Source organism: Coregonus clupeaformis, chromosome 16 (genome assembly GCF_020615455.1).
Source record: "Coregonus clupeaformis isolate EN_2021a chromosome 16, ASM2061545v1, whole genome shotgun sequence".
NCBI classification, from domain to species: domain Eukaryota; kingdom Metazoa; phylum Chordata; class Actinopteri; order Salmoniformes; family Salmonidae; genus Coregonus; species Coregonus clupeaformis.
In genome coordinates, this window is record NC_059207.1 from 37,290,112 (window position 1) to 37,412,007 (window position 121,896).

Genomic DNA, 121,896 nt, shown 5'->3' on the forward strand with positions numbered 1-121,896 from the left:
CGGGCCGGACTGGCGTCGCGCACCACTGGCTTGGTGCGAGGAGCAGGAATGGGCCGGACCGGACTGTGAAGGCGGACTGGAGGTCTGGAGCGGAGAGCTGGCACAATCCATCCTGGCTGGCTGCCCACTTTCACACTACACGTGCGGGGCGCTGGCACAGGACGCACTGGGCTGTGCACGCGCACTGGCGATACCGTTCGTAGAACTGGCACAGGATATGCGGGACTGAGGAGGCGTACTGGAGACCAGGAGCGTTGAGCCGGCACACCCCGTCCTGGCTGGATGCCCATCTTCGCACGGCACGTGCGTGGTGCAAGCACAGGACGTACAGGACTGTGCCGGCGCACTGGCGACACAGTACGTAGCTCCGCATAACACAGAGCTTGCCCAGTCATACGCTTCCTCGCGTGAGCATGGGAAGTTGGCTCTGCTCTAACCCTAGGCTCCGCCAACCACCCTGTGTGCCCCCCAAATTTTTTTTCTTGGGGCTGCTTCTCGGACTTCCTCCTCGACCGGCCTCCTTCGTGTTGCCGTTGCTCCTCTCCTGCCTGGGCATCTACCTTAGCCCATGGTCCTTTCCCCGCGAATATCTCCTCCCATGACCACAAATTGGCCACCTGTGACATGGCCATCCGCTCCGCCTGGACACGCTGCTTGGTCCTCGTTTGGTGGAATCTTCTGTCAAGTTCGTTTAATGACGGGACAGACCAAGGCGCAGCGTGATATGCTTACATGTTTATTGAACTTAATAAACACACGACAAAACAACAAAGGAAATGAAACGTGAAGTCCAAGGTAGCACACACAACATACCTTAACCGGAACAAGATCCCACAACTAGACAGTGCCAATAGGCTGCTTAAGTATGGCCCCCAATCAGAGACAACGAGCGACAGCTGCCTCTGATTGGGAACCACACCGGCCAACATAGAACTATACATACTAGATCAAAACATAGAAAACACCACAACAAGGAATATACACACCCTGACTCAACATATAAGCGTCCCCTGAGTCAGGGCGTGACAGCCAGTTTGCGCTGTTCTGTGAAGGGAGTAGTACACAGCGTTGTACAAGATCTTCAGTTTCTTGACACTTTCTGGCATGGAATAGCCTTCATTTCTCAGAACAAGAATAGACTGACGAGTTTCAGAAGAAAGTTATTTGTTTCTGGCCATTTTGATCCTGTAATCTAACCCACAATTGCTGATGCTCCAGATACTCAACTAGTCTCAAGAAGGCTAGTTTTATTGCTTCTTTAATCAGTACAACAGTTTTCAGCTGTGCTAACATAATTGCAAAAGGGTTTTCTAATGATCAATTAGCCTTTTAAAATGATAAACTTGGATTAGCAAACACAACGTGTCATTGGAACACAGGACTGATGGTTGCTGATAATGGGCCTCTGTACACCTATGTAGATATTCCATAAAAAATCAGCCATTTCCAGCTACAATAGCCATTTACAACATTAACAATGTCTACACTGTATTATTGATCAATTTGATGTTATTTTAATGGACAAAAAAAACAAAACAATTGCTTTTCTCTCGAAAACAAGGACATTTCTAAGTGACCCCAAACTTTTGAACGGTAGTTTACATATTTTCATGAAAAATGTTATTTTGATGAATTTATTCATACTATTTCATCCTTCCACAATATATAGTCCTGACACAAATCTAGGGTTGCTACCCAAGCTGGCTGGTCGTTTGTTCTATCGGTTCGGTTGCCAGAGACGCGACCCAGTCATTCACTCTTTTTGTTCTGTATCTATGTACGCAACCCAGTAGTTCGTTATAAATGTTCCATTGCCATACTGGCTGGCAATGTTCTTATCCCTTGCTTGCTAGCTAGCCAACTACGGCTAACTTACTGTCACGTCAAACAGTGCAGCCAGAATAACAACAGTATCTGCATTTGCATTTGTTAAAGCTGTTTTCTAGTGACATTTATTTGGATGCATCCATAACAATGAGTTAATGAGGCACGATTTCGCCTGGCATAGAGAATGTGCTCACTCGTCAGGACACTGTTGTTCAGAGGAGTTAGCCAACACAGCTAACAAAATCACTTCAAACTGAAGCTGGAAGACTGCAAACTAGCTGCACTTTGTTTCATTTTACCTTTTTTCAATTGACATTTCTTTGTATACATCTATAAAAATGATGCCAGCTGATTCATGATTTCGACTGGCTGAGTAAAGTTACCTTCCAGTCTTTCTCGTCCTGACTCCGAACACGTTCATTACTATGGGACAGCTGGAGATCGAATTTGAATATTGAAACATTGTTGCAGATGTCAGAGAGACAGACAGCAAGGTTTATACAAATGTCCGCTGTTGAAAACTAAATGTTAGTCTAAAAGAAATGTGAGATAATGACTGGATTCTCTGTACATTTTCATCTACATTTACATTTTCGTCATTTAGCAGACGCTCTTATCCAGAGCGACTTACAAATTGGTGCATTCACCTTATGATAGCCAGTGGGACAACCACTTTACAATATATCCAAAAAATATATTATAATTTTTTTTTTTTGGGGGGGTAGAAGCATTACTTTAATCCTATCCCAGGTATTCCTTAAAGAGGTGGGGTTTCAAGTGACTCCGGAAGGTGGTGAGTGACTCCGCTGTCCTGGCGTCGTGAGGGAGCTTGTTCCACCATTGGGGTGCAGGAGCAGCGAACAGTTTTGACTGGGCTGAGCGGGAACTGTGCTTCCGCAGAGGTAGGGGGGCCAGCAGGCCAGAGGTGGATGAACGCAATGCCCTCGTTTGGGTGTAGGGACTGATCAGAGCCTGAAGATAAGGAGGTGCCGTTCCCCTCACAGCTCCGTAGGCAAGCAGCATGGTCTTGTAGCAGATGCGGGCTTCAACTGGAAGCCAGTGGAGTGTGCGGAGGAGCGGGGTGACATGAGAGAACTTGGGAAGGTTGAACAACAGACGGGCTGCAGCGTTCTGGATGAATTGTAGGGGTTTGACGGCACAGGCAGGGAGCCCAGCCAACAGCGAGTTGAAGTAATCCAGACGGGAGATGACAAGTGCCTGGATTAGGACCTGTGCCGCTTCCTGTGTAAGGTAGGGTCGTACTCTGCGAATGTTGTAGAGCATGAACCTACAGGATCGGGTCACCGCTTTGATGTTAGCGGAGAACGACAGGGTGTTGTCCAGGGTCATGCCAAGGTTCTTTGCACTCTGGGAGGAGGACACAACGGAGTTGTCAATCATGATGGCGAGATCATGGAGCGGGCAGTCCTTCCCTGGGAGGAAGAGCAGCTCCGTCTTGCCGAGGTTCAGCTTGAGGTGGTGATCCGTCATCCACACTGATATGTCTGCCAGAAATGCAGAGATGCGATTCGCCACCTGGTTATCAGAAGGGGGAAAGGAGAAGATTAATTGTGTGTCGTCTGCGTAGCAATGATAGGAGAGACCATGGAGGATATGACAGAGCCAAGTGACTTGGTGTATAGAGAGAATAGGAGAGGGCCTATAACTGAGCCCTGGGGGACACCAGTGGTGAGAGCACGTGGTGCGGAGACAGATTCTCGCCATGCCACCTGGTAGGAGCGACCTGTGAGGTAGGACGCAATCCAAGAGTGAGCCGCGCCGGAGATGCCCAACTCGGAGAGGGTGGAGAGGATGATCTGATGATTCACAGTATCAAAGGCAGCAGATAGGTCTAGAAGGATGAGAGCAGAGGAGAGAGAGTTAGCTTTAGCAGTGCGGAGAGCCTCCGTGACACAGAGAAGAGCAGTCTCAGTTGAATGACCAGTCTTGAAATCTGACTGGTTTGGATCAAGAAGGTCATTCTGAGAAAGATAACAAGAGAGTTGGCTAAAGACGGCACGCTCAAGAGTTTTGGAGAGAAAAGAAAGAAGGGATACTGGTCTGTAGTTGTTGACATCAGAGGGATCGAGTGTAGGTTTTTTGAAAAGGGGTGCAACTCTCGCTCTCTTGAAGACGGAAGGGACATAGCCAGTGGTCAAGGATGAGTTGGTGAGTGAGGTGAGGTAAGGGAGAAGGTCTCTGGAAATGGTCTGGAGAAGAGAGGAGGGGATAGGGTCAAGCGGGCAGGTTGTTGGGCGGCCGGCCGTCACAAGTCGCAAGATTTCATCTGGAGAGAGAGGGGAGAAAGAAGTCAAAGCATAGGGTAGGGCAGTGTGAGCAGGACCAGCGGTGTCATTTGACTTAATAAATGAGGATCGGATGTCGTCAACCTTCTTTTCAAAATGGTTGACGAAGTCATCCACAGAGAGGGAGGAGGGAGGGGGAGGAGGAGGAGGATTCAGCAGGGAGGAGAAGGTGGCAAAGAGCTTCCTAGGGTTAGAGGCAGAGGCTTGAAATTTAGAGTGGTAGAAAGTGGCTTTAGCAGCAGAAACAGAGGAAGAAAATGTAGAAAGGAGGGAGTGAAAAGATGACAGGTCGGCAGGGAGTCTAGTTTTCCTCCATTTCCGCTCGGCTGCCTGGAGCCCTGTTCTGTGAGCTCGCAATGAGTCGTCAAGCCACGGAGCAGGAGTGGAGGACCGAGCCGGCCGGGAGGATAGGGGACATAGAGAGTCAAAAGATGCAGAAAGGGAGGAGAGGAGGGTTGAGGAGGCAGAATCAGGAGATTGGAGGGAGAAGGATTGAGCAGAGGGAAGAGATGATAGGATGGAAGAGGAGAGAGTAGCGGGAGCGAGAGAGCGAAGGTCGCGACAGTGCATTACCATCTGAGTAGGGGCAGAGTGAGTAGTGTTGGAGGAGAGCGAGAGAGAAAAGGATACAAAGTAGTGGTCGGAGACTTGGAGGGAGTTGCAGTGAGATTAGTAGAAGAACAGCATCTAGTAAAGATGAGGTGAGTAGGGGGAGACGGTGAGAGGGTGAGGTCAAAAGAGGAGAGGAGTGGAAAGAAGGAGGCAGAGATAAATGAGTCAAAGGTAGATGTAGGGAGGTTAAAGTCACCCAGAACTGTGAGGGGTGAGCCATCCTCAGGAAAGGAATTTATCAAGGCGTCAAGCTCATTGATGAACTCTCCAAGGGAACCTGGAGGGCGATAAATGATAAGGATGTTAAGCTTGAATGGGCTAGTGACTGTGACAGCATGGAATTCAAATGAGGAGATAGACAGATGGGTCAGGGTAGAAAGAGAGAATGTCCACTTGGGAGAGATGAGGATTCCTGTGCCACCGCCCCGCTGACCAGATGCTCTCGGGGTATGCGAGAACACATGGTCAGACGAGGAGAGAGCAATAGGAGTAGCATTGTTTTCTGTGGTAATCCATGTTTCCGTCAGCGCCAAGAAGTCGAGGGACTGGAGGGTAGCATAGGCTGAGATGAACTATGCCTTGGTGGCCGCAGAACGGCAGTTCCAGAGGCTGCCGGAGACCTGGAACTCCACGTGGGTCGTGTGTGCAGGGACCACCAGGTTAGAGAGGCAGCAGCCGCCACGCGATGTGAGGCGTTTGTATGGCCTGTGCGGAGAGGAGAGAACAGGGATAGACAGACACATAGTTGACAGGCTACAGAAAAGTCTACACTAATGCAAAGGAGATCGGAATGAAATTAACTAAACATCTGGGGAAACGAGGCCTCCCTCACTAACCTTTCACTGAAACACTCAAATACAACTCTTCCAACTTCCACTTTAGAAATTATAATAGCTGTAATCTACAGTAGTTCAATGTTTCATGGAATAGACTAACTTAGTTTATTCAGCTAGCTAACTTGGTACAGTATTCTTCTGTGAAAACCGCCCAGGGCACCGTATCCTATGACGCCATAGCTAACTAGCATGCTAGCATCCAATAACACACGGTTTAGCACCAATACTTGGTTACAACAAACTACCAATGGATCATTCATGTCCGTGTCTAGTTCCTTTCATAACGCAGAAGTAATTAAACGTTGGCTAGCTAGCACAAAGTTAGTCATGCTAGCTACACAAGTGGACTACACATCTCGAATGTTCAGAAAGTGACGCTTACGTTGCAAAATTCTCATTGACTAAAATGATACAGTACTGCTAGCTGGTAATGTTGGCTAGCTAGCAGTGGCTGCGGTGTTGACTGTTTGAAAATGTAGCTGGCTAGCTAACCTCGATAGTTTCTCTATACTATACCTTTGTCTTTGATACAAAGACAACTATGTAGCTAGCTAACTTTACACTAATCAAATCGTTCCGTTGAAATGTATTTAGTTGCTACAGTACTGCTAGCTGGTATAGTTGGCCAGCTAGCAGTGGCTGTGGTGTTGCTACCCGCTAGCTAGCTAGCTTTAATGGTCCAGGTAGTGGGTTAGCTAGCTAGCCTCGTGCTTCACCGGGCTCAGTCGAATACACTACAATACTTGCCTACAATAACTACCTACAATAACTACCTGGATAAACTACCTACAATACCTAACTACAATACCTACCTACAATCTAAATGCATGATTTAAGCAGTGGCTGCGGTGTTGCTACCCACTAGCTAGCTAGCTTTAATGGTCCAGGTAGTGAGTTAGCTAGCTAGCCTCGTGCTTCACCGGGCTCAGTCGAATACACTACAATACTTACCTACAATAACTACCTAAAATAACTACCTGGATAAACTACCTACAATACCTAACTACAATACCTACCTACAATCTAAATGCATGGCTTAAGCTTTACTCGACACATATAAAGAAGAAGCCAAGCTTACCTCCCCGCTTAGAGGAACACAACCTCACTCCATACCTCAAAGGGGGTATACTGGAGATCAAGTTTATAAATTGCCTGGCTGGGCTGATAAGACAGTGGATTGCGCAGTCAGATGGAACAGAGTAAATAGGCATTTTAACGTCATAGATTTAGCCGGTGGTAACTTGTGGAATAGACACCAGCTGGAATGCGGTTATAACCAATCAGCATTCAGGATTAGACCCATCCGTTGTACAATTACATATCAATTGAAAGATCTTGGCTTCAAACTGCATAAAAAGAAAATGTAATCTGGGGATGGAAGTGACAGGAAGAGTTAGATGAACTGAGAGACAACTAAGGTGTTTATCAATGTCACGCTGCCAAATAAATAAGCTTTACCTTTCCACTGCAATAGTATTTTGTCAGTCTTGGCTAGTTTAAAATCAAAGTTATACTTCAAGGAATCCTTCATTCTTTCTGGAATGTGGATGCCATGCATGTCCACTGGTCCATTGCTCCACTTAATTGATATGCAACAGGGCTGAAGATAGTTGGAGTTTTTTTAAGGAATCCACTCTCAAAATGGTGCATTTGTCATAATTTGGTTTCAGAATTTATAAGTTAGAAAAGTCATTCAAATCTCCAATAAGAGCATTTAGTGATGATTGTTCAGGCTGAAAGGCAACTGTTGTATCATCTGCATATAAGGAAATGTTGCTTTCAAGTCCATTGATACTCAGACCTACTAAACTGGAATTGTTCCTGATTCTGATGGCCAGCATCTCGATAGCCATTAAGAAAAAAAAGGTGAAACTGGATCGCCTTGATAGACCCCTCTAAATAGCTCAAAGGTTTTCAGATAAATACTCATTATTCACTACTTTACTCACCGTTTTCTGATATGAGACTAAATTGAACCATTGAATAAATGACTTACACATGTTTTTATACTGAAGGAATCTATAAATGAAATCCCATCTTATCAAAAGCCTTCTCAAAATCTCCATTAAACACCAAACTTGCCTTTTCTTCCTTTTCATAATGTTCAATAGTTTCCAGAAAATTAAGAACTTTTGTGACCAATGTATCAAAGACCTTACTAACTACTCTAAGTCAGTTCAAACTGTTACCCATTATGTCCCATCAAATTGACCAGGTGTATTTAGGACATACAGTGCCTGAAGAAAGTATTCATACCCCTTGACTTATTCTACATTTTGTTGTGTTAAAGCCTGAATTCAAAATTGATTCAATTGATTTTTTTTCACCCATCTAAACACAATACTCCATAATGACAAAATAAAAAAGATTTTTTCCCCCTCAAATTTATTGAAAATATCTCATTTGCATCAGTATTTACACTCCTGAATCAATACTTTGTAGAAGCACCTTTGGCAGCAAATCCAGCTGTGAGTCTTTAAGCGCTTTCCACACCTGGATTGGGCAACATTTGCCCATTATATTATTTTCAAAAATTTTCAAGCTCTGTCAAATTGGTTGTTCATTTACATTTTAGTCATTTAGCAGATGCTCTTATCCAGAGCAACTTACAGTTAGTGCATACATTTTTTTTTTTTTCATACTGGCCCCCCTGGGAATCGAACCAATAACACTGGCGTTGCAAACACCATGCTCTACCAACTGAGCTACACGGGATGACCATTTTCAGGTCTTCCCATAGATTTTTAGGTAGATTTAAAGCTCTGATGAAGGCCTTGAGGCCGATATGTAAAGCGTATTAAAGAGCAGTGATACTATCAAGAGCAGTGTGCGGGTTTCTTCTTTTTTTCTCAGGTAGATTTAAGTAAAAACTGTAACTCGGACACTCAGGAACATTACATTTCTTCTTAGTAAGCAACTCCAGTGTAGATTTGGCCTTGTGTTTTAGGTCATTGTCCTGCTTAAAGGTGACTTAATCTCCCAGTGTCTGGTGGAAAGCAAACTGAACCAGGTTTTCCTCTAGGATTTTGCCTGTGCTGAGCTCCATTCCGTTTCTTTTTTATCCTGAAAAACTCCCCAGGACAAAAAAAGTGAATTGCAGTATTAATTTAGTGCCTTTTTGCAAACAGGATGCATGTTTTATTCTGTACAGGCTTCCTTCTTTTCACTCTGTCAATTAGGTTAGTATTGTGGAGTAACTACAATGTTGTTGATCCATCCTCAGTTTTCTCCTATCACAGCCATTAAACTCTGTAACTGTTTTAAAGTCACCATTGGCCTCATGGTGAAATCCCTGAGTTGTTTCCTTCCTCTCCTGCAACTGGGTTAGGAAGGACGCCTGTATCTTTGTAGTGACTTGGTGTATTGGTATACCATCCAAAGTGTTAGTAATAACTTTACCATGCTCAAAGGGATATTCAATCAGTGGAGGCTCCTCAGATGAGAAAGGGGAGGACCATCCTCTGTGAATTTCATAAAAATAACATAGTGAAATATTTAAAAAGGTGATCCTTTTTAAATAAAGCTATACTAAATATATTCACGTCACCAAATAATTGATGAAAACACACTGTTTTGCAATGAAGGTCTACAGTAGCCTCAACAGCACTTTGTAGGTTAGCACCATGGTGTAGCCGGAGCACAGCTAGTTTCTGTCCTCCTCTGGGTACATTGACTTCAATACAAAACCTAGGAGGCTCGTGGCTCTCACCCCCTTCCATAGACTTACACAGTAATTATGACAACTTCCGGAGGATGTCCTCCATCCTATCAGAGCTCTTGCAGTATGAACTGACATTTTGCCACCCAATCAAAGGATCAGAGAATGAATCTGGTACTGAAAGCATAAGCTAAAGCTAGCTAGCACTGCAGTGCATAAAATTTGGTGAGTAGTTGACTCAAAGAGAGAGAAAGACAATATTTGAACAGTTTTGAACAAATTAATTTATTCAAAAATGAAGGAGAAGCAAGAGAGAGAGCTAGCTATTTTTCATTTTTTTCACTTTCACTTTCACTTACTTAGCTAGCAAAGGCAGCTAGCTAGTTTAACCTTCTCAAACACCCAGCTCAAACAGAGAGGGATGCTATGTTACCTAGCTGGCTGCAAGATACATTTTTGGTTTTATTAATTTATTTCCACCGGGGCCCGGCGGTGTAACTGCTAAACTGTTTGCTAACTTACACTGTACTGCATGATTGTAGCGGGTTTACTAACACATTAGTTCTATGTTGTTGACTTGACATTAGCTAATATGGTGACAACGATGTAGGCTGTGTGTAGCGGTTAGCGGTTATGATATGAAGGTTTGGCTTGGAAAGGTTTTTCTCCTTGTCACAGGCAGCTGATGTGTTGTGCACTGAAGTCCACAAGCGAAGGGAAAAGGTGAGAGGAGGAGAGCGCGTAGATGCAAGAATTAATTATGAAAGTGAACTGTGTTTGCGTGTGATCAGGGGTGTATTCATTCTGCCAATTCTGTTGAAAAACATTTCTTAAACGGAATGAAACAGGGATAAACATACCTGAATTTGTCCAATAGAAACTCTCGTTTGCAACTGTTGGACTAATGATTATGCCATAGATCAGCTAGATGCAGGCAAGATTGTGCAAGGTGGTTTTGAATGTGTCAATGTCTGTCACCTTGATTACTCCAGTTTTTCTCGACCTGTGCACCTACGTTGTAAACTTTCATTCATAGGCTAGGTTGTAGCAACCTCATGATGGGTATAGGGAAAATTAGAGTATCATGTAATAAGTAGCCTAAACCTATCGATGTTACATTGAGCTGGGTGAATGGAATATGAAAGACAGTCATCCAATACGCTGTAATAGAAATAAGGCCATGCTCATTAATAAAAATCTTCCTCCCTCACCATAAATGGCACCGACCACCACTGTATTCAATGTCTGCTTATTTGTACCCATCTACCAATAAGTGCCCTTCTTTGCAAGGCATTTTAAAACCTCCCTGGTCTTTGTAGTTGAATCTGTGTTTGATATTCACTGCTTGACTGAGGGACCTTACAGATAATTTCATGTGTGGGGTACAGAGATGAGGTAGTCATTCAAAAATCATGTTGAACACTATTATTGCTCACAGAGTGAGTCCATGCAACCTATTATGTGACTTGTTAAGCACATTTTTACTTCTGAATTATTTAGGCTTGCCACAACAAATGTGTTGAATACTTATTAATTCAAGACATTTTAGCTTTTCATTTTAAATTAATTTGTAATTATGGGGTAATGTGTGTAGGCCTGTGACAAAATAATCAATTTAATCAATGTTAAATTCAGTCTGTAACACAACAAATGTGGGAAAAGTCAAGGGGTGTGAATACTTTCTGAAGGCACTGTACAAGTAAACATGGACAAAGAGAACAAGAAATACCAAACTCCTCTCGCTAGGCCCTGACATATAGTTATTGGGTTGGGGGACATAGTGTAACTGGGAACTGAAGCAGGCAGATCACAAATAAACTCTGAGCAGCTCTCTACTGACTTGGGACCTCCGTTAAGAGAAGATGAAATTAAGTGAAATAAAAATCATATTAAAAAATATTATAGCCTAACAGCCATTAGTCTACAGCTTGCTGTCAGCTTTTGATGGATTCCTCACTTAGTTCAATGAATGTTCTAATGACATTGATAAAATCCCTTGCATCCAAATAGAAGGCACTAGTAACCCAGGGATGCTGAGTTGTGTTTTATGTAAACAGAGCACAGTGTTTATTTGTCAGAGTGTGGTGGGTGGAATAGTAGGAATCAGGTGCAGGAAACCAGGAGGACTTCAACAGATCTTTACTAGAGTCCAAACACAAATAAGTCGCCAACCCAACCGGGTGGCGCGAACAATTACGCACGAAACCAACAGTGCGGTAACAACAAGAAAAGCGCACGCAGTGCGAGCTCTCGAAACACAATAACGAGAGAACCAAACACGTAGAGGCAAGCTGACATTCACAATCACGCATAACACCTGACCCAAACACACGAAACTAAATAAGGGAACAATTAAGACACAAATAAGGGACAGGTGTTATGAACAGACAAAACCAAATGAACATGACACATAGAACGGTGGCAGCTAGTACTCCGGAGACGACGACCGCCGAAGCCTGCCCGAACAAGGAAGAGGAGCAGCCTCGGCCGAAACCGTGACATTATTGGTTTATTTGGGTATATTTATGCACATATTAGACTGACCGAAAGTTATTCAAATATCTGCAGAGTAATAACACAATTTAAAATCCTTTAGTAACAACAAAAGTAAAAAAGACAACAACCATTTTAATAGTCTGATATTGCCTACTGAGTTGCAGGTCGACGTCTTGTCCTTGAGGCAGAACTGAGTGATTTCCGCTAGATGGGCCAGCTGCAAAGTCAAAATTGGCTATATTGTAAACATTTGTGAAAACAAGAATGTACTTTTTGGTCTTCATTTAAGCTTAGGGCTTTATGTTTAGCAGAGTGGTTAAGGTTAGGGCTAAGGTTAGGGTTAGGTTTAAAATCAGATTGTATGGCTTTATGGCTGTGCCAGCTAGTGACCACTCTGCAGAGCTGCCTCCAGAACAAGATTCATGATGAAAACGCTAACCTGCTACTGAGTTAGCATGTTCTCCCAATGTTAATTTAAGCCGGTCTGAAAGATTCAGCATAGTTATAAAAGGTAGAACCGACACAATCTAAGCAAGTATAAGAGCGCTCCACATATGTGATTCTGACATACGTGTACAATATAAGGTGTATGGAGGCTCACAAGCTGTGAATACAAAGATGACTCTGGCAGTGGAGTATAGTGGGCTGGAAATCCTTCAGTATTCACTGACCACTCTGCTATTTCATCTTCTCTCAACTATTTTTCTAGTTGGGGAAAACACTTTCTATCACTGTCAGGTTGGGCAAGGATAAAATCCTCCACTAGTGGATTAGCTGTCTCTCTGCTCCACTGCTGTCCCCAAGTAATAATACTACTGGACTACACTATCTTCTACTACAGAGTCCCAGGCCTTTATTTCAAAAGTGCTTAAATGTTTCTTGATTATTTTTGGACTACAAACTGAGTTCCCAGTGAGAGATTTCATGTCTGTGAATTGATCACGGATGTCCATCAAGCTGCATAATTATTTCCTATTTGAATAAGGCTTAAATACACTAATTCTGGTAATTGCCTGGGTTGCACAAGCAAATATGGGGATTTTTTTCCATAGTTTGAGTTTGGTTGCATGTTGTCAAAAGATAGAGTGAGATACAAACATATCAAATCAAATCAAATCAAATCAAATCAAATTTTATTGGTCACATGCGCCGAATACAACAGGTGCAGACATTACAGTGAAATGCTTACTTACAGCCCTTAACCAACAGTGCATTTATTTAAAAAAAAAAAAGTTAAAATAAAACAACAACAAAAAAAGTGTTGAGAAAAAAAAGAGCAGAAGTAAAATAAAGTGACAGTAGGGAGGCTATATATAAAGGGGGGTACCGTTGCAGAGTCAATGTGCGGGGGCACCGGCTAGTTGAGGTAGTTGAGGTAATATGTACATGTGGGTAGAGTTAAAGTGACTATGCATAAATAATTAACAGAGTAGCAGCAGCGTAAAAGGATGGGGTGGGGGGGGCAGTGCAAATAGTCCGGGTAGCCATGATTAGCTGTTCAGGAGTCTTATGGCTTGGGGGTAGAAGCTGTTGAGAAGTCTTTTGGACCTAGACTTGGCACTCCGGTACCGCTTGCCGTGCGGTAGCAGAGAGAACAGTCTATGACTAGGGTGGCTGGAGTCTTTGACAATTTTGAGGGCCTTCCTCTGATACAATCTACTGCATAGGTCTACATGCATGTTTAGTGAACCAAAGTATTTCACTACACTGCACGTAAACAGACTGTGCCAAAAAAATATATAAAACCTTTCAATCTGTTTAATTAAGACAGCTTAGTGGTGGCACCCGGTTGCAGGGTATTTAAGCTAATTACAGTATTAATTACAGCATTAATTAAATGACATAATTGCCTTTCAAAACAATGACTCCTGTACCCCTGCTAAGGTAAAGGGTTAATTTACTATGAACCAAGCATGCATTATTTACATGCTCCGATGAATAATACATTTAAGAAGTAGGCTTATAAATTTAACGACACCAAGCAAAGCAAAGCTTAAAACCAAAGCAAGGCTGATTTAAATATATGTCTCTGATGGATATTATTTGAGTTATGGTTACAGCAGAGTGGGAGCACTCATTTCTTTTCTGTACCTCTGTAAAACACAGGGGAATAGATACATTCCCCCTTACAAATGACCAGTTAAAACTATAGTGTAAAGATAAATATGAATATGTTACTGTGGAATATGATTATGTGATGTGATGTGATTTAGCCTTCAATGTAAATGGTTGGTTCAGTTTTTACATATCACGTCAATGTTTGTTAGTCCAATATGTAGTCCATTATGGATTTACCTCAGGTACCGTGCATGGTGACCAAATGTATTCTGAAAGTAACACAATTATCATCAACAAAATATTGATTTTATTCAACGTTAGAAAAGGAACAGCCCTGTATAATTATCAATAGTTTTCTAAATGTAGATCTTAGCCATGCCTCATCACCTGTGCTCGACTGGGCCTGGCCATAACCTATCTACCTCTCCTCTCTCCTCAGTCATTTATACTGACAGTATGCTCTGTTATTTATAGCTAGCAGTATTCATGTAATCCAGAGTCAATCATTCCAGCAGGTTAATGATCAATTAGGGGATGATAGCTTTGCAAATCTTTGTTTCATAATCTACTCTCTGTGCTGTATTTATATCCTGCAAACCTGCAATTTCACAAGACTGATTATTGGGAATATTCTGAAATGAAGTGAGTCTTTGGAAGAAACAACAACACTCTATATTCGCACAGAGTGGTGGATGCAACACAATGTTTATGTGCGTGCATGTGTGTCCCAAAAGTAGGAGAGAAGGAGAGAAGCAGGTGGAAGGTAAAGTGTCCAGGATCCCATGTGATGCTGCACCACTTTACATTTCCCCAGCCCAGACATCTGAAGAAAAAAATTACATCTCAGTCTGACGAGTGACTAATCAAGGCGAGCGAAATGGTGCTGCAATAAATTACTCCGCTGTGGAATAAACCACACAAACAGACTGATGATAATAAATGTAAATTATTTATCAGAAGAAAATTTCTTGGTACATGAGTAATACATTTATTATCATCAGTCTGTTTGTGTGGTTTATTCTGTACGCCTGCTGTAGCTCATTTGGTAGAGCATGGCGCTTGCAACGCCAGGGTTGTGGGTTTGATTCCCATGGGGGGCCAGTATGGAAAATGTATGCACTCACTAACTGTAAGTCGCTCTGGATAAGAGCTTCTGCTAAATGACTAAAATGTAATACAAACCATCAGGAAGGATTCTTCCTTAACATTAATTACAGAAAATGACACGTGAGCTGACAAGTCGGAAGGAACTGCAAGATGGACTCCAGCTAAATTAATCTCCTTTCTTTGCATGAGCCCCTTCTAATTTTCATGTTATTAACAGGTTTGCAGTATCACTCAGTGATTGTCACCCTAATCAGGTTTTTCAGCATGTTTGGGTAACCGTGGTTTAATTTTAAAAGGATCAGGTCTCATAATGTGCTCTCCATCACGTGTCCGATTCTACAAGATTGCTTTTAATAAGGTTCTTTAATAATTTTCCCTTTTCCTCAACTTTAGCCCAGTTGCCTCCTATTATCACTGTGTTTCATGAAGATGAGCTATTCAAAGATGGGGAGGCTTATCAAGGAAAGGAGGTGCGTGGAAATTATGGGAAAATAGTATTTGGGTCATAATGCTATTTGTATTTGATTGCAGTGCGTTCTACTGCTGTCAGAGTATTACTGCTTAAAGATAACCTATAGTGTTCATACAGTGCCATCAGAAAGTATTCATACCACTTGACTTATTCCACATGTTGTTGTGTTACAGCCTGAATACAAAATGGATTAAATAAATAAAAATATCTCACCGATCTACACACAATACCCCATAATGACAAAGTGAAAACATGTTTTTTTCATTGTTTTTTTATGTATTGAAAACGAAATAGATAAATATCTAATTTACATATGTATTCACACCACTGAGTCAATACATGTTAGAATCACCTTTGGCAGGGATAACAGCTGTGAATCTTTCTGGGTAAGTCTCTAAGAGCTTTGCACATCTGTATTGTACAATATTTCCCCATTATTATTTTCAGAATTCTTCAAGCTCTGTCAAATTGGTTGTTGATCATTGCTAGACAACCATTTGCAAGTCTTGTCATAGATTTTCAAGCAGATTTAAGTCAAAACTGTAACTTGGCCACTCAGGAACATTCACTTTCTTCTTGGTAAGCAACTCCAGTGTAGATTTGTCCTTATTGTCCTGCTTAAAGGTGACTTCATCTCCCAGTGTCTGGTGGAAAGGAGACTGAACCAGGTTTTCATCTAGGATTTTGCCTGTGCTTAGCTCCATTCCATTTATTTTTTATCCTGAAAAACTCCCCAGTACAAAAAAGTGAATTGCTTTGCCAAATTTTTTGACATATTAATTTAGTGCCTTGTTGCAAACAGGATGCATGTTTTGGAATATGTGTATTCTGTACAGGCTTCCTTCTTTTCACTCTGTCAATTAGGTTAGTATTGTGGAGTAACTACAATGTTGTTGATCCATCCTCCATTTTCTCCTATCACAGCCATTAAACTCTGTAACTGTTTTAAAGTCACCATTGGCCTTACTCTCTGGCAAGTGAGTTATGAAAGATGCCTGTATCTTTGTAGTGACTGGGTGTATTGATACACCATCCAAAGTGTAATTAATAAATTCACCATGCTCAAAGGTATATTCAATGTCTGTTTTTTTTTTACCCATCTACCAATACTGTATGTGCCCTTCTTTACGAGGCATTGGAAAACCTCCTTGGTCTTTGTGGTTGAATCTGTGCTTGAAGTTCATTGCTCGACTAAGGGACCTTACAGATAATTGTATGTGTGGGGTACAGAGATGAGGTAGTCATTCAAAAATCATGTTAAACACTATTATTGCACACACAGTGAGTCCATGCAACTTATTATGTGACTTATTAAGCACATTTTTACTCCTGAACTTATTTAGGCTTGCCATAACAAAGGGGTTGACTACTTATTGACTCAATACATTTCAGCTTTCATTTTTTATTAATTTGTAAACATTTCGAAAAAACATAATTCACTTTGACATTATGGAGTATTGTGTGTAGGCCAGTGACCAAAAAAATCTAAATTTAATATATTCTAAATTCAGGCTCTAACACAACAATATGTTGAAAAAGTCAAGGGATATGTGAATACTTTCTGAAGTCTATCCACCAGTCTATCCACTCTGTGAACAGTTGCTTGGCATCACACAGTGAAATAAAGAACTGTATGCAGTTCAGGGCAGGCCAAAAAACATACATAAAGTACATTAGGGACAGAAGATTGAACATGGTATTATAACAGCATCATAATGCGTTATACCTGCAGGCTTTAAGTGAAGACAGTTTTCTAAAAGAAATGTAGTGAGTGTCCGAAGTTCTCTTAGAACTACCCATGATTACATTCTTCTATTCATTTTACAGTATTCCATTCATTAATATGTCCATCTATCCATCATCCTAACATTCCATTCTCTTCTCCATTTGTAAAATTCTTCCATCCGCACAAGCATGCATGGGACACCGACAAATGCAATTGTAAGTGATGTTGTGAGGTTTGTCTGGCTTGAATTAATAAATCACAGAAAATATGAGATATCTGCATGTCCAAAATGTGATCTGTAAATTTGCTGTATAGCAAACCCTGTATAATTCACAGGTAGCCTCATGATAGCTATTCAGAAATGCAATATGTCATGCAAAATTTGTTCAGAGAGAATACGTTTCAGGGGGAAAGCAAAAATATTATGAGGGGGAGCCAGTAATGTTATCTGCACTCTTCTCACACACTCTCTTTAATTACATTTCACAGATTGTATTGCTACAATAGCTGTTTGTAACCTTTAGAGGATGTGCTTTTTAATAATGCAAAGTACACATTTTCATATCTATTTTTTCCAGTGCGCTCCCCATTTATTAATTTGCTGAACATAATAAAACAAAGACTAGAAGTAATGTGCTCCTTTGCTCAATAGGCACCCAGCGAGAGGAAAATACAATGCTGTCTTACTGATATGAAGAATGGGCTTGCATGCAAACCAGTGGCATAACCTCTCATGTTTCCCGATTGAAAGGATACTATGCTCCTAATTGTAAAACTGTAGGGATGAAACACCAGCATTTAGTGTCTCTCTTTGGCTCTTCGATCATTCCCTATTCATTTCCTCAATTTATGAATAAAGTTTTGTATCTGGTATTAAAATTCATGGGAACATACTTGCAAACATATTTAGGTGGCTAGCAGGTGCTTGGAAACGTAAACAAATGCCATAGTAAGATTTTGGTGAACGTGGCAACACAGTTTTGAAGGCCGTATACTGTATATAAGTGATCTATTTGTAAGACATGTTGAATATCTTTACCATTACACTCATGATCAGCTTGTATAATGACGTTATAGTACTGTAAATGTGATGTATAATGTGGATTATAGTTTTTAATTTAACTGGATAGAGATTAATTTGCTGTCAGTGTTAACCTTGGAAATTGCTACCGTTTCAGCCATCATTATACTCTTATCCTTTTATCTTTGTGTAGTCCTACATTGCTGAGTAGGAGCTTCACTGTAAAAAAAAATAATGGAAAGCAAATGAGCTGGCAGGGTTGGCTGGAGGCAAGTGGCCACATCTGGCGACCGTACTAAGGATCAGAGTCCAGGTGAAGAGTCAGGGGGGATATGTATGTGCCCAGCATGACTTTATGTTAGAGCATACAATTCAACACCATTGCATATGCTAGACTACACAGGGGAAGCTATGCTTTGAGCAAATAACCAATTGGATGATCCTTTGTCTCCATACTCAGAAATTAGGCAGGCATATTTGACGCACTCAACAAATATCCACAAGTATTTGTAATGGAACTTAGGATCAATTATGTTGGATATTTAATTTTTTTACAACGGGTGGGTCTAATCCTGAATGCTGATTGGTTAAAACCACATTCCAGCCTGTGTATATTCCACAAGTTACCACCGGCTAAATCTATGATGTAAAAATGCCTATTTACTCTGTTTCATCTGGCTGTCTCATGAGCCCAGCCAAGCTATTTATAAACTTGATGTCCACTATAAAAATAATCTAGGTGGGCCTCCCGAGTGGTGCAGTGGTCAAAGGCACTGCATCCCAGTGCTTGAAGTGTCACTACAGACCTGGGTTTGATCCCAGGCTGGATCACAAATATCATGAAAAAAAAGCATCTCACATTTCTTTTAGACTAACATTTAGTTTTCAACAGCGGACATTTGTATAAACCTTGCTGTCTGTCTCTCCGACATTTGCAACATTGTTTCAATATTCAAATTCGATCTCCAGCTGTCCCATAGTAATGAACGTGTCAGGAGTCGGGACGAGACAGAAAAGGCAGGCAGCGTTTCTCAGCCAGTCGAAATCATGAATCAGCTGGCATCATTTTTATGGATATATACAAAGAAATGTCAATTGAAAAAATTTCAAATTAAATGAAGTGCAGCTAGTTTGCCGTCTTTCTAGCTTCAGTTTGAAGCGATTGTGTTAGCTGTGTTGTTGGCTATCTCCTCTGAACAACAGTGTCCTGACGAGTCAGCAAATGTTCTACGCCAGGCGAAATCACGCCTCATTAACTCATTGTTATGGATGTATCCAAATAAATGTCACATAAAAACAGCTTAAACAAATGCAAATGCAGCTACTTTGCTGTTATTCTGGCTGCACTTTCTGACGTGACTGTAAGTTAGCCGTAGTTGGCTAGCTAGCAAGCAAGGGATAAGAACATTGCCAGCCAGTATGGCAATGGAACATTTAGAACGAACGACTGGGTCGCGTCCATAGATACAGAACAAAAAGACTGAACGACTGGGTCGCGTCTCTAGCAACCGAACCGATAGAACGAACAACCAGCCGGCTTGGGTAGCAACCCTAGAGTTGTGTCGGGACTATATCTTGTGGAAGGATGACATAGTATGAATAAATTCATCAAATAAAAACGTTTTTAATGAAAATACGTCAATCATTATTTTAATATGTTGTATAAAAGTGATAATGCCCTTGAAACCAGTGTTTGGAAGATATATTGGCACGGTTTGCCGTGCCAATATAGTCTCGGGCCTAACAACACCCGTGCAAATATATCCTCCAAACACTGGCTTCTCGGGCATTATCACTTAATTGGCTTACATTTAAGTTTGTAAACCATTTCTTTTGGGGAAATTCATGTGAATGGGATGATATTCTTATGGTTATTCTTATTCTTTGTATACATTATTGTCTATTGAAATGACACTATAAAAATGTTCATCTGAAGATAGAATTTTACTTTTAGAAGTTCTCTAGCAACTAGGGGTGGCAGGTAGCCTAGCGGTTGGAGTGTTGGATCAGTAAATAAAAGGCTGCTAGTTTGAATCCCTGACCCGACATTGTGAAAAAGCTGTCAATGTGTCCTTGAGCAAGGTACTTAACCCTAGTTACTCCAGGGTCGCTGTTGATAATGGCACACCCTGGCTGTGACCCCACTCTATGTGGGTGTCTCAGGGAAATATCCAAAAAGCACATTTCCAATTCACACATGTACAGTGCCCTCCACTATTATTGGCACCCCTGTTTAAGATGTTGTCGAGGACTTCCAAAAATTCTCCTTCTTTTTTAAACAACATTGAACCCAAATGCAAAAAAAGAGAAAAATCCAACCTTTTATTTAAGTACATTACTTTGGTGGTAAAAAAAAAATCACACATTTAGGAAAAAAAAATCTTGAAATCATGTGTCCCACAATTATTGGCTCCCCTAACAATTCCGCTGAAAATTTTAATTGATTTTTTAAAAAATATATTTTTCTGTAGTTGCTAAAGTTGGTCAGGGTATCTAGGAACTTTTAATTAGTAATTCATGACTTCCTGTTTCCCTGGGGTATAAATATGACGTGACACAGAGGCCTAATTCTCTTACCCATTTGTCAACATGGCAAAGACAAGAGAACACACCATTCAAGTAAGGCAGATTTGTGTCGACCTTCATAAGTCAGGCAATGGCTACAAGAAAATAGCCACTCGCCTTAACTTGCCCGTATCTACAGTCAGAGGAATCATTAAGAAGTTTAAAACAACTGGAACAGTGACAAACAAGGCTGGAATAGGTCCCAAGTTTATCTTGCCACAACGCACAGTGAGGAGGATGGTAAGAGAAGTTTAAAAAAAGTCCTAAGCTCACTGTCACAGAATTGCATCAAAGAGTGGCATCTTGGGGTCACAAAGTCTCCAAAACAACCATCAGACGCTCTCTACATGCCAACAAGCTGTTTGGGAGGCATGCAAGGAAAAAGCCTTTTCTCACTAACACTCACAAACGTAAACGTCTGGAGTTTGCTAAGCGGCACTGGGACTTCAACTGGGATCGTGTGCTTTGGTCAGATGAGACAAAGATTGAGCTTTTTGGCAACAAACACTCTAAGTGGGTCTGGCGTACAACAAAAGATGAGTATGCCGAAAAGCACCTCATGCCCACCGTGAAGTATGGTGGAGGATCTGTGATGCTGTGGGCCTGTTTCTCTTCCAAAGGCCCTGGGAACCTTGTTAGGGTGCATGGCATTATGAACGCTTTGAACTACCAGGACATTTTAAATAACAACCTGATGGCCTCTGCCAGAAAGCTGAAGATGGGTCGTCATTGGGTCTTTCAGCAGGATAATGATCCAAAACATGTGGCAAAATCTACACAAAAATGGTTCAGCAGTCACAAACTCAAGGTCCTCCCATGGCCATCTCAGTCCCCAGACCTCAACCCAATCGAAAACCTGTGGGGCGAGCTAAAGAGGAGAGTGCATAAGAGAGGACCCAGGACACTGGATGATCTAGAAAGATTGTGCAAAGAAGAATGGTCAAAGATCCCTCTCTCTGTGTTCTCCAATCTTGTGAAATGTTATAGGAGGAGATTAAGTGCTGTCTTGTTGGCAAAAGGGGGTTGTACAAAGTATTAACATCAGGGGTGCCAATAATTGTGGGACACATGATTTCAACAACAAAAAAATTCTAAATGTGTAATTTTTTTTTTTTTTACCAAAGTAATGTACTTAAATAAAAGGTTGGATTTTTCTCTTTTTTTGCATTTGGGTTCTATGTTGTTTAAAAAAAAAGGAGAATTTTTGGAAGTCCTCGACCACATCTTAAACAGGGGTGCCAATAATTGTGGAGGGCACTGTATATAATGCAGGTTAGCTTTTTTCATCATGAATGTTGTTCTGGAGGGAGCGCTGCAGAGTGGTCACTAGCTGGCACAGCCACAAAGTCATAAAATCAGATTTTAACCATAACATTAACCCTAACCTTAACCACACTGCTAACCCTAATTCCTAACCCTAACCTTCAATTAAGATCAAAAAGCTCGTTTTTGTTTTCATGCATTTTTACAATATAGCCAATTTTGACTTTGCAGCTGGCCCATCTAGCGGGAATCGCTCAGTTCTGCCTCCAGGACAAGACTCACCCCAATAAATGTCAAACTGCGCGTATAGTACACACTTGTACATGTGTGAAATAGGACAAATATAAGCACCCACCAAATATTATTATTATCATTTTTGATGTTGATAATTGGTGGTACAGTTTGCTTCATGCTGAAAAATAAAATGTTCAGTTGATCCAAATCAGCCTTGGCAGCTGCTAAAAGGGCTTTTTAATTGAATGATTATTGTATTAAACAGTTGTTTTTAATGGAGCGTGCACTTCTGCAATTACTTCCACTTTAAGAACCTGAACCCTTAGCAGGTCTTTACAGCCATAGACCTTGGATTAGCCTGCACACCATGTATCTCTGGGGCATACTGTTCGTATTTGACATATCCCACTACCACCTCCCCCAATAGACACATACAGTAGGTATAGTATATGTAGGTTCCCTTTTATTCTTAGAGGTATCAGTGGAAAGGTCTGAATGTGATTTCAATATGCTCTAACAATATGCCATCACCACCTCATCTCTCTGCTTGTGGTTTATCTGATAAATAACACCTCATCATCCTTAATCAGATAAGGGGACATCAAAAATAAGATTGTAATCACCTCCTAAAACTGGGTTGAGTGTGAACAAGTGATAAGCTTATCTATAATCAAACAATGTGGATTCCTGATGACATGTGTAGAGAGCCTTTAGTGCCATGTGGCATTATGCCCTGGGGGAAACCCTCCCCTGACCTGCAGTGCAGACCAGGCCAAACCTGGCACTGTTAACGATACGTTTTTAAAGGCGAGATGGTCACCCCTGGCGAGTCGCTCTTTCTTATCAGAATGGTTTAACAGGACTAGTTACTTTACAAGTAGGCCTACTTGGATTGCAAGTAGTTGGATTGATGTATATATAACACAAGGCACAAACATACGGGAAGGATACTCCAGTAAGGGGTTCATATAGAGTACCAGTCAAAAGTTTGGACACACCTACTCATTCAAGGGTTTTTCTATATTTGGACTATTTTCTACATTGTAGAAACTATGAAAGAACACATATGGAATCATGTAGTAACCCAAAAAGTGTTAAATAAATAAAAATATATGTTATATTCTTCAAATAGCAATCCTTTGCCTTGATGACAGCTTTACATTCTCTCAACCAGCTTCACCTGGAATGCTTTTCCAACAGTCTTGAAGGAGTTCCCACATCTGCTGAGCACTTGTTGGCTGCTTTTCCTTCACTCTGCCGTCCGACTCATCCCAAACCATCTCAATTGGGTTGAGATCGGGGGATTGTGGATGCCAGGTCATCTGATGCAGCACTCCATCACGCTCCTTCTTGGTAAAATAGCCCTTACACAGCCTGGAGGTGTGTTGGGTCATTGTCCTGTTGAAAAACAAATGATAGTCTCACTAAGCCCAAACCAGATGGGATGGCGTGTCACTGCAGAATGCTGTGGTAGCCATGCTGGTTATGTTTCCCTTTAATTCGAAATAAATCACAGACAGTTTCACCAGCAAAGCACCCCCACACCATAACACCTCCTCCTCCATGCTTTACGGTGGGAAATACACATGCGGAGATCATCTGTTCAACCACACTGCGTCTCACAAAGACACGGCGGTTGGAACCAAAAATCTCCAAATTTCCACCGGTCTAATGTCCATTGCTTGTGTTTCTTGGTCCAAGCAGGTCTCTTCTTCTTATTGGTGTCCTTTAGTAGTGGTTTCTTTGCAGCAATTCGACCATGAAGGCCTGATTCACACAGTACCCTCTGAACAGTTGATGTTGAGATTTGTCTGTGACTTGAACTCTTTGAAGCATTTGTTTGGGCTGCAATTTCTGAGGCTGGGAACTCTAATGAACGTATCATCTGCAGCAGAGGTAACTCTGGTTCTTTCATTCCTGTGGCGGTCCTCATGAAAGCCAGTTTCATCATAGCGCTTGATGGTTCTTGCAACTGCACTTGAAGAAACTTTCAAAGTTCTTGACATTTTCCGTATTGACTGACCTTCATGTCTTAAAGTAATGATGGACTGTCATTTTTCTTTGCTTATTTGAGCTGTTCTTGCCATAATATGGACTTGGTCTTTTACCAAATAGGGCTATCTTCTGTATACCCCCCTACCTTGTCACAACACAACTGATTGGCTCAAACGCATTAAATTAACTTTTAAGAAGCCACACCTGTTAATTGAAATGCATTCCAGGTGACTACCTCATGAAGCTGGTTGAGAGAATGCCAAGAGTGTGCAAAGCTGTCATCAAGGCAAAGGGTGGCTATTTGAAAAATCTAAAATGTAAAATATATTTTGATGTGTTTAACACTTTTTTGGTTACTACATGATTCCATATGTGTTATGTCATAGTTTTGATGTCTTCACTATTATTCTACAATGTAAAAAATAGTAAAAATAAAGAAAAACCCTTGAATGAGTAGGTGTGTCCAAACATTTGACTGGTAGTGTACATTTGAGGGTTATATTAGTGGGGTTTGTGAGATATTACAAGAGATGTCTTGGAAACTGAGTGTCCTGTGTAGATAGTTAGGGGGCAAGTGGCTTTGTCAGTCCGTTGCATTGCTCCCTCTATGAGAGAGAGAGAGAGAGAGAGAGAGAGAGATACAATTAACCACAGACAATATTATTTCCTTTCAGCAGCTCTTTGGGTGAGACAGGACCTATTTCAATGTATTTTATTTAATAATCAAATCCAAAATGTTAAACACGAGTGATCGCTTTCTTAGTCCTTCTCTGAACAGACAGTCAAGCACCCACCCCCCTCCACCACCACCACCACCAACCCCATCACCCGTTTCTGTCAATGCCAGGGGGACTCAGAGTTGGGTGCACTGGGTTGTCCCTGCTCACCCGAGCACCAGTGAACCTCCGATGGTGAAATCATGAAACCTGAACGAAATTAAATTCTCCACTTGGTTGACTAGGGCGAGGCGTCTTGCTCCGCCGGCCTGTTCCTTCATTATTCCTGTGCCGATAACTGACTGAGTGGGATGTCTTGTCTGTTTAATGCCAGCTCAGCTGCTTCATGGGAGGAACGGCTTGTCACTCTCCACTATAACACACTGTATTACCATCCCCACTTCATTTATTTTACTCTGATTTCACACGCCCGTCAAGGCACTTGTCCCCCCAAAGACACTTGCCTGTTTCCCCCCATTGTTTCCCCTGTTGCATCTTTTAGGAGACATACATCTCTCCCTAAAGAACAGTGGTTATTTATTTCAGTGAGAGATTCATCCCCCCAAAAAACCTATGTCAAACTTGGACAGAAAACCATATTAGCTTTAAAAAAAATTTTTTTTCAAAATGGTAAACGGATAACTTTCCTTGATGTCGTGTCCTCTTCATGTGCATTAGTAAACTGCACACACTGTATGTTCAGAGCTCCAATACTGTACACAATCCCCAACCTCACTAACACACCAACCCAATGGTAATGCACATCAATTACAGCAAACACTATCATAGAAGTTAGCCTGCTGGTGCTGGTGTAAACAGTAAGCCTTGGTTCCCTGCATTTACAGGCATTGAGTTAAAGGTTTCTGCATGAGGGAACTGCATGATTGAGCATTGTGAAATGGAAATGCAGCCAGGCAGCTATTGTCAAAGACATAACTTGCACTTGACCCCACAAGCACTCAGCCCCCATGCACCACCCACCCCCACCCCATCACAGGAGCCTCAAAATGCCTCCCTTTCCTCAGCTTGTGTCATCACTCCCCTTCAGAAGCACTTGGAAAATGTAAATGAACAAATCCATTCCTTTTGTCATGATACAGATTATAGTTCATCACCTTTGCTTTAGCTTTGCTTGTTGGTAAGGGGCTGGTCTAGGAGCTGGTCTACATCTCACAAGTGGACAATTCTGACCTACTGTCTCATCAGTCCTTTTCCCTTCAAAATACTTGTTACATTGCTATAATACTAGAAAGTACAGTGCATCCAGGCAAATTCCTGGTGTGGCAACGTCATAACCAGTGACAAAACATACCACCTCCCGGGAGTAGGCTTTATTCATATCAATGGCAAACACTATTTGGAGTAAAAATACAGGGTCTCAACATACCATCATGCGTCATCAATGCTCTGCTTTGTGTGGGAGCAGACCAAAGCCAAAGCAAGGCTGGGGTGAATAGTAATGAGGGTTAAAAAAAGAAAAGAGAAATGGGTATTTGGAAGTCATTAAACAACCAACGCCCACTCCTTCTGTGTAACCACAAAGCCAATAGTATTGTGGGACAAAATGCTTTCCATTGTGACAATTGATTCCTTTTTGAAGCAGTTGTTGGTTGATTTCATAACTGGTATAATTTTTCAGAAGTACATGAGTGTCATGCGATGATGGGCTTTAGAATCCTGGTTCTAATGTAATGGCCCTTACTTCAACCCAAAGATCAATAATGTATTAAAACCATGTGCTTAATAAAATAATAGAAGTTTTTGCTGAAGACAAAGGGAAGGAAGCAAAAATGTGTCAACAAAAGTCTCAAATGGAAGTAAGCGCCATGTCTTCTGTATGGAGTGCACTGTTTTAATTCCAACACGCTTACTTAAAAAAAAAAAATAAGTGGGAAAAGAAAGAAATAGACAGAAGAAGGTCTGAATGTATGTGTCACGGTTTCGGCCGAGGCTGCTCCTCTTCCTTGTTCGGGCAGGTTTCGGCGGTCGTCGTCCCCGGAGTACTAGCTGCCACCGATCTATGTTTCATGTTCGTTTGGTTTTGTCTTGATGTTGTACACCTGTGTCTAGTTAGTCCTCATTAGTGTCCTATTTAGTTCTCGTTGTGTGTGTATGGTGTTGTGTGTGATTGCTCTTCTGTTTTGGTGTTCTGAGCTACGTACTTCCCTCCGTTGTTTGGAGAGGTTTTCGCACATGTTAGTGCGCCTTTTGTTTGACGCCTGTGTGCGCCTTTATTTCGCCTCCGGGCTTATTGTGCTCGCTTACTACGTGAATAATTCACTAAAGTCTTTTGGACTTAGCTTCTGCGTCCTGCGCTTGATTCCTGCACCACACCCACCTTCAGCACCCCTGACAGTATGGCAGAGTCATTCTTAACAGTAAACAAAAGTTATGATTCAGTGTCGACCGTATGTGATTAATATTGTGATTAAGGGGTGGTTCATTCTGGCCTGCTAGCTCCACTACCTCTACTGAAGCACAGTTCCCGCTCAGCCCAGTCAAAGCTATTCGCTGCTCTGGCACCCCAATGGTGGAACAAGCTCCCCCACAACGCCAGGACAGCAGAGTCACTGACCACCTTCCGGAGACACTTGAAACCCTACCTCTTTAAGGAATAGTATAACAGTAATCCTTCTACACCCCCCTCCCCCACCCCCCCATAAAATAAAATGAAAAATGAAAAAGAGTGGTTGTCCCACTGGCTATCCTAAGTTGAATGCACCAATTTGTAAGTCGCTCTGGATAAGAGCATCTGCTAAATGACTTCAATGTAAATGTAGATGGTGATGCTGGCTCTACTCTCTCTGCTGCTGTCCGATCCTATAGCGTTCTGTTTCTGACAGTGTTATTAGAGAGGAACAGTCTGTGAGATGTCAGGTAAAGTCTATATATGACAGATTTGGAAGGAGAAACAAGATAAGACTAACAGGCAGATACTGTACCTTCAGCAAGTATTCACACCCCTTGGGTTTTTCCACATTTTGTTGTGTTGCAGCCTGAATTTAAAATGGATTAAATTGAGATTATTTGTCACTGGCCTACACACAATACCCCATAATGTCAAAGTGGAATCATGTTTTTCAAAATGTTTACAAATTAATAAAAAATGAAAAGCTGAACTGTCTTGAGTCAATAAGTATTCAACCCCTTTGTTATGGCAAGCCTAAGTAAGTTCAGGAGTAAAAATGTGCTTAACAAGTCACATAATATGTTACATGGACTGTGTGTGCAATAATAGTGTTTAACATTATTTTTTTATGACTGCCTCATCTCTGTACCCCACACCTACAATTATCTGTAAGGTCCCTCAGTCGAGCAGTGAATTTCAAACACAGATTCAACCACAAAGACCAGGGAGGTTTTCTAAAGAAGGGCACCTATTGGTAGATGCGTAAAAATAAAAAAGCAGACATTGAATATCCCTTTGAGCATGGTGAAGTTATTAATTACACTTTGGATGGTGTATCAATACACCCAGTCACTACAAATATACAGGCATCCTTCCTAACTCAGTTGCTGGAGAGGAAGGAAACCGCTTAGAGATTTCACCACTGTAAATGCCTGAGAAATGTCATACGTACGGCGATAAGCGCTGTTGACATGGACATGACAATCTGGCAGCAGTAAAGCTCAGGACACTCAGTCCCACTGGAGACCCAGGACTGGACAACATTCTCAGCCACTGCTCTACATGTTTTACGTGTTTAACAAAACACTTATAGTGAGAATTAACAGGCAAGAAGAAGATCCCCCACTTCAACCAGCCCTACCTGCACAATCTCATATCTTTGATGTTTCCCTGTTTCTCTTAGACAGTCAGCTTTGGTTTTGATCAAGGTTTGATTTCCCTTGACATATCTGATACATATTATTAAAGCAATACAATCCCACTGAGAGGAGGTAGGATTCTCCACGCTCCACTGCTGGAGAGGCATGTACAGTAGAAAACGACAATGCCACTGCACTTCATTCCCACGTTGGTACACTCTTAGGAATAAGGGTTCAAAAAGGGTTATTTGTGGAGGAATAGGGTTCTAACATGAACTGTTTTGGAAGACAAGGGGGATTCTACCTAGAACCTTAACATCCTAAGAACTGTTTTGGAATAAAGGGTTCTTTGATGATTATTTGGAAAGCAAGAATGATTTTATGGAAGCCAAGAAAGGTTCTTTGGAAGGCAAGAAGGGTTCTACATAGAGCCATCGTTCCCAGCGTACTCTATTGCAGGGTGATTTTCAGAATTGTTTGTTTTAATATCTGTGCTTTTCCATGTACATTGATTGGTTGATTAAATGTATGTTACACAAAGATAAATAACATAAATGTTTCTAAACTAATCCAATCTGTTAGTAGTTATATGACTTATTGCACCCGTTACTGGGATGGTTGTTCCAGTTTAGATGATTGAGGTAGTCTCAGTATTCAATATTCCCAACCCTGGCAGTCATTCTGAATGCAGGTTGTGGGTGATAAAAAATTCCACTTGTTGGATATCCTGACCCTGGCTGGATTCCAGTAGGAATTACACATCAATTTGCAAGCTAGCATAATGTGACTTGCAGGCAAATGTATTAAAAGTAAAAAACAGAAATACCTTATTTACATAAGTAATCAGACCCTTTGCAATGAGACTTGAAATTGAGCTCAGGTGTTTCCATTGATTATCCTTGAAATGTTTTACAACTTGATTGGAGTCCACCTGTGGTAAATTCAATTGATTGGACATGATTTGAAAAGGCACACACCTGTCTATATAAGGTCCCACAGTTGACAGTGAATGTCAGAGCAAAAACCGAGCCATGAGGTAAAAGGAATTGTCCGTAGAGCTCCGAGACAGGATTGTGTCGAGAAACAGATCTGGGGAAGGGTACCAAAACATTTCTGCAGCATTGAAGATCCCCAAGAACACAGTGGCCTCCATCATTCCTCAATGAAAGAAGCTTGGAACCTCCAAGACACTTCCTAGAGCTGGCCACCCAGCCAAACTGAGCAATCGGGGGAGAACGGCCTTGGACAGGGAGGTGACCAATAACCCGATGGTCGCTCTGACAGAGCTTTAGAGTTCCTCTGTGGAGATGGGAGAACCTTCCAGAAGGACAACCATCTCTGCAGCACTCCTCCAATCAGGCCTTTATGGAAGAGTGGCCAGACGGAAGCCACCACTCGGTAAAAGACACATGACAGCCCGCTTGGAGTTTGCCAAAAGGCACCTAAAGACTCTCAGACCATGAGAAACAAGATTCTCTGGTCTGATGAAACCAAGATGGAACTCTTTGGCCTAAATGCCAAGCGTCACGTCTGGTGGAAACCTGGCACCATTCCCACGGTGAAGCATGGTGGTGGCAGCATCATGCTGTGGGGATGTTTTTGAGCGGCAGGGACTATGTGATTAGTCAGGTTCGAGGGAAAGATGAACGGAGCAAAGTACAGAGAGCTCCTTTATTGAAAACCTGCTCCAGAGCGCTCAGGACTTCAGGACCTCAGCCCTGACTTGAACCCAATCGAACATATCTGGAGAGACCTGAAAATAGCTGTGCAGCACCGCTCCCCATTCAACCTGACAGAGCTTGAGAGAATCTGCAGAGAAGAATGGGAGAAACTCCCCAAATACAGGTGTGCCAAGCTTGTAGCGTCATACCTAAGAAGACTCGATGCTTTAATCGCTGTCAAAGGTGCTTCAACAAAGTACTAAGTAAAGGGTCTGAATACTTATGTAAATGTCATATTTCCGTTTTTTTATATATTTTATAAATGATCAAACATTTCTAAAAACCTGTTTTTGCTTTGTCATTATGGGTTATTGTGTGTAGATTGATGAGGGGGGAAAAAAACTATTGAATCAATTTTAGAATAAGGCTGTAACGTCAAAAGTCAAGGGGTCTGAATACTTTCCGAAGGCGCTTTATGTAATTATTGTAATACATAATTTAATTTTAAAGGCTAATAAGGCTGTTCATAGATGGTTTAAAGGCTAATAAGGCTGTTCATAGACGGTTTAAAGGCTAATAAGGCTGTTCATAGACGGTTTAAAGGCTAATAAGGCTGTTCATAGACGGTTTAAAGGCTAATAAGGCTGTTCATAGACGGTTTAAAGGCTAATAAGGCCGTTCATAGACAGTTCTAGGAAGAACCCTCCAAAGATAAAATGGTTCTCAGTAGAACCCTTCATGGAGGGTTCTAGGTAGAACCATTTACAGGGGGTTCTATGAAGAACCCAACATAGAGGGTTTGCAAAGGGTTCTACCTAGCACCAAAAAGTGTTCCCCTATGGGGACAAACCAAAGAACACTATATGGTTCCATTTAGCACCTTCTTTTCCAAGAGTGTAGAAAAAAACAGAACAGAAATCCTGCCAAGAAGTGTCTCACAAGGGAAATTAATTTGTAAAGTTTCTTCACACTGGTCCCTGACAGATGATTCCTTTTTAAATTGATAAAGTCCTACAAAGCCTTGACAGAGAAAAGAGAATGCAGTTCTTTATTTTGAATTATTTTATTCCTACAAAGCATCAGAGGAACGTTGGCTTTGGTATACATCACACTAAAAAGCACAAGGCAAACAAAGCACCTTTCATCAACCATATCTGGAGAGGGAAGCATGGCCCTCATGACAATTAGAAATCCTAACAATCATATGTTTCATAAACATTGATCTGAACTTTGCACTTACTTGGTCAGTACTATGTAGAGTACACAGGAGGTTGGTGGCACCTTCATTGGGGAGGATGGGCATTTAGTAATGGCTGGAGCGGAATTAGTGGAAAGGTATCAACAACATCAAACACATGGTTTCCATGCCATTCCATTTGCTCCATTCCGACTATTAATATGAGCCATCCTCCCCTCAGCAGCCTACACTGGTAGAGTAAGACCCAAAGTTTGGATTTTGGATGCCCCAGAGGAGTTTAGAGATAAATGTCATATTGCCATACCTGGCTAAACAGGTACTGTATGCTTTGTGTTTACCAACGTTTCCCTAACTAATTTATCATATTTAGCAATATATACCCCAAAATCTACTATTACACATACCATCACCCCTACAAAATATATAATACAAATAACACAGATAAATATCAGTTTTTGAAATATCTGCATAGGGATACTCAGGTGATCCCATTCGAGGGAAACCATTTGAATTACTGAACACAATTCTGGCATCTGCCCTCCTGGACTGACAGATCATGAATATATATTGCATTATAAAGATGTGATGACATTTAGAGCAATCACATTTAACCCCCTCTCTTGTGACTGTGTTTTTCTGCACTCCACCTGATGAAGAAATGCATCCTAAGTTACAGGCAGGCATGTTGGCAGAAGCAGGTATGGTGTGAGAGTAGAGGTCAGTTTAGGATGATACACTCTTAGAAATAAAGGTGCTATCTAGAACCTAAAAGGGTTTCCCCATAGGATAACCCTTTGAACAAGCCTTTTTGGTTCCATGTAGAACTCTTTCCACAGAGGGTTCTACATGGAACCCAAAACGGTTTTTCTACCTGAAACCAAAATGGGTTCTCCTATTGGGACAGCCGAAGAACCCTTTTGGAACTCTTTTTTTCTAAGAGTGTACCAGAATGCTGAGGTACTGTACATAATAATAATAATATGCCATTTAGCAGATGCTTTTATCCAAAGCGACTTACAGTCATGTGTGCATACATGTTTACCTATGGGTGGTCCCGGGGATCAAACCCACTACCCTGGCGTTACAAGCGCCATGCTCTACCAATTGAGCTTCAGAGGACCACAAGTACACGCTGCCTGTCTTTCTCTCTCCTTCTCTACCTCACTACAGATTTCTGTTGGTTTACCCTAGGCCACGTGGTTCATGTGGAGCACAGGCGCAGTAGGATAACAGTGGCTTGACCAGTTGGGCGCTGTCTCCCACCTCATTACCAGATGCAAATGAAACGGGTATACATGTTTAATATTTAGTGGCAGCAGAAATGTCAGGCTGGCACAAGATGGAATTAAACAGCACTGTCAGCGCAAGTGAATTCAGGGCTTTCTCAGCTATTTCAGTTCATATTGAGTTACTGTCACAATTTATTTCACAGCAGTGGGAAGACTAGCGTGAACATTTAGTGATGCCTTTAAGGAAGGACAGAGAATCAAGGAAGAAGTGGGGAGGGTATTGTTCTGGCAAAGCTTTGTATTTAAAGAATGCTTTGGTTGAACTAATCCTGGTGATCCTATACTTGTATCAAATGTGTCATCCATACCACAATAACAAAGGGAGTTCAGTGGTGGAGGCACCCAGGCTTGGATTAAAAGTCAGATGGATTTTCCTGAAGGGAATATACGAGCATTTTTCTTAATCTAAAAACATGATTCTAAAAGAAACAGTGCTATTTTGCTTTCAATGGAAATCTCCAATATGAAATTTCCAGAGCTATATATTTGAGTTGAGACAAGTTAATGCTTATATTCTAATCAGCACGGTGGATTACACTAAGACCCACTGGGACCTAATTAAAGATACAGTCCAGGAGAGGGCTATCTTCACAGCACCACCAACACTCCCTCCCAACGTCTTTGTCCTGGGCAGAAGGGGCAGAAAGATTACTGTATCATCTACTCAATGGCAGATGCTAGGATACTTCAAAACAGGATCCTTCTTACATGCATATTCAAGTCAACCTCACAACGGATGAGTATATTAAGCAGTTATGATAGAGACCATCTCTCAATGTGCTGTTTTATCATTCACTGTGACTGTACCAATAAATTACATTTTTTAACATTTCATGATGAATATGCATATATACTATAGAACAACATATCCCTCTTATAGATCTCTCCATGTGTTTCGAATGCCCAACAGTTTATTGTGTACTATGCAAAGTGATGGTACATAAAATACCGGCTGCTCTCCAGTCCTGCTACTGTCCAATCAGTCACAGTATGACAGACTATCATCAGGCATTTTTAACGGTGAATAGTGTGGACACAATATGCTTATCTTTGTCTCTGTACAGGCAAGGAATATTGTACAGTACGTGGTCAGATCAAAAGAGTGGGGACCTTGGAAAGAGTGGGAATGAAGGCCATAACCATCCTTTATTCAATTAAATATGCTTTATTGTAAATGACTGAATGGAAAATGAGAAAGTTTTCTGGAGTGTCATTCAATGAACTCTCACAGCCTGAAAAAAAGAAAGGAAAAATCGTAGGAGCATTTTATTATTCCAAGGTAAGGGCTTTAAAACAGCATTTAAAATGTTACCCCTGCTGTTCAAGATCATGAAAACCTTTAATTTCATGCAAATTAACAGCAAGGAGCATGGGGCTTAATGTAAACGAATCATTCTTTTGTACTGATGGAGGAGTGGGCAGGAGACATGGAGAGGGAGGCCAGGAAGAAAATTCCCAAGGATTCTTTAATTGCTGTCTGAAATTATGTAAATCCCTCTGCTAGGCTGAGTGCAATTATCCAGCGCCTCTCGCTGCCAGCTTTACTAATGTCTAACAAAATATCAGTGGCTGACATTTAGACATGGTAATGCAAATGAGAATACATTTTTCTTCCAAGACAAAGGGCAGTCGAAAGATCACATCTTTTTATACAATAAAGGCTGAAAACTACGGTTTACATGATGACAAAAAAATTTGATCATCGAGAAATGTGGCAAATATTGGAACTCATATAGCTGTATACAATTATTTTCCTACTCTGCACCATTAATCTATAGCTTGTCATCAGTGCTGCAGTATTGTGTTCCCATTCATTTCTTGGTCTAAATGAATTGCATTGTACTGCATTTTTGTAATGATTTTGGGAAATACCATCTCTCCCCATTGATGAAGCAGAGTACTCCAGCCATAGCTGTGATGTTGGACTGTTTGGGTCCGGTTTCTCCATTTATCTCCTGTGGTACAGAGATGGATGTAGGCCAGGCACTGCAGCCTGGTGAGACTCCCCTGTGTGCCGCTCACAACACCTGTCCCCCTGTGTGTCTGCACCCCCAATCTTTACCAGGCCAAGCAGGAGCACCATTCCTCTCCACGACACTTCCCCCATGATGCCACACTCTCTGGGGACCCCTGTGGGACCACGCCTGGAAGAGACCAAGGGAGTACTAACTGTTTACTGGGACATCTGACTGCAGCTCAAAACCGCATATCTTAACTAGCAATTAAATGAGGCCCTGTTGATGTAGGAAAAAACTAGACATTCATATTTTAGTGTGGATACTGTTGGTGTGTAGCAGAGCCCCCTCAGCTCCCTTACTGGAGCACTGAGCATTCTGTGCTGCCAAGAGGAGCCAAAAGAAGGATTGTGATACACCAACAAGTGCCTGTCTGCACTGGTGCTCCCATGTTGGCAGCCTCTGTAGCATCACAGTCATACTGTACCTAACAGACACAGTGCTAACGGTCCATGGTATTCCAGCGGAAGCTTACCATGACGTGAACAAGCCCAACCAAACTGTTTAGTGTTAGTAGTACAAAAACTGTAATGGAATCATCAATCATAATTGCAGTGGAGGTTGCAGCAGTGATGTTAGTGCTGAGTGATCTATCAACAACAGCCCTCTGAAACATCACTAAGTCTGATAACTGTACAACTTAGAACAACTTCCCCGTTCGCCAGCTTACTGTATGATTTCATTATTCTGTTGTATTAAAAAACATACTGAAAAACTCATCTTACAGTCACTTGAATGTCTCACTGTCAAACGGAAACAGAAAGGTTCTAAAATGTCTCATGACAAGATGTAAGCCTACCCCTCTCGCCTCAAATCAACTAAGCCATTGGTCTAGGTGTCACTTAGATCATGCCTTTCACCCAACTCCTGTCAGCCAGTACAGCATTAGATAGCAGAGCTTGTGCAGTATATTGTCTTGACTTGTTTATGTCAAAGTCCTGCTATCTGACATTTCGGGTGTGTGACTGTTAGTGAGTTTGTCAAGACAAAACAATGTTCAAATTCTAATTGTTTTTTAAATTAATATTTAAATTAATAAACATAAAATAGTAAAATGACCTGTATAGACATTTATCATACAGGCCAAGGCACCCTTGTGGGCAGGTTTCCAACATCTCACATAAACAGCTCCAGCCCTACTGCTCCAGCCCTACTCCTCTAACCCCACATCCTCTCTGCCCCTCCTCCACCTTTGCATCCATCAGAGGCCTGTCATGGTGGAGGAGTCTCCGATGCTCCTTCCTGATGCCCACCATCTAATGCAAGCCGACACATCATAATAACAGTAAGAGGACTTTCCTGTCCAGTGTCATGCTTGGAGAGATTAGTTCCCCTCCACAAAACCCAGGTAATTTGCTTTTCCTGAAATAGATTTGTAGATGGTATTCTTTCAGGTTAACTAGTTCATGGTAGGAGATGAGCCTCTTGCTTTGTGAGATGAGCTGTTTTATTCTGATATTATGACAGGGAAATAACATTAGACATGAAAAATATTTTTTATCACGTTTCACCACATGTTTGGTGCTGCTTGCATTTGAGCATGATGCATGAAAATAATGTGAGTATGTTAGAGTTTACAGTGTTTGTTTACAGTGACACTAGCGTCAGAATAACAGTAGACACCATCATTTTAGATGTTTTATCTGAGCTAATAAAGTTGTAACCTATGTAGATAATTATAACATAGACATTAAAAATATGCTATGACTTGTAGTTTATTTTACACAGTTCATGTCGATTTTAAACAGTTGATTTTAACATGTTATAATATCATTGAGTTGACCACTGACGGACAAATCAGTAAACCGTACATGTTTTATGATGATCATTATTTTCCACTGACTTATTGGTTGGGTGAGCTAAGGGAAGGAGAGGGTTTGAATATGTCACTGACATTAATGAGACATTAATACATTTATAATCCAGGGTAGACTGGCATGATCAGATCTCAACTCTACTTTGGGTTTTTAAAAGCGAGAAAGCCTATACTAGACATTATTTTCTGAATCAATACAGAAACGCTTTGAAGGACAGAATATTCCTGTGGGTCAAATGTCTGTTTCATTCTTTATTAATCACAGAAGGGGGCATTATAATGTAGCATACCATTGCTATGTTTGAATGAACTGTTGTGTACACAGGTACAGTATGTACATACCTTTTTAATGTTGGCTGCATGATCATATTTCATAACCAGTACATTTGAATGTTTATGTACAGAGTATGCAATACACATGATAAACTGAATATGTAAATATGTAACCTTTATTTATTAGCCTCTGCCAGGCTCTAAGGCTTATGTATTAGTAGGATTATAAGATGGAGAGATACAAATGCTTTTAGGAGGCCATTTGTATGGGCTCTACATGATTGATAATTAACATCATAATCTATACGCTGCTGTGGTAATAATTCTATGTCCTGCAGGTTTTTATTTACCCTGACAGAAATGTAAAAATTCTGTTTTCCTATGTGGCTGAAACCATATCAGTATGTTTGATATACTGAACGTTCAAAATCCCCCAAAATGAACACTCAGCCACAGCAGTCAAATATATGGTTCAATAGGGAAATTACATGTACAGTAGGCTTTATATTGCTCCCGGACCCCTCCCGAATATGCTGGTGTATAAGGCTACGGAAATCCGCACATGTACTCTAATGATTAAATGGAGAAGGGGCCCAGAAGTAGTCAAGTCTGGATGTTTTAGTTACACATGCTCTATTCCATGATATTTCCAGTCTCGTCCTGAAGCAGTAGTTTTTTCTTATTGTTTAGAGAGTGGTTAGCATGCCGGGGATGCTCCAAATACAATTTTACATCCACTTATGGAAATCCATTGCTCCTTGAACATTTCCCCCATACAAACCAATATATGCTTTTGTAAAAGGTCTAAGACCTCAATTACATCAAAGGCAGTTTGTCCCAACGCTCGGCTGCAACCTAAAGGCCTTGAACAACTGTGTCAATGCTACCCCCTTGTGACCAGACGGCAGCAGAAACAGCTTGCACTGCAACACAGAAGACGCCTAGATGGGAAGAGAGGTATTGGGAGAATAGAAGAATGAGAAGCAGTAGGTTCTTTGTCACTGTACCAGGAAACGGCAGAAACTTGCTTTTGGCAATGTGAGTAATACAATACAGTAGGTCTGTTTCGCGTTATGTTACAATGCCTAATGTTAAATAATGTGTATCTCTCTGACTGTGAGCATGCCAGTAAAAACTGTAAAAATAATTAATAAATCAACCAACAACATGATATTTAAACATCGTGAACATGCATTTTCTGGCATTTATTCATGGTCACTTATTATCCTATGTTTTATTTTTCACTAAGGACATGCCACATTTCTATGAAAACAGAATTGCTAATATGGTTGTACTGTACATATGTAGGATCTACATTTGTGGCACTTTGCTACAGCAGGAAAATAATCATGCAGCAACAGGAAATGTTAATTATTATATGGATTTTAATTAATGGACATTTTTGTAAGGGTTGATACATTTTTCGTAAGGTTTCAAAGTGGAATAAACTTCAGAAGCCTTTTTTAACCTCAAATACAATGATCAAATTAAGATCCTACACCTGTATATTGTATTGTTCTCAAAGAAAATGACTAGGAATGCTCAAATGTGGCATAAAATTGACTAGTAGAGATAAAATAAAAGAGGAAAGGAAAGAGAAATAAAGATTTTATTTGCACAGTGCTATTGAAACGCAACATCACAGGACATATTTCATTTGTAGTATACAGATCTCTTTCATTAAATCGTGGGATGTCTAGAAAGTTGCTATGTTGACATGCAGACAGATGTGCATGTCAGAGGCATGAGAGGGAATATTTTGGAGGGCACTTCTCCTGCCGTCCTAGTCCTTGCAAGTGGAAGGCATGCAGTCTTTTATTGTAAGGAGTTGAAAATAATTAGACACACAGATATTATTCTGTGCAGCAGGATAGCTCCCTTGTCAAGAATGGCAGAGTGAAAAGCTGCAGAACTCTCTGAAGTGCAGTTTGCCAAAAGGCCGCTGCTTTTATTTCCCAAGTTTTGTCTACCTTCAAAGCACCAGTGAGGGATTGAAAAATTGCAGCACCTGGGTTAATTATATTGTTACTGCAGTACATTGTGAGGGTGGGCTTGCTAGATATAGAAAAAGCTATTTCATTTGAAAATGTAAAACAATTAGACTGTTTATGTTAATAATTCTGAGGTTCATGTTTCCACACTAATGTGATATGGAGAAGGAGAGATACAAAACAAACCACAGTGTGAAGCTGGTGAACAGAGCTATGTCCATAACTCACACTGGTGAGTATGGTGATGTCGGTCAAGGCCATAATAGGGGGATGCACTATGTTGACACATTAGACTGCTCCTCAGGTTAGGACGTGTCAATCACAAAGCATACGATTGAAAGAGCCCCCCGCCCGCCTTCTCACTGACACCGCCCATTGACTTTCCTTCAAGCGCATCAGTGGGCCTAAACCATTTCATTAAGAGGGTAACCTGCACAGGGCCCCGCAATGGACAGGTTGATTTGTGCCTCGTTGTCAGGCTTCAACAGATCCATGACTTTTATCCACTTCAGTATGTATATTTTACGTGCCTGTCCAGTTTCATCTCGCATTGATAGGCAGTGTGCGTACCTCTAGTATCTGCTTCACACTAAAAGGGAAGTAGTGTGACTTTTTCCTTGGAAATACATGCGTAAACACATTACATTTACATTTTAGTCATTTAGCAGATGCTCTTATCCAGAGCGGCTTACAGTTAGTGAGTGCATACATTTTCATACTGGCCCCCCGTGGGAATCAAACCCACAACCCTGGCGTTGCAAGCGCCATGCTCTACCAACTGAGCTACACGGGTCTAAGGTCCCGGTACAGCACTTTTATTTATGTTTTATAATCATTCCAACCCCCTCTGGATGCAGCCTGCATAAAAACATGACCAAAATACATATTTAGATTTATTTGTCTGCAACTGTCAAAAAAAATATATCCTTTGCATCTCCATCTCTGGACCTCAGTCCCAGAGGTTGTAGCTGGCTGGAAAATGTTGTGCTTTCAAGCTTTAGGGAGCAGAGATGTGAACAATACTCAGTGTTGAAAAAACAGAGGTATATGCTGCCTAGGTGCTGTACTACCCAAAGAGAAGAAGTGGGTTTTCATATCCCAAAAGTCTCCAAGGGTTTTATCTCTGGTGTTACACACTGTATACCATGCAAACATACTGTATATTTAACTCAGTAGAGACTAGACTACAGGGCTCTCTCTACCCCTAAAATGATTGCCTTAAGATGGAAGCCTCCTCATACACTTACATGGCTCCAATGGGTATTCTCTTTTCTTGATATTGTACTTTCGGAATTGTCCAATGCTCGCTGTCATGGCACAAATTAAAGAACATTAGCAATGTGGTCAAATGCAGCAAAAAATGTAAGGTCTCTTGCTAAGGAGTTAAAAATATGCTAAACAGGTTTTGTATCAAACAGGTCACTCGGGTGTGTCACGATTTCCGCAGAGGCTGCCTCCCCACCTTGTTCGGGCAGGCTCCGGCGTTCGTCGTCACCGGCTTACTAGCCACTGCCGCTCCATATATCATCATTCCATTTGTCTTGTCTTGTCAATTACACACACCTGGTTCTTATCCCCTCATTAATCCATGTATAAGTGTTCCCTCTGCCCCCTTGTCCTTGTGGGTGATAGTTTTATGTGAGTTGAGTGTAGCTCGGTGGAGCTACTCGTACCTTGTATTGCCGGGGTAGATATTTCCCCTGTGCCTGTATTTTGTTGGAGCTACCCGTACATTGTATTGCCGGGGTAGATTGTTTTCCCCTGTGCCTGTATTTTGTTGTCGCTATCCAACGCAACTGAGTACGACGGAATAAACTCTGTATTCGGTGATTTACCCTCCTTCTAATCACTCCTTCTAATCACACTCATCACATAATCACCCACCCTCTATGGAGTCAGCGGGAGAGGAGCGCATGCCTGGAGTCGTGGCACGGGTCCAGGAGCATTCCACAATGCTGGCCAGCTTGGGGGAAGCGATGGATCGGGTTATTCAGGTCGTCCAATGCCTGGATAGGAGAGGACCTGATCTGTCGAGACCAGCTGGCCAACCGGAGCCAGCCACCCACACACCAGCACCCGGAGGGTTCCAGATATCCCGACCACGGGAGTTCGACGTGAAGGCGGCGCTCTGCCAACGATTCCTCCTCCAACTGGAGCTCTACCTTTCCAGCATCAGGCCGGCCCCATCGGAGCGGGAGAAGGTGTCCGCCCTCGTCTCCTGCTTCTCGGGGAAAGCCCTGGAGTGGGCCAACGCGGTGTGGAACGAAGGAGGAGCCGCGTTGGAGAACTATGGGGAGTTCGCTCGCCTCTTTCGGGCTGTCTTCGATCACCCGCCCGAAGGTCGAGAGGCGGGCGAGCGGCTGGTGGACATGGCCATCCGTTTGGACAACCTGCTGGCAGCCAGAGGACGTCCTGGTAGGGGCCTGCCCGTTCCCAACCCGGCAGACTGGGATCCCGAGCTGATGGAGCTGGGTGGAGCCGCCGTCCGAGAGAGCAGAGGACGACAGCGGCAGTGCCACTCTGATGGCACGAAGGGACAGTACACCACACGTTGTCATCAACGCTCTTTTGGGTCTGGAGGCGGCAGGCAGGGCACTCTCGCATCATCCCAGGTATCGAACACCCACACTCATTCAGAGCCCTCTGCTGCGCACTGTACCCTACGTATCTACTTTTTCGATCACATGGTAGTTCCCCAGTGTAAGGCGCTAGTCGATTCAGGCGCAGCTGGGAACTTTATGGACAGGGCATTCTCACGCCGTCAAGGCATTTCATTGGTTCCCCTATCCATTCCACTCCCCATCAGAGCACTTGTTAGTCGACCATTAGGGTTCAGGTTTGTTAAGGAAGTTACTGTACCAGTCACCATGATTACCCAGGAGACAAATTGTGAGCAGGTTACTTTTTCTATTATTGAGTCTCCTGCTTTCCCTGTGGTATTAGGTATCCCTTGGCTAGCACTCCACAACCCCATCTTCTCATGGCTGCAGAGGGTTCACATGGGGTGGTCGCGAGAATGTCACGGTAGGTGTCTAGGTGTTTCCGTTGGTGCAACCACGGTGGAAAGTCCAGACGGTACCTCCACCGTGCGCATTCCCCCTGAATACCTTGATTTGGCGCACGCGTTTTCTAAGACGCAGGTGACAAAATTACCAACTCATCGGGCGGGGGATTGCGCGATAAACCTCTGGGTAGACGCTGTACCTCCCAGGAGTCATGTGTACCCCCTGTCGCAGGCTGAAACGGAGGCTATGGAAACATACGTCACCGAGTCCCTGCGCCAGGGGTATATACGTCCCTCCACTTTACTCACCTCCTCGAGTTTCTTCTTTGTGAAGAAGAAAGACGGCGGTCTGCGCCCTTGCATTGATTATCAACCACTGAACAAGGAGACGATAAGATTTAGTTATCCTCTCCCCCTCATTCCTTCAGTGATTGAGTCAATGCACACAATTAGATCACAGGAGTGTGTACAACCTGGTGCGTGTCCGAGAGGGGGATGAGTGGAAGACAGCATTCAGCACAACCACGGGGCATTATGAATACCTGGTGATACCCTACGGTTTGATGAATGCTCCATCCGTCTTCGAGTCCTTTGTGAACGAGGTGTTTCGGGACATGCTTGGTCGCGGTGTAGTGGTCTACATCGATGACATCCTGGTGTATTCCACCATGCGCGCCGATCATGTGTCCCTGGTTTGCAAAGTGCTGGCCCGACTGTTGGAAAATGACCTTTATGCCAAAGCAGAGAAGTGTATGTTTTTCCAGCAGTCCGTCTCCTTCCTCAGATACCACATTACCACCTCAGGTGTGGAGATGGAGGGAGATCGCATTTCAGCCATGTGTAATTGGCCGACTCCAACCACGGTTAAGGAGGTGCAGCGCTTCCTTGGCATCGCCAACTACTATCGGAGGTTTATCAGGGGCTTTAGCAAGGTCGCAGCTGCCATTACATCCTTGTTGAAGGGTGGGCTGTCCCGGCTCCGCTGGTCTGCTGAGGCTGACCTGGCCTTCAGTAAACTGCGGGGTCTGTTCACCTCAGCCCCGGTACTGGCCCACCCCGATCCATCACTACCGTTCATAGTGGAGGTGGATGCGTCCGAGGTAGGGATAGGCACTGTCCTATCTCAATGCTCGGGCACGCCACCCATGCTCCGCCCATGTGCCTTCTTCTCTAAGAATCTCAGCACGGCGGAGCAGAACTACGACGTTGGTGATTGGGAGCTGTTGTCCGAGCTTTGACCGTGTGGAGGCATTGGCTTGAAGGGGCAAAACACCCTTTCCTCGTCTGGACGGACCACCGTAATCTGGAGTACATCCGGGCAGCAAGGAGGCTGAATCCTCGCTAGGCCAGGTGGGCCCTATTGTTCACCCGGTTTGATTTTACACTGTCATACATTCCGGGTACGAAGAACGTGAAGGCAGACGCACTGTCCCGGCTGTATGACACAGAGGAGAGGCCCAGAGACAACACCCCCATACTCCTGGCCTCCTGCATTGTGGCGGCGGTAGTATAGGTGATGGACGTGGATATAGAGCAGGCATTACGCACAGATCCATCTCAGTGTCCGGCTGGGCTGCGGTACGTGCCTGCTCTTATCCGTGATCGTCTGATCTACTGGGCACACACGTCACCCTCCTCTGGTCACCCAGGTATCGGTCGTACAGTGCGCTGCCTGACCGGAAACTACTGGTGGCCTACCTTGGCTAAGGACGTGAGGGTGTACGTCTCCTCCTGCTCGGTGTGCGCCCAGAGTAAGGCACCTAGGCACCTCCCAGCGGGTAAGTTACAACCTTTACCAGTTCCACAATGACCATGGTCTCACCTAAGTGTTGATTTCTTGACTGATCTTCCCCTCTCCCAAGGTAACACCACCATCCTGGTCGTTGTGGATCGCTTTTCCAAGGCCTGCTGCCTCCTTCCTCTGCCCGGTCAACCCACGGCCCTGCAAACTGCGGAGGCCCTGTTTACACACGTCTCCCGCACTACGGGATACCAGAGGATATAGTGTCCGACCGAGGTCCCCAGTTCACGTCCAAGGTCTGGAAGGTGTTCATGGAACATCTGGGAGTCTCGGTCAGCCTGACCTCTGGGTTCCCCCCCCCCCCGAGTCTAATGGGCAGGTGGAATGGGTAAATCAGGATGTGGGTAGGTTCCTGCGGTCCTACTGCCAGGACCGGCCGGGGAGTGGTCAGTGTTCTTGGCATGGGCAGAATATGCCCAGAACTCTCTCCGCCACTCCTCTACTAACCTAACGCCATTCCAATGTGTTTTAGGTTACCAACTGGTTCTGGCACCGTGGCACCAGAGCCAGATCGAGGCTCCTGCAGTGGATGACTGGTTTCGGCGCGCGGAGGAGACGTGGGACGCTGCCCACTTTCACCTCCAACACGCCGTGCGTCGTCAGAAGGCCAACGCTGACCGCTACTGCAGTGAGGCCCCGGTCTTCGTACCGGGGGATCGGGTCTGGCTCTCGACCCGGAATCTGCCCTTCCGCCTGCCATGCCGGAAGCTGAGCCTGCGGTTTGTGGGGCCGTTCAAAGTCCTGAGGAGAATCAACGAGGTCACTTCTAGGTTATTACTTCCCCCTGATTACCGTATTAACCCCTTGTTTCATGTGTCTCTCCTCAGTCCGGTGGTGGCTGGTCCGCTCCAGGAGTCTGAGGTGCGGGAGGTCCCTCCACCTCCTCTGGACATCGAGGGGACCCCGGCGTACTCTGTCCGTTCCATCCTGGATTCGAGGTGTCGGGTGGGGGGCCTTCAGTACCTTGTGGAGTGGGAGGGGTACGGTCCGGAGGAACAGTGCTGGGTCCCGGTGAGGGATATCCTCGATCCCTCCCTGTTGCGGGATTTCCACCGTCACTATCCGGCTCGCTCTGCTCCGCGTCCTCCTGGCCGTCCCTGAGGCCGGGGTCAGCGCTGCTGGAGCTGCGCGTCAAGGGGGGGGGGGTACTGTCACGACTTCCGCCGAGGCTGCCTCCCCTCCTTGTTCGGGCAGGCTTCAGCGTTCGTCGTCACCGGCTTACTAGCCACTGCCGCTCCATATATCAATATTCCTTATCATCATTCCATTTGTCTTGTCTTGTCAATTACACACAGCTGTTCTTACCCCCTCAGTTGGTAGAGCATGGCGCTTGCAACGCCAGGGTTGTGGTTTCGATTCCCACGGGGGGCCAGTATGAAAAATGTATGCACTCACTAACTGTAAGTTGCTCTGGAGAAGAGCGTCTGCTAAATGACTAAAATGTCAATGTAAAATGTAGTCCGTGTATAAGTGCTCCCTCTGCCCCCTTGTCCTTGTGGGTGATTGTTTTATGTGAGTTGAGTGTAGCTCGGTGGAGCTACTCGTACCTTGTATTGCCGGGGTAGATATTTCCCCTGTGCCTGTATTTTGTTGGAGCTACCCGTACATTGTATTGCCGGGGTAGATTGTTTTCCCCTGTGCCTATATTTTGTTGTCGCTATCCAGCGCAAATGAGTACGACGGAATAAACTCTCTATTCGGTGATTTACCCTCCTGTGCCTGACTCTTTCTAATCACACTCATCACAGAGTGGGAGGGGTGGGATGGCATGGGTAGGATGGGGTGGGTTGGGTTTCATTTAGGGTATATTTTTATTTGGGGGGAATCGATTAGCATAGTATCTATTGTTGCTTAGCAGGGTGTACTATGAATTTACTTTATTTATTGAATTAGTGAAAATGTGTTGGATGTGCTCTGACAATGCAACTGTTATTTTAACATATAATAAAAACAATTGATAAAAAGAGGGCTCTCTACCACTCACTCTCTTTCTCTCACTTTTTTTTTGTTTCTCACATTTTCTGCCTAACGTACTTTCTATTGCACTCTTTCTTTTCATCGGTGTCTCACCCATCTCTCTCTCCCTCCCACTTTTACTGTGATAAAAACAACATACTCTGTTGACATTAGGGTTGAGCGCACATGTCGATAACTCGTTTTTTTCATCTAGAAAGGAATCATTTTTTAAAATACCAAAATAAATCTGGTTTTACCATTCCAATAAAAGTTTTAAGTAACTTTATAATGAAACAAGTTCATGGTAAGTGTGATTTCATAACTTTTATGACGTGCTTATGAAGAAAAGAGAGCCAGAATGGATGAGATGAAAACACATCTTGTTGTGGAATGTATCCTCATACCACCCATGCATGTTTTAGGGTGTTTGTGGCTAGAGTGGCATCTCCTCTGTGACCAAACGCATAAATTAATGACTACAAAGAGGGTTATTCAAGGGACAGATGGCTTTTACATAATTGTGTGGTGAAAGGGGGTAAGGGTTTCCTCATAAAGTTTCAATAAAAATGTTTCTCAATGACTTGTTGGCAGAGCTGAAGTAGTCAAAATGGATAAGGAGTAAGTGCAAGTGCTGGCCAGAGTAATGCCCCCACCACAAGTTTCATTTTGAAATTCCCATGGGTGACAGATAATGAGATAAAAAGAACATACAACCATGCCAACGTTCTATCACCAACACCAATACAACTCAATTCCATAAGAAGTCAAACAGGGACAATGTCACAACTGAACAGGAAAATAATGACAGGAACGTTGAAACAACCAGACCATGCATTCCCATAAAATCTGTATTAGTGAAGGCAAATATCCATATTATCATCTTTTAGTAAAATGACTCAAATGTATTTTAGTGAAATGAGCATAACAAGAAACCCAAATGCTCAACATTCAAGGTGAATTCACTTTGACAGAAACTCAAAACCTCACCATAGAGAGACACCCAGAAAGTGGTGTTCACACAGTAACAGAAGTCAGGTTGACAAGACACTGTCACAATCTCACAACAACTCTAACACAATGCTTTTTCAGTTTCTATTTGATGCTGTAGAATTTACAATATACGTGTCACTTTTCAAACCATCTGATTTCCTTGAGTTGACTATCCTACCTCACCATCATCTAAATTGGTTGTCTTCTTCCTGCCATCAGGGTAGTACCGGGATATTGGTTTCTCCCACTATCTGTAATTAGCTATGATCAAGAGGGATTATAAACAGTGGGTAAAGTCAGAGAACTCCTCAATGACCCTGATAGATGGTCAAATATAATGATCAGGTCGCGGGGTATATTGGATTTAAAGCGGCAGTGATGGGCCCTTTTGGCCTAGCCTGGGTAATTATCACATTCATGCATGATTTAAGGCGACAGTGTGCAACGGGAGAGACCTGCCTTTAATTTAATAATTTTGTTATCTATGTATTTATGCAAGAGTTAACAATGGATGGCCAGAGTGGAATAAAGCAAGGAGACTAGGATTAGTGTGATAATCATGTGTAAGGTCTTCACAGGCGCTATGCCAAGCATGTTATATCCAACATTGCAGCAATAATATTTTATTATGACTGAATTTGTGTCAGCACTGTCCCCATAACAATGTACAGGCATTGGTCAAATCAGCCCTCAACCATAACAGAAGTACGTGGGACTGATGCATGACACTAAAATATGTAGTGTCTGCTATACCTAGTTCTGTTTGCATGGGATCCACACCAACACAGAGTTGACCTGCTGATCAAAGTTGTCGATACATCCTTCACTTTCTCCCCTTTATCCATTATTCTGCCTGTACACTGTACTGAGGTGTTTCCTCCTAGCTAGCCTATCTCCCCGGCCCTCACAGTTGGTTTCCACAATGCAGACACCTGAATGTGATCAACTTAAAGATTACTTAGCTCCTCTGGTGACAGAGAGAATACATCAGTGCTGTGTTTGGTTACTTTTTCCGCATGCCAGAAAAGGTCAGAGTGGGAGGATTATGCTGCACGTCCCCAATTTTTTTCCATTTCCATTGCAGCAGATGACGCCTGAAACGAGCAATGACATATGACAGCGATCAACAACATTCAGAATATATATTTTTTTAAAATTCTCACCATACTCTATCAATTATTAGCTTATTGTTTTTAAGAAGAAAAACACAACTACGTGCAGATGTCTTTCAGGATGCAGAACCCTATGTGGTTCACCATGTTCTTGGTCTGGTGTTCTTTTCCCTCCATGGGCTTATTAAAGTCAGAGCTGCACAGTCTTTGCTCTATACTCCTGTTGTATTATTAATCATGTCTTCCTCTGCTCCTCGTCACGACTCCTAAAAACCTCCCTCTTGATTTTCTACCTGAGAATACACTGAATTTGATACAGAGCCAAGTCCAGTGGGATAGCACTCTTATTATTTATTTCCCATTATTCTAAGCAAACAAATGCAAAAGCAACATACTGTTTAGAACAGGTTTAGAACAGAACAGAATGTCTAATGACGTTTGGACTATCTTCCGATAGTCATGTTTATACAAGTCAAATGGCTCTTGAAGACAGCACTTGAAAGAGCCTCACAATTAATAACATACTGGCACGACATGACTGGCACAAGATGTATCAAATGTGATTTTGACAGTGATAAGTAAAATTTATCCAGAAATTGATTTCTCCACAACCTATTCTTTTGAGTGACATTGATTTTTTTTCTTTTGAGAGAAGAAAATACATTTCATTTAACAGGATACCTACAAGCTCATAGGCATCGCTTGTCTATCCCATAAAAGTGGACAGTCAAGCATGTTACTTGGATTTCATGTCACAGAATCATGGTTTGGGGGGATACAAAGTGGAAGAATGAGTTTAAACATAATTCAAATTCATATAGGTCTAATAATACTTTGTAATAGTTTTGAAATATAACATGCAGCTGTGATACAAACTGAATAACCTACATAATCAATAGTTCCACCAAAATGTGTCTCTGCAACAGTTTTGGCATCAAATGCTTATCTGATACTTCTGATACACAGTATAACATCACCACATTATAGCAGGTGCTCATGGCATATTTTTTCTCTCTTTGCCTCGGTTGGGTAAAATGATAATCCAGGCCTAGCCCACTGACAGACTGCAACATGATTCACTTGGACAGTGACTGACTGCACATCCAATTTGTTTCAACTCCGGAGCAGCGGCTTATTATCTGAAATGCATGAGATGTCTGTGCGTGAGAGGCGCGATCAGCTGGGGCATGCGCTGGGGCTGCTGGGAAAGGAATCAATAAGGGATTGTCTCTTGTAGTTTAGGCCGACACATTATGACAGAGCTGAAAATTAAACAGGCAGATATTAATAATAATGGAAATGAGAGACTCATGGGTGAGACTGGGTGGGGGCAAGGCTCAAACTGTGGGTGTGTGTGTGTTTGTGTGTGTATATGTGCAGTATGTACGTCTGTGTATGTAGAGTATGTATGTACAGTGGGGGAAAAAAGTATTTAGTCAGCCACCAATTGTGCAAGTTCTCCCACTTAAAAAGTTGAGAGAGGCCTGTAATTGTCATCATAGGTACACGTCAACTATGACAGACAAATTGAGATTTTTTTTCTGCAGAAAATCAAATTGTAGGATTTTTAATGAATTTATTTGCAAATTATGGTGGAAAATAAATATTTGGTCACCTACAAACAAGCAAGATTTCTGGCTCTCACAGACCTGTAACTTCTTCTTTAAGAGTCTCCTCTGTCCTCCACTCGTTACCTGTATTAATGGCACCTGTTTGAACTTGTTATCAGTATAAAAGACACCTGTCCACAACCTCAAACAGTCACACTCCAAACTCCACTATGGCCAAGACCAAAGAGCTGTCAAAGGACACTAGAAACAAAATTGTAGACCTGCACCAGGCTGGGAAGACTGAATCTGCAATAGGTAAGCAGCTTGGTTTGAAGAAATCAACTGAGGGAGCAATTATTAGGAAATGGAAGACATACAAGACCACTGATAATCTCCCTCGATCTGGGGCTCCACGCAAGATCTCACCCCGTGGGGTCAAAATGATCACAAGAACGGTGAGCAAAAATCCCAGAACCACAAGGGGGGACCTAGTGAATGACTTGCAGAGAGCTGGGACCAAAGTAACAAAGCCTACCATCAGTAACACACTACGCCGCCAGGGACTCAAATCCTGCAGTGCCAGACGTGTCCCCCTGCTTAAGCCAGTACATGTCCAGGCCCGTCTGAAGCTTGCTAGAGTGCATTTGGATGATCCAGAAGAGGATTGGGAGAATGTCATATGGTCAGATGAAACCAAAATAAAACTTTTTGGTAAAAACTCAACTCGTTGTGTTTGGAGGACAAAGAATGCTGAGTTGCATCCAAAGAACACCATACCTACTGTGAAGCATGGGGGTGGAAACATCATGCTTTTGGGCTGTTTTTCTGCAAAGGGACCAGGACGACTGATCCGTGTAAAGGACAGAATGAATGGGGCCATGTAATGTGAGATTTTGAGTGAAAACCTCCTTCCATCAGCAAGGGCATTGAAGATGAAATGTGGCTGGGTCTTTCAGCATGACAATGATCCCAAACACACCGCCCGGGCAACGAAGGAGTGGCTTCGTAAGAAGCATTTCAAGGTCCTGGAGTGGCCTAGCCAGTCTCCAGATCTCAACCCCATAGAAAATCTTTGGAGGGAGTTGAAAGTCCGTGTTGCCCAGCGACAGCCCCAAAACATCACTGCTCTAGAGGAGATCTGCATGGAGGAATGGGCCAAAATACCAGCAACAGTTTGTGAAAACCTTGTGAAGACTTACAGAAAACATTTGACCTGTGTCATTGCCAACAAAGGGTATATAACAAAGTATTGAGAAACTTTTGTTATTGACCAAATACTCATTTTCCACCATAATTTGCAAATATATTCATAAAAAATCCTACAATGTGATTTTCTGGATTTTATTCCCTCATTTTGTCTGTCATAGTTGACGTGTACCTATGATAAAAATTACAGGCCTCTCTCATCTTTTTAAGTGGGAGAACATGCACAATTGGTGGCTTACTAAATACTTTTTTCCCCCACTGTATGTGTTTGCATGTAAGGATGGCACACTATAAATAAATATATAACACCTCTTATATTGCAACTTCACCATGTTATCAGTTATGACTACCAGATAAACAAATGCAATGGTTTCATTTAAGTGCTTCAACGTGAATTTACAGCACAAAGTGCCAAAAAGTGATTAATAAATACTAATAATGTTCTACTTACATATCCTGAACTCATAGTTCATAGTAGAACAGGGGTGTCAGACTCATTTTCCCAGTGGGCCGGATTTGGTCTTCACCGAGGTCCGGAGAGCCACACTTAAAATGCATTATATTTCCTTGACGTCAAAATGTGCTATTGGAATTTTCTATGCTCCCTGACTGTCTAGCTTTCGTTTCGATGACTGTTAGCATGCTGGACTGTAACGATCCCGGCAGTCTGAGTCGGGTCCTGTCTGTGGACTAGTTTTTCCGCTCGTGATCTCCAGTTTCCCGAGGGTTCTGGAACGCTCCGGGGAGCTCTCTTGATTTCCGCACCTGCATCCCATCAGCAATCTGCACACCTGGTCCTGATCATCACCCTTCTTAGGCTCTGGCCTAACATCCATTCCCTGCCGGATCGTTAGCCATGAACATCAATCTCCCGGAACCTTCACCCAACCCCTGCCTGGTTGTCGGCGGCTGCCGAGCCATTCTTGGATCTACCACTACACCTCCACCAACTCATCTCCGCCGTCCGCTCTGTCCCCTGGATTATTCTACATCGTTTTGGAATCTGTTAAATAAATACTCACCTTCGTTTCAACTCACCTTGTCCTGGTCTGCTTCTGGGTTCTGGCTTAGTAAACCGTGACATGGACAGAGTGAAGAGACTATAAATGTAGGACCATTATCATTTCTACACAGTTTAGATTTGGTTTTAGTCATTTCAATGTCAATTGATATAGTTTTTCCCTGAAAATAAATTTTGTAAAAATATAAATCCATTAAAACGTTTAATTTTACTCAAACCACCCGATTACACAAATTGAATCGGCTTGCGGGTCCGATTGATATAGTGAATGAATAAGGAAGTTCTTTATTGAATTAGAACAGAAATGTTGGCAATCAATGATTTATTTTCTAAAGTGTTCATCCTTCTGAACCTCATTTACATTTCTCCCATATGGGTCATTTTAAAGAGTTGTTTGATTTTTAAATACTTCAGTTTTATGAAAATTTGATGGCTTCCATCATGGCAAATGTTTTGAACCATTTGCTTGGTCTATCCCACTAAGGGCATTCTGCGTCCAAGTTTGATCATGTGGCAATCCTGAACACATGGTGATAAAACCTAAATTATTTACAGCTGCGTTGTTATAATGAGGAGAACAACAAACATGTGTCAAAACTGATTTGTGCCAGTACATAGATGCGGTAAAGAGGTCAATGGAACTCGACCAAAACAATGGAAATGTCATGGAACCGCGTGGTGGAAAGATGCAGTGGGGGTAAGATCCCGAATCTCCTCATTGCCCCAGGCCTACATTTAGGCTGTATGTGTATTTCACTCTATGTTGAGGTAAAAATTGGAGTATAATGCTGGCATGTACAGTACCAGTAAAAAGTTTGGACACACCTACCCATTCAAGGGTTTTTCTTTATTTTTGTACTATTTTCTACATTGTAGAATAATAGTGAAGACATCAAAACTATTAAATAACACATATGTTAACCAAAAAAGTATTAAACAAATCAAAGTGGCGCCGGAGAAGATGGCTGCCGTTTTACAGCCCTCTAACCAATTGTACTATTATGTGTGTTTCTTCGCGTTATTTGTAATTTATTCTGTACATAATGTTTCTGCCATCGTCTCTTATAACCAAAAAGAGCTTCTGGATATCAGGACAGCGATTACTCACCTCGTATTGGACGAAGATTTTTTCTTCAACAAGTCGGATGCGAAGGATGTCCTACAGACACCCGACAAGGCCCAACTCCCCGTCATTCGCAAGAGAAAGAGACAGAGATATCGTGGACGTAGGTCGGGGTGCCTTGTAAGGATCCGACGGTGAGCGAGTAAACTGCCTCTTCCAACAATCCTATTAGCCAATGTTCAATCATTTGAAAATAAATTAGACAACCTAAGATTAAGGTTATCCTACCAACGGGACATTAAAAACTGTAATATCTTATGTTTCACCGAGTCGTGGCTGAACGACGACATGGACAACATATAGCTGACGGGATATACGCTACATCGGCAGGATAGAACGGCTGACTCCAGTAAGACAAGGGGTGGCGGTCTGTGTATATTTGTAAACAACAGCTGGTGCATAAAATCTAATACTAAGGAAGTCTCGAGGTTTTGCTCGCCTGAGGTAGAGTATCTCATGATAAGCTGTAGACCACACTATTTACCAAGAGACTTTTCATCTATATTTTTCGTAGCTGTCTATCTACCACCACAAACCGATGCTGGCATTAAGATTGCACTCAATGAGCTGTATAAGGCCATAAGTAAACAGGAAAACGCTCATCCAGAGGCAGCGCTCCTAATGGCTGGGGACTTTAATGCAGGGAAACTTAAATCCGTTCTACCTCATTTCTACAAGCATGTTAAATGTGCAACCAGAGGGAAAAAAAACTATAGACCACCATTACACCACACACAGAGACACATACAAAGCTCTCCCTCGCCCTCCATTTGGCAAATCTGACCATAACTCTATCCTCTTGATTCCTGCTTATTAGCAAAAACTAAAGCAGGAAGCACCAGTGACTCGGTTAATAAAGATGACGCAGATGCTAAGCTATAAGACTGTTTTGCAAGCACAGACTGGAATATGTTCTGGGATTCTTCAGATAGCATTGAGGAGTACACCACATCAGTTACTGGCTTCATCAATAAGTGCATCGATGACGTCGTCCCCACAGTGACCGTACGTACATACCCCAACCAGAAGCCATGGATTACAGGCAACATCCGCACTGAGCTAAAGGGCAGAGCTGCCGCTTTCAAGGAGAGGGACTCTAACCCGGACGCTTATAAGAAATCCCGCTATGCCCTCCGACGAACCATCAAACAGGCAAAGAGTCAATACAGGACTAAGATTGAATCGTACTACACCGGCTCTGATGCTCGTCGGATGTGGCAGAGCTTGAAAACTATTACAGACTACAAAGGGAATCACAGCCGCAAGCTGCGCAGTGACACAAGCCTACCAGACGAGCTAAATCACTTCTATGCTCGCTTCGAGGCAAGCAACACTGAAGCATGCATGAGAGCACCAGCTGTTCCGGATGACTATGTGATCACACTCTCTGTAGCCGATGTGAGTAAGACTTTTAAGCAGGTCAACATTCACAAGGTCGCAGGGCCAGACGGATTACCAGGACGTGTACTCCGAGCATGTGCTGACCAACTGGCAAGTGTCCTCACTGACATTTTCAACATGTCCCTAACTGAGTCTGTAATACAAACATGTTTTAAGCAGACCATCATAGTCCCTGTGCCCAAGGACACTAAGATAACCTGCCTAAATGACTACCGACCCGTAGCACTCATGTCTGTAGCCATGAAGTGCTTTGAAAGGCTGGCCATGGCTCATATCAACACCATTATCCCAGAAACCCTAGACCCACTCCAATTTGCATACCGCCCCAATAGATCCACAGATGATGCAATCTGTATTGTACTCCACACTGCCCATTTCCCACCTGGACAAGAGGAACACCTACGTGAGAATGCTAGTCATTGACTACAGCTCAGCGTTCAACACCATAGTGCCCTCAAAGCTCATCACTAAGCTAAGGATCCTGGAACTAAACACCTCCCTCTGCAACTGGATCCTGGACTTCCTGACGGGCCGCCCCCAGGTGGTAAGTGTAGGTAACAACACATCTGCCACACTGATCCTCAACACGGGGCCCCTCAGGGGTGCGTGCTCAGTCCCCTCCTGTACTCCCTGTTCACCCATGACTGCATGGCCAGGCATGACTCCAACACCATCATTAAGTTTGCTGACGACACAACAGTGGTAGGCCTGGTCACTGACAACGATGAGATAGCCTATAGGGAGGAGGTCAGAGACCTGGCAGTGTGGTGCCAGGATAACAACCTCTCCCTCAACGTGATCAAGACAAAGGAGATGATTGTGGACTACAGGGGGAAAAAAAGGACTGAGCATGCCCCCATTCTCATCGACGGGGCTGTAGTGGAACAGGTTGAGAGCTTCAAGTTCCTTGGTGTCCACATCACCAACGAACTATCATGGTCCAAACACACCAAGACAGTTGGGAAGAGGGCACGACAAAGCCTATTCCCCCTCAGGAGACTGAAAAGATTTGGCATGGGTCCTCAGATCCTCAAAAAGTTATACAGCTGCACCATCGAGAGCATCCTGACTGGTTGCATCATCACCTGGTATGGCAACTGCTTGGCCTCCGACCGCAAGGCACTACAGAGGGTAGTGTGTACGGCCCAGTACATCACTGGGGCCAAGCTTCCTGCCATCCAGGATCTTATACCAGCCGGTCAGAGGAAGGCCCTCAAAATTGTCAAAGACTCCAGCCACCCTAGTCATAGACTGTTCTACCGCACGGCAAGTGGTACCGGAGGGCCAAGTCTAGGTCTAAAAGGCTTCTCAACAGCTTCTACCCCAAAGCTATAAGACTCCCCACCTCCACCCCATCCCCTTCTTTTACGCTGCTGCTCTACTCTGTTTATTATTTATGCACTTTAACTCTACCCACATGTACATATTACCTCAATTACCTCGACTAGCCGGTGCCCCCGCACCGGCATTTACTCTGCACCGATACCACCCTGTATATAGCCTTCCTACTGTTATTTTATTTTACTGCTGCTCTTTAGTTATTTGGTTTAATTTTTTTTACTTAACACTTTTTCTATTTTACATTTTAAAAAATGCATTGTTGGTTAAGGGCTTGTAAGTAAGCATTTCACTGTAATGTCTACACCTGTTGTATTCGGCGCATGTGGCAAATAACATTTGATTTGATTTGAAAATATATTTTATATTTGAGATTCTTCAAATAGCCACCCTTTGCCTTGATGACAGCTTTGCACACTCTTGGCATTCTCTCAACCAGCTGCATGAGGTAGTCACCTGGAATGCATTTCAATTAACAGGTGTGCCTTGTTAAAAGTTAATTTGTGGAATTTATTTCCTTCTTAATGAGTTTGAGCCAATCAATTGTGTTGTGACAAGGTAGGGGTAGTATACAGAAGATAGCCCTATTTGGTAAAAGACCAAGTCCATATTATGGCAAGAACAGCTCAAATAAGCAAAGAGAAACGGCAGTCCATCATTACTTTAAGACATGAAGGTCAATCAATCCGGATAATTTCAAGAACTTTGAAAGTTCCAGGTAAATGTTGCAATTCTTCAGCCGTTCCTGAACCTGCGACCAAAAACAAGCTACATATTGGCAGTACCAAAACAAGTGATCTCTAATGATTCTGTCTCTTCTCAGCAATATCTGCAGAGCTGGGATGGTTGTATTCCCCATATATATAACATTATATTGGTTGCAAGAATTCTGAATAATAATTTAAATTGAAAAACTCAAAGTTTTTAATCCGACGTCATTTTTTGTTCATAAACCATGTGCCATTGAATACATCGAAAATCTCTTCCTAGCTATTTTGCAATCTGTATGGCGCCGCTGTAAATTTTTTGGTCCTTAAATGACACTGGTATGCTTTTTTATTTATCACAATTTTCCTTAACCAATTCTGGTCTTTAATGCAGGGCCGACAGACAAGTTCCTTACCTTCTCCCTCTTCCACTTGCCTCCTCCATATAATTTTGGATTGAGCAGACATAGCTGAATGTGTGAGAACTCCACCAGTTTTTTTCAAAAATTACGTTTTTTGATCAATTAGTGTATTTGAGTAGAACCATTGTGGGCCTGTTACAATACATCAATCATTACGGATTAGACGAATATCCACTTTGTTAGATGAGATTTGTTGAATGTGTGCCAATCCGGCATCTTTCTTCTATCCACCACGGTCTGCGTTCCATTGACATCTTTACCGCATATACTGTATGTCAACGAAACTGTAGGATTAGTGGCGAATGCATTGAGCACAGTATACTGTTCTAACTACAAGATCTAGATCTAACCTGTGTGCTATGTGAGAGCTGCTACTTGTGTTAAACTTGCCATGTTCTACATCTTGTTTGAGATGTGTTCCCACTTGCCCAACCTCTTGCTTGATAGCACAGTGCTGATGTGGGCAAGTCACATGTCTCAAAGTCAAATAATGACATAAATGGCACAGTCAGAAAATAATGCAAATCATAATCCAATATAGTGGAATGGAAAAGAGTAGCCATTGGCTAAGTTAGGACAGCAGGAGAGACAATAACTGAAATGGAAAGCAAAGTGAAAGATATCCCTCTGTCTGTTCTTTCAGTCACTTATGAATATCTCTTTCTATTGTTTGTACAGCGGGCAACACACCATTCTGATGGGAGCTTAAACAAACAGCATTACAGACCATTTACAGATGCAGTGTCATTGATTATTTATACCCTTATAAAACAGTGGGTTCCCCAGTGGAGTTTGCTTGCCTGGCTAGCTCCGATAAAAGGTTCATGCTAAATCACCAGACCAGGGCCAACAGCACATACAAATACATGAGAGAGTTGAGTGACAAAGTCCTGGGTGTATTTCATAGCTATGTATATCAGTGAATCAAAACATGACAGGGAAGGCAACTCTGGCTTTGTGATACTATTGTTGTCTCTTATTAAACTAATAACTCTTTATATTCACCCTTTACTCTTTATCTATCTGTTCATATGAGTGATTAGGATAATTGACAATGCAATTCCACAGAGAAAGCTGTGAATGGGCTGGATGGAGGATCAGAGAGTTCAGAGAGTGAAGGGATGCCATATGATTTCTAAGATTTCCAAGATGTTAAAGTTACAGCTAGTACAAGCTACAGCTAATGCAACACCTAATGCAACAGCTAACAGCAGTTACAATAGTAAGGCAAAGGAGGATTCTAGCTTTAAGGGAGCGTGCATCAAGCTATGAAAGCAGTACAACCATTAACATTAATCAGATACTTTCTTCAGGGTGAATAATATAACCAAATGTGCTTAACAACAGATAGACTAAAGTTACTGTAGAGAGAGAGCAGATGGTTTGGTCTATCCAGGTTTATGAGTAAGTCAGCTCTTTTTTGAACTTGGTGTTCATAGGTGTCGATGCTACACTGGAGAGCGGGACCTTCTCCTACGAGCCACCTCACCATGGGAATATACGCGCTGAGATATTAATGGCTGCCCTTGTGGAGCAGGCCACCTCAGCAGATTGCCCACCAGGCATCGCAAATGCCACACCCTTCGAAGTCTCAAATCTTAATGGCCACCTACAGTAGATAGCACTGTGGATTAATAGACACAACTGCCCATTGGACTGCTTTTTTACATCTTTGAAAGTGTGAGTGTAAAACTGGCTTCAGAAGTTACTGAATATGAAACTGTGAAATTATATTCACACTAAAGAAAGTCACTGCATGTTGTCTTCTCCTAACAAGACACACTCTCGAAGGCTGTGTATAGAGACAAATTTGTGCATTTCCATTTATATTCCAAAAGTCAGAATGCCAGTCAGATGTCTCATTTGGTTGCAGAGGCCACCAAAATAACATCTTAGATTTAAGAATAGAAGTTAAAATAAAACTGACTGACATCAACGTGAAGTGTGAACATTGTTACGAAACACTTACCAGAGAATAGTAAAGTAGTAAAACAATTCCCTATCGGACACACTTCCCAGAGCAGCAAGAGTGTGAAAGAGAAGACAACATCTTGTGTAATCTATCTTCCTTAAATACTGAAGCTGCAACAAAGTGGATGGAGAAATTATGATAAATGATAAGATATATTTAGTCAATACCTGTAATTCTCTTTCGTCACCTCACTCTGTTTTATTCTCACAAGGGTTGGTTGATATAGAAACAAATTAAAAGCTTATTGAAGGCCATTTTGTGACAAAATTAAAATGGGCATCTGATAGGTAAATATCAATAACTCTATCAAGGAGACAAATCACTAAAGGGGCCTTTTAGCACATTTTGTATCTCATTTACATGTTTAAGAAACCCCATCTAGAAATCACAGCCTGCTCTAGCTCCTGTTTATAAACACAGGGGCATCATTTATATTACTGCCTCATTTGAATATGATGAATACCGCAACGACTTATTTTTTCACAGCAACCAAATAATTGCAGATCTGAAGACTTGGAGACAACTGAATGACTCTATTCATTGTCTCTGTTTTACTTTCCGATAACGGTTTTAGTTGTTAATTAAGACATTTTGGTAACTGGTGATTTAGATACAGAATTGTTTTCCCCATTGATCACACCCACACAGTGTAATGTAACTACACACGCATCAGTGAGCGACTACTAGTATTTGGGATTTTTTTACTTGTTGTTGTCTAACACAGTCACTGTCATTGTGTGGCCATTGGGCAATATGGAGGCACTCTGGGGTGGCAATGAACTTTGTGAGATGTGTTTCGCTGTGAGCCGCCCTCAGGACTGGGGAGATGACAGGAAGACGAGTGAGAGGTTCCATTCGACATAACCAAACATCCCCTTCAAGGCAACCAGAGACATGATAGCATCACACACACACACACACACACATACGCCTCACACACTAGGTAATAAACACAACCATTTATAATGATGCATTTTCTAAGCAAGAGATCCAAGAATGAAACCTATAAACCATGGTGCCAAAATCCAATTCCATACTGTAAGTTCTGTTTGACACTAATGCAGAGTGGAGCGAGGGATAAACAGTGTGCGTCGCAGACTTTGGGCACTGTGCTTTCCATTACTGAAGGGACTACAGCAGCAACAGGAGCGGTAGTGTGAATGGACACTAAACACTCTCTGGGTTTTATCACATGGAGGGAGGCTCGCCAACACCCCATGACTAAATAGATATGAGCAGAGCAAAGGTAAAAGGATGACACTGTCCCCCAAAACAAAAAAGTTTGCAGAGCCGATATCGAACACTGTTGTCGAGGTTACTATTTATCTCATTCCAGCCAAGTTGGCACGCACATCTGGTGCCGGGTACTTAGTGCAATTATTTATGATTTCCTCCAAGATTTAAAAGCTCTTCGCCCTGCCTTGTAATGCAGTAACTGATTGCGCTGCTAATGTAATTAAGGAGAGATTATGATGTCCACGTGGCACACCAGATGGTGGCATTCACAGCGATGGGGGAAGGCACAACTGGCACACCACTGCACAAGGGCAGTGAGGCACAGTCAGTCGGAGCAGGCCAGACTCCCCACCAGAAGGGAGTAAGAGTCTGAGTGTGTGTATGTGTGTGTGTGTAAGTGTGTGTGCATGTTTGTGTGTGTGTATGTTTGTGTGTGTGTCCCCTAAGAGTTGAGTTTGACACCCCTGCATTGGGATGAGAACACAGCAAGTGTGGCTTGAGAAGTGTAGCAGATGTCATGACAATGACATTAGAGTTTAGTCTCCTCCCCAATGGCAACATCATTTAAAAAATGGAGTAACACTGAAGGAAAGTCTACTGGACCCTCTGATGGCATTCATAAACATGTATAATTGGTGGATCTAATTCTTCTTCTAATGTACCTCTCAATAACTACACTGTGAACAACCACATTACTGTTGAGACATTTTAGTGTGCTGGTAAGAGGTACACTTTCAACTAATGCATTTTAGTGCCAAGAAAACAGATGGCGCAAAAAGAGATTTAATCACATTTGGCAAAGCCATCACATTTTGGGAGGAGAGAGAAAACATGGGAGATTTGTCATTCAAGGCAACACAGGGCTATAGTCCAAACTGACCTTTAATTACACACAGAAAATCATAGATATTATATAGCAGACTGCTGCATTGCAATGCTGGATCCTTTGGGTCACTAAGGGTGGGCTTCTTAAAACATGTTATTATAAGCTATTCAGGAGACATGGGAGTTCTTTATGGGCAGACAGAAGAGGGGAAAATGGAATAATATTTGAAATGAGACCTACAGATTTCAACACATCAGCCAGTAATGGGTTCACGCGGTTGATGGGGGCATTGGGGCGCTGTAGATTTCCCAGGTCGAGATAGGGATATTATTACCCTCCGTGGTAAGTTGGTTACAAAGAAATCTCCATCTTTAAAGTCCCCAGACTAGTGTCAGCAAATTAGAAAAAACAGCAGATGACCTTTACACACAAGGAGGAAAACCCTTGCCGTTTGGATCAGCGGTGAAACTATGTCGGTGGTTCACCAAAGCATATATTTTTGATTTTGCCATTTTTTTCACTGATAAATGACTGTTCACTGAGTAGTTTGTCATAATGATTTTGTAATTTTGCAGATTTTGAGAGATAGCTATCAATACTAAATCCCAGCTACTGCAAAAATGCGGACCAAAATGACAGCTTGATATTGTCATCAAATTATATTTAGCATGGACCAGAGTGACAAGAGTGACATAAATAAAGAGCATGAACAAAGGGGCCTGGGTTTTAATGAAGCCCTCCCTCATGCCATCTGTAATGATCTGCATACTTTCTACATCTGCACTGCTCCCCTACAGAATCTGCCATAGCCATCATTCATCCTACCCCACAATCCTCAGCGTGAGATGTGAAGTACATTAAAAACTGTAATAGCTGATGGCTTTCACAGTTAGCATGTTGCTGATATCTTGAGAATTTCACACTGAGAATTGAATCACCTTTTCCATAATTAGACCAATACTTTAACAGGTGCACCTTTTCTCAGCCTGCACATATGTTTTTCTCTGATCCATCTGAGATCTTATTTTATTAACTTAGCCGTGCTGCAAAATCTAGCTGAAGTGAGAATGCCTGTTTCATGGGGGTTGTCAAAACTTCCTGGTGTGAGAAACAACACAAATATAAGGAGAAGGATGTGTGTGTGATAATTGGTGTGATGTATCTAGCACAATCATTTGGATCTCTCTATCAGCATGCATCCTGTAGGTGGGACATAGAGAAACTAGGACACCAGGGTTCACTAGTCTGATCTGGTGTACGTTGTCTGACTTGGCTTCTTAGTGCTGTTGTTTTGCCAATCTGACACAGTCATGCTCAACAATGACTGCCATTACTCTCTCATTGACACACATGTACAGTAGCACTCCGCTCTTATGAGCTATGGGCATTGACTCATTGTCAGTTTGTCATGAATAATGATAAGCATAAGAGGTCTCATTACCTTATTATGTTAATTAAATCTTGTTTAGTTCCTGTGTGCTTGATCTCATTGACCATTATTAACTCAAATGAGATGTTCAGTCTGTAACAGATGCTTTTACCCATATTTCTTGCTCAAAACCACATTGCTCTCTGTACAGTTCTAAACTTGTTCCTAGAAATGACAGGCCCGAATCAATCAGCGTTATGGCTCTGTGTGCACGCCATTACAAGATGCAGATTGATGCATTCTAACGCCACTCAATTGGCTGCAAAATAATTTGTTCCATCCCACTGTGTTCCAGTGGTATGGCTGCTTCAGCTTCTATCGTTACAGTTTCATCGTAGAAAGTGCTTGGGTGGGATTACAGCCTGTTTATTTCTATGCTTGACTTGGCTGAATGGTTTTCGTCATACGAATGGTGAAAAGGGATCAGTGTGGCCATACAAATAAATTAAAACATGTTAACTCTGCCCAAAGCACAAATACATGACAGGAAAACAGGAAATCATTAGGCCTGCACCTTAACAAGAAAATATCAACATATAGCACACACCCAATTATGTGTATTTGATGTAATTATTATCCACAACACAATGGCAAAGAGGAACAGAATTTCAATTTTTACAACAATTCTAGGATACCGTGAGAAGTAAATGCTATTTTGACAGGCTTGTCTACTTAGATAGAATAAAAAACTGTTTTTAGTCATCATCAGATTAGTGCCTGAAATGGGCCATCCCAAGGTTGTTCCATAAGCATGGGACAAGATTAGGCTGTGTGTGATAGGGTTAGATAGGCCTATGGAGATAAGCCTATAACCCACACTGACATGACCATTGCAGGTGGGATTGTGACACCAAACCATACTGTCAACTCACAAGACAAGACATACAAATAAACAAACAAACACTTAATGTATAAATCCAATATGTAGACGAGACTAGACTAGTGAATCAATGACTATGATAGATGCTCACGTGCACTATCAATGGCAAATTGGCATGCAAATCTGAGTTACGCACCAGAGGAAACAAGGTTAACCCATCTCTGGTTGAAGTTAATTATTTCTTAACCATGATAGCATTCCCGGGAGAACATTGACACTGGCTCTGTAGTGGACACACAAATAATCCCATCAAAGGATACACAGCAGGACGACATTTACTAAACAGTTGACCAAGGTAAGACACAAAATATTTACAGGCCTACCTGTCCAGCACAATGCGTCCTCTCTCACCTGTTCCATTTAGCAGCCATTTCTACTTGACATTTCCAGGTGGTCTCATTCTCTGGTAAGAATGCCAGTTGCTGGCTGGTCCATTCCAGAAAGTTGAAGGAGAATCACTGCAACACGTTTTTTAAACTGTAAATTAACATCCATCCAGGTAATCAGGTCATGGCTAGAAGGGATCCAGCTTTTGTTAAATTAACGTCAAAAGTAGATTATTTTGTGTGCATTTTAGCTAACTCTAACCCTTTCCTAACCTTAACCTAATTCTCCTAACCTGCTGAGTAATTTCTCCTAAACTGCAATTAAAAGTCAAATCTGGATCCCTTCTAGCCATGACCAAGGTAATAATTTTACATTTTAGTCATTTAGCAGACGCTCTTTTCCAGAGTAACTGACAATAGTGAGTGCATACATTTCATACTTTTTTTAAATTCTCTGTACTGGTCCCCCCGTGGGAATCAAATCCACAACCCTGGCATTGCAAGCACCATGCTCTACCAACTGAGCCACACAGGACCAATCATGTACTGAAAATGGAATTGAGTTAGTTTTAAATTAAATATGAATGTGGCTCTTTGAGCACATCGGATCGGCTATATGCTGTAGGGCAGGCTTGTCATGGAAATGTTGGCAAAAAATATTTACACATAATTTTTTCAAAATACTGTCAAAACAAAAAAATCACTGAAAGGGTCCACAATCAAAAGTATCTAAAAATCGAGGGAAGTTACTTATAGATGATTTGGACATGAAGCACGAAAATGCCAATATAGTTACAATTGAAATGCTACAAAGTTAGCATTTGAAACAGTGGCCAGGTAAGCAAAACCAAAGCATGGATTGCTGTCATACCTTCTCCATAGGTTGCTTACAGGGTAAGGAAAGCAATATGTAATTTTGTAATTTGGGTGAACTATCCCTTTAACCAGGATATACATCCTTTATGCATTCAAGTAGTCGTAACAGCATTATATTCAATAATTACATGCATAGGCCTAATTCCAAACAAAACTGAAGAGTGGAACACGCACCCCTGTACCCGCAAAATACTGGCACACTTTCACACGCGCTCTAGGACGCACACCTGTTGCACCTGAGCATATGACCGGAAGTATTGTGGAATCCAATGGGTTGCTTTAGCATTATCTAGCCCAGCATGCTGACAAAAAGGGCAGTTTAATTAAAAACAAGCAGTATTTCAATCTTCTAGATTTTTCATTCCAGATAATGGGATAATTAGGAGCACAGCGACATCTTCCATCCCTGGATTGAGGTATTTTTCAAGCCATATCACGCGTTCTTCACCGCGGTGCAAACATTATGGGTGAGAGGAGTTTCTACCTGTAGAGTTCATACCTGCGAACATTTACACTTAAACTTTTTTCTCTGTCTCAAAATCTGCATCAGCCAATTAAAACCATCAACATAGTTGCATGTGATAGAACCCTATATGATTGCTGTTCCCATGAGATAACCTGGCACACTTAGCCCTATGCTAACAAGACCAGCTGGCCACGATTATTTCCTGTTTTCTTTATTATGTATATTGTTTTATTAGTTATATGATTTTGCTATTTATTACTGCACTGTTGGGTAGAGCTTGCAAGTTAAGCATTTCACTGTATTTGTGCATGTGACAATAAACCCTGAACTTGAACTTGGCCATCAGAGGGATATTTAAACCTCCAAAGGTTTACTTTTGTTCTGCTTGGTCTGTAACAAGTGTAGTGTCCCAATATTGCATGATGCATCCTTGACTAGGCTACAAGCTGCTAACGTTAGGCAAAATTCAAAAGGCACATTTTCGCATATATGACAAAATCCCACATCTTTGCTTATCCATTTCACACACATCCATGTGCATTTACAAAAAATAAATAAAGGTGGTTTATATACAAGGTTTAAGTTTATCGTACGTCATTTTAAAAAAGTAGAAGAGACTAATGGTATTGTCAAAAAGCTGTCATGTACCTCTATTACCATCATACACCACTAGTAAGGAGGTTAACTCTAAATCTTCGGGGTACAGTAACCGTGGGTTCGAGGGCCCCTCGCGTGAAGATTTTTTTGTTAAGGAAAAAAACTGTTCACTGCTGGTCCTCGATGCTAGATTCAAATAAGGCATATGAGACGAAGTGGATGATTATAATAATGCATATAAAACGTTGTACATGTAAGTGTAGCCTACACGTCTATGTAATATAGCCTATATTGTAGCGACAATTATTTATGTAGCAGTAGCCTATGTGTCGGTCTGCAAGAGTGACTTCCATTTGCAACACACTAACAAAATAAATGTAATTCTACATTTCAACTGAAAAAACTGTATCTCTCCTGGGATTCGAATTTGCCACAAACTGCAAAAATTACCAGGAGCCAGGCTAGCTAAACTGTGTGCTATTCTTCCAGTTGAAGTGTTGCACCTGTTTTAATCATATTTGATAGCAGATCGTGCCATTTGACTTCTGTTAAGGACACTTTCGTGAAAAAGTGTTCAATCATGGCCAACTACGTCAACATTTGTAATTGGCTGATGCAGAATTTGTTACAGGACATAATCATGGCCAGCTGGTCAGGTTAGCACAGAGCTAAGTGTGCAGGTTATCTCATGGGAACAGCTAACATATAGAGTTCTGTCACATGCAACTACTCCAACAATTTGAATTGGCTGATGCAGATTTTGAGACTGAGAAACGTTTTCTAATGTTAGCAAGTATGGACCCATAGGGTTCAGATGTAGTTACTACTGAATCTCAGGCTGACACATTACGGCTAGCCCTAGCCCTAAACTGTCTGCATCACACAAGTGCAGCATGTGAAAATCTGATGGGATGCATTTGCTCTATTGTTCCACATTTTTGTTGGTGGCACACTCTTTGATGGTGTGTACATCTTACAGAGTGTGGCTTAATGGCAGTTTGCCTCCAACCACTAAGATGCAGTTAGGAATAGCTAGATTGATTAGTGCACAAATTAACGCAAGAAAGAGATCATTCTCCCTCCCTAAACTAATTTGCTGTCCTGGATCTTTCATTAATAAGTCCATCCAACTAACATTTCTAAAAGAAATGGCTATTGCTGTAGTAAATCTACCAAATTCAATAAACTTAATTACAATAAATTCAGTAAACATTTAGATTGAATGCAGTAACTGTGTCACTTACCCCACTAGGATGCTTTAAACATAATTTAATAAAATGGCAAAGGAACCTCTGCAAAGCCACTTAACCTTGTAAAAGCCTTGCATACACATTAAGCTAAAGCTTATTTGCACAGGAATAGATAACAATTGATCTGGATTTCCTTGCAAATATTTGATCACTCCATCTAAGTTGTTATTGGGTGACTTCACTGGGTCGCCTCTAATAGCTTTTTGTCACTGGTCTCACTTGTCATTCGATGCAAAGCTCGGAGGCCACTTTTTCTTTTGGATCCCAAGAAGCCGGCAGAAGTCAATACTGGGGGATACTAATCTTTCTGGCCAAGAGAAACCTCTTTATGGGTTTAGTCATGATGTAGTATGCTTTATTCCAAACGAGCGGTGATTAGAAATATATGAGCTGTGCTGTAGCTCAAAATCTTCTGTCCAGCAAGGCCATTGTCAAGTCTGCCCTACAGCACTAGACCACATGCAGCACTACAGGAAAAATCAGCATAATAAGAGAGAGCAAAGTGTTTTTTAAATACTTTAGTTCAATACAAGAAACAAATATTGTTGACTCTGAAGCTAAGATTTTAGACCGCTTCTCTCAGATGTTCATCTGTGTTGCACAGCTGTTTTGTGAGAGAGTGAGGGTACTACAGTATTACCTCTATAACTAGTATCCCAGTAAGGCCTTGAAGTTAACTGTGCCGTCTTTCCAGAGGTCCAGTATAATGCCTGAGGTACAGGAGACCATGACTGAGGCCCTGCCAGAGCTGACCACAGAGCCCATCACTGGAGTTGTTGTGGTGTGTGCCGAAGCAAGGAACCTGCTGGATACTATGTTGTGAGTAACTTCTCCTTGCTTTTTCATCATTCACTCTTTTAGATTGAGGATACATTATGAAGCATATTATTTAATAATAGCAATAGCTTATCATGTAATATAAATACATTTTATTGCATTTCGCTCAGCATTTTCCAATTACTTTGACTTCAACCTCATTTGTAGGCAAATAAATTATGTTTACACATATGCATATGTTGTGAAGTAGATACAGTATGATTTGGTAAATTCGATACTTTCTGTAATCAGCGTTTGATCAAAACAGTGTTCTCAATAACGTTGTTGTGTTGTTATGGATTCTACGATTTTGTTTTTGGAGGGTAGCCATGAAGCACTTGGACATGCGGTTGGCTAACACTTTTGAGTAGTGTTGTGTTTTTTGTGAGACAAATTGAATAACTAATTAATGCAGTTTACTTTGATGATGGAGATGATTACTGTAGGCCTATTTGTTGCCATTAGTCCTTCAGCCTTGCCAAAGGCTATGGTTTAACAACCCTTGGTGGATGCCCCCAACAGTTCTGGCACTGTGTCCCCATGTTTGTTTAACACTCTCAGTGAAGAGGGGTTGCCGGCTGTTTGGCACCCCGCAAGTTTGAACAATCTGGTTGTGAGAGAGAGGAAAGTAGGACAGTGATATCACTGGCCCATGGGAACCATGTTTGTGTTTTTGAAAGAGTGAGAAGTGAGAGCTAGTGAGAGAGAGAGAGAGAGAGAGAGAGAGAGAGAGAGAGAGAGAGAGAGAGAGAGAGAGAGAGAGAGAGAGAGAGAGAGAGAGAGAGAGAGAGAGAGAGAGAGAGAGAGAGAGAGAGAGAGAGAGGAAGATGTTTTGTGAATGTAGCAAAGCACAAAGCAAACACAGTGATATAGCCTGAAGTGGGCTCAAGGGCAGATCTCTATTCCTTTTCTTTCTCTACCCTCTACCCTCTCTCTTTTATTTTTCCTTCCTCTCATTCCCTTCTCTCTCTTCCTGCCCCAACCCACACAGCCCAACAGTTGTAATCTCTGGTGGATGATGGTGGGTTGGCATTGTGACGATGCTTTGCCTACTGGCATTGGGACTGCATGCCACATGGTAGTGAACGAGAATGAGAACGCCCAGACTTCCTGCTTGGTTTCTTCAGTAGGATAGATCCCTCTGTTGTTACTGAAGGGAATGGAGATGTTGCTCCACTTTCAAATCAAATCAAATCAAATGTTATTGGCCACATGCGCCGAATACAACAGGTGCAGACATTACAGTGAAATGCTTACTTACAGCCCTTAACCAACAGTGCATTTATTTTTAATAAAAAAGTAAAATAAAACAACAACAAAAAAGTGTTGAGAAAAAAAGAGCAGAAGTAAAATAAAATAACAGTAGGGAGGCTATATATACAGGGGGTACCGGTGCAGAGTCAATGTGCGGGGGCACCGAGCTAGTTGAGGTAGTTGAAGTAATATGTACATGTGGGTAGAGTTAAAGTGACTATGCATAAATAATTAACAGAGTAGCAGCAGCGTAAAAAGATGGGGTGGGGGGGCAGTGCAAATAGTCCGGGTAGCCATGATTAGCTGTTCAGGAGTCTTATGGCTTGGGGGTAGAAGCTGTTGAGAAGTCTTTTGGACCTAGACTTGGCACTCCGGTACCGCTTGCCGTGCGGTAACAGAGAGAACAGTCTATGACTAGGGTGGCTGGAGTCTTTGACAATTTTGAGGGCCTTCCTCTGACACCGCCTGGTATAGAGGTCCTGGATGGCAGGAAGCTTGGCCCCAGTGTTGTACTGGGCCGTACGCACTATCCTCTGTAGTGCCTATGCGGTCGGAGGCCAAGCAGTTGCCATACCAGGCGGTGATGCAACCAGTCAGGATGCTCTCGATGGTGCAGCTGTAGAATTTTTTGAGGATCTGAGGACCCATGCCGAATCTTTTTAGTCTCCTGAGGGGGAATAGGCTTTGTCGTGCCCTCTTCACGACTGTCTTGGTGTGTTTGGACCATGATAGTTCATTGGTGATGTGGACACCATGGAACTTGAAGCTCTCAACCTGTTCCACTACAGCCCCGTCGATGAGAATGGGGGCGTGCTCAGTCCTCTTTTTTTTCCCTGTAGTCCACAATCATCTCCTTTGTCTTGGTCACGTTGAGGGAGAGGTTGTTATCCTGGCACCACACGGCCAGGTCTCTGACCTCCTCCCTATATGCTGTCTCATCGTTGTCGGTGATCAGGCCTACCACTGTTGTGTCGTCGGCAAACTTAATGATGGTGTTGGAGTCGTGCCTGGCCATGCAGTCATGGGTGAACAGGGAGTACAGGAGGGGACTGACCACGCACCCCTGAGGGGCCCCGTGTTGAGGATCAGTGTGGCAGATGTGTTGTTACCTACCCTTAACACCTGGGGGCGGCCCGTCAGGAAGTCCAGGATCCAGTTGCAGAGGGAGGTGTTTAGTCCCAGGATCCTTAGCTTAGTGATGAGCTTTGAGGGCACTATTGTGTTGAATGCTGAGCTGTAGTCAATGAATAGCATTCTCACGTAGGTGTTCCTCTTGTCCAGGTGGGAAAGGGCAGTGTGGAGTGCAATAGAGATTGCATCATCTGTGGATCTGTTGGGGCGGTATGCAAATTGGAGTGGGTCTAGGGTTTCTGGGATAATGGTGTTTATGTGAGCCATGACCAGCCTTTCAAAGCACTTCATGGCTACAGACGTCAGTGCTACGGGTCGGTAGTCATCTAGGCAGGTTATCTTAGTGTCCTTGGGCACGGGGACTATGATGGTCTGCTTGAAACATGTTGGTATTACAGACTCAGTCAGGGACATGTTGAAAATGTCAGTGAAGACACTTGCCAGTTAGTCAGCACATGCTCGGAGTACACGTCCTGGTAATCCGTCTGGCCCTGCGGCCTTGTGAATGTTGACCTGCTTAAAAGTCTTACTCACATCGGCTACGGAGAGCGTGATCACATAGTCATCCGGAACAGCTGGTGCTCTCATGCAGTCTGGTAGTCTGGTTAAGTCAATGGTAAGTTGTGTTCTTCTACTGTTCATGTTATAGGCTAGACCTTCTTTGGTTGCTCCTTTTCTGAATTCCTCTTCAACGATGACTGCTTTTGAGAAATACATTTTATGCCGTAGTAGATCAATGAGCTGATTAACTATTTTGCTCTCCATTACAGTGCACTCACATTTCTGAACTTGAACAGGTTGTTCCTACACAAGAGAGCAGGCCCAGATCAAACACTGTTCCACAGGGATCAGGAGCTTTGCTCAAGCTGCAGCCGCCGCCCTACATCAAACACCTTAAGCAGGCACTGACACTGACACAGACACTTAGGGCCGCAAAGGGAAGCTGTGTGTCATTCAAATTTGCCTGAGCATATAACATACTACCCTCATGAGCACATTAACATAAGTTTATTTGAAGGAGTGTGGTGTTAGCCTGAGATCTGAGCCCCCTGTAATTGGCTAGGACCTCCGCTGAATCGGTTTACTAACCTCTGATGACTCTGAATCTTGTGTCCATTTTGTACTGTAGAAGCAGGGTTGGGTAGGTTACCTTCCAAATGTCATCCGTTACAGTAACTAGCTTCCTGTCCGAAACTGTAATCAGTAACGTAACTTTTGGAATACCCAAACTCAGTAACGTAATCTGATTACTTTCAGTTACTTTTGGATTGCTTTACCCTTAAGAGGCATTAAAATAAGACAAAAAGGATCCATCAAACTCATTTGGTGTGTCATCATAGTGGTCTCTGACTTGTCAGACTCAATCACGTGGAACAAACTTAAGCTTGCGCCTATTTTCAATGCTGAAATTAATGTAGTTGAGAAAACAGAAAGGTGTCATTTGTTTTTACCCAAACAAAAGTAATCCAATAAGTAATCATTTAGTTTTCCAGAAGTATCTGTAATCTGATTACAATATTTTTGCTGGTAACGTAACTGATTACACTTACAGATTTGTTTTGGTAATCAGATCACATGTAACCGATTACATGTAATCAGTTACGTTACATGTAATCAGTTACTTCTCAACCATGTGTAGAATAATTATCATCAGCAGTTTATTTGTGATCTCTCTGACTGGGAGACATGTGTGCTTCACCTACAGTGCATTCGGAAAGTATTCAGACCCCTTGCCTTTTTCCACATTTTGAAACGTTACAGCCTTATTCTAAAATTGATTAAATAAATGTTTTTCCTTATCAATCTACACACAATACCCCATAATGACGAAGTGAAAACAGGTTTTTAGAATTTTTTGCACATTTATTAAAAGTAAAAAACAGAAATACCTTATTTACATAAGTATTCAGACCCTTTGCTTTGAGACTTGAAATTTAGCTCAGGTGCATCCTGTTTCCATTGATCATCCTTGAAATGTTTCTACAACTTTATTGGAGTACACCTGTGGTAAATTCAATTGATTGGACATGATTTGGAAAGGCACACACCTGTCTATTTAAGGTCCCACAGTTGACAGTGCAAGTCAGAGCAAAAACTAAGCCATGAGATTGAAGTAATTGTCCGTAGAGCTCCGAGACAGGATTGTGTTGAGGCACAAGACTCTTACTAGAGCTGGCAGCCCGGGGGAGAAGGGGGAGAAGGGCCTTGGTCAGGGAGGTGACCAAGAACCCGATGGTCACTCGGAGAGAGTTCCAGAGTTCCTCTGTGGAGATGGGAGAACCTTACAGAAGGACAACCATCTCTGCAGCACTCCACCAATCAGGTATTTATGGTAGAGTGGCCATACAAAAGCCACTCCTCAGTAAAAGGCAAAATAGCCCGCTTGGAGTCTGCCAAAAGGCACCTAAAGGACTCTCAGACCATTAGAAACAAGATTCTCTGGTCTGATGAAACCAAGATTGAACTCTTTGGCCTGAATGCCAAGCGTCATGTCTGGAGGAAACCTGGCACCATCCCTACAGAGAAGCATGGTGGTAGCAGCATCATGCTGTTGGGATGTTTTTCAGCGGCAGGGACTGAGAGACTAGTCAGGATCAAGGGAAAGATGAACAGAGCAAAGTACAGAGAGATCCTTGATGAAAATCTGCTCCAGAGCACTCAGGACCTCAGACTGGGGCGGAGGTTCAACTTCCAACAGGAAAACGACCCTAAGCACAAAGCCAAGACAACACAGGAGTGACATCGGGACAAGTCTCTAAATGTCCTTGAGTGGCCCAGCCAGAGCCCGGACTTGAACCCGATCTAACATCTCTGGAGAGACCTGAAAATAGCTGTGCAGCGACACTCCCCATCCAACCTGACCGAGCTTGAGAGGATCTGCAGAGAACAATGGGAGAAACTCCCCAAATACAGGCGTGCCAAGCTTGTAGCGTCATACCCAAGAAGACTCGATGCTGTAATCGCTGCCAAAGGCGCTTCAACAAAGTACTGAGTAAAGGGTCTGAATACTTATGTAAATGTGATATTTACGTTTTTCTACAATCCTGTTTTTGCTTTGTCATTACGGGGTATTGTGTGTAGATTGATGAGGGAAAAAAACAATTAAATCAATTTTAGAATAAGGCTGTAACGTAACAAAATGTGGAAAAAGTCTATATCTGATAAATTTTTGTTTGGTATGGCTCTAATGACATTTTGGTTTCAATGGTAGCAGTTGCCTTTCATAGCCTTTTCCCAGTTAAAGTCCCAAGAGGCTCCCTATTGTAGGTGCTCGCCCTCAATATTAACTCAGGGACGTTCTCTGTCTTTTGAGATCTGTTAGGAATTACCAGTACTCACAATAGATTTAACTATTTCATAGCAGTTTTTCAATTTCGTTTGTGCAGATTTTTGGAATTGGAAGTTGAATCAGCACACTTTTATATGTGTACATGACATCAAAATGACAAGATCAGAGTTCAAAGATTGATTACTACCGTGATTCTTCTGTTCTTCTTCAGACTTTTCGTGCAGTGGAAACACTCCCAGCAATGAGCCCTGTTGGATGATGGGAGCCACATAACAGTAGATAGTAGAAAGAAAATAGAGAGCAAGTGCATCCAAACTTTCCCCCTGCAGCTCTGTGGTTGGTGTTTCAAATTCTAGGCGCATCACCCCCTGCTGCCGGAGCTGTGGCAGGATGACACCTGAGGTGCCGCCTCCTGTAGGAGCGCTGTGCCATCTTACTCCCCTGCTTGACTTTGGGTTTCACACAGCCAGCCCTTTGTTTACACTGACAGGATGCGCTGGCTACTGACCTGGAAAAAGTGGCCAAGACGGGTTGTCTTGTAAGTAGGTGGGGGCTTCTGGTGATGTATGGGCTTCTCATGGGACCTTTCACTGCGCCTGCTGGAGATGCCTGCACACCCTCTCTCTTTTTCTCTCTTTCCCCCTCTCACTTTCCCCCTCTCTCTCTTTCTCTCAGCCCCTCTCTCATCCCATCTAGTCACTGGTGGTTTTGCATGAGTCTCTCCCTGCCATGTTTTCCACAGCCAATCACCAGGGTCATTCATCATTATTGTCAGGGTGGTAATGTGTGTGGGTGGGTGCAGAGATCCAGGACTTCTTTGTTTGAATGAACCTCATTAAATTGACTCTTCTTTGTGAAGGATCCTCTCAGAGAATAAGTCTGGCAGTCATTTTGGTGATTTACCGACGATGGCCAATGTAACATGACGTTTCAGCCAAGCTTGTTTGCTGGTAGCTATGGAGAAGTGTCTGACTCAATCATGTGAGGGTCGTTTTGGCTTCATCATTCTTCAGTTCATGCACACTAGGTGTGCTGCCTACACTGTCTTAATAGCCTTTTCTAACGTGTGCCTGGGCTCTTGTGCATTATGTTGCCATATCCAAATACACAATACCCTGTAAATACTCAAATCTCCCCATCCCCATCAGGATCTTTTAGCAGCACAATGAAGTTTGGTCTTCCTTATTAGAGACTATCTTTGTCAGGTTGTCTTTAATTAATCAGCCCCATCCCAAGGGATGATATTTTTAGCCACCTGTTTGGAGGCTAAGGCTCCTTCTTTACCCACACAGGGCACTAATGAGATGGAGCGGTAGCACAGGCAACCGTTAATTAAGTATGCAAGAGAAGAGGCTAAAAGCAACACGCTCACACAGTACATACATTAACTTTATCCCACCACATGCATGTTCTTCTCTCCTTGTTGATTTTTTTGGGTCGTTTTTTCACGTAGGTCACATAAACAACAGATGGCTCTGACGTCGACCTGTGGAAGGACAGCTTATTCAAATCCAAGGTCGCCCGCTACTTCTGTTTCACCAGAGATAATGTAAATGTAAACTTCTCCCTTTCCCTATGCATCATGCAGTAACACCTCATCCCTAACACCTTTGCCCTCTCTAGCGTTCTCCTGTGGAGATCTTTGATCATTGAAACTCCAATAATGGACCATGAATTTTAAAAGTCTGGTATTTGAAATGAATGCAAATCCCAATCTGAATTTTGGATTATATGATTGCATTTTATTCTTGATGTGTGATACCTTGGTGGGCTCCCAGGATTATATTGTTGATGTTCTTGCGTCCTCCAGAGAGGGAGATGTATGATTATTCATAGTATTAGAATGAGCTTGTATTTAAACTATTTCAATTTATTTAATTAACCTTGTCCCTGTACAGAATGTGGATACCTTCCAGTTATTCTTCAAAGATGATGCACACATTTTAAAAAATGACATTTTGAATATTTATAAGAAATGAAACTTCTAAATCCCAGTTCAATAGAGTTGGAAATGGGGCACCTGTTTAAAATAACAGTCATAACTCTGTGAATTGAGCTCTCTTTGAATGTTCTCTACATATCAACTGTTAGGCACGTTTTCACATTTTTTTTGTACATATAAAAAACATTTGAGAATAGAGAACAGTGATGTTCCTGCTATAAAGCCTAAAGTTACCATGAAATATAAATATAGTATTGTAGTGGGCACAGAGTGTTGCATAGTTGTCATCAATACATATGCTCCAACATTCACACTTCCTTTGCTTTTCCTGTGGCTCAGTTGCCTATTTAATTGAAGAAAACGTAACAGTGCATAACCATATGCTACCTATGCTAAGTATACTATTGTTTTTTAAACTTAAACATGGAGAATTTGCACAAATTTAGCTAAATATGTGACATGGGTTTACTCCATTCATCAGACTGACCAAGTAATGGTCCTACATGAACCAAGTGATGATTTAGATGGGCCCTATACAGTACATGAACATTCTTCAGTCCAAAAGACTGATGGTATGTAAACAGGATTGTAATGATTCGACATCCACTTCAACCTTTGTTCCTTTCCACAGTTTCTGTCAGTGTCTTCATTTACAGCCTTGTGGTTAGAGTTTATCAGCTGAATGAATGCCACATTGTACAGTCCTCTACTTTTATTTGATAAAACTATGATTTTACCTCATTGGTATACATAACAGCATTTTTACCTGCAATAAATTATTTCTGTGTGTTCACTTTGACATATTCTCGTGACAAATCAATAATTTATGGTTGGATACTACGACTAATTCTGAAAATAGTTCCTCCATTAGAATCCTTGTGAGTGTGTAGACACCTGTAGATGGAGCTCAGTCTGGTCCACAGTTTAGTTTGTATCACACAAATAGCTTTGCCCTCATTCCTGTGTGTTATCTTAAAATGTGTGTCGGTGCTGTTTTAAAGACTTTGACACAAATAAAACATGACAGAGCCATCAACAAAGGCTATTTTGTCTGCCAGTCAATGTAGCCCTCTCTGTAATTGTCATTGACAAAAACAGATTCTGCAAAATGAACCACTGAATTATGTGGAGGGAAGTAAACAGTTTGAGATTCATCATACTCTAGGTTGGATGTAGATGGCCCTTTTGTCAGGTCCTGATGGGAAAAATCTATCTTGCAAAAACCACTACAAAAACAAGGTTTCATGCATAGTAATAACATTCATCCATATTCCACCCTAAGTCAGAATAAAAACGATGAATAAAAAATATATCTAATGGTAATGACTGCTGGGCAAAAGGAGCAGTGGAATCCAGACTTTCGGACGCATCAAGTCACGGCTCGGTCGCCACACTCTCCAATGCCGCTGTGTATTATTGCAATTTATTACAGGGAAAGATTTCAATATAATGACAGGAGACTGGGAGGAGTCATGCTTGAAAATGACAAATAAATGGTCCCTGATTGTTTTTAACCAGTCCCATTCTGATGAACAGGCAATCCTGCCTGCCTCGCACACTGTTCCTCTCACCGAGGGTTGAGAATGATTGCAAGTTCACAGATGCATTCTAATTTTTTAAAGTAGCTATTTTGGAGTAATTACTTCCACCATCGTGTCAACTCCTCTCTTTAGAGACTTCCCAAGCTTTTAGGAAATCGTTGATTCAATTGTCTTTGTAATTTATTTTCAGACCCTTACAAAAACGGTATAACCCTTACCCCCCTCACTACTTTTGGAATGAGATATGTTTCTTACTATCTATTACATGTGAAATGTGCGAACAGTAAGTGGATATGTAATTTTGAATGTTTTCCTGTAAAGCCAGTCATCAGATGTGCTCGTTGACTTGAGGTTGATCGATTTGAAGGACACTCTAAAAAAGGGCTTTATACCCATTCAAGAAACAGTGGACACCAGTAAGTAAGCAGTTTCCCCTAAACCACAGCTTTGCTTGAGATGGTGAATGTTTTATGGATGCAGGTTAGCTTTATTTACGATAGTCTGTGGGAATAAAATAAATATTTTGCCCTGGAGGTACAAGTGAAGAGAATCATGAGTCATTGTTTATCTCAGTTGGAGCTGTGCTTTTCTTTATGAGGGGCTTATTTATTTATGTATTTATTTGGGGAGAGGACGAGTGGATGGGGTTATCTAATATTAATGAAATGCATTCCCCAATGCTTTAGTGGTCTTTGAGTGCTATGTATTCCCCCCTCACTATCCAGGCCTTGAAAATGTAATAATATTTTGGTGTGGGGAGTGAGAACAGCTTGTTTATTATTTTTATTACCATTGCATTTACACTGCAATTTCTATCCCTGGTTGGAAATAAATGGGTGAGGCACAGAAGTAATATGGACAAGCATGGCTATGTTTTCTAGCTGGAATAAAGAACAGAAATATTATATATTGTTGGGCTATGGTTTAATGTAATGTTTTATTACTTCATGTGAATCCATGTTTAATGTATACAACTAACATTATGTATGACATTTTATCCTCCATATCGAGTACAAAACCACATTTATATAAGCTAGCAATATACTGTGGCTGCTGTAGGAGTTAGCATTTGTCTTTCATTTTCGAAACAAAGATGTTAAACGATCATCATCATTGATTTTTGTCAGTGCTTACAGTGTATTCTCTGCGTTTATATTTCATATCATTCTACCACGCATAGCTGTGACAAAGAATTGAATTTGGCCTCTAGTTCATGATCCCTAATATGGTCTGTCTCCCTTATTGCTTGTCAGAGGAGCCTGCCTTGAGGAAGAGGAGGCTGTGCGTAAAGCTCGGCCTACGCGTAGCCACAAAAACTGCTGTGTGTGACATCCAGATCCAGGGGAAGTCCGAGCACACCCCTGCACACTACACTTGTATCGGGTACTTGGACAGACCTACGGAAGGCAGAAGGAATATTGTTTTTATTGTCGTACTTTCTCCCTGACACCCATAGCATTGTATTTGTTTGGAAATGCAGTACCATGGCAAGATTCTCAGTAGGCTTTCATTGATTTCACATAATCTCCAATGAGCAGGATTCCTATTTTCCTTCTCAAAACGAACTTTGCCTGCAGCCTGCTAGAGGCACCTGCCTGGACATGAACAGTGCACAGCCTGCAAGTAGTAACTCTTCTGCTCTGATCATCCTCATTTCTGACATTGTTCATCAATCATATACAGTGCCTTCGGAAAGTATTCAGACCCTTTGACTGTTTTCACATTTTGTTACGTTACAGCTTTATTCAAAAATAATAATAATATCCTTTGTCAATCTACACGCAACACCCGATAATGACAAAGCAAAAACAGGTTTTTAGAAATGTTTGCTAATTTATATTTTAAAAAACAGAAATATCACATTTCCATAAGTATTCAGACCCTTTACCCAGTACTTTGTTGACGCACCTTTGGCAGCGAATACAGCATCAAGTCTTCTTGGGTATGACGCTACAAGCTTGGCACACCTGTATTTGGAGAGTTTCTCCCATTCTATAATATACCATTTAGCAGACGCTTTTATCCAAAGCGACTTACAGTCATGCGTGCATACATTTTTTGTGTACGGGTCGTCCCGGGGATCAAACCAACTACCTTGGCGTTACAAGCGCCGTGCTCTACCAGCTGAGCTACAGCTTCCGTCTGGCCACTCTACCATTCTTCTCTGCAGATCCTCTCAATCTCTGTCAGGTTGGATGGGGAGCATCGCTGAACAGCTATTTTCAGGTCTCTCCAGAGATGTTTGATCGGGTTCAAGTCCAGGCTCTGGCTGGGCCACTCAAGGACATTCAGAGACTTGTCCCGAAGCCACTCCTGCGTTGTCTTGGCTTTGTGCTTAGGGTCGTTTTCCTGTTGGAAGGTGAACCTTCGCCCCAGTCTGAGGTCCTGAGTGCTCTGGAGTAGGTTTTCATCAAGGATCTCTCTGTACTTTGCTCCGTTTATCTTTCCCTCGATCCTGACTAGTCTCTCAGTCCCTGCCGCTGAAAAACATCCCCATAGCTTGATGCTGCTACCACCATGCTTCACCGTAGGGATGATGCCAGGTTTCCTCCAGACGTGTCACTTGGCATTCAGGCCAAATAATTCAATCTTGATTTTATCAGACCAGAGAATCTTGTTTCTCATGGTCTGAGAGTCTTTAGGTGCCTTTTGGCAAACTCCAAGTGGGCAGTCATGTGCCTTTTACTGAGGAGTGGCTTCCGTCTGGCCACTCTACCATAAAGGCCAGATTGGTGGAGTGCTGCAGAGATGGTTGTCCTTCTAGAAGGTTCTCCCTTCTCCACAGAGGAACTCTAGAGTTCTGTCAGAGTGACCATCGGGTTCTTGGTCACCTCCCTGACCAAGGCCCTTCTCCCTTCCCCAGATCTGTGTCTCGACACAATTCTGTCTCGGAGCTCTACAGACAATTCCTTCAACCTCATGGCTTGGTTTTTGCTCTGACATGCGCTGTCAACTGTGGGACCTTATATAGACAGGTGTTTGCCTTTCCAAATCATGTCCAATCAATAGAATTTACCACAGGTGGACTCCAATCAACATCTCAAGGATGATCAATGGAAACAGGATGCACCTGAGCTCAATTTTCAGAGTCTCATAGCAAAGGGTCTGAATACTTATGTAAATAAGGTACTTCTGTTTTTTACTTTTAATAAATTTGCAAACATTTCTACAAACCTGTTTTCACTTTGTCATTATGGGGTATTGTGTTTAGATTGCTGAGGATTTGTATTTATTTAATCCACTTTAGAATAAGTCTGTAACGTAACAAAATGTGGAAGAAATCAAGGGTTCTGAATACTTTCCGAAGGCACTTTATGTGCTGTACTCTCATTAGTTATTTTATTGGTGGCAGGTAGCTTAGTGGGTAAAAGCGTTGTGCCAGTAACCGAAAGGTCACTGGTTCTAATCCCCGAGCCTACTAGGTGAAAAATCTGTCGATGTGCCCTTGAGCAAGGCACTTAACCCTAATTGCTCCTGTAAGTCGCTCTGGATAAGAGCGTCTGCTAAATGACTTTGAATTTGGAGTCTTTTCTCTAGTTCATTGTGCTGATGTTGCTTATGAAATTAGGGGTACTTTTACATCTGAGTGGTGCGTGACTTTTGTTTCTACAGAGAGCTAAACAATTTGGGGATTTGGTACCGAATGAGGAAAGTCCATCCATCCACAGAAAGCTATGACTCAATGTCCAACACAACAAGGTACATACCAAGTTCATAATCATACTGTTATGACCAAATGAGCATTAACACCCTCTGTCTCAACTTGTAGTTGAAAAGGCCATGCCATTGTGTTGTTGTTTAGAGTATTTGGAAACGTTTGAGTCCCGTTTTAAGATGTACACGTGTTTACCTTTTGGTAAATCTGTGATCCATTAGTCAGTCAATGCCTCTTGAGTGATGGGATCTATTACACACAAGTGATTGACACTTGTTCATACTCATACAGTACATGACCTCATGGCTGTGCCTGGTCTGAGAAAGCAGTGAGGGAGTACTGAAGCGAAAGGGAACCCAGACAGGATCCCCTGAATGGGAGCATGAGTTCAACAAGGGCTAAACTCCTGCTATTTGTGCTGTCCCAAGAGGGAGAGCTTGTTCGCTCTCTGACTGTGGTAGCAGGAGTGCTGTTGTACTGTGCAGACAAAGGGGAAGAAACATAGCCTAGAGAGGCAGAGACAGCTGCAGAGGAAGGGAAGAGAGCGGCAGGCAGTGCAGAGAGCTCCACCATGCCATGCTGTTGCCGTACCATACCCCCATCCTCAGCTACTCTGTCTTCCCCTGCCTGGGGCCCACAGAGAAGGAGCAGGCCTTTGTACTGCAGCCAAATCCAACAGCTCAATTAGGTTGCCAGCTTGAAGTGCTTTGTCCTGGCATGTTAGAGGCTCGATGTAGAGTGCAGTGTGAAAACCAACCACTTCACAGCAGAGGTCAGACTGAGGGAGTGGTATTCAGAGGTGAGACACTGTTCATATGGCTACTCGGTGTGATAACAGAAAGTATCTAGTTTCAAAGGCAAGGTTTAAAGTGAGCAAACTATGGTTTGACAGAAGAGACCCAAAAACTAGAGTTGTGTGAATCACAAATATTTGGGGAGCAGATAGTTAATGTCTTGAAACGATCTAGAAAGCCTAGGCCGTATACCCACTCAACTGTTACCAGTAATCCTTAGCTCTTTTGAAGCAGACTTTCAAGTTGCTGAGGAGTTGGGGGTAAGAATAAATTGCACCTCGAAGCAACACACTTACACACCCCCTCCTGATGCCTGCTGCGATCACACACTCCTGTTTTTGTATTAACATTAAAATTCATTCCACAGTGTGAGAGCCTTGCTTTTAGTGCATTTCCATCAACATTGCACAAAAACACAGGAGCAAGAAGGTGGGCTGAAGAAGAAGCTCCCACTAGCCAAAGTAGACAATGCCATTTTATAAAGTCTATTTTGCTGTTCTCGTCTTGTTCGGCTGCTCCAGAGCCCTCATTATAGACAGATAAACAACTAACACTGAAAATGTGCACCCTTTCATTATACTGACCATCTTGTGCTACCATGCATTGCAATATGTGTTTATGAGGCATATAGGCTATGTTTGATTCAATTCAGTCAGTAACTGCTACCAAAATAAGTATTTCCATGTTTTCGAACTACTGCAGCAGTTAGTATGGTATCTGTCATTTCTGAAAACTTGGTTGCATCACTTGACCACTTTCCTTATCCATGTTCAGCATATGAGAATTCCCTCCTATGACCTACGCTGCCTTGGGGCTATCTATGACAGCTTTATGGCCTTTTAGGAATGGCACCTTAAATGTACAGTAAGTGCCTTTCACAGTCAGTGGAAAATATGTTTTAAATGCAGTCAATATTGTGTAAATATTTTATGACCCTTGTAAATTTGAATGCTGGTGATTCCTTACATTTAAAGCTGTCAGCATCTAGGTTAAAGTTACCTAGGCCTTGTTTTGAATAACCTACGCCTGTAGCTAAACTGAAGAGCGATGTTGTTACAGATGTAGAATCTTAATTTGAGCCAGTTTGCTACAGCAGGAAAATAATCCTGCAGCAAAAGGAAATGTGAATTATTATGTGGATTATAATTTATGGATATTTTCGTAGGGGTTGATACCTTTTTTGTAAGGGAAAAGCAAGTCTGAAATTTCAAAGTGGAAATTATAAACTTTAGAAGCCTTTTTAAACCTCAAACACTTAGGAAAGTCCTCGTGCAACAGGATGATCAAATTAAGATCCTACATCAGTATGTACTTGTACCTTTTTCTGATCAACTTTGTCTGGAACATCCTAACTTGCTGCCATGTCCCATTTAATTCATTTATTTGGCCTGATGTCAACCACTTCAGCTCTCTTTCCATCTTGAGAAGGGCCAGTCGGCCAGTTCCTGTCCCCTTATGTGGAAAAGCTGTGACGTCCGGTCAGGCTTTTAATGCATCCACTACAGCTGCCCCCTCTCCTCTCCTCTCCTCTTTTCCAACGCTGCCATTTGTTCTCCTGATAAAACTGTCATTGCTGAGGCTGATATCTGACCTCTAGACAGACTGGTGGCATAAATTAGCCTTGTGCTAATATTGTCATGTCTTTTTCCCCCCCACAGAATCAAGGTTTTTGGCATTTCTCTTAGAATAATAGCCTGGACACTTTTTAAATCAAATGGCCTAGCGATAAAAATGTTGAGGCCAAGCATCTTTTCCACACTGTAACTGGACCATATTTTTATGATTTCGGTTTTCAAAACTGTTATTCAGGTCAGGCACTATAATTGAAAGAAAAAAAAGTCTCAATCTCAATGCCAGGGTTGGCATGCATTCACTCTCCTCTAACTTTTATAATGTCCTTTCCTCTGCCTTTGACACTTTCCAAAGTGTTCCAGCTGTGTGTTGGCATTGTACCTGTCACCATTCCTCGCTGCCTAACCAACACTCTCCCTGTACCTGACTCTTGAGGGAGGCCATCATTGTCTGTGAGTGTGCTGTTTTGACAGAGCTCCCAGCCGTAATGTCACCGTCACACTTCTTGAAAGCACTCTTTTTCTTTACTTTGTGGAATCCTAAAAAAGTTGCAAATGTATCTCAAAATCAAGCAAATGGATGCAGAACTGTGCCACAAACGATAGAATCATCAAGTGAGATCTGATGCTCAGTGTGCTCAGAGATTCCTGTGAATTCAGGCAGCTATTCGTTTCAGCACCTGACACAAAGCTTAAAGGGAGATAATGATGGTTGAGAAAGCAGCCCTTGCAAATCAGGACTGTCTGCATGTTGAGGAAGGTGTGGAGATGTTGTCATGGAAGAGGCTGGATGAGTGTCAAAATATGAACTCCCAACTCCATCTATCACAGCTCAGACTCTTCACTGATATCATTTTTTATCCTTGTCTTGCCTGTCTGCAGACCACTACTTGTCTATCCACTGTCTAACAGATAGACAGCTTCATTTTCTTTTACCTCATTTCTATCTCACGACCACATTAAACAAATATCTAAAACCATAAATTGATATTGCGCACTAATGTAGGATTTTGACAGCTAATTGATCTTATCAAGCAATCATCAGTACCCTAGTTTTACTTAGAAAATTCTGACTTGAAAATGTAATGTGTGCCAGCTCAAAGTGAATCAGGTTTTTATGCATATGGCTTTTATGCATATGTGTTTGTGATTACATTCCGCATCGGTTTCAATGGACCAATGGGCTCCTGAGTGAAGTTGTAATTGTTTAAATCTTTCAGGCTATGTTCCCAGTTTTACAGTAATTTAATGAGGAACTACACTGTAATTAAATATTCAAATTAGGAACCAGTGTCAATATGGCTCTCGTTGCCTAGAATGATGATGAATTGTAGTCAAAACTCCAGTGGCCAACATAATCTGAGCCCAACCGCTGACGTTGATTACGTAGCAATACACTTGACATGTTTTTGTTTTAAGAATTAGACATGTAATTGATTTGCCATATGGTACCCTATAGCCAGTGCACCCAAATTATGTCTAGAAATCCCAGAATTTGGATTGACACAGTTCTTTGTGTTTTGTATGAATATGAACATGAAAAATCTTCGACCCCTTACTTGATACAGTGGGGGAAAAAAGTATTTAGTCAGCCACCAATTGTGCAGGTTCTCCCACTTAAAAAGATGAGAGAGGCCTGTACTTTTCATCATAGCTACACGTCAACAATGACGGACAAATTGAGAAAAGAAAATCCAGAAAATCACATTGTAGGATTTTTTATGAATTTATTTGCAAATGATGGTGGAAAATAAGTATTTGGTCACCTACAAACAAGCAAGATTTCTGGCTCTCACAGACCTGTAACTTCTTCTTTAAGAGGCTCCTCTGTCCTCCCCTCGTTACCTGTATTAATGGCACCTGTTTGAACTTGTTATCAGTATAAAAGTCACCTGTCCACAACCTCAAACAGTCACACTCCAAACTCCACTATGGCCAAGACCAAAGAGCTGTCAAAGGACACCAGAAACAAAATTGTAGACCTGCACCAGGCTGGGAAGACTGAATCTGCAATAGGTAAGCAGCTTGGTTTGAAGAAATCAAATGTGGGAGCAATTATTAGGAAATTGAAGACATACAAGACCACTGATAATATCCCTCGATCTGGGGCTCCACGCAAGATCTCACCCTGTGGGGTCAAAATGATCACAAGAACGGTGAGCAAAAATCCCAGAACCACACCTAGTGAATGACCTGCAGAGAGCTGGGACCAAAGTAACAAAGCCTACCATCAGTAACACACTACGCCGCCAGGGACTCAAATCCTGCAGTGCCAGACGTGTCCCCCTGCTTAAGCCAGTACATGTCCAGGCCCATCTGAAGTTTGCTAGAGTGCATTTGGATGATCCAGAAGAGGATTGGGAGAATGTCATATGGTCAGATGAAACCAAAATAGAACTTTTTGGTAAAAACTCAACTCGTCGTGTTTGGAGGACAAAGAATGCTGAGTTGAATCCAAAGAACACCATACCTACTGTGAAGCATGGGGTGGAAACATCATGCTTTGGGGCTGTTTTTCTGCAAAGGGACCAGGACGACTGATCCGTGTAAAGGAAAGAATGAATGGGGCCATGTATCGTGAGATTTTGAGTGAAAACCTCCTTCCATCAGCAAGGGCATTGAAGATGAAACGTGGCTGGGTCTTTCAGCATTACAATGATCCCAAACACACCGCCCGGGCAACGAAGGAGTGGCTTCGTAAGAAGCATTTCAAGGTCCTGGAGTGGCCTAGCCAGTCTCCAGATCTCAACCCCATAGAAAATCTTTGGAGGGAGTTGAAAGTCTGTGTTGCCCAGCAACAGCCCCAAAACATCACTGCTCTAGAGGAGATCTGCATGGAGGAATGGGCCAAAATACCAGCAACAGTGTGTGAAAACCTTGTGAAGACTTACAGAAAACGTTTGACCTGTGTCATTGCCAACAAAGGGTATATAACAAAGTATTGAGAAACTTTTGTTATTGACCAAATAGTTATTTTCCACCATAAATTGCAAATAAATTCATAAAAAATCCTACAATGTGATTTTCTGGATTTTTTTTTCTCATTTTGTCTGTCATAGTTGACGTGTACCTATGATGAAAATTACAGGCCTCTCACATCTTTTTACGTGGGCGAACTTGCACAATTGGTGGCTGACTAAATACTTTTTTTCCCCACTGTATACTTAGATTCTATGTTCTTTTATCATTCCATTGATCGATGAAGATCTGTGTTTGTAGCAGAATCAACTAAGCCCTATTCTATGGCAATGTCTGATCTTCCCTTGATTTCAGTCAGTGGCAACCCATAATTTCATTATAAAGTGCTTTGTTCTTATACCAAGAAAGATGCAATTTTGAGTGGAATAGTTTTCAAAGGCCGGCTAAACATATCTCCATTTTGACCTTATAAAATTGGTGATATTTGAGCAAATGGATGCTTTAAAATAGGTTCTCTCTGAATGCTTCATTTACATTTGTGTATCTCAATGGATCTGTTCATTGTTCTATGCTATATCATGAACCAAACCGCTCAAACGCATTTCTTCAAAAGAGCGTCTAAACAATCTCCCTTCAGTTTATCAGTGTTTGTGAAATGTCTCACAGCTTGGAGAGACGTGTCCCTTCCTTTTTCAGCATTGGAGTCAACCTTTGCAAGGTAAGGGAAGTCTTCATTAAATGTTGCAATCGGTTCCACAAGATTGATGCCAACCTTTTAAAAATTCACCATTGGCTAGGATTTAACATGGCCAAATGCTGATGTAAATGAACAGGGGAAAAGTCGAACCTATCATGGCAAATAAATCTTAGTTGCAAACTTCAGCTCATAAATACCACAAACTGTCAGGGAGCTTGCTTTATTGCTTTTGATAGAAATTATTGCATTTATTTATCTCATCAAAAGAGATAAAACGTAAAATAGTGCAGTGTTGCCCTCAGAATATGCAGATACTGTCAGATATGTCATTAGTCTTGCATTTTGGAAATTAATTGTTCAGCCTCCTGAAGATGCATTGTCCTAACCACAAACAGAGCAAATGGGCAAACACACATAAACATACACATAATACACAACTACATTTTTCCAAAGTTAGTTTGCTTCTTTTATTTTCTGTCTAAAGAGCATTTGAGTTATTTGTTTGAATCCTTGTTACCCTAGCTAAGGCTATTCAAGTTTCCATTAGCATGATATTACATTCACACCTTGCTCAGCATTGCCCTACATTTGGACACACTGTAGATTATAGCTACATCAGATATGTTGCATTATGTTCGGGAGGAGCTCATTTAACTTCAAAGCATGTCCAATGTCACATTATGCAGTTATCCTGAAGCTGAGACATTTCTTGTGCTTGCTGTGGATTTATCGATCAGTGGGGGTCAGTCACAGGGTGTAATTCATGATAGCTTGATTGATGAGGATTGAAATCTTATAAAGTTTGTTAGCTCCAACTGCCCATGAAGTGCCTGCTTTTTTTTGTAGTACAAGCTTATAGTATGTTAAAAACAGACAATTTATATTCCTTTAGCACTAACCAGCCCCTAATCCCAGACCCAAACCATTAAAGGTCTACCAAAGCCCCCGTGGCAGCTTTATTTTCACATTTCTCCATATCCAGCCCTCTTCTGTCAGGTGTGTCTTGTCCTGATCAGCGCTCTGTTTGATCTTGAAGGGAGTGGGGGTGTCGTTGTGGGGATGATGGGGTTGGAATAAGAAGATCCTGCCCCTGTGAATCCCTTCCCCTCCTTACATCGAATCCACGCCTTGGCATTCTTCTCCAGATCTCAGAGAAAATGTCACCTTCAATGTTGTGGTACACTCATCTGACATGGCATGGTGCTTTATCTCCTCCAGGAAATACCTGCAGCGCTCCCCACCAGCCCCTACAGGAGGAGCACCAGCAGGCCTGACTCAGAGAGCTCCAGTCTCTATACCATTTCAGCTAAACTGCATTTTTACTGCACCAAACTCAACAACGCATATAGGGAGTCTCATTGTGTAGACCCTCCTATGATATGGAAGGTGCACATTATACAGTCAGTATATGTGGTAAGGTGTCTTGCAAATGATCTGAACTGTATTCTACATTTGTTTAGCTCTGTCACTGTGCCGCAACTTGACCCACTGATAAGTTAAAGCTAGTGTTAAATTCCTCTCACTTCTAATCATTGCAGAATCAAGGTTTTTTCATCTTTCTAGCCGTATGTTGTTCTGAAAGTATTTAATCTCCACCAACGAGTAGATTGCTCCTTTGGTAATTGATCTATGCATACAGTATATGTCTATCTTTTATCACAGACAGGTAAAGAGCTGTGTTTATCTGAAAGAGTGAACACTGCTTCCCAGAGGAGCTCAGCATTACACTCAAGAGAACGTTTAACGGCTGTCAAATATGATTCATCAAATGCCATGCTAACATTTACCTGCAGTTGTAGGAGAAATGCTCTTTTAGTAATAATAGAGTGGAAAGTGTACTGAAATTGATCTGGACTGGGCTTGGTTATAGAGTCAGAACTTGCTAAGACGCCGTAGTGGCTGGGGTGGTGCTGCTCCAGACGAGGTGTGTGGAGAGGAGATCAGGCAGGTTTTATCCAGCTGGAGAGAGACACCATGTGGTGAGGATTCCTCTTGTTCCACAGTGGAGAGATAGCGGGGCTGTGGCATGCAGTTATCATCTCAGTTGTCCTTGTCACACACTGACTGTCTCCTTACTTGTTTTTACAGATAGTCAAGCCTACCAGTCTGATATTATATGAGCTCACACAATTTCATTACATATAATTACTAATTTGGGGATTCCTTTTTTTCAGTGTTATTTAGAATGTTCATGTTATTGTTTCTATTATCTGCTACCTACCTTGGTCTATTCTGTGGCAGTCCATTTGAGTGACTATACGAACCATGGAGATTCAGTGCACTGCCAGCAATCATTCTTTATCAATAGAGGCTGTGCTCTATAATCGTACCAATGCCATTGGTGCCTGCTCTTCTATCTCCATGTCACAAAGCCTTTCTCTCTCTTTTAATCACTTTGTGGGGTTAATCCCAAAGTGGCATACTGTACAAAGGCTTTATCTTTCAGCCACACATAGTAGCCTTCCAGCCACACATTTAGATTGTGAGAGGCAGTATCTTTCCTCCTTCATTAACAGTGTGACGACCTGCAGACCAAGTGTGGGGTCGGAGCAGACGGTGGGTTTGTGTTAATTGTGAGCTGTGTGGTGTGGTGTGTTGACAGCTGGCCAGGTTCGAGTTGGTCTAAAACCATGTGCGCTCTGTCAGGGTTGTACAGGCGCCTTCTTTAGGATTGATGAATTGCCTGCTTTCTTGATTAAACCCTCCGTCACTTCCCAACTAAACAGAAACCCCAAACAAAAAAAAAAGAACGAGTCGAGGGGAGGAGAGGCAACATGTCTGGGGAATCTGTCATCTTCAGTCACATTATGTGCAGATGTGATGTGCAGACGCTTTGACATTTATTACCAGAATATTAAAAACTAATTCACATTGATTTTGCAACCTTCTCTCACTTGACAGTTCAAGCTCATTTTAACACAGATGGAGTTTTCACAACAGCCCCAACCTTTTCTTTATTTCACCAGTATCTCTTTGATCCAAGGCAAGTTTCTTTGCCAATTATTTCCTATACCATTGACAGGGGAGCAAGTTTTTCTTAGTGCATGTAATTATAATGAAATATGCATTTATGAAATGTGTTAGGAAATGTATTGTATTGTATCAAAATGCATCTTCAATGGTATATAGTATTATATTCATTTACATAATTAGAAGTACTGTTGTATTTCCCTTTGCTTTGCTTCACTAGATAACATAATAAGATGATGGTGTTTTGAATAGAGTTCATATACTATCTGCTTTATTGTGTATCCATGGAGCAGCATATCATATTCAGCAGACATCCTCATGATAAAAAGGTAAACTAATAAAAACTAAACATTAACATATCTATTGCGTTAATGATCTAACGTAATATGGAGTGCAATTATTTCCCAATTCATTAAAAGAAGTTCAATTAACAGACGGGAGACAGGTCATCCTTTGGAGGAGAGAGAAAAAAATGAAGATTCTAAATTAACTTGGGGTAGTGAAATGTCATGGCAAAAGGATGACAATGATTTTAGATTTTCCAGAAACGATATTAGAATCCTTATTAGACTATGTGCATCTGCTTTTAATTTGCTCCAAATAATTGAAAAATGCAATGGAGCTTTCCAATTAAAGCGCCACTTTACACTGTTTAATAATACCCTCATAATATTATATCTTATGAAATGACAGGTGAGTTGGTGTATGAATAAAACATAAAGCCCTGTAATAAGAGAGAAAAAAAAACGAGACAGTTGTTGGGGGGCTTTTAAATGCTCAACATAATTTGCATATATTAATCTCCTCTTTTCAGCCTTATCAAGCATTCCACTGTATTTGAAGTTAAAATAGTCGTGACAGGCAGGGGTATGCTTCATTTTCCCAAGGATTTATTACTTGTATAATTCTGGATCTTTAATAAGCCAATATGACTGATCCTCTGAGTTTTGTGGAATTCGGTTAATTGTTCCAGATGGTGCTCACTGATTATGCAAAATTACTTTATTTCTCCTCTTTTTCCCAACTACACAATTTTTTGATTGACTAACACAGAGACAAAATATTATTTTTAGCCCAGCACTTTCATTAAGAGGCTTCTCATCAGGTTTCAAACAAAAGTTCCATCTTATCTCTCTCTGTGGTGCTCGGCTTGCTGGACTAGCCTATGCAGAGAGAGGAGTTTAGCCCCTGCTAATCTCCAACTCTAATCTCAACCCACCATGATGTATTTTAACAGCCTCTGCACTAGTGTGGCTATATTTTATAATAACAACATTCTTTAGGCTGAGGGATTAAAATACACAAACTCTGGCTACTGACACAAAAGTCATCAGCAAGTTCTTCTTATTCAATGGCTTAGCGGCACCTCTGGTGGTTGATTAAAACCCTAACCATTTTGGTGTTTTCTTCTCCTGTAAGGGTCCATACAAAGTTCACCTGGATTCTGTTTAGCATCAGCTAAATTGAGCAAAATTAATCTTGCATGGATATTTCATGGGGGGAGGTATTGGCAGATTTACTGCAGTGTTTTAATTTAGATGATACAAGATTTAAAGTATGCAATTCCTGTACAATAAAACTGTTCTAAATTTCTGAAACGAAGCCAAAGTGTTCGGGCTTGCGTCAAGTCATGAAAAACTGCAAAGCTTCTTTCTCTAAAACCCATTAATGATTTATTCTTATGGTCAGTGTGGAGAGAGAAGCAAGAGAGGGCTAAAAGCATGCTTACTCACACAGTGAAAATCCCCAAAAGCTAGCTCGTGGTCATTTTACCATTTTGGTTATTAATATCTTAAATATTACAACTCTTTTATTTTGTCAATTTTGCCTTGATAGCTAATTACAATTATTTATGTTTTGATCATCTGCTAACTGCAAAGGGCCATTGATTTAAGCATATTAATATATTTCCCAATACATTATTTGAATGCAGTGTTTCAGAACCCCAATATAGACTCAAATAAGTGACTTTGAATAGCTTTGCATTTGCAGGCCTGACTGGACTCTGAAGTCACATTCCTCATTGCTCTCTATTCTTTCCTGGGATAAAAGCAGTGCTCCATTATTCTCAGTGGCCAGACATGGATACCATCAGTGGATGGCCTGTCACAGCTCGCTCATTCCCTCCATGTACAGCAGGGTTTGTTATCACACATCTAATTAGAACTTGATAAAAAATATTTCCATGGAATCCAGTCATTAAATGTAGTTTAAGGAGATGTATATGTCTTAAATATCTTTTAATGGCTCTGCTGACTTGTTAAGTTTGTAATTAATGATGTCCTAAATCATCCTGTAGTGTGATTTAAAAAGCACAATGAAATTTTGGAAATGAAGTCGTGTTGGAAATGGCATCTGGGGATATAAATAGTTCTGCTCAGACTGGTTCTCTACGAGGAGCTATGAAGTATGCTTTAGAAATGTTCATACCGCCCCAACAGATCCACAGATGATGCAATCTCTATTGCACTCCACACTGCCCTTTCCCACCTGGACAAGAGGAACACCTACGTGAGAATGCTATTCATTGACTACAGATCAGCATTTAACACCATATTGTCATCAAAGATCATCACTAAACTAAGGACCCTGGGATTAAACACCTCCCTCTGCAACTGGATCCTGGACTTCCTGACGGGCCGCCCCCAGGTGGTAAGGGTAGGTAACAACACATCTGCCATGCTGATCCTCAACATGGGGGCCCCTCAGGGGTGCGTAGTCAGTCCCCTCATGTACTCCCTGTTCACCCATGACTGCATGGCCAGGCACGACTCCAACACCATCATTAAGTTTGCCGACGACACAACAGTGGTAGGCCTGATCACCGACAACGATGAGACAGCCTATAGGGAGGAGGTCAGAGACCTGGCCGTGTGGTGCCAGGATAACAACCTCTCCCTCAATGTGATCAAGACAAAGGAGATGATTGTGGACTACAGGAAAAAAAAAGAGGACTGAGCACGCCCCCATTCTCATCGACGTGGCTGTAGTGGAACAGGTTGAGAGCTTCAAGTTTCTTGGTGTCCACATCACCAACAAACTATCATGGTCCAAACACTCAAGACAGTCGTGAAGAGGGCACGACAAAGCCTATTCCCCCTCAGGAGACTGAAAAGATTTGACATGGGTCCTCAGATCCTCAAAAAGTTATACAGCTGTACCATCGAGAGCATCCTGACTGTTTACAGCACCGCCTGGTATGGCAACTGCTCGGCTTCCGACCGCAAGGCACTACAGAGGGTAGTGCATACGGCCCAGTACATCACTGGGGCCAAGCTTCCTGCCATCCAGGACCTCTATACCAGGCAATGTCAGAGGAAGGCCCTAAAAATTGTCAAAGACTCCAGCCAAGTCTAGGTCCAAAAGGCTTCTTAACAGCTTCTACCCCCATGCCATAAGACTCCTGAACAGTTTATCATGGCTACCCTGACTATTTGCATTGTCCTTACTGAAGAGCTCATTGACTTTCAACGTGACACCGTCATAGGTTGCCACCTTTCCAACAAGTATGTTTGTCAAATTTCTGCCCTGCTAGAGCTGTCCCGGTCAACTGTAAGTGCTGTTATAGTGAAGTGGAAACGTCTAGGAGCTACAACAGCTCAGCCACGATGTGATAGGCCACACAAGCTCAAATAATGTGACTGCCGAGTGCTGAAGTGTGTAGCGCATAAAAAATGTATATCCTCGGTTGCACCACTCACTACCGAGTTCCAAACTGCCTCTGAAAGCAACGTCAGCACAAGAACTGTTCATTGGGAGATTCATGAAATGGGTTTCCATGGCCAAGCAGCCGAATACAAGCCTAAGATCACCATGCGCAATGGCAAGGGTCAGCTGGAGTGGCGTAAAACTCACCGCCATTGGACTCTGGAGCAGTGGAAATGCGTTCTCTGGAGTGAGGAATCACGCTTCACCATCTGGAAGGCCGACGGATGAATTTGGGTTTGGCGGATGCCAGGAGAACGATACCTGCCCCAATGCATAGTGCCAATTGTAATGTTTGGTGGAGGAGGAATAATGGTCTGGGGCTGTTTTTAATGGTTCAGGCTAGGCCCCTTAGTTCCAGTGAAGGGAAATCTTAACGCTACAGCATACAATGACATTCTAGACGATTCTGTGCTTCCAACTTTGTGGCTACAGTTTGGAGAAGCCCCTTTCCTGTTTCAGCATGACAATGCCCCATTGCACAAAGCGAGGTCCATACAGAAATGGTTTGTCGAGATCGGTGCGGAAGAACTTGACTGGCCTGTACAGAGACTTGACCTCAACCCCATCAAACACCTTTGGGATGAATTGGAACGCCGACTGCGAGCCAGGCCTAATCGCCCAACATCAGTGCCCGACCTCACTAATGCTCTTGTGGCTGAATGGAAGCAAATCCCAGCAGCAATGTTCCAACATCTAGTGGAAAGCTTTCCCAGAAGAGTGGAGGCTGTTATAGCAGCAAAGGGGGAACCAACTCCTTATTAATGCCCATGATTCTGGAATGAGATGTTCGATGAGCAGGTGTCCACATACTTTTGGTCATATAGTGTACCTTTAAAAAAAAGATAGGGGCGTGGATCAGAAAACCAGTCAGTGTCTGGTGTGACCACCATTTGCCTCATGCAGCGTGACACATCTCGTTCACATAGACTTGATCAGGCTGTTGATTGTGGCCTGTGGAATGTTGTCCCACTCCTCTTCAATGGCTGTGCGAAGTTGCTGGATATTGGCAGGAAATGGAATACGCTGTCGTACATGTCAATCCAGAGCATCCGAAACATGCTCAATGGGTGACATGTCTGGTGAGTATGCAAGCCATGGAAGAACTGGGACATTTTCAGCTTTCAGGAATTGTGTACAGATCCTTCCAACATGGGGCCGTGCTTTATCATGCTGAAACATGAGGTGATGGCTGCTGATGAATGGCATAACAATGGGCCTCAGGATCTCATCACGGTATCTCTGTACGTTGAAATTGCCATCGATAAAATGCAATCATACACGCTGTCTGCCATCTGCCTGGTACAGTTGAAACCGGGAGAAGAGCCCACTTCTCCATCGTGTCAGTGGCCATCAAAGGTGAGCATTTGCCCTCTGAAGTCGGTTACGACGCCAAACTGCAGTCAGGTCAAGATCCTGGTGAGGACGACGAGCACACAGATGAGCTTCCCTGAGACGGTTTCTGACAGTTTGTGCAGAAATTCTTCAGTTGTGCAAACCAGGGTGGCTGGTCTCAGACGATCCCGCAGGTGAAGAAGCTGGATGATGAGGTCCTGGGCTGGTGTGGTTACACGTGGTCTCCGGTTGTGAGGCCGGTTGGACATACTGCCAAATTCTCTAAAACGATGTTGGAGGCGGCTCAATTCTCTGGCAACAGCTTTAGTACACATTCCTGCAGTCAGCATAGCAATTGCACGTTCACAATTTGAGACATCTGTGGCATTGTGTTGTGTGACAAAACTGCACATTTTAGAGTGGCCTTTTATTGTCCCCAGAACAAGGTGCATCTGTATAATGATCATGCTGTTTAATCAGCTTCTTGATATGCCAAATCTGTCAGATGGATGGATTATCTTGACAAAGGAGAAATGCTCACTGATAGGGATGTAAACAAATTTGTGCACAGAATTAGAGAAAAATAATATTTTTGTGAGTATGGAACATTTCTGGGACCAACACTTTACATGAAACATGGGACCAACACTTTACATGTTGCGTTCATATTTTTGTTCAGTATACTTTGGACTTTTCATTGTAACATTTCAACTGAATCAACTGTTTTGTATCCCCAACACAAAACACTACAGGCCTCACCTCACCCACATACGGTATACTGACCTACACAGTGACGTGTACAAACATACTCTGATGTGTCAACCTATCCAAAAGGCCTTAACTAATAACCATCACCTGTTTCACCAGGAGAGTAACTGTGTGCTTATTAGCATAATGAATGACAAATGCCGTGGCGTCATTGGTGGATTGGTTTAGGGGGATGATGAATTGGTTGAGGCCCAGGTTAGTGGCTGCCAAGGAGGCCTCTCTGGCTGTCATCCCTCCTGCTTCCCCACTGGCACCGCTCATTACTCACCATGTGTGGTGCCACTTTACATTGCCTGGTACTGTGAGCATGGAAAACGTAATAACGCCACCAACAACCTTGCAGGGCCTGCTGCTCTGCCCACAGTCCAGAGGGCAAGGCGCTCGGAGAGGGCTAGGAGCCAGGGGGGAGCAGAGAAGCATGGGGACCATCCCTTACTGTAGTGTACAGCTTCTCTGATCACAACAGATCACACCTCACTGTCTGATCCTCTTCAGAGGGCACATGGCCATGTGACGCTCTCTCCGGTGTTCTGGAGTGTACCTAGTTAGGTTTTTTGGGCTCACCACATCCCTTGCATCATTACAGATTAGTTTGCCCAGAGATCCGCTAATTAAGAGGATTTGTGTAATTGTGCCTTCTGCTGTGTCCCATCCGGCGCTTGCAATTTACTGTCAGCCCTCTGCCAGCTTTTACACTTGTCCAGACAGGCGTACCCCATTTATACACAGATCCTGCTGCACATTTATCAGCAACCACTGCTGGGGCTCAATGCTGGTGCCACTGTTAAGTATTTAAAGACAATGTGCTGCTCATCAAGTTTTGATGTTCATTCAATTCCCAGACTTGTGCTATGTGGTCCTCGTGGTTAGCCTACATTGGAGATTTCAAACTTTAAAACTGATGTTTGATTTTGTTACCAAGCACAATACATACAAGCATAATATGATTGATCAAAACATTTGAATTGTAAATATAGCATGTGTGACAAGATAGGTCCTCTATGCATGATTGATCATTATGCCTCCATTTTATAGAATTCTAGGTGTCTGTTGTGTCATCATATGCATTTAGTGTCCATTGCTGAAATATAAAAATATGGGCCCTCACGTAGGAGGAATTCTTAGAAATGAGACTACCGCTCCAAATATTCACTGTTGTGCTGGAGTGCTTGTGGCCAACTCACTGAAGGTGTTGCCTGAAGGTGTTGCTCGCTCTGCCCACTTTCTGGAAGACTGATGGACCAGCGCCCAACTGGGACTGCCTCCTGGCTTCCAACCCAGAACCAGATTTCAAGGGCTGCTTGTCACACAGATGGAAAAATAACTCCACTCCCTCCTTGCTAAATACTCCTCCATTTTCCCTACTCTCTTTCTCTGTTTATACCTGGGAGTGTGTTTAGCAGCCCCACTGCTGCCCCTGAGAAGTCTACACAGACACTCATATAATCCACCTGTACTAATGATGAGCTGCACTGAGAACCATGCCCTCCAAGCTATCTGGGACTAGCAGAGCCCTCTGTTCAGTATAGGAATCCAAACCACTCTGTTCAGTATAGGAATTGGCATTTTACAGTTTTCTCCATTTCATGAATATTTCTTTGGTATCTATTTTTGGTTTCTGCATCTATTTAACTGTTAGGAGGGTTGCAATTCTGAATTAGTAAATGCATTGGGCCCAATGTCCTTCATTCAAAGTAACACTCTTTTGCTTTTCCATGGGAGATTTTCAGAATTGTTTTGAGGAATTTTCCCCCCAATCTCCCCTATTCTTTCTGGAGGAATGAAAAAAAGAGAAAGGAAAAAGAATGGAATTCATAGAGCCATAGTCATTAAAATTATCTGAAAATAGCAACGCGCAATCATCTGTTCTCATAGCACGGGTCAGGAGCTTTGACATCTCCAAAATTCCTCCTGTCAGAGTAGGGGGCCATTTGTATTCTCTCTCATTAGGCAATTTGACTAATGACCTGCCGCGGCTGCAGAGCTACTGAGGGACCCTGCACCTTGCGCCCTCTCTCCTGCAGCAGCCTGAGCACACAGCCTCTATTGGAACGGCACAGATGGCATGCCCGGGCGACAAAATAAACTACAATATGTCTCAGAGATGCTGTCAGGACTGGCCACTATTTCTCATGTCAGAGTCGGGGTAAGGGCTGTGAGTGGGCAGAAGAAGTCCTCCTCCTCTTGCTCTATGTGGATCCACTCTCCATTTACCTTAAATGAGGCAGAGAGCATGGAAAATAACCTAGAATAGAATATTTGGACACTGGTGTGGTTGTGCACAAAGTTTATATTGTAGAGTAAGGATCAGAAAAATATATACAGTGGGGAGAACAAGTATTTGATACACTGCCAATTTTGCAGGTTTTCCTACTTACAAAGCATGTAGAGGTCTGTAATTTTTATCATAGGTACACTTCAACTGTGAGAGACGGAATCTAAAACAAAAATCCAGAAAATCACATTGTATGAATTTTAAGTAATTAATTTGCATTTTATTGCATGACATAAGTATTTGATCACCTACCAACCAGTAAGAATTCCGTCTCTCACAGACCTGTTAGTTTTTATTTAAGAAGCCCTCCTGTTCTCCACTCATTACTTGTATTAACTGCACCTGTTTGAACTCGTTACCTGTATAAAAGACACCTGTCCACACACTCAATCAAACAGACTCCAACCTCTCCACAATGGCCAAGACCAGAGAGCTGTGTAAGGACATCAGGGATAAAATTGTAGACCTGCACAAGGCTGGGATGGGCTACAGGACAATAGGCAAGCAGCTTGGTGAGAAGGCAACAACTGTTGGCGCAATTATTCGAAAATGGAAGAAGTTCAAGATGACGGTCAATCACCCTCGGTCTGGGGCGCTATGCAAGATCTCACTTCGTGGGGCATCATGAGGAAGGTGAGGGATTAGCCCAGAACTACACGGCAGGACCTGGTCAACGACCTGAAGAGAGCTGAGACCACAGTCTCAAAGAAAACCATTAGTAACACACTACGCCGTTATGGATTAAAATCCTGCAGCGCACGCAAGGTCCCCCTGCTCAAGCCAGCGCATGTCCAGGCCCATCTGAAGTTTGCCAATGACCATCTGGATGATCCAGAGGAGGAATGGGAGAAGGTCATGTGTTCTGATGAGACAAAAATAGAGCTTTTTGGTCTAAACTCCACTCGCCATGTTTGGAGGAAGAAGAAGGATGAGTACAACCCCAAGAACATCATCCCAACTGTGAAGCATGGAGGTGGAAACATCATTCTTTGGGGATGCTTTTCTGCAAAGGGGACAGGACGACTGCACCGTATTGAGGGGAGGATTGAAGAGCATTGAAGATGGGTCGTGGCTGGGTCTTCCAGCATGACAACGACCCAAAACACACAGCCAGGGCAACTAAGGAGTGGCTCCGTAAGAAGCATCTCAAGGTCCTGGAGTGGCCTAGCCAGTCTCCAGACCTGAACCCAATAGAAAATCTTTGGAGGGAGCTGAAAGTCCGTATTGCCCAGCGACAGCCCCGAAGCCTGAAGGATCTGGAGAAGGTCTGTATGGAGGAGTGGGCCAAAATCCCTGCTGCAGTGTGTGCAAACCTGGTCAAGACCTACAGGAAACGTATGATCTCTATAATTGCAAACAAAGGTTTCTGTACCAAATATTAAGTTCTGCTTTTCTGACGTATCAAATACTTATGTCATGCAATGAAATGCAAATGAATTACTGAAAAATCATACAATGTGATTTTCTGGATTTTTGTTTTAGATTCCATCTCTCACAGTTGAAGTGTACCTACGATAAAAATTACAGACCTCTACATGCTTTGTAAGTAGGAAAACCTGCAAAATCGGCAGTGTATCAAATACTTGTTCTCCCCACTGTATAATAGATGCAGAAATCCTCAAGATGGGATAAGCGGTTAAGATCATGTCTAAGTGCTTGAATGGAAACTGGAAACTCTTTTACAATAGCGTTAATAGAGATAATAACTGCTACAAACTGAATCTGCGATAGATTTTGGCCAACGGGGAAGGTTCAGTCGGTTTTTCACCATCATATTTCTCATACTCGCTCCCGCTGTCCACTCACTGTATCTCAGCAGAATTACCACAGTAGTGGTAGTGTAACCGAAACATTACTGTACATTGATTCACTTTCAAAATAGCCACATGCATATAAGATTGTATTGAGTAAATATTCAGTACTTACTCACATGATACAGGAGTCAGCCTGATTCAGCCTGATAATTATACTGGTCACAGATCAGTGCAGTTATGTTGAATTTTTTTTTATTTAACCTTTATTTAACCAGGAAAAGACCCTTGAGGTTAGAAACCTCTTTTACGAGGGGGACCTGGCACAAGGTCAGCAGGAATGAGTCAGCATGTACACATGACACAAGAGCACAATACATTCAAATTAATTACAATGGTCAACACCATTTTCTTCTATCAGAGCTTCAAACTCAGACAGTGACACACTCTCCTCCAGTTGTAAAGTCTTTGTAGCTCATTCCAAGTCCAAGAAGCATTGTAGGAGGATTTTTTGCCCTTGGAACTGTGAATGAGAACACTGACTGAGAGCGGAGGCTGTAGGATTGTGTAGTTGTTGTTAGCAAAGATATGTGGGGAGTAGCCCAAGCACTGCCTTGTGCCCAAATATCTACCAATGCTTAAGCCTTCTGGTAGAAAGGGAGGGTCACTTCACCATGTTGTATAGTTCAGTGATGAGTGGTCTGGCATTGGTTATGAACCTAAGCGCTCCGTGATACACTGCGTCCAGCACCGTAAAAAGGCACAGGCCATAAAATGGACCCTTAAGGGATTCCTTCCGTGATCTGTTGAAACTCTGATTTCATGCCCTCCTGTGCCACACACTGGGTTCTGTCAGAGAGGTAGTTTTGGAACTGATCAAATGCTCCAGCACCGAAACCTATTTTTTCTAACCTATGCAGCAGCAGATTCACTTCAATTAGTGAAGCGTGAAAGAAACGTTAATCAACATAATTTTGTTGTTGTTAAGAACTGTGGTTCAGGTAATATGAGGTACACTACATGACCAAAAGTATGTGGACACCTGCTCATCGAACATCTCATTCCAAAATCATTGGCATTAACATTGAGTTGGTCCCCCCTTTGCTGCTATATCAGCCTCCACTCTTCTGGGAAGGCTTTCCACTAGATTTTGGAACATTGCTGCGGGGACTTTGTGCAAGGGGGCATGTCATGCTGAAACAGGAAAGGGCCTTCCCCAAACTGTTGCCACAAAATTGGAAGCACAGAATAGTCTAAAATGTCAATGTATGCTAGTGTTAAGATATCCCTTCACTGGAACTAAGGGGCCTAGCCCGAACCATGAAAAGCAGCCCCAGACCATTATTCCTCCTCCACCAAACTTTACAATTGGCACTATGCATTGGGGCAGGTAGCGTTCTCCTGGCATCTGCCAAACCCAGATTTGTCCGTCGGACTGCCAGATGGTCAAGCGTGATTCCTCACTCCAGAGAACGCATTTCCACTGCTCCAGAGTCCAATGGCGGCGAGTTTTACACCACTCCAGCCGACACTTGGCATTGCGCATGGTGATCTTAGGCTTGGGTGCGGCAGCTCGGCCATGGAAACCCATTTCATGAAGCTCCCGATGAACAGTTCTTGTGCTGACATTGCTTCCAAAGGCAGTTTGGAACTCGTAGTGAGTGGCGCAACCGAGGACAGACAATGTTAACGCGCTTTGCGCTTCAGCACTCGCCGCTTGTGTGGCCTACCACTTCACGGCTGAGCCGTTGTTGCTCCTAGACGTTTCCACTTCACAGTAACAGCATTTACAGTTGACCAAGGCAGCTCTGGCAGGGCAGAAATTTGACCAACTGACTTGTTGGAAAGGTGGCATCCTATGATGGTGCCATGTTGAACGTCACTGAGCTCTTCAGTAAGGCCATTCTACTGCCAATGTTTGTCTATGGAGATTACATGGCTGTGTGCTCGATTTTATACAACGGGTGTTGCTGAAATAGCCGAAATCACTAATTTGAAGTGCTGTCCACATACTTTTGTATATATTGTGTATGCTCGATAAGCCATGCAGAGTCCTACATCAGCCAATGTCTGAGCATTATCCTGTATGAATCTGTGTGTGAGTGGGTTGTGGACAGTTGAGCATGTGTGTGTGTGTGTGTGTGTGTGTTTGTGTGTGTCAGTGATTGTCTGAGCATTACCTTGTCAGCATTAATCTGTGTGTGAGTAGATTGTGTGTGTGTGTGTGTGTGTGTGTGTGTGTGTGTGTGTGTGTGTGTGTGTGTGTGTGTGTGTGTGTGTGTGTGTGTGTGTGTGTGTGTGTGTGTGTGTGTGTGTGTGTGTGTGTGCGTGCGTGCGTGCGTGCGTCCGTGTGTGGGTGTGCATTAGAGCACTGGAGAAGCTGTGTACGGGTCATAGCGGGACTGAAGCTGAGGTCCTCAGTGACAATGCATCCAACAATAGAAGTATGAGGGATTAGTGCTCAGCGCAGTGTACGAGGAAGCCCTTCCCGTCCTGAAACAGTCATTCGTCTGCGCCCAGGGGCTGGAGATGACAATGCAGCCATTCCTCATCTCACCTGACGGAGCCATTAATAAGGCAATGATCCACATGGGGCACGTGCTGACTCCGTTCTTTACACTACCATCAGTCAGGTCACAGGGCCCTTACTCGCTAACACCACTGTACTCATCTTTATCCTCATTGTTATCATTGTCATCATTGTTATCATCATGATCACCATCATAACATCATAATTTTCATTAAGAGAGTCATAATTTGAGCTCCTGCACATTTTTGCATGGGCTCTGATTTTATAGAAAATGGCATCATACCAAATACATAATCACTCTATAATGCACACATTTTTACTGCACCGTTTACACAAATATAGATTGGACCACACGACCAATGGTCAAATATTTAGAGATTCGCTAGCACAGACTGGAATATGTTCCGGGATTCATCTGATAACATTGAGGAGTTTACCACATCAGTCACCGGCTTCATTGCATCGATGACGTCGTCCCCACAGTGACCGTACATACCTGTACGTACAAATCCCAACCAGAAGCCATGGATTACAGCCAACATCCACATTGAGCTAAAGGCTAGAGCTGCCACTTTCAAGGAGCGGGACACTAACACAGACGCTTATAAGAAATCCCGCTATGACCTCTGATGAGCCATCATACAGGCAAAGTGTCAATACAGGACAAGGGTTGGAACCGGTTCAGGGAACAGAACCGAAAACCGGAAAATAACAACATTATTTGAGGAACAGAACCCCAACCGAAAACGAAGGTGATATATACTGTTTGGAATATAACCGCTATTTTAAAAGCATGGGAACCGGTTAATAACGTAATTTTATGTTCCGGGCATTTTTTTTGTCAGTGCCACAAAAATGGCAAAAAAGCGCCTATGCAAAGCCCTCATTCTGTCACTCAAACTTACTCCAGTGTCTACCTGCCAGCTGGAAATCTTTGCCAGTGGATGTGCATGTGTGTGTAGGCTACCTGCCCCTCTCCTCTGATGCATAGGTTACTGTAGCCTACTGACAACGTTACAAACGTAATTCAGAAATTACGGAGAGATGTTTAATTTTCAATGCTAGTTAAGGATACTATAGTTATCATGTTTAAAATTGGATTTATTAACTTCAAAAAGATAGGAAGTGCTACTTTGTAAACACAAGCTTGTTAGCTAGCTAGCTAGCTAGCAAACGTCTGCTCTGTTCCAATGTTAAACCAACTCGGAAGTTCAAAGACATTCAGTGTTCCTCCATAGAAGCCGCTTCTCCTAGGTATAATTCTGTGGGCCTAATTTAGATAATGCATGTCATGCTTCAAGGCAAGCTTCGTCCATCCTCTCTCGCTCTCTCCTCACCCTCAACATTTCAGTTGCATCTTATGCCCTACACTGTGTTTGTGTTTGTCTTTCATTATGATTAAACTATGCTGTCACAGCAAAATACAATTTGCTCCTAACGACTTTCCTATACAGATTAAATTGCTTACCGGCTCCACAGCAAGCTGCTCTATCCGCACTGATTGGTGAAGTAATTTAATTTTGAGCTAAATGTAACAAAATATATATTTCACAGGCTTAAAAAGGAACAGAAAAGAACGATATAAACCGATACTTTTTGGGTGTTAGGACCGGTTCAGAACTTTATTTTGATGGTCGGAACAATGAAAAAAAAAAAAGAAGATGGTTCGAAACGAAAAAACGATTGGAAATTATTTTGGTTCCAACCCCTGATACAGGACTAATATCAAATCCTACTACGCCGGCTCTGACACTCGTCGGATGTGGCAGGGCTTGCAAACTAAAATGGATTACAAATGGAAACCCTGCCACGAGCTGCCAAGTGACACAAGCCTACCAGACGAGCTAAATGCCTTCTATGCTCGCTTCGAGGCAAGCAACACTGACCCATGCATGAGAGCACCAGCTGTTCCGGACGACTGTGTGATCTCACTTTCCATAGCCGATGTAAGACCTTTCAACAGGTTAATAACATTCAGACGGAATACCAGGATGCGTACTCAGAGCATGCGCTGACCAGCTAGCAAGTGTCTTCACTGACATTTTCAACCTCTCCCTGACACATTCTGTAATACCTACATGTTTTAAGCAGACGAACATAGTCCCTGTGCCCAAGAACGCCAAGGTAACCTGTCTAAATGACTATCACCCTGTAGCACACACTTCTGTAGACATGAAATGCATTAAAAGGCTGGTCATGGCTCACATCGACACCATCATGCCAGACACCTGGACCCACCCAATTTGCATACTGCCCCAATAGATCCACAGATGACACAATCTCTATTGCACTCCACACTGTCTTCTCCCATTTGGACAAGAGGAACATCTATGTGAGAATGCTGTTCAGTCACTAAGCTCAGGACCCTGGGACTGAACACCTCCCTCTGCAACTGAATCCTGGACGTACTGACGGGCCACCCCCCAGGTGGTGAGGGTAGGCAACAACAAATCCGCCACGCTGACCCTCAACACAGGGGCCCTTCAGGGGTGTGTGCTTAGTCCCCTACTGTACTCCATGTTCACCCACGACCGTGTGGCATGACTCCAACACCATCATTAAGTTTGCTGACTACACAACAGTGGTTGGCCTAATCACCGACGACAATGAGACTATCGGGAGGAGGTCATTGACCAGGCAGTGTGGTGCCAGGACAACAACCTCTCCCTCAATGTCAGCAAGAAAATGGAGCAGATCGTGGACTACAGGAAACGGAGAGCCGAGCACGCCCCCATCCACATCGACGGGGCTGTAGTGGAGCGGGTCGAGAGATTCAAGTTCCTCGGTGTACACATCACTAAGGAATTAACATGGTCAACACACACCAACACAGTTGTAAAGAAGACACGACAACGCCTCTTTCTCCTCAGGAGACTGAAAAGATTTGGCATGGGCCCTCAGATCCTCAAAAAGTTATACAGCTGCACTATTGTGAGCATCTTGACTGGCTGCATCACCTCTTGATATGGCAACTGCTTGGCATCCGACCGCAAGGCGCAACAGAGGGTAATGCGTACGGCCCATTACATCACTGGGGCCACACTACCTACTATCAAGGACCTCTATACCAGCCGGTGTCAGAAGAAGGCCCTAAAAATTGACTCCAGCCACCCTAGTCATAGACTGTTCTCTCTGCTACCGCATGACAAGCGGTGCTGATGCACCAAGTCTGGAACCAACAGGACCCTGAACAGTTCCTACCCCAAGCCATAAGACTGCTAAACGGTTAACCAAATAGTTAACCGGACAATCTTCGTTTACCACCTTTTGCACATAAGTATTTTGCCTCATCACATACGCTGCTGCAACTGCTTATTATCTATCTATATATTTTTTTACCTTTATTTAACCAGGTAAGCCAGTTGAGAACAAGCTCTCATTCACAACTGCGACCTGGCCAAGATAAAGCAAAGCAGTGCGATAAAAACAACAACGACACAGAGTTACATATGGGATAAACACAACGTACAGTCAATAACACAATAGAAAATCTATATACAGTGTGTGCAAATGTAGTAAGTTATGGAGGTAAGGCAATAAATAGGCCATAGTGCAAAAAAATTTCAATTTAGTATTAACACTGGAATGATAGATGTGCAGAAGATGATGTGCAAATAGAGATACTGGGGTGCAAATGAGCAAAATAAATAACAATATGGGGATAAGGTAGTTGGGTGGGCTAATTACAGATGGGCTGTGAACAGGTGCAGTGATCGGTAAGCTGCTCTGACAACTGATGCTTACAGTTAGTGAGGGAGATAAGAGTCTCCAGCTTCAGAGATTTTTGCAGTTCGTTCCAGTCATTGGCAGCAGAGAACTGGAAGGAATGGCGGCCAAAGGAGGTATTGGCTTTGGGGATGACCAGTGAGATATACCTGCTGGAGTGCAGACTACGAGTGGGTGTTGCTGTGGTGACCAATGAGCTAAGATAAGGCGTGGATTTGCCTAGCAGTGATTTATAGATGACCTGGAGCCAGTGGGTTTGGCGACGAATATGTAGTGAGGGCCAGCCAACGAGAGCGTACAGGTCACAATGTTGGGTAGTATATGGGGCTTTGGTGACAAAACAGATGGCACTGTGATAGACTACATCCAATTTGCTGATTAGAGTGTTGGAGGCTATTTTGTAAATGACATCGCCGAAGTCAAGGATCGGTAGGATAGTCAGTTTTATGAGGGCATGTTTGGCAGCATGAGTGAATGAGACTTTGTTGCAAAATAGGAAGCCGATTCTAGATTTAACTTTGGATTGGAGATGCTCAATGTGAGTCTGGAAGGAGAGTTTACGGTCTAGCCAGACACCTAGGTATTTGTAGTTGTCCACATATTCTAAGTCAGACCCGCCGAGAGTAGTGATTCTAGTCGGGCGGGCGGGTGCAAGCAGCGTTCGATTGAAGAGCATGCATTTAGTATTACTAGCGTTTGAGAGCAGTTGGAGGCTACAGAAGGAGTGCTATATGGCATTGAAGCTCATTTGGAGGTTTGTTAACTCAGTGTCCAATGAAGGGCCAGATGTATACAAAATGGTGTCGTCTGCGTAGAGGTGGATCTGAGAGTCACCAGCAGCAAGAGCGACATCATTAATATACACAGAGAATAGAGTCGGCCAGAGAATTTAACCCTGTGGCACCCCCATAGAGACTGCCAGAGGTCCAGACAACAGGCCCTCCGATTTGACACATTGAACTCTATCTGAGAAGTAGTTGGTGAACCAGGCGAGGCAGTCATTTGAGAAACCAAGGCTATTTAGTCTGCCAATAAGAATGCAGTGATTGACGGAGTCGAAAGCCTTGGCCAGGTCGATGAAGACGGCTGCACAGTACTGTCTTTTATCGATCGCGGTTATAATATCGTTTAGGACCTTGAGCATGGCTGAGGTGCACCCATGACCAGCTCGGAAACCAGATTGCATGGCGGAGAAGGTACGGTTGGATTCGAAATGGTCGGTGATCTGTTTGTTAACTTGGCTTTCAAATACTTTCTAAATGCAGGGCAGGATGGATATAGGTCTGTAACAGTTTGGATCTAGAGTGTCACCCCCTTTGAAGAGGGGGATGACCGCGGCAGCTTTCCAATCTCTGGGGATCTCAGATGATACGAAAGAGAGGTTGAACAGGCTGGTAATAGGGGTTGCGACAATTTCTGCGACAAATTTTAGAAAGAAAGGGTCCAGATTGTCTAGCCCAGCTGATTTGTAGAGGTCCAGATATTGCAGCTCTTTCAGAACATCAGCTATCTGAAGGAGAAGGGGGGGGGGGGCAAGTTGCAGCGGAGGGTGCAGAGCTGGTGGCCGGGGTAGGGGTAGCCAGGTGGAAAGCATGGCCAGCCATTGCAAAATGCTTGTTGAAATGTTCGATTATCGTAGATTTATCGGTAGTGACAGTGTTTCCTAGCCTCAGTGCAGTATGCAGCTGGGAGGAGGTGCTCTTATTCTCCATGGACTTTACAGTGTCCCAAAACTTTTTGGAGTTAGCGCTACAGCATGCAAATTTCTGTTTGAAAAAGCTAGCCTTTGCTTTCCTAACTGATTGTGTATATTGGTTCCTGACTTCCCTGAAAAGTTGCATATCGTGGGCCTGCTCGCTGAAGTGTTTTAGGGAGCGTTTGACAGTGATGAGGGGTGGTCGTTTGACCGCGGACTCATTACGGATGCAGGCAATGAGGCAGAGATCGCTGAGATCCTGGTTGAAGACAGCGGAGGTGTATTTAGAGGGTAAATTAGTCAGGATGATATCTTTGAGGGTGCCCATGTTAACGGATTTAGGGTTGTACCTGGTAGGTTCCTTGATAATTTGTATGAGATTGAGGGCATCTAGTTTAGTTTGTAGGATGGCCGGGGTGTTAAATATATCCCAGTTTAGGTCACCAAGCAATACGATGGGGGCAATCAATTCACATATGGTGTCCAGGGCACAGCTGGGGGCTGAGGGAGGTCTGTAGCAAGCGGCAACAGTGAGATACTTATTTCTGGAAAGGTGGATGTTTAGAAGTAGAAGCTCAAACTGTTTGGGCACAGACCTGGATAGTATGATAGAGCTCTGCAGGCTATCTCTACAGTAGATTGCAACTCCGCCCCCTTTGGCAGTTATATCTAGACGGAAAATGTTGTAGTTGGGAATGGACATTTCTGAATCTATGGTGACCTTCCTAAGCCAGGATTCAGACACTGCTAGAACATCAGGGTTGGCAGAGTGTGCTAACGCAGTGAATAACTCAAACTTAGGGAGGAGGCTTCTGATGTTAACATGCAGGAAACCAAGGCTTTTGCGGTTACAGAAGTCAACAAAATGATAGCGCCTGGGGAGTAGGAGTAATACTGGGGGCTACAGGGCCTGGGTTAACCTCTACATCACCAGAGGAACAGAGGAGGAAGATAATAAGGATACGGCTAAAGGCTTTAAGAACTGGTCTTCTAGTGTGTTGGGTACAGAGAATAAAAGGGGCAGATTTCCGGGCGTTGTAGAATAGATTCAGGGCATTATGTACAGACAAGGATATGGAAGGATATGAGTACAGTGGAGGTAAACCTAAGCATTGGGTAACGATGAAAGAGATAGCATCACTGGAGGCACCGATTGAGTCACTCTCCGTGTGTGTGGGGGGTTGGACAAAGGAGCTGTCTGAGGCAGGTTGAGCGGGACTGGGGGCTCTACAGTGAAAGAGAACTGTAAGAACTAACCAAAACAGCAATAGGCAAGGCATATTGACATGGGAGAGAGGCATAAAGTAATCACAGGTGTTATTCGAGAGAGCTAAGACAGCAGCTGGTAATGGCGATGAAAGTTTGAGCTGAAGCTAAACAGATAAACAGGATGGGGTACCGTATAAAGGAACAGTCCAGCAGGCATCAGCTGTGTAGCTGAGTGAGCATAAGGTCCAGTGAACAGCAATAAGTGAGTCCAGGAGCAGTTCAGTGGCTGCTACGCCACAGGCGAGCAGGAGGCACGGCTGTTGATTGCGTGTGCTAGCGGGCCCGGGGCTAGCAGATGGATCTTCGTGGTCGTCGCAACGGGAAGCCTATTGAAACCACATCAGACGATTATGTCGGCAGACCAGTTTTGATGGATCGGTGGGGCTCCGTGTCAACACTAGGAGGTCCCGTCTGGTTGACAGAGAGGTAGATAGCCGGGAGATGGGCCTGGCTCGAGGCTAGCTCAAGGCTAACTGGGGCTAGCTTTGGACAGTGGTGATTAGCCAACAACAACAACAGCCATTCGGTTGCAGCTAGCTAGTTGCGATGATCCGATGTTAAGGTCCAGTGATTCCGGCAGAAGAGTCACTTTACCCATACCTATATGTACTGTACATCTCCACCTCAATTACCTCGTACCCCTGCACATCGACTCGGTACTGCTACCCTGTGTATATAGCCAATTTCCCGTAACTCATTGTGTATTTATTCTTTGTGTTATTATTTTTATATTATATTTTTATATTTTTCTCTCTGCATTGTTGGGAAGTAAGCATTTCACTGTTAGTCTACACCTGTTGTTTACAAAGCATGTGACAAACATAATTTTATTTTATTTGATATTTGTTTTCTTCACACAAATTGCTGGAACCTGATTCATTGCCCAGGCAGACTAGCCCTGGCCATTTGAGTAGTTAGCTTTAGACTGGGAGTGTTTCAACCAGGAGATTGAACTAACATTACTTCAGCATTTTCCACTACTATACTATGTGTCCCTGGTAAGGTATCCATTTCTCGCCCAGTGCAATCGGTTCCAAGTTCCTCCATTCATCTGGGTGTGAGATGGACCCTCCAGTATGGATGGTGGGGGATACTAAGTGAAATGCATCCCAACTAACAATAAAGAAGCACAGCAGCCTTCAGCTCTATATGCATCTGTCTGTTACACACAGACCCATCAAAAGGGCACAATCTGCACTTCCAATTGCTGGTATAGATTCTAATGTATTCCCCCACCCACCTCTTTGCTCCCAGTGACACAGTAGCACATGTTTATTCACATGTTTTTATGGGCTTAAACAAGCCATCATATCCACCCAATCACCCAGCCCTGCTGCTGCAGATAGCCCTTCAGTTAGTACTGCTGCTAAATAGTCCTGCTCTGAGCGGGGTGAATCACACATGCTAGGGCTGGCTTTCTATATGGCTATAGGGTGATGGTAAATGAGGGCCAAAGGCTAGCCTCTTATCAGTCTTAACTCATGGTGTAGATTTACAGTAGTGGCTTGTAAATGTGATGGTGGGTTTCAGGGAGGGGTGATATTCAATGTATTTTTCTCAGTGCTCTGTATTCATTACATTATGTGAGGTCATGGGTAGATTACACAAATCTCATTGTAGCAAAATAAATCTAATTTCTGGGTGGAAAGTCCAGTATCATGGATCCCTACTGTTGAGGTACACAAAAAAGGCAGTCATAAGTGTCAGAATGAAGTATCATTCAAATGCCATTGTTTGAAATACTGTTATGAAGTTGTCTTCTCCACAGACTAATATCAGATCCAAAAGTGACTCATGAGAAGCATTTGGTTACATTTATAAGTTCCTTTTCCTGTGCCAGCAGGCTGATGGACTATGGGTAAAATAACACCAGTTGGAAGGTTGGCCTTGATATTTGTGGCCCCTCAGAGAGAGAAAGAGAGGAGCTGGAAGTGGTGTGCCTCATGATTTTTGAGTTTTTAAGTGTAGCCGAGCTGCGGCAGTTAGTTCCCCCCTCTCGTCTGGAAAGGAACGAGAGCCTTTGTGTCCCCTGTCACCTTGTGTTAATTTGGGACCTAATGTATTTTATAAACAAAGGGCTGCTCTCTAGCCTGACAGTCGTGACACTGATTCCTGTGCAGGCTGCATGCAGTATGGGGTTACACTATTAATAATCAACTGGCAGCCATCACACCATTTTAACCATGATCATTATGATAAAGGGTATACACTTAATTACAGGCCTGCTTAATTATAGCTCTGTTGAAGCTCATTTGTTTGGTGAAACGCTAATTACACCACCACGCTTTTGGCAAGTCTTCATTTCAATCCCCTTTTTGCCTGCCGAACACTGTGGCTTATTTTCATGCAAATCAGTATCTGGTGAATGTTTTGTCTCCCTTCGTTCCCCTTTTTCTATGCAAGTGTCTTTGTTGAAGAGTGGAACATCTCTCCGACAAGACAGAATAAGGAATAATCAAGAGTAATTAAAGTAGAGGAGGGCGAGGCAAGGATTTTGGGAGAAGGAGGGAAGCGGGAGGGTGGAGGTACTCAAATACAGTGGAGAATAAAAAGCCTTTCATCTTCAAGCTATAGCGGGAGTGTTGGGGTGGGAGGGGGGTTGTGGGGGGCTGTTCATCTATGTTATACTTTATACTCCTACACTTAGCAAGGTTGAGATGATTGGTTTTGTATGAAATGTATGATTTGTGTTGTCATGTTTTTATTCTCTTATGTTTCCACTCAAAGTTGTATTGTCTCTTTTCAGCAATGGATGGCGTGCCCTTCACAATCTCTGAGAAATTTGCAAGCACCTCTGAAGAAGTGAGTGTTTACAAAAATCTTTAGAATTATTCTAACTAAAAAGCCTTTTTATTTTCATCACCTCTAATTTGTTCAACTGTGAGATACAGGAGTGCTCTCTACACGTAGCTTGTATCCATCCACTTCTCACGTACTGATCCCCAGTCAGGCCTACACAACTCCCTACGCTCTCCTCTCCAGTCCTCTCCAGTCCTCTCCTCTCCTCTCCAGTCCGCTCCTCTCCTCTCCTCTCCTCTCCTCTCCAGTCCTCTCCTCTCCAGTCCTTTCCTCTCCTCTACAGTCCTACACAGCTCCCTACGCTCTCCAGTCCTCTCCCCTCACCTCCTCTCCAGTCCTCTCCTCTCCAGTCCTCTAAACCTCTACTCTCCAGTCCTCTCCTCTCCCGTCCTCTCAGTCGTCTCCCTCGCCTCCTCTCCTATCCTCTCCTCTCCTCCAGCGTAGACTGACTGATTAATACGTGCAGCCAGGCAGAGCTGGCTCAATGCAGTCCATTTGGCTGGCTGGCGGCAGCTGTCACTATAGCACCATTTGTATTGACACAGAGAGGGAGAGGATTAAAGATTTTAAGCATGCTTACTTAGCCATGTACCGAACCGCCATGTTTCTTGTTTTTATCTCTCTCTCTCTGCTTTTGATTTCAGATGCAGCGAGTCAATTCAATAGGCATTACGATCAAATCCTTGGCAAAGATCGAGGAGGAAGTGAGTAGGGGCTGCAATGCTTGGCTGCCGCTGACGTCATTGGCCCAGAATGTAAAGCAAACGTTCTTGGGGGTTGTAATTAAGTGTCTGAGACGGGCAAGGCCCTTTCGGCTCCACTAAGCCCAGATTGAATTAGAATACGCCCAGGCTGGGGCTGGGCAGCCACTCTCTCTGAGAACTGACTAGTCTCACTGTGGGGAAACCAAGGAGGCCATTGTGTCCTGTAATGCCTATCCATCTAATGCCTGCAGGGTTGGGTAGGTTACTTTCTAAATGTAATCCGTTACAGTTACTAGTTACCTGTCCAAAATTGTAATCAGTAACGTAACTTTTGGATAACCCAAACTCAGCAACATAATCTGATTACTTTCAGTTACTTTTGGATTGCTTTCCCCTTAAGAGGCATTAAGAGAAGACAAAAAGGATCCATAAAACACATTTGGTGTGTCATCATAGTTGTCTCTGACTTGTGGTCAGACGCTCAGGTGGAACAAACTTAAACGTTTTTCAATGCTGAGTTGAATGTCATTGAGAAATAAGAAAGGTGTCATAATGTATTTTCTTTCTCGCAAACCTTTCTGAATTTAAAAGTAATCAAAGAAGTAATCATCTGTAATCTGATGACAATATTTTGCTGGTAATATAAGTGATTACAATTGCAGTTTTTGTAATCAGATTACAGGTATCTGATTACATGTATGCTATTACTCCCCAACCCTGAATGCCTGCCAGAAATACAGTCCTCTCACAACAGAAACTGATTGCCAATATGATGCACATACTGCACGTGCTTGGCTTCAATTAACCTTACTTGATCTTTCTTACCCAATAACATAGCCAGCATACAGACAGTAGAGATTGAAGTTCATGTAGAGCAGATGAAACAATACAAACAGTGTACTAGAGGTCTTCGCGGGTACAGCAGCATAAATTATCAAATGTCTCTCTCTCTCTATCTACTGCAGCAGTCGTGTTCAGATATGTACGGGCCCTTCCGGACAAGTCAGTTAAAATTACAGATACCCGAGACCTGTGACAATCATATCAGATCTGACCCAGACCCGTGACATTATTTAGAATTCCGGACCCGCTTTGTCCCGGATCGGGTCTCGGGTACAGGTGGATCCGTGAAGACTTCTACAGTGTACTGTTACAGAGTGACTACCCAGGGTTGGCCCCAGGCATAAGCAACATAAACGGTCGCTAGGACCCCCAACCAAATCGTGCTTAGGGCCCCCAAAATGCTAGGGCCGGCCATGTGTCTACCTTACAGGCATTCTTAGTAAGGAACAAATTAGAAAGTGTGTGTGTGTTTTTGGTTTTACTATCCTTGTGGGGACCAGAAGGAAAATTGGGGACATTTCGCTGGTCCACACAAGGAAAACTGCTATTTTAGGCTTAGGGGTTAGGTTTAGGGTTAGGGTTACAATTAGGGTTAGGATTAGAATTAGGGTGAGGGTTAGGAGTTAGGATTAGGTTTAGGGTTAGGGGTTTGGGGTTAAGGTTTACAGTTTTTTACAATCACTTTGGCACTAATTTCAGAACCTTGACGTAATTTTTCAAAACTCTAGACACAAAACTCAAAACAAATTATCAAAATGCACATTTTTCAAAACTCTATAACACTTTTTTCAATTGCTTGGATACAATACACATAAAACAAAGATAATTTGTTCATTTAACAAAAATCACCTGTTCAATATGACACAACTTAACATCAAAGTACTACTATTTCAAAAGGCAATTCACACATTACATTTCAGATGAGTGTCTATTCATTTCATTACAATTATCCAACTATCAATTGATACAACTGCTCAAAATGATAAGTAACTGTTGCATTACTCTTAATGCATAGTTGTATGGAAACAGACAAACAATATTCCATGTTTAGATCATGAAAGTTTCAAGATAACAAGATTCATTGTCACCAATTAGCGTGGAGCATGAACCAATTAGACTACATTATCTATGGATGTAATATTTCATCATCATTCTTTATCAGACACCGTTTCTATGGTCCCATGTACCACCTTTTCAGACTATTTACATTATTGACAGTACTGCACTGTATGGATGCAGGCCCTTGTAATTGCTTGTCCAATTCTGCCAACTCGTTACTGATGATTGAGTTCACATTGTGGAACGAGTATATAAAGAATTGATTGGGATCCACTTGCAACAACATAGCGATACGTACTGTAACTTGGAGCCGGCAGGTGATCCAGGTCACAATAGAGGTCAAGCAGTGGTGGGAGGAAGACGAGGAAGACGTGTTGGTCAAAGGAATGGCAGGGGACAAGCATCCCTTCTGAGAGGTGGTCGTGGGCCTCGTTTGAGAGGTGTGGGGGAACGTGGTAGAGGACAAGGCCACGGACCAAGACAGCGGCAGCAACAGCATAGAGTGTCCAATGAAATCCGAGCAATAGTTGTAGACCATGTCATAAATCATGGCATGACAATGACTGAGGCGGCTACAATGATACAACCAAACCTCAGAAGGTCAACCGTGGCCTCAATAATCAGAACTTTCCGCAATGAGAACCGGTAAGTCGTCAGCATGCACTAAACATTATGCTACTCTCAATTGTCAAATGACTGCATACCAATGTGTATCACAGAGTAGGTGGTGTGACCAAGTGTCTTCTTACTGTAATGTTCCCTGTAGAATTGAGACTAGGCCAAATAGGGGAGGCAGAGGCAAAATTCTGACTGACCAACAAGAGCAGGCTGTGGTCGATTTGTTTCGGGCCTGTAATGATATTCGCCTTACAGAAATTCGGCAGCATATCTTGGACAATGAAGACATGTTTAACAATGTGGAATCCATAAGTTTGCCGACTATTGTACGCATGCTGAAAAGGCACCAGGTGTCTTTAAAACAACTATACCGTGTGCCTTTTGAAAGAAATGCAGACAGAGTGAAGCAAATGAGGACTGAGTATGTTCAGTTTCAAGATGGCTGTTGTAATAAAATTCCCTAATAATTCTACAGTGTACAGTAATCAGTAAATCTCTTTCCAAAATGTATTTTTAGAGGGTGATGGAGCTGGATGCTGATGACAACCATCACAAATTCATATATTTGGATGAGGCAGGCTTTAACCTGGCCAAGACAAGGAGGAGAGGTCGGAATTTCATTGGCCAGCGGGCAACCATCCAAGTACCTGGACAACGTGGGGCCAACATTACCATGTGTGAAGCTGTATCAGAAGATGGTGTGGTGCGACGCAGACCTCTTATTAGATCATATAATGCAGCTCTCCTTGTAACCTTCCTTGATGAGCTCGATCAGGTCTGTAGAGCTGATGGCGTGACCTATGTCATTGTGTGGGATAATGTCAGGTTCCACCATGCTCATATGGTGCAAGCATGGTTTCAGGCCCATGCACAATTTACCAACCTGTATTTACCCCCATACTCTCCTTTCCTTAACCCGATTGAGGAATTTTTCTTCACATGGAGATGGAAGGTTTATGATAGGTGCCCTCATGAACATGTCACTCTTCTCCAGGCCATGGATGACGCATGCAATGACATCACGGCAGACCAGTGTCAGGCCTGGATTCGCCATGCCCGAAGGTTTTTTCCAAGATGTTTGGCTAATGAAAACATCCATTGTGATGTAGATGAGAACCTGTGGCCAAATCCACAAGACAGAGTTGATGAAAATGTAGAAGTACAATAATCACTCCTATGTTTTGCTTTTTACAGTACAAGCAAGTTGAGGAACACTGCATTTGATGTTTTACAGTACTGTATTGTTTTTCATCAATATATTTCAGATTTTGTTAAATGATTCCACTGTGTCTGTAGTATTCTCTCTACTACTGCAGTACTTTTACAGGGATGTATTTACATGTAGTACCATAATGAAACATGTATCACCTCTTTTGTACTACAATATTTAATGATTGTACGAACAATGACACAGTGAAACTATCGGTTGCTAGTGTGTGGGTGATCTAAATCAACATTTCATTGGTATTTCACAATAAATTAGTTTTTTGAACCAATGATTGTGCAAGTGCAAGATTTCTTTAAAGATATGAATGCACAATGCAATGTTTTGAACATTGGACAGCCTGTGTTAAAAGTGATGACCGTTTTGAGTTTTGTGTCTAGAGTTTTGAAAAATGATGTCAAGGTTCTGAAATTAGTGCCAAAGTGATTGTAAAAAACTGTAGGGTTAGGTTTAGGGTTAGGGGTTAGGGAAAATAGTATTTTGAATGGTAATGAATTATTTGGTCCCAACAATGATAGTAAAACAAACATGTGCGTGTTTGTGTGTGTGTGTGTGTGTGCATGCGTGTGTGTTCGTTCGTTCGTCGTGTGTGTGCGTGCGTGTGTGTTCATTCTTGTGTGTGTGTGCATGCGGTTGTGTGTTCATTCTTGTGTGTGTGTGCATGCATGCATGTGTGTGTATGTTCGTTCTTGTGTGTTTGTGTTCTCACACTCTTATTGTGTGTGCATTAAAGAGAGTGACACCCCCCCTCTCTCTCATTAGCACGATATCTGGGTATCAGAACTGCCAGGAAGTGACAGACCACTGTAAACGAACAGGTGCTGTTGGGTTTGAGATGTGTTACAGAGCAAACACTCCCTCATCAAACTGGGTGTCTGTTCTGCTCCCTGGTTCTGTATTCTGTCACATAGTATAGAAATCACACAGAGTAGCCATCTTGTCATCTGGTCTCCAAGAATGGAGCTCATTGTCATTGTCAGCTCAGGTACTAATATTGTGTGTGTGCGTGTGTGTGTGTGTGTGCGTGCGTGCGTGCGTGCGTGGCCACTGTGGACTGCTGATGGAAACAGGCTGGCAGCTCGTCCCGTAGGCTTGGTCTCCTCTCAGAGAGTGTGATTAGCAGCAGGACACATGGCGAGCTGAGCCGGGGAAGTGAAGGGAAGGGCGCGAGGAATCATTCATTACCACGGCGGTAGCTGGAACTGATGAAGTAAATGTGAGATAGTGTAACACGCAGGATTTAGTGAAGTGGACGACAGCACAAGATTAATGGTGGGGCCAGGCTGATGGGGATGAAGTCACAGCTTAGCTTGATAATTAGTTTCCTAGAGGAAACATCCCTCACCATTGTGTTATTTTTACCTCTCTCCTCTCACATTATTATCCCACTACAATATCTCTGCCATGCCAAATATATTTTCAGGACTTTTGGAGTGCATATTTTTAGTTAAATATGAAAAATATATATAATATTTGAATGTAAGGCTCCAAAATATAGATACTGGTTTGCTGTTCTATCATAATGTTGAAGCTAAAATACCCAATCACTAACTGAGTACCCTGTACTTACTAGTAACACCTGCTCAAACCAGTTGTTTACATACATGTACAGTTATCAAAAGCTTAGTAGTATTTTGAATATTCAAGGAACTTGATCTTTTTGTTTTCAGTGGATCAAATCAAATACCACTATCTATGTATCTAAGTAGTGTAGTATTTAGTGCATGCAGCTTTTATAATATGAAGCCACACAAACATACCATTTTTGTTCACTTGTGAGTGGTTTTCAGTTGTCCAGCAGAGGTCACTGTCAGTGTACACTCAATGGAGGAGTTAGCTTTCTCTCTTCAGGGAGAAGAACGCCTTTACGGTATTAAGCACATTCTAATTGACTGATTTTGAATTTCATTAAAAATACATACATAAAAGAGAGGTACTTGGTGGTATTTATCATTTGCACATGTAATTGCGGAAAACTGTTGTAATCACATACAGTGTTGTAGATAAGAACATTTCCTAGGCATCAACTAAGCCATATTTGTTAGATGATGTTGGTTCCAGCAATTAGGCATTCTTTTCATTTCCCAAATGACTCGCAAAACTTGTGGAGATTATAATTGCTTTTAGCCACGCATATCTAATTTGTGTCTTTTTAAGTGTTAATTAGTAAGAGATTTGAGCTGACGTCTTTATGTAGTTTGCACTGCTGAAAAATGTTGTTATTGGCGGCTGGCTAATGATTTTCAGAGTTAGTGTGTCTGCTAGTGTGGATGTCTCTCCATATGTGTGTATGCAACTGACGGCTCTTTTCATTTGCACCCATGCACGTGTGTGTATTTCAGAAGTAAACTGTGTGTGTGTGTTTGTGTGTGTGTGTGTGTGTGTGTGTGTGTGTGTGTGTGTGTGTGTGCGCGCCTTGGTGCATATAGTGTGTAAGAGAGCCAGACAGACCAGACAGACAGACAGACAGACAGACAGACAGACAGACAGACAGACAGACAGACAGACAGACAGACAGAGAGAGAGAGAGAGAGAGAGAGAGAGGCAGACAGACAGACAGACAGACAGACAGACAGACAGACAGACAGACAGACAGACAGACAGACAGACAGACAAGTAGAGAAGAGAAGAGAGAGCTCCAAATAGAGGTGGAATTGATGAAGACAACATGTCACATATTTTTGGCAGTGGAGCAGGGACAGGAAATGAAGCTCTGCTCATCTGGGTGACTGCCGCCCATGTTCTTACGTGTCACTGTCCTGTCAGCCCGCGTGTAAAAGTGGCAGACAGTGATACATGCTCTTCCTGATAACACCCCATTCCCCCATCCATCATCCACACAGACACACGCATGCTCACACTTACATATATCTGTTTATTTATTTATTTTGCAAGGTGTCATGGCTCAATTTAATTATAACTAACCGTCTTGTGATGTGATGCGTAACTTACATTTTCCTGAAAGACATAGAGGTGTTGGTTGGACGTAGAGTTCCCCAATACATCCATTGTGCTTAGTTGGGATCTTTGAATGTAGCTAGATATTAAAACATATGTTATGATCTTGCAGCATCTCCTAGCGGTGTTACTCAGTATTGCAGATTAAACTATTGAATTGATGGGTTGGTATTTTGTGGAGCCTAATGTTGGGAGCAAAAACGTCTATGTCTGGATTTATCCTTGGCAAGAACAGAAGATAAATCTACAACAGGTACTTCATTGTTATTGTTTGTCTGCTTGCCTGATTTAGTAGAATTCCAGGGGTAACAGTTCATAGGTGGTACTTCTCTTTCAACAACCTCACTATTGATTTCTGGAGTTAAAAAACAACAACGTTTAATTGCATCCAAATATGTTATAAACTGATTTGAATTGCTCTCCTTGATTGCAATTTGTTTTTATTCTTGCGTGTGATGTGGCCTCAAACTAAACATATAAATAGGATATATATTTTTTATCCATTGAGAAAGCCAAGAAGAACAGTGTAATGTATGAAATTCATGCATCTGGGAGATGAAGTCTTGTGGTTTTCCCCTCAACCCATTTATGTACAGTATTCCCTTGCCTATTTGTATAATTTTACATTCTCATCTTATTCCACAAGGGGACAGTATTTGCCCATATTTCTCCTTTCTGGTTATACACAAACCCATACCCATCCTGTAATTGTAAAGGCAAAGTGCTCTGGTCCTGAAAGGACTGCTTATACGATGCTTAATCAAACCTTAAATTGAAAAGATCTGTCAATGTGAACTAATATTACCTCACAATACATCTGAATGGGTTTGCAGAGGTGTTTTCCTATACAGTGGCTTGCGAAAGTATTCAACCCCCTTGGCATTTGTCCTATTTTGTTGCCTTAAAACCTGGAATTAAAATTGATTTTTTGGGGGGTTTGTATCATTTGATTTACACAACATGCCTACCACTTTGAAGATACAACATATTTTTTATGAAGCAAACAAGAAATAAGACAATAAAACAGAAAACTTGAGCGTGCATAACTATCCCCCCAAACAGGTTTCCCTCAAGAATTTCCCTGTATTTAGCGCCATCCATCATTCCTTCAATTCTGAACAGTTCCCCAGTCCCTGCCGATGAAAAACATCCCCGCAGCATGATACTGCCACCACCATGCTTCACTGTGGAGATGGTGTTCTTGGGGTGATGAGAGGTGTTGGATTTACGTCAGACATAGCGTTTTCCTTGATGGCCAAAAAGCTCAATTTTAGTCTCATCTGACCAGAGTACCTTCTTCCATATGTTTGGGGAGTCTCCCACATGCATTTTGGCGAACACCAAACGTGTTTGCTTATTTTTTTCTTTAAGCAATGGCTTTTTTTCTGGCCACTCTTCTGTAAAGCCCAGCTCTGTGGCGTGTACGGCTTAAAGTGGTCCTATGGACAGATACTCCAATCTCCGCTGTGGAGCTTTGCAGCTCCTTCATGGTTATCTTTGGTCTCTTTGTTGCCTCTCTGATTAATGCCCTCCTTGCCTGGTCCGTGAGTTTTGGTGGGCGGCCCTCTCTTGGCAGGTTTGTTGTGGTGCCATATTCTTTCCATTTTTTAATAATGGATTTAATGGTGCTCCGTGGGATGTTCAAAGTTTGTGATATTTTTCTATAACCCAACCCTGATCTGTACTTCTCCACAACTTTGTCCCTGACCTGTTTGGAGAGCTCCTTGGTCTTCGTGTTGCCGCTTGCTTGGTGGTGCCCCTTGCTTAGTGGTGTTGCAGACTCTGGGGCCTTTCAGAACAGGTGTATATATACTGAGATCATGTGACAGATCATGTGACACTTAGATTGCACACAGGTGGACTTTATTTAACTAATTATGTGACTTCTGAAGGTAATTGGTTGCACCAGATCTTATTTAGGGGCTTCATAGCAAAGGGGGTGAATACATATGCACGCACCACTTTTCCGTTATTTATTTTTTAGAATTCTTTGAAACAAGTTATTTTTTTCATTTCACTTCACTAATTTGGACTATTTTAAGTATGTCCATTACATGAAATCCAAATAAAAATCAATTTAAATCACAGGTTGTAATGCACAAAATCGGTAAAACACCAAGGGGGATGAATACTTTTGCAAGGCACTGTATAATCAATTTGTACTGGATGTACTATTACTGTATGTTGTATCCTTCTATTCTTCTATCGTGTCTCAGTATGAGTACACCTTCAGCACGGAGCACAGCATCCGCCTGTGCCTGCCCCCCAGGCCCACCCAGATCCAGTACTGGGAGAGCCTTGCATGGAGTGAGGAATGCTCTGGAGGGACATGGTATAAGACTACAGAACCTTCATGAATGGTCTCCCATTCCACAACAGCAAAGCACTTACTGGAATGATTTCTTTGATTTCCAGATTAGAGCACACATTCACAGTAGTCCCACATATCAGAAGTCTACTGGATTCAAATCTTGGATTCAAATCTATCTTAAAGGAACTGCTAGCAGAAACCTCACAAACAGGATGTGAAGTTTAATAGTGGTCCTCTGTAGCTCAATTGGTAGTGGGTTCGATCCCCGGGACCACCCATACGTAAAAATGTATGCACACATGACTGTAAGTCGCTTTGGATAAAAGCGTCTGCTAAATGGCATATTATTATTATTATTATTATTATTATTATTATTATTATACAATTCTAAATATTACAATATTGTAGAAAAATATTCTAAATGTTGTTAAATGTGCATTTTCAATCTCTTCATAGCTCTATATATTTCAATAGTTATGGTCTAATTTGGGTATTTGTGATCGAAACATTACATTTTACAATGCAGACTTCGCTTTACGCTCTTAAATTGTTTGTGCTCACTTATTGTTTGCTTTTTCTTGATAAAAGCCACAGTAATTAATTTATCTCATATATTCTAAAGCTATCAGAAAATGTATTTTTAATCCTGTAGTGCATCTTCAAATATGTTGATATTTTTTTAGTTTTTATTTAGGAACAAATGCCATAATGAGTTAGTAAAATCAAATAGGCTATACACATGTTACATTTATATTCTTGTTGTTTTAACTCAAATGTTATTCAGTATATTATTAAATTATTCAGTTATTCTGTACATTTTATACAGACATAGTGCAATGTCTAAGAATGAATAAACTGCTTACAATCATTGTGTCTCCCTTTTGGTTGTCAGAGTAACATACAGTGCCTTGCAAAAGTATTCATCCCCCTTGGCGTTTTTCCTATTTTGTTGCATTACAACCTGTAATTTAAATGGATTTTTATTTGGATGTCATGTAATGGACATACACAAAATAGTCCAAATTGGTGAAGTGAAATGAAAAAAATAACTTGTTTCAAAAAATTCTAAAAAATAAATAACGGAAGATTGGTGCGTGCATATGTATTCACCCCCTTTGCTATGAAGCCCCTAAATAAGATCTGGCGCAACCAATTACCTTCAGAAGTCACATAATTAGTTAAATAAAGTCCACCTGTGTGCACTCTAAGTGTCACATGATCTGTCACATGATCTCAGTATATATACACATTGTTCTGAAAGGCCCCAGAGTCTGCAACACCACTAAGCAAGGGGCACCACCAAGCAAGCGGCACCATGAAGACCAAGGAGCTCTCCAAACAGGTCAGGGACAA

The 121,896-nt window shown here is 42.5% G+C and overlaps 1 pseudogene; it reads left to right on the top strand.

The window, feature by feature from the left end:
• The first annotated feature begins 67,098 nt into the window (after positions 1-67,098).
• Positions 67,099-120,589, top strand: LOC121583966 (annotated as a pseudogene).
• Positions 120,590-121,896: the final 1,307 nt, after the last annotated feature.